The 144,179-nt window shown below is 39.2% G+C and overlaps 5 protein-coding genes across 6 annotated transcripts in view; 1 reads left to right on the top strand and 4 right to left on the bottom strand.

Annotated features, from left to right (window-relative positions):
* Positions 1-28,640: 28,640 nt before the first annotated feature.
* phf2 (PHD finger protein 2) lies at positions 28,641-76,760 on the bottom strand. Of its 2 annotated transcripts, none has more exons than XM_023298854.3 (22): positions 76,366-76,760; positions 59,802-59,887; positions 59,461-59,575; positions 58,136-58,296; positions 54,400-54,541; positions 54,092-54,278; positions 53,809-53,971; positions 52,530-52,617; positions 52,082-52,188; positions 48,486-48,577; positions 48,310-48,399; positions 46,974-47,327; positions 45,158-45,274; positions 42,763-42,878; positions 42,370-42,548; positions 40,490-40,557; positions 38,865-39,031; positions 37,701-37,990; positions 34,258-34,353; positions 32,851-32,960; positions 32,458-32,773; positions 28,641-30,896 (listed from the first exon to the last, which is right to left on the bottom strand). In XM_023298854.3, exons 1-22 carry the CDS (start codon positions 76,461-76,463, stop codon positions 30,808-30,810), a joined length of 3,231 nt encoding a protein of 1,076 aa, XP_023154622.1. In that variant the 5' UTR covers positions 76,464-76,760; the 3' UTR covers positions 28,641-30,807. The 2 variants fall into 2 exon arrangements, with proteins under 2 accessions (XP_023154622.1, XP_023154621.1); XM_023298853.3 differs by having other exon boundaries at positions 37,701-38,011; positions 76,366-76,759.
* Positions 76,761-78,994: 2,234 nt separating this feature from the next.
* Positions 78,995-105,896, bottom strand: LOC111588453 (constitutive coactivator of PPAR-gamma-like protein 1 homolog). The gene is made up of 17 exons (XM_023298856.3): positions 105,126-105,896; positions 102,478-102,724; positions 101,771-101,853; positions 97,642-97,770; positions 97,137-97,227; positions 95,746-95,834; positions 95,408-95,658; positions 93,176-93,260; positions 92,872-93,093; positions 92,553-92,724; positions 91,210-91,459; positions 90,935-91,049; positions 90,099-90,308; positions 87,163-87,364; positions 85,766-85,904; positions 84,587-84,683; positions 78,995-80,461 (listed from the first exon to the last, which is right to left on the bottom strand). The coding sequence occupies exons 1-17, from the start codon at positions 105,597-105,599 to the stop codon at positions 80,141-80,143; spliced, it is 3,177 nt and encodes a 1,058-aa protein (XP_023154624.1). The 5' UTR covers positions 105,600-105,896; the 3' UTR covers positions 78,995-80,140.
* A 4,371-nt stretch (positions 105,897-110,267) lies between these two features.
* cass4 (Cas scaffold protein family member 4) lies at positions 110,268-126,190 on the bottom strand. The gene is made up of 7 exons (XM_023298850.3): positions 126,049-126,190; positions 114,642-115,064; positions 113,909-113,992; positions 113,688-113,804; positions 111,889-113,214; positions 111,683-111,763; positions 110,268-111,257 (listed from the first exon to the last, which is right to left on the bottom strand). The coding sequence occupies exons 1-7, from the start codon at positions 126,049-126,051 to the stop codon at positions 110,844-110,846; spliced, it is 2,448 nt and encodes an 815-aa protein (XP_023154618.2). The 5' UTR covers positions 126,052-126,190; the 3' UTR covers positions 110,268-110,843.
* A 750-nt stretch (positions 126,191-126,940) lies between these two features.
* On the bottom strand, positions 126,941-136,331 carry cstf1 (cleavage stimulation factor, 3' pre-RNA, subunit 1). Its single transcript, XM_023298852.3, has 6 exons — positions 136,220-136,331; positions 135,664-135,877; positions 135,301-135,578; positions 135,012-135,209; positions 134,491-134,881; positions 126,941-127,612 (listed from the first exon to the last, which is right to left on the bottom strand). The coding sequence occupies exons 2-6, from the start codon at positions 135,830-135,832 to the stop codon at positions 127,353-127,355; spliced, it is 1,296 nt and encodes a 431-aa protein (XP_023154620.1). The 5' UTR covers positions 135,833-135,877; positions 136,220-136,331; the 3' UTR covers positions 126,941-127,352.
* A 7,662-nt stretch (positions 136,332-143,993) lies between these two features.
* znf831 (zinc finger protein 831) overlaps positions 143,994-144,179 on the top strand; it is an 11,931-nt gene continuing 11,745 nt past the window's right edge. The window contains exon 1 of the mRNA XM_023298851.3: positions 143,994-144,179. This exon is cut by the window's right edge and continues 4,027 nt beyond it. Coding sequence (XP_023154619.3) covers positions 143,994-144,179 — 186 coding nt within the window.

Genomic DNA, 144,179 nt, shown 5'->3' with positions numbered 1-144,179 from the left:
GACTGTGAAAAGAATCTGGATTCAGGTGTGGTTGCTTCGACTTCTCCCACTAACTGTTATCTTAATCTTTTCAAAACATGCCATCAAAGACGTATGAATTCATACCCGGTGATGATTTTGTCACACTAAACTCCTGCTCAGATGTTTCAGCAAATAGCCACAGCCCCTCCAGGAGCCGTGGAGCTCCAGCACTGTACGTACTTTGTTCTGGCACTCGCTCCCTGAGCTGAAACACATTATTTCTTCTCCCATGCCAAGTCGGCAGTAATGAATGTACATACATGCTGCTGTTTCCTCTGCCTCCCCCACCACTGCTGAAACATGAATGACTCAAACGCAGTTCAGGACATATTTCACAAAACTGTCTCCCTCCCTCAGAGCCACTCAATCAAATGCCATTTACGTAGAAGGGTAACACATGGCAAGGTAAACGCTTGTGTTATTGTGTAATTTTGTTCACTTTTATTTGGAAATTACCTTACCCGTTCTCCAGTAAAGGAACTGTCAGGGGAGGAGACAGATTTTATACTGTAGAACTGACACTAATTTGCACTTAATACCAAAATATCCACCATTTCTTTTGCTGTTTTTTTAGAAGTAAGAAAAGCTTTCTTGTTCACATAAATTCTTTGTGAAAGGAAAAACACACAAGGAGAAGTTTGAAAGGACCATTAATGGAAGTCTACTTATTCACTTCTGCCACGACTCCTCTAAATACGAGGCCATTTGCAGCCCATTGCCAGCGACAGGCGGTGTTGTTGGGTTAAATATGCCTTCCTCTGCACTCATTACATACATGTCAACCTCACAGGACCTGCCTCCAATTTAAAACATTAGAAAATTTAAATTATTGCTTCCTTCGTTCGTGATGGGAACACGATCTAGCGGGGAAAATGCAATTATCATGCTCAGAGTGAGTCCTAGTGGAGGGAAAATGTCTTTTCATGGGTTGCTGACAGGAGTTTTTACAGAATTGCAAGTTTTCTGAGCAGTTTTTTTGAAAATACGTGCTAGAATACAACTTGTGCGACCGGATTGGAGGTCGGTGGAGGCAGGACTGGAAAGAGGTTGAGGTCGGTTGGTTGTTCAGGGGGTTGGGCACATCTGAGAGCAATCGCACCATGTGACAAAACGCAGACATAACAGTCTGCTCCGACACTTGTTACCAGCACATAAACACTTGCCTCGGCGAGATAGAGGCGGAGGGCTGCACGGCGGTGGAGGGCTTGTGTCGATCTGTCATTTATCAACAGCTAATTAACTGTTAATTTGCCAACCTTTGGGTTCAAGCATGCAGTCAATTCATCACGGCCAACAAACAGCATGTCCTGCCGCTCCCGAGGGGTGGTCCGGCTGCCGGCTCACACCATCCATCTGACGGCCTCACACAGCCCCGCATGAATCATCCGGTCCCTTTGTTCAGCTGCACTGTGATCTCTCCAAAGATGGAGGTTTCCCCTGCACCAGTCAGCTGTATTCTGGATAGTCTTTGTTTGTTGATTGCTGCTACTTAGCCTATTTAGAGTACAAAAAAAGCACCTACCATGTACCACAACACAGAGTTTATACATGAAGTTTGACTGATGTATCGCTCTGCTTATATACAGCCTCGAGCTTCTACAGGGTTAATTAGTCCTGCGATGTTTTAGTGCTGTCTTGTAATCCCATGTGGGCTTTGCACTTGTTGAATAAAAGATTTACATCTACAGTAAAACACATAGGTTCATCATACAATCAAGCCTTGAAATTTATGGATAAAAAAACAATTCGGTGGCATCACTGTTTAATTTTTCAAAAAAAAGTTTTGAGTTTTGAAAGCTTCATAGATCTTTTCTTCATCAAATTAATCTTTAAATGCCTCAGTAAATCAGTGCCACAGCCACTCTGTGGATTCAACCAAAGACAGGACGGCAGCAGGGTCACCAGAAGCTGCACCAACAACAACTACAAAAAATAGCTTACCACAGAACTACATGTGGACAGACAGCCTTTACAATCAAAGGTTGTCACATCTGGAACACATTACCTAACGAAATTAATAGGAGAGCAGATTTAAAAACTTTTACAGCAAAAGTATTGGCTGAAAGAAAAACAAGAATGTACCCACCTATGACATCTATAAGGTCTGACTGACTGTGGATTGTGTCATTGTGCGTGTTTGTTTGTGTGTGTGTGTGTGTGTGTGTGTGTGTGTGTGTGTGTGTGTGTGTGTGTGTGTGTGTGTGTGTGTGTGTGTGGGTTATAGGTTTATAATGTTGTCTGTGCTGTTTTTATTGGTGTTGTTTGTCCTCTGACTACTTTTACTGAAAAGCCCAACCAGGGACGGGAGTTGAAAATTAGCTAAATGCTATACACTCTATATGTAATACATCAGATGTGTTCTATGTTAATTGCATGGTCCCTGATCAAATAAATGAATAAATAAATTTTCGTGTAGCACCTTTAAAAAACAAAGTACCTCAAAGTGCTCATCATTCGTTGAGGTCAAAAAAGAAAATAATTCAGCCATGTTTGAAACTTAATAATTTACTCATGTGGTCAACCTGTTAACATGCTAGTATGTGTGCTACTATGCAAACATTCAACATGCAGAATTTAGCATTGCAGCACTAAGCACACTGATTTTGGCATAGCCACAATGTGATTACAATGTCTATTCATTTGTTTATTATCTATGTTAGAATTAACATGCTAGTAAAGGATCATTTATGTTAATGTGCTGTCATTCAACAAGCAGAATCTAGCATTGTAGCATGTAATTGCACTGGTTTAACATGGCCCCAGCTAATTACAATGTGTGCTAATTGGTTTACTACATATGTTAGATTAGCATGCTAATGTTACATGCTAAATCGCGAAATGGACATTTACGTGCAAATGATGAGACAGTTGCTTTAAACACTTACTGACATTTAATCAAGTTTACACCTTGGTACTAAAAAAAATACAGTTTTTCAGTTGTTTAAAAGACAAACAACCTCTACACATAGCAAGTGGTACCATGTTAGCACAATGTTTTGATAGCATGGTATACTAAACACTTAGCAAGTATGATAACAATGTTTGCTAACTTATGTACTTATATATGTGCAAGTGGAATGCTGTTGTTAATATTAAATGCTAAATTGCTAATTTAACCTTTTAACCAAAACATTTACATTAGACTACTATGCTTAATTTGAAAGTATTCCTCTATGTAAGATTTATATTCTGCTCCTGAGGTATTATTATTGCATTATTTCTTATGTGGTATACACAGATATATGTGAGACTAACGTTTAGTATTATTCTCACATGCTAAAAGGTGATTTACATTATGTTTGTATCATGCATGTTCATTGTCAGCATATTTGATATTCCTTTACTAGCATGCTAAGAGGTTGACCACATGAATACCCACTCCTTGACCATTTTTGAGGCTGCAGAATTTAATTTCACTCTTAAGTTTCCTAAATAATTTTATTTGTGAAATTGAAATGATGAAATAAACTCTGAATTTGGCCTGTTGGATTGTGCTAGTTTGCTATATTTGTAAGGATTTCAAAGCTGAAGCTGGAATTCGGTTCATTCAATATTTTTAAAAGCATTTCTGAATTAAATTTCAAAGACTATTGACAAGCAAACTCTTAAAGATGGTAAACCAACTTCAGATAATGTAATTTGAGCTGCACTGCCACTATAGCTAAATCTTGTCTTTATGCTGCACTTCAGCTGCATTTTGGTGTTTTGCAGTACTTCAGTCTTTCCCACCTGATGTAGAATGATATGCTGAACACAAACCCAGACTACTTACATTTTCTAGATACAAATAAAGACACTAAAAAAATCAGTGCAAGATGTCAGCAACTGGCAACTTAACTGTATATAATAACATCCGTATTGGTTTTTGAAGTACTCATATCACTAAAAGCCTAATGCACTGTGCATGGCAGCAAAGACAACACACATTTAGCACTTAAAAGTGATATGTGATGAAAAATGTCCCAGACTTCAGAGCCAAGCAGTTAAGCTATTCTGGTGAAAAGCTGTCAGCGAGTGAAATATTTCTAATCCGGTCCATCCTGATCGTTTTCTTGGCAGACAACAAGGGGTGTGTGTGTGTGTTGGAGATATCTGATAGTGAGTGTTCTCCTGTGTGTGTGTGTGTGTGTGTGTGTGTGTGTGTGTGTGTGTGTGTGTGTGTGTGTGTGTGTGTGTGTGTGTGTGTGACCCTTTCCAACAGAGTAAAACAAACATGACTCGGCCTGTGTGTGTGTGTGCAGAGGCTGTTAGCAGGCAGATGGAAGCGTCTACCACACTGAGGTGACAGCACATGTCAGAGCGATGCAGGAAATGCCCCCATAAAGCATCGCTGCTGACAGCTACGAGTCGGGCTGCTCGACACGAAGCTCCGCAGCTAGCCGGGTCACGTCCGCTAACACACACCAACACACACCTCACAGATCAAACCATGCTAGCAGAGGACAGCTCAACCGGTTTCCAACACAAAAGCCTCCAACCTGCGTGTACATCACACACACAACAACAAGAACAAGATAACACTCTAGTTTGTTGTGCACATGGAAATAATTCCAACAATGAAACCAATTTTCAAAAGAAACCTGTACATGTTTATATGTAAATTCACCAAGTCATATGTGTACATATCATCTGTAAATTAACTGTTGCACGTGTACATATGTAAATTAACCATGTTGCCTGTGTATATATCATATATAAATTAACCGTTACATGTGTAGATATCCATATATAAATTAACCATGTCACATGTGTACATATCACATGCAAATTAATTATGCCACGTGTACATATCTATATGTGAATTCACCATGTCACGTGTACATATCATATGTAAATTAACTGTTACATGTGTACATATGTAAATTCAGCATGTCACATATGTACATATCTATATGTAACTTAACCATGTCACATGTGCACATAACATATATAAATTAACCATGTCACATGTGTAGATATCATATGTAAATTAACCATGTCACGTGCTCATATCACATGCAAATTAACTATGCCACGTGTACACATCTATGTAAATTCACCCTGTCATGTGTACATATCATATGTAAATTAACCATGTCACATGTGTATATATCGCATGCAAATTAGGTATGCCACATGTGTAAATATCTATGTGAATTCACCGTCATGTGTACATATCATATGTAAATTAACTGTTACATGTGTACGTATACATATGTAAATTCACCAAGTCACGTGTACATATCACATGTAAATTCACCATGTCACATTGGACATAACACATGAGTACAAATTATATGTAACTTCACAGTGTTACATGTGTAGATATCCATATGTAAATTAACCATGTCATAAGTTTACATATCCATATGTAAATTAACTGTTACATGTGTGCATATCTATATGTAAATCCACCATGTCACATGTGTACATATCTATATGTAAATTCACCATGTCACATTGGACATAACACATGTAAATGAACCGTATCATAAGTTTACATATCATATGTAAATTACCTATGTCATGAGTACAAATCATATGTAACTTCACCATGGTACATGTGTACATGTGAATAGTGTACATTGTCTTCATTATATCTGTATTTGTAGCCTTGTTGTGTAATTCATGTCCTGCTTCGTTCATGCCTCATCTGTATCCAGCTGCTGATGTAAATTTCCCCGTTGAGGGATCAATAAAGTTTATCTTATCTTAATCTGTTGCTGTGCACGCTCCACCTAAACACAATTACTCTGTAACACAACGCTCGTGGCTGATTTGTGTTAAATAAATCACAAATACTATAATAAATCACCAGTAAACAGAGCAGCCCGATGAGCGATATTCAAAATCCTGGAGCGGGGTTTGATTTCAGTCATTATTAGGGGGAAGGTATGCCCAGAGATAGCAAACCTAAAGCTGGGTCTGTCCCCCCACCACCACCACTGCTCCAGCAATTACACCCACTCAAGCGTACGAGTTGAAGCTCGGTGCCAAATGAGGTCGTTTTGCAGCAATTTCACTTCCTTAAGGAAATCTACGAGGCACTTTGAGAAAGGACAGACTGTTTACTAACAGGCTCTGATTGCATGTGTTAGTCTGAGAGGCAGAGGAGCAGCACACCTGTCGGACACGCCGACACGCTGCTTCATCAGTACTTAAACATCCAACGTAGCTGCAGAAAACTTCCAGGAAAGTGGAAAAGCGAGGTGGTGGTTGTTTCCCGCACGTCTGCGTCACGTTGCTGTTTGATGATTAACGTCTGCATAAGTAATTAATTCTGGAATATTTGCGAAATAAGTAAATGAGGCCTCTTTTTTTTCCAATTTGGCTAGCGTATTTAGAGGAGGATTAAAGCGTTTAGCAGCATACTGCCTCAGTGTGCTCTCTCTCCCTGCAGCTGCAGAGTCGGAGGCCTGCTCAGTCTAATGTGCTCTGATAGTCCCACCAGAGGATTTCCTTACACCAACTCCCGGCCACCGCTCGCTTGATCAGGCCCAGGCCTCAGTGCGCTCATTCATCCCTCGGCCCCCCGAGTATGAGTGTGTGTTGTGTGTGTGGGTCGGCGTGTGAGAGCTCACCTCGGCGGTAATGACAGCCCACTGAAAGGAGACCTGTGGTGAGCCCGAGCCAGCCAGATCTTTTCAAGATGCCTGCAATCAGGCGCTCAGGACCGTGTCATTGCTCTGCCCTTCGCGCTCTCTCTCACACACACACACACACACACACACACACACACACACACACACACACACACACACACACACACACACACACACACACACACACACACACACACACACACACACACACACACACACACACACACACACACACACACACACACACACACACACACACACACACACACACACACACACACACACACACACACACACACACACACACACACAGGTTCGCCGATGAGCGAGGTTTCCTCAGCTGGTGAGTGTGTGGCCCTCGTTGATGGGGATTCAAAGTGAAAATGTCCTTATTCTACTCCTGGATGCTTTTCTGGCCTCCTTGCAGAACTCCCACTTTGCATTCTGTTCGCGTCCAGTTTAATCATAACCGAGAGCTGCTCATATTGCTTTTTTTTGTAGCGTTCAAAGCTTCAAGCCGTTGTAAACATCGAAGCCATTAAATCTGCTTTGCAAAATCTTACTCAGGGCAACGGTGAGGCGTATCTCTCTGAAGTTTATTTCCTGTAACACATCATTTAGGGCCAAGCGTTCCCAACAGGTCATTAAAATCCCTATAAAAGGACAAAACTGCAAATGTTTGTGCCACAGACTGGGAAAACAGTGTTCAATCAAAGCACTTTAATTTTAATCATTCGTGTTTCCCTTGCAGTTTGGTGCCCACGCTTTGAAACCGAAGAAACAGAAAATAAACACGCCGCTCCTGGTAAAGAAAACACGGACAAATTTACCCCACTTTGTCTTTCTGTCTGGGATTGTCCCACGTCCTGCCGTCCCTCTCCCCAATGAAACATCACTCACCTACAAACACACACATACAGGTCAGGTAGGCTGTTGTTTACATGTTGTTCACACTTTAACACATGTTAAAACAAGATTAGGTAAAATGTAAAAGTCCTCCAACCTAAACAACCATATAGATGATCTGTCTTTATCCCCAGATGTGACCCATTTCAGCATATGCTACAGATAAGCTGGTAAAAATCGCTGATGAAAAGTACCATAAAAACACTTTTATGATGTGACAGTTGTTGTTCAGCTTAGGCACACAGAAATATTTGGTTAAGACTAGTGAAAGTCCACTGTTTGGCATTAAATCAAGTAATGTTAATGTAAAGGTTAGAGAACCTTTGTCGTCATAGTTATAGTGATAAAAGCGGCCATTGTTTAAAGAAAAAACACTGACTGTGGTTTTGAAGAAAGAAATAGGATCCTGTGTTACAATCTACCCATCCATCCACCCCAACCTCCTCCCACTGTCCACTTTTGTTATATCAGCATCACTTGACACCTGTAGTGAACACTACAGCCACTGGAGGGAGTCTTTTGAGTTTAAGATAAAACTTTAGTAATCCCGAAGGAAATTCTTACACTAGATCAGATTGCTCTGAAAAAAAAAACAGAATGACGCAAGGAATGCAATGTCTAAAAAGTAGGAAGGAAGTTAGATATAAGTATGATGCATTTGTGAAATAGACTAAGTAAGCTAAAATAAGGCTAGAACAGAGCAGTGAAAAGTAACACTGGCAATTAAACTGAGATAAATAATACCAGACGTGATTATGAAATATTCTACCTGAAAAACAAGATGAAAATAAAATATTGCACATTACATTGACAATATTGTACATTAAACAACATGTTGAGGCATGTGCTGAAATGAGTCTCACGTGACATTATAAGTGTTTGTTAATAGCTAAAAGTACATGGGTCTTTGTCATGGATGTGTACAGCACCACTCAACCTTGCAGCCGATTTTTTCGAAGTGGTCAAGCATGGTATTGCAACAAAAACATCCCAAGATGGGGCCCAAAATGCTTTTTTTTTCCATGGACGATGAACTGTTTACAAGCAACCTCCATCATAACAATATGAAGTCAAAAGGCTATGCAGACCATTCTGCAGAACTGTGTCGGTGCTGGAGAATGGTCTGATTGCACCTCAAAAAAAATGCCAATGCAAGTCATAATCGTAGAGCCCAGGGTGTAGCACTGGTGCCCCTGCAAAATAATCACACAACCATAGTTGTTTTGGTGAAACCTTTGCTCGCAGTTAGCCAAACACTGTCATTAAAATGGCTTTTTCACCAAACTAACCAAACAAGAAACCGTTTTAGCTCATGGACCAGGTGCCATCTTTGAGTCCAGTTCCTGTAATACACTCATGCTAATAAACTGCTGCACAAATGACCTATAGGGGAACTTCTTTAAAGGAACTGGGATCTGAAAACATTTTCTATATTTGTAGCTCTAGTAAAGCAGGTTAATAATATATGCAGTATTTTCCCTCTGTTGTCAGCTCTGCCTTGTGAGGTGTTGCTGCTGGAGCATGGATCATGTGTGGACACTGTGCAGGCCGGTCTGCAGCCCAGCCACTCTGCAGACCTCTCTGTATTATTACAGCTGTAAGTGTGCCAGCCAGGGGGAAATTTGTCTGCAATTCACCTGAATTAGAAGCGCTAACCCAGCTCTCCTGCGGCACGGCATAATGGTTTGTTTATTTTTGAGGTTTTGCTTTTAGCAAATCATTCCTTATCTGTCATTTGGCTTATTGTCCCTTTGAGTAGCTCCGAAATGGGGGTGGAAGTGGGGAACGGTGGGGGATGGTGGTGGCGGAGGGTACCACATGGCCCATGGAAAGTCCCACCTTTGCACTCCTTCCTTAAACACTTGGTAACTGTGACACATCCATCCAGCATGATGTGTTCTCTGCTCCACTCGCTCTGGCCTTTTGTTTATCTGGCTTGTTTAAGATTTCCAACAAAGGCAGACTTTGAATAAATGCCACAGTTACTCCAAATGAAAGATCTAAAATGGCTAAAAATAGCCCTTGATTATAAAGAGTTTATCCCCGCTCACGCTGACTGCAGCACGTATTGTTTTAGCGGCCCGGCTCGGCTCTGTAATCAGCGAGGCGGGCTCAGCAAATCCTCCTCAGTAAGCCACATGAATGAGGCCATCAAGATGTAAATTATCACGATTGTCTATAAATCATGTCATATGGTGCACAAATATGGCAATGTGGTGAACATCTCGAATAAATGGAACGATACATTTTCTTCAGACGTCTCCAATTCGCACGGGGTAATGTTATCAGTTTTCCATGACGTGTTCTACTTTGTCGTGTCAGTCAAAAAATTTGTTTGTTTTACGTAAACAACTTTAAAGCAAGTCGAAGGTCAGCAGAGGTGAAGACGTCGAAAATCACTCAGTGGGGAAAAGATAATCAACGAAATAGCCGTTTGGAGGGAGTTTAACAGGAGTGGCACAGCAGCGAAGTGCTCCTTGATGTGCGGCTAAGTGTGTGTAATGGCCCTGCAGATGTCTTTAGCCTTCCTCCCCATTGAGATGTGGTCAGTGTGGGATGTGGAACCGGCTTTTTTTGGTTGCTGGGGTTGAGGGTTTACACAGAGCTGGGCAGCCTCGCTGTTCTAAATCAGCCCGTCACACACCACTGCCTCCCTGTCAGAGCCCTATCTGCTACCACTTACTCAGAAATGCTACAAATTTACTTATAATTACTTAAAATTTTGTTGTGCTTGTAAATACTTGTACTCTGACAGTTCATTTATTTTGTCTGATTGCTGCTGGGCTATTTATAGTGGAGGGCTGCCTGCATGCAGATTCCATGTGTCATCTAAGCTCTGCAATGAGACAAAAGTGGCCGTGATGATTATCCACTGGTTTCGGGGTGTTTATTTACTCACCGAGGTCGAGGAGAATGTGGCTGTAATTGACATGCATTCAAGCTTAAGATGGCATTCCTCCGGCGCTGGATGGGAGTGTCTGCCAGCAGCAGCAGCAGCAAAAAAAATAAAAAAGAGCTGATTATCTGAGAAACCTGTCTTCTGCTTCCTATCATTTTCTGTTCCAGTTTGATGACTAATGAAGCAGGTGTCCGGGGGCTGGTGTGTGTTCAAACCAGTAGAGAGTTTCAGACACGGAGGAGGTGTTAAAGCTGGGATAGGCAGTGTTTTATTGGGCAAAAAAATACACACCGAGCTTTCAGCATATTGTAATTCAAGTAGTCTGAGAGGAAGCTGGACTTCTGCACCTCTTCTTGGCTGCATATTCAGGCGTTAGAAAACAATTGCAGACAATTACAGCCAGAATAAAGAGGAAGAGTTAACATAGCATGTGGAGGCCCAGTGGGTTAAATGGCCTGAAATAAGCCAAACATGAACTTTTATCCTATCTCTGCACATTTCATTAGAACAAAACATTTCCAAATTTTGCCATTTTCTTTTTTGCTTTCTTTTAGCCTTTTCCAGATTTCTGCCTACTGCAGCTTGAACTGCTTTAAAGTGACGAACTGCATCAAAAGGAGCTTAATGGAAAAAGTCTTGTGGAATCTCTGAGCAACTCCACATTAGAAAAATCTCAGGTCTTAACAGCTTACGTACGGAAATGTTTTTTACCCATTTGTTTTGTTTCATTATTCCTTAATTTGTTTGTCCCTGACCTGAGAATAGTCATCATCAAAGCTTTACTAACTAGTATATGTAGTGTGAAAGGTATCTATATATAAATTTTAGAAAATCTGAACCATATAATCACCTGATAGGTTTTTTTTTTTTTTTAGCTCGAATGAGCACATTTAAAATAAAATAAAACAATCTTATTTAGCAAGAGTGGCGAATCCACAGAGAATAATCATGCAACTCAATAGATCTGTTCAGCTTTATTGAACTTTTTTGAGTTTTTTAATTTTTTTTGATCAATTTTAAGTTTAAAACTTGATTCGTTGCATAAACAATTGATGAAATTACTGTGTAATGTAAAAGGTGCTGATATTGATATGAGTGTTAAAAAAAATTTAAATATACTTTAGATTCCTACATTAATAGTGTAAAAAATGACACTATGTTAAAAGGAATCAATAGTGACCAATCTGCTGAGAATAATGATGTGACTCTTGAGCTTTAGCCAGTTTTGGTTTTAAGTTTAAGCGTTAATTTAAAGTTGAACTCATTAATGTGTTACATTAAAAAAGACGAAATTACAAAATATAATACAGAAGGGTCACTTGCACTGATAAACTCACAGAAAAATACCACCAAATTTTGCAGATCTCTTCATCTGAGCATTTTTAAGTCATTTAATGTAAATTTTCTGGGTCTTAATATGACCTGTCATCAACCAGTCATGATAAATCCACTGCACACTTTTTACCCACCACCATATAGCCAGCAGACAAGAGGAGCTAGCTGGTGAACATAGTGAAGAATTTAGCAGCCAAAGAATTTGGTGGTGGAGACCAAAACCTGAGCTTAAAGAAGAGTGAAGTTTGGATGACCTCATAAAAAGCCAATTAATGCATCACTTGTGTTTACTTATTGCACAGGAAGAAAATCAGTCTTCCTGTACGTTCAGTAAAACATCACAAATCTAGTCAAACATTTGTCCAACATTTGCTAAACGAATGATTCATATAAAGCCAAAATTGGCAAGAAATTGTACTTTTCATGATAATTGGCACTAGAGATGATTAAAACAAGATGATTTTATGACTCAGTGACTTGGTGAGATGGTTTGATTTGGAGCATGTACACAAGATAAGAGTCTCTTCTTTCTTTTATCAACTCTCTGCTACTTCTCATCAAGCATTTAATCAGCAGTGACGACAACTGCAGCCCCACACATCTCTGGCTCTGCAGCAAACGCACAATTAAAACACAAAGGGGTGACAGTGTGGCTGCTGTCCATCTTCAGAGAGCCTCCAGCGGCTGTCACACTCCATTTCAGCTCCACAAACACGCCGCAATGTTTTCCTGATTAAAGGCCTGATAGCTTTCTGTGGATGAACAGCAGTCAAACAGGGTCACTGATACTGCTGGAGTCAAGAGGACAAGATGAAGCCAAGATTGCTTCAGTTAGACAACTTCTAATGTGATTGCCACAATCAAAAAATATTACGAGATGCTTCACTGATTGCACTTTATTGGGATTTCAAAGGAAAGTCAGGCATGTCAAAGAGATTCGACACCAGCAAGTTGTAAGTTGTCATGAGTGATTTTGGCGTGTTTCCCGGTTTGGATCATTTCTACTCAGGGGTTGCACATAAATATAGAAGCTCATTTCTGCCAGCAAAAGAAAGACTAAGTAGAAAAGTCAGCCATCCAAATTTTGAGACAAAAACATTTCATGAAAAGTCAAACCAATGACATAAAATATGACAGAAATAGTCTAAATTCTGAGAAAATAATCACACAAATGATCTGAACTATTTTGAGATTTTAAAAAATAGGGAATAAACAAAAAAAATAAGATAGAAAAATATGGGACAAATGTTCAAATTAGAGACAAAAACTGAGATATTATTAGAAAATATGAGAAAAAAACAAGACAAGTCAAAATTTAGATCTTCAAAAGTTGACAAACTCTAAATGAAATAAAATCTGACTAATTTAAAATTATTAGATGAAATCTATGAGAAAAATGTCAGAATTATTAAATAATGAATATGATTAAAAGTTATAAAAGTCAAACTTATGAGATAAAAATATGACATAAATAGTCAACATAATGAGAAAAAATACAAGAAAAATTGTCCAAAAAAATTATATAAATACAATTTCAAAATAAAGAGATAAAAACACAAGACACAAAGTCAGAATTGTGATAAATAAGTTAAAAAAGAATAAAAATAAAACAAAAAATATTGAAATAGAAATAAAAATTTAAAAAATAGACAAAAATTGTCAATGATGAGACAAAACATGACATGAACACTTAAAAATCTTTTAAAGAATATAAAACAAACTCAGAAATATTTTAGATAAAAAATAGGAGCTAAATTTTAAAGTTAAAAAATTAAAATATGAGGCAAAATGTCAGAAAAGGGACAAGAGATGTAAATTAAAGTCAAAATTATCAGGTAAGAACACAAGACAGAAAGTCAGAATTGTGAGAAAAAAAAAATTTTTTTAATTTTTGAAATAGAAATATGCTAAAAAAGTTGTCAGAGATTGATGTTTAAAAATAATTCTAAATGGTGAAATAAAAACGTGACAAATACAAAATTATAGGATGAAATATATGAGCAACAATGTCTGAATGATTAAACAACTAATAGATTTCTTTTTTTTTTTAAATTTAAGTTATGAAATAAAAATGAAAAGTTTGAAATAAAAAGGCTCAAAGATGCTGAATTGTGGGGAAAATAGCTTCAAAATTATGAGATAAAAAGACTGAGGTTTCTCTACAGGATAAATTCTGTGCCACTAAAAACAAAAACCTGACAAAATACTCAGATTTGTTGAGAGAAAAGGGCTTTGAGCCACAGTTTAATCATTTCCAGTTTCACGCCAGCGGGTTCACTCAAATTTTCTTTAAAATCATTTGAACATATACATTTTTTGATGATGATTTGGCTCGTGCAGAGGTTGCGTGGTAAATTCCTCTTACACCATGGTGGCCTGTAAACTCCCCTCTGTCTTGTATTAAAGCCCAGAGTCTGCGAGATAACTGCGCTGCATTCATCTTCATAATAGAGCCTGGCTGGATTTGTTCCCCCGTTTAGCCGGGTTAAAGGAAAGCATTACAGCCAGCAGGCATGTGACCGCATAATTTCAGCCAGAGAGGCCTACGCTTCCTTTGTTTGCTGTCATTATGCCCTCAGTAAGCCACATTAAGGCCCAGCCATCCTGTGGAGATCACTGCACTCCTCGCCGCTCTGCCTGATTGGCTATTATCTAAATGAACCAATGTTCTATATCAGGACTTTTGACTACATAACTACCCTGTTAATATTGGGAGGAAGTGCTGGAGGTCAGGGAGCTCTCAGCCGCTTGACCTCGGGGTCGCAGGAACCCGAGCTGCAGAGTGGCACATGGCAATGAATGAGGCCTAATGATTTAGATGGTATCTGTTACACAGCCCCGGAGAAACCAATCTCTCCGGGCAATCTGGCCGTCAGAGAAAAAGCAGAGGCTCGAAAATAAACCCCACTTGTTCCAGAGAAAAGGTACCAGCGCAGCACGTCATCGGAATCCAGAAAACGGTGAATAATTACACACAGATGACCACACAGCAGCTTTTGGACGCGCCGCCGGTTCACGCAGTTGTTTAGAGAAGCAAGACCGAGGAAATGCAGCGAGCGATTCGGGTTGTTTGTTTGTTTGCTCGGTGTTTAAAGCGACTTCGGCACCTTGTTAGGGAGGCCTCGTGCACGGCGGGGTCCGTCACGGGAGCCTCTCCAGAGGATTAGGGGAGCGTTCGCTTCACTTGGCCTAAAAACGAGGCCTTTGTGCAGCCGGTTAAGACACTTGTTGATGCGTGGCACGGCTCTGAGTTTCCTTAAAATACTTTGGTAAACATTGGGCTTATCCACAGCAACAAAACCATTACCTCAAAGAGACGCTCTCAAAAGAAGTTTCCCTCCCCTACTACTGCGTGTAAACAGAGTAATTGTACTTGGGAGAGTCCCAGTGCCAGCTGAGGGTAATTTATTTTCACATCATCCACAGAGAAAACAGAACCATGACGACGAACATTTCTCACATAATGCAGAAAAATTCTGTCATGATACCAACCAGCAGCACAGTTTATGTTTACCAACCAACATGTGCAATATTACTCCAGTACACTATATAATCTGTGCAGTACCGACTCTGGGTATTCTTTTATCTTACTATGTGTGTGTATTTTATTCTTACATTGTATATTTGTATATAGCTTCTATTGTGCTGCTGCTTTTACTTTTATTCTCTACCTTTTTTTCCTTTTTGTACCAACCTGACTTTGAGAAAAGCACAAAAAAATCCAATGTACCTGCACTGTAATGTACCCTATTCTATTCTATTCTATTCTATTCTATTCTATTCTATTCTATTCTATTCTATTCTATTCTATTCTATTCTATTCTTTTACACTGAACTGAGCAATATTTGAAAATTTGTAGAAATTTAATGTTTGTTTTCCTGTTATTTTAATACACTAAACAAATAATAAGCTTTTTTTTAAAAAATGTATAAAAATGCCTTTAATTTGATCATTAGGTTCCTGTATGGCATTTATCTAAACAGATAAGATTATTTTTTTCTTTTTTTTAAAATATAAAAATACCTGAAATGCTGTATTTTACAATAAAATCATTTTAAATAATAATAATATAGAGTTGATGATTCCAACCCTGGCTATTCTTTCACTTGAATTGTATAAATAATCAAATTATTTTGTGTCATGAAAATATGGTAAAAAAATAAAATAAAATAAATTAAAATTACAACATGAAACATATAATCAAAAATGTCAGAATTATTGGATAACAAATATGAGATAAAAAAGTGAACGTTATGAGATAGAGGCCATACTCTATTAGAAACGCATATAAACACGTGCTATTCTTCCTTTTATGTCTTTTTTTAAATATATAGGAATGCTTTAAATTGGATTATTAGAGTCCTATTTGACATTTTTCTAGCACAAAAAGTTACCATTTGGACATAAGCTTGTAAAAAATAGATTAAAAAGGTACAAAAATAAACACAAAAGATTAAATTTGACATAAATATACTAAAAAATGCAGCAAATAAAGTCTAAATAAATGAAATAGTGTGTATAATGTAAGCAAGTCTGCATAATGAGAATGAACATGACATCTGAAATAGCTGGTTAGTATAGTTCATTTTCATATGTATTCATATATTTACATATTCATCCTTTACTACCTGTTTCTTGCCTCCATTAGCGTAAACATATTGAAGTCCAGTCAAAAATAGTGTTAGCTGAAGCACATAGCTGCCATTTCTGTACTGCAATTTGTTCCGATATAGTCCCATGATGTGTCCGTAATACCATAAAATAGAGTGTAACTGATATATTGGATCATAACTACTACTTTCTAGTACTGCAACTACTTTGCCATGATTGTGTCAGTGAGCATCACCATCATTCTTCCTTCCTCCTGCAGCTTCAAGTCAATTACCACTAAGGATAAGAATAAAGTCGACAGATTTATTGCATCTACTGGAGCTGGTTCCTATGAAGCAGACAAAAAAAATCCTCCAAAAATAACTGCTCAGCTATGTGAACAGATGTTAGCATTTGTGCGTTGCAGAGCTAAATATGTTGCATCTGTTGTTTGGCTTCTCTGTTTACGGAGATCTATCACAAAGCACAGATCATAGATGTTTATGTCAGGAGGCCTTGGTGCAGTGACAGCTTAAGACTCACTCATTTTCTCTGTTTTGCTCACACAAACCGTGTTCAACTGTGAAGGGATCCCATTTATTGCAGCTCCATGTGTCCTGAGGCCCGAGCCAGCGGTCGCAGCTGGATACAAATAATGTGAAATGTAAAAGATGCAGGTCGGTTAATTAGGAAAGGAAATGAAATGAAAGTGCCATTTAGTTAGGAGTCCTGTGGAAAGATATGAATGTGCTGCAGCTATGAAAATATGGATTACAGAACACATGGTGAAAACTGGAGAAATGGTCTTCGTGTTTTTTTCTGCTTCAGTCCTGACAGAGTGTTTCTACTTATTACTGCTGTATGTGCCTGTTGGTTTGTCTGCCATTTGTTAGGAAAAGATATCATCTGTAGTACATCAATATGCACTATTTAAACTCAAACAAAGTCCAAGGGCTGCTGCCACTCTGCCATCACTACTTGGATTCAGCTAATGCCTTATTTAAGGGGGATTTAAACTGAATCATGAGTGTGTTAAAAAGGAAATGACCAAACCATACAGGATGTAGTTTCCACTTTAGTTAAGGTTAGTCCTTTAGACCAGGGGTGGGCAATTAATTTTCATACGGGGCCACATGAGAAACTTTGACGGTTGTTAAGGGCCGGACCAGTACACTTAAAAGCTCTGCTCAATATATATCTCAATAAAAACAATAAATGAAAAAATACAATGATATAATGAAAATGTGGAACACAGAACACAACTATTTAATGAAAGATTTTGTTTTTTCATTCAAACTATGATTGCCTATTGAGTTGTAGATATTTACTATCATAAAGACATACTTAACAGCAGTCACTGTTTTTACAAGCGAAGTAAGTAAGCATCACTCAGAATTTATTCTACAACAATATGACCATCAGCTGGCAGAAATTTGAAACTTGCCTTAGCATGTCAGTTTTTGTTCATCATGAACGCTATGAGGTAACTGCTACAGCTTATCTGGACTAACAGCTGCTGGATGTACAATAACACTGCAAACATCTTGTACCATTATAGTGTCAGTTTTTCTAAATCTACATTAAGATGACCGTGAAGCATAAAGAAAGACAACAGCTCCCCACTACACTTAGAGCAATGTTCAATATATCTCAATAAAAACAGTAAATTACACAACACAATGATGTACAATGCCCAACTCTTGAATCTCTGCTCTCAGATCCCAAACTCGTTTAAGCATCTTGTCCAGGCTGAGCCATCTGACAGCTGTCTGGTAACCAAGGTAACCATGTTCACTCTCATCTCCTCCAAAAAGACAACAAACTGTCTGTAATTCAGTGCTCTTGCCCTGATGAAGTTAACTACTTTAATTACAACATCAGTCACGTAGTTGATTTTTAGCACTGACTTACACAGCACCTCCTGATGTATAATACAACGCAAAAATATCAGTTTCTGTTCTGGGTTTATTTCAGTCACTTTATCTTGCATCCATTTCAAAAGTCCAACATTTTTCCCTGTCAAATTTGGACAGCCATCAGTTGTAACACCAATCAAATTCTCCCATTTTAGTCCCAGCTAGTTCATGCGTGTATTTACCTCAGTGAACAAATTACTCACCGTCGTGGTTCCCTTCATTGGCTGCACAGCTGCCAGCTCCTCCGTCATCTCAAAGGTTTTTGTTAGTCCACGTACAAAGATGAGTAACTGGGCTGTGTCACGGACATCACAGCTCTCGTCCAGAGCCAAGGACAAAACGTCAAAATCGTCCACTTTGTTGTGCAGCTGAAGCTCCAGATTTTTGGCGATGCTCTCCACCCGCCTCGTTACGGTTCGCCTCCAAAGGGCCACATTAACGAACGCTCCTTTCTTCTCCGGGCATATAAACGCTACAGAGTCCACCAGACATTCTTTTATAAACTCTCCATCAGAGAATGGCTTACTGCTTTTGGCGATTTTGTAGGATATTACAAAACGTCTTGACTGCTGCATCCCTTGATATGAGCTTTGGTAAAGCAAAGTCATTGCTGCTTTAGCAGTTTAGCTAGCAAACCTTCACATATCCTCCCCGCTCTGCATCAGTCAAATGTTTGTACTTCTCCGCCATGTTTGGTTTCGTAGTGTCGATTCAGATTATAATCCTTGAGCACCGCGATCTGTTCTCCACGAACCAGCCCACAACTTTACCTCTGACTTCAGTGAAGAAATACTTGGAAGTCCATGCCTTGTTAAAAACTCTGCATTCGGAATCACTCTTTCTTTTTTTGCCGTTAGCTGACATCTTCCCGGGCTGAAGCTGACCAATAAACCAATCAGCGCATAAACCTTATGCTAAGTACGGAAAGCACGCGCGAAAAAACGGTAACTTAGCAGATCTTTCAAAATAAAAGCAGTGCAGGCGTATTGCTTGCATGTATTGTGATGATATATATTTGCATTGACTTTTAGTATTTTCCAATGACCTCATACGGGCCAGTCAGGGTCATCCGGCGGGCCGGATGTGGCTCGCGGGCCGTAGGATGCCCAGGTCTGCTTTGGACGGATGGTAGATGCTGTTTAATGTTCACATTATATAATTCAGGCTGTACTATCAGTAGAATCGGTATTTGAAACTCTCTTTTCCCAATTGGCACCAAAAAAAAAAAGTGTCATCACTGGCAGTTCCTTCAAAATAAAATGCTACTTCATTCAGTTAAACTGCTGCAGCTAACCATAACTGGTAGCATCACAAGCTGTTCCAGATTAATGACACGAAAATATTACATTTGATTCTACAGTTCAAGTGAAAGAATAGCCAAGTTTGGAATCATCGACTCTGCATTATTATTCTTATTTGTAATTTTTTATAATAAAATACGAGCAGGATTTTGAAACTTTTTTCATATAAGCATGATTTGTACATTATTTTCCTTATATTTCTTACATGTAACATGTGTGAGCTACTGGATACCTTGAATTTCATCTATCTATCTATCTATCTATCTATCTATCTATCTATCTATCTATCTATCTATCTATCTATCTATCTATCTATCTATCTATCTATCTATCTATCTATCTATCTATCTATCTATCTATCTATCTATCTAGTACCGTGTTTTACTTTCTAGGAATTTTGAAATAAGAAGCAGAACGAGGTGTTGCCTTTAAAACTGTTAAAAGCCCCTTTTAATGCACTTCTTTACATAAATGTGAAGCTTTCCTTTAAAACTCGCAACGGCAATCTTACAAGGTCAGACAGAGTGACGTCTCTGTATCACTTTCAACAAATTCTATCTCTTAATATTGTCATTAAGAGATAGAACTTGGATTTGGAGAAGACAGTTCATACATGTCAGCACCAATATTGGTCCAAAAAAAGCAATGTCCATAAAAACCAAACTTTAGTCACAGTTTATCAGCTGTAGTTAAGTCATTTGTTGCACAGCAGCTGTCATCAGGTTGAATCCAGAGCTCCATCACAGCAGGATATTTTCATTTTACTGGCTGGTAATATTTCAGATTTAGTCTTGTGTTTATTAATGCATTGTTATGTGTTGTCCAATCCTGCATGTAGGACATATATTGCACTGTGGCTCTCTCCTTCACTGTAGGTTTTACTGTGAGCAGCTATGTTACTAATCCAATGTCTGAAAAGGGATTATATTAGCTAATTTATTGAATGTGACCATAATAAATTGTTGGAAAGAACTACTGACTTTGTATTTCTAGACAGAAGTTGAGGATTTTTCAGTGGAAGTCAGTTAGAAAGAGTGACTTCTTTTGCCAGCCTCTAGTGGCCAGCATTGTTATTGCATTTTAAAGTGCTTCCAGATTAGCTTCAGCCTCAAACTGTGATTGTTGCTGCAACTTTTAATGATGCATGATGGCAAAAAAAAAAGATTTTTCCATTCTGCCAACTTGACATGAAGCAGAATCACAAAACTAAAGCAGCTCTGCAGTTTCAGTTACCCTCATTTGTCATTTTACATACAATTCAAACACTTCTGGGACCCACATTTTATACGGTCACCAGGATTATGTATTTGAACATGGAAAATATACTTAGTGTTTAGTGTACAATAGTCCTTGGTGTGTTATTGATTTATATATGAAGCAAAGAAACTCTAATGAAACCAAAGCAAACAGTTGCATGTCTGCCAGCCTGCATCTGATCCTGCAGCAGAGCAGTGACTGAATAAAACAAGCTTCCTGCCGAGGCCCTGATCGTGCTCACATTAATAATACTCTCATTTGGGTGGGCTCACGCTTCACTCGTGACAGTTGTTTCCTTGATGGGCGTCAAAAATTAGCGATGAAGTGTTGTTTTCCAGTTCCAAAAATTTCAGGCCTGCCAAAGGTTAAGGAAACACGCCACCATAAAACAGAGCCTCTGTGTTTGTCTTGAAACTGGGCAGCGTTTGCTTCTTGCACTTCTCAAGCAGTCGGACGTTCAGTTCAGCGCTGAGGCAATGAAGTGTTTAGTTTGACATCGATTTTTTAAGTTTTAGCTTCGTCTGACTCCATTACCAAAGGACTGTAAGAATTCTATTTTTATTATATGAACCCTGCATACACTTGTTGGAGCAGCTGTGTGTCGACTAGTCTTATCTGCTGAATAAAAGATAGGCACCATTTACTCAAGCGCTACGCTTAAGTGCAATGTGGAGGCACTTTAGATGCTTGAACTCCAACACTTTTGCTTTTGAGAGGGAAATATTTTTACTGCACTAAATGTTTTTGATATTTTTTGTTACAGTTCAGATTAAGATTTGACCACTATATGTTGAACTGTGTAGGGAACTATACTACCATTCAAAAGTTTGGCGTCACTTAGAAATGAAGATAACATTAATTTAATCAGAAATCCAGTCTAGACATTGTTAATGTGGTAAATGACTGTTCTAGCTGGAATCGGCTGATTTTTAATGGAATATCTCCATAGAGGTACAGAGGAACATTTCCAGCAACCATCACTCCTGTGTTCTAATGCTACATTGTGTTAGCTAATGGTGTTGAAAGGCTAATTGATGATTAGAAAACCCTTGTGCAGTTATGTTAGCACATGAATAAAAGTGTCAGTTTTCATGGAAAACATGAAATTGTCTGGATGACCCCAAACGTTTGAACGGTAGTGTATGTGGAAAGAGTAAAACTTTCAGACATTACTATTAATTTCATCGCTGCCGTCGCTCAGTTAAAAAGTATCAGATGGTGGTGAACCAACTGGAATTTTTGAAATAAATTCATATTATACTAAGCATATTTTCCAAAATAAATAAAACTCACTTTTTTTCTTTGTGTTGTGATACACCACTCTGCATCCATTAAACGTATTAATATGAACTATTAGTTTTAATTTTATCATTTTTGCACCACAACTCATGCATTTTTCTACAAACTACACATTCAAAAAAGACATAATACCTAAAAAAATACATGCTAATGCTATAAAATATGTCTTAACGCTATAAAACAGCCATCAGAAACATGTGGAAATGCCACCAGTCCTCAGTTATCTCTCTCACCCATTTTCCACCCTAGTTCCAGACAATGCATGATGGTACGTATTGCTTTTTCATCTTTGAGTGCGCTATATTAGGTGTAAACATCCATATAGCACTACACTATACAATATGTAGCAACTGATTTCACACATAACCAGTGTCAAACACTGATGTCACTGTGAAAGTGTAACTTTACTTCTAAGCTTCAAACATGGCTTCACTTAAATAACGTTTGAAATTTCACAATTTCATAAAAGATGTAGCAAAGATAGTGATAGAAACCTTAAATGTTTGCACTATCTTTTCTGCTCCAAAACTACAAATTTCCCCACTGTGGTATTAATAAAGGCTTGTCTTATTTTATCTTAACATTGGGGAAATGTGCAAAAATTTGTTCAGCAAATACTGGTTTTAATCATCTCACCAGACCTCATTTTTCTCTTGTGACCCTGTGGAGGAACCAGTATTCACTAACTGTAGAAAAAGCATATATAAAACATGAGAAGCCGCATACAAAATACACATCTTCATACAGAAACTGCTATTTTTTGGTACTTCAAGTAGATTTTGCTTCTACTTCTGCTTTTGCTTGAGTGGAGTATTTCAGTATTTCTTCCACCACTGATGATAATCACCTGTCAGGGAAATATTAAAAAAACACTTTGAAGAGTAACTTGACAGATACAATTTGGGCCGTGCAGCAAAACACACAGGAAAAGGTGTGTTGCAAGTGTGTGTGTCGGCAGAAGCCAAACGTCTCTCTGCACGTCCTGAGCTCCCAGTGAAACTTGCAGCGGAGGAGTTCCTGCAGTTAATCCACGCTGCTCCAAACACACAACCACGAGCTGCGACTTCTTCGGCTTTTCATCGCCGCCACAGAAAAACAGGCAACCCGAGGCACGGTCGCAGCTTTACCAATCTGTTGGCAGAAGAATCACCGCGTGTTGTTGTTAATGACAGCCCTGAACTGGGAAGAATGGGGCGAATAAAAGGCAAGAAGAGTGGTGCTGGTGGTGGTGCTGGTGGTGGTGCTGGTGGTGGTGCTGGTGGTGGTGCTGGTGGTGGTGCTGGTGGTGGTGGGATCTCTGCACGGCCACACAAAGACAGAACTTAACCTGACATTCCTGCGTAATTAAGACATCTCTCACATGGCACGTTTCTCTTGACCGCTTGGGACTCCCATACAGGACCAGAGAGGCTTTTTCAAAGCAGCCGAGGGCGGCACGCTCACATCTGTGATCACTAAGCGGCGCAGCGTGGCCATGAATGCAGTTAGACTGTAACACTCTGCAGGCATTGTTTTTAATGCACTGACATTTAAATTGTGATCCCACTTGCCCTTTGGAGGGGACCGACTGCACCAACGAAACCAGAAAAAGGAGGAGAGGAAGAGTTCCGGCAGCAGAAATTAAGGATATTTTTTCTATTTTGTAGCAGCTACATGGAATTCTTAACAACAAGTGCATCAAAGTTTTAAGTTTTTTCCTGCTTTTATCAGCTTGTTTAAGGTTTTTTATTGCAAGAAGTTAACTTTTCCTTATTGCATTTCTAGAAAATGAATGATTTTGTATCGAGTAGTCCTCCTGCACAAGTTTTTTTTGCTACTTTGCTTTAAGAAAATAATATTTTTATGTCCAGGTAATAAGTTTTTCAGAGAACATAGAGCAGGGGTGTCAAACTCATTTTATTTCAGGGGCCACATTCAGTCCAATTTGATCTTAAGTGGGTCAGACCATTAAAATCACAGCATACTAACGTATAAATAACAACAGCTCCAAATGTTTCACTTTGATTTAGTGCAAAAAATTACATTCTGACAATGTTCACATTTAATGTGCTACCTTTTTACAAAACATTATGGACAATTTGAAATTTCTGAAGCAAAATAAGTGAAATTTCAACACTATTAAGCCTCAGTTTATCATTCGAATCACAACTTACAGATTACAGTGTCTACAAAGGCACAATATATTTAGTCGCATGAATCTGGAACTGAACAATATTTTACAACTTGTCAAGATCTAGAGATTATTTTAAATTCCCATTCATTTCCACATCCGTGTAGGAATCCTGACACAGCACACAAACTAAAGTGGGAACTATTAATTAAGAAGGTTGTTATCCCCATGCCTTCTAAATGTTTAAAATTTATCCATAAAAATACATTAAGTTGTGTTCAACCAAACCAAACTCATACTGAAGCTGCAGACTGACATTAGATTGCACAATATTCAATGTCTTTAAATATTTTCACAGCAAGGATTCATTTTCAACTCTGTAATTTTCACACTTTGCAAAGTCATCCCGTGGGCCAGACTGGACCCTGTGGCGGGCAGGTTTAGGCCCGCAGGCCTTATGTTTGACACCCCTGACATAGAGGATGACTATATGGACCAAACTCAAATCAAACGAGATGCATTCATGCTCGGAGACGTTTCTTCTCATAACTCAGAAAATGATTAAACAAAATGCAAATGAACAATTAAAAAAAATGCTGTCAAATGTAAAATGCACATTTAAACCCAGTCTTTAACTTTAAATTCCCACCAGTTAACTAAGTAGGTTAACCCTCCTGTTGTCCTCATTTATGGGCACCAAAAAATATTGTTTCCTTGTCTGAAAAAAATCCAAAAATTCTGCAAAGAAATTACCCAAATTTCTGAAAATTTGCAAAACCTTCAGGAAGAAAATTCCAATAATTCCTTAAAAGTTTTATTTAAAAAAAAATCCCCCAAATTTGGCAAGAAAATTCTTGTAAATATTTTCAAAAAATGAGTAAAAATCTTCCAAAAAAACCCTTAAAATATCTAAAGTGATTACATATATATCAGTAAAACTTCTAATATTTTCTTAAGAACATTCACAAAAAAAATCTACCAAAATCCAGCGAATTTCACTGGATTTTGGTAGATTTTTTTTGTGAATGTTCTTAAGAAACATTTTTAACATTTTTTTTCCACAAAGAAATGTTCAAAGATTTCCCAAAAATGCTGAAAATGTGGACATCAGAAGTTTCACTGTGAAAATGTATATTTTTTTTCCACATTTTCAAACTTTAAAACAGGTCAATTTTGACCCACAGGACAACACAAGGGTTAAATATGTTGCAAAGTTGAAACTAATTTTCATATTTTGCCCGTTTAATCATTGTAAATTAGTAATAATCTCAAATAAGTCATAAAAAGTAGAATTTTAAAGCACAACTTTCTATTTTAACTGGTATTTTTGGGCCCTTTCTGTCACTTTTTTGGCCTTTTCCTTCTGCTCAAACAGTGTTGGAGCTGCAGAGGCTTCACCTCGTCCCGGCCTCAACACACTCTCACGTCAGAGTGTGAAAAAGAGGACAAGCTGTGCGAGACGAGGCTTTCATTCGCCCGACGTCAGGCCACTTTCGCGTTCTTGTGTTAACAATTAGCCAACAATAACAACTCACTTTGATGCTAACCAGGGTGGAAACGGGGTCGTGACCTTTAACAGCCGCGCTGCTTCGCTGCACCCACGCATGTCACACAACACACACACACACACACACACACACACACACACACACACACACACAGACGGAAAATTAAATCAATTAAATAAAACACCAGCGTGGAGAAATGTAGATTCCCATGAAGATCAGTGCGTGTTTTATTTCTGTGAGATCAAGTGTGCACAGATGTGTTATTAGTCCACGATTAAAACAGGAGGGAAGAAGCAGCTTAATGCACGAAGGCACAGCTTCCCTATTTGTGTAATCAGCCTTTAATTAGACCAACGACCAGCTAATTGGCTTGTTTTCGTTGGAGATGCTCGTTTTAAATGTGCTGTGGCTAATTTTCTTATAATCTCCCCGTCCACGTTTTCCCTTCCACCGCGCTGATAAGATCTGGATGTAATAGACATTTAGAGACGCAATCAAAGCCGGTATTAAAGCGTCTTGGATGGTCGAACCGTCACATCACGTGAAAACACAGCTGAATCCTGCATGTGTGATTTAACACACGCATCCTAGTTTCTGTGTTACCTCCACTGTACTGTTGCTGTGCTGCATGCAGATCAAGATTTTACAGTAAATTATATCTATAATAAGCTAATGATACACAATACAACGATTAAATCAGGGATTTTCCACTAATTTGACAAAAACAGTGTCCAATTTTGACTTTTAATGTCTGCTACTGATCACAATCATCAATCAGAAGTATTGAAATCTTTTAAATTTGCTTATTGATGATTCTGAAGCACTTTTTCTTTCATTTTATTGACGGTGCTGATTGTGTTTCCCTTGAGTTTTTCTTCCCACGTTGCTGCAGAGCTGCTACAAAAAGAACAGTTTGATTTAATTGGGTTTCTCTGTATATTATACCATGAAGTCTACACCTTACTATGTGAGCTGCACTGATACGAGTTCTGTCTGATTGAATCTGTAATAAGCTGAATTTGAAAAAAAGCTGCACAAAAGATGATTTAAAGCCATTCGAATGGTCAAACCTCCAGATTACAAAAAACACTCTGTATAGCAGCTGAATCCTGTATTTGTTAATACTCATAATTCACAATACAATGATTAAATGGGGGATTTTCCAAGCAATTTGACAAAAAAGTGCCCCGTTTTGTCTTTAAATGTCTACAACTGATCAGACCCATCTATTAAAAAGTCATTTTAAAGTAGCTAATTTTCTGTTTTCTTATGGTTGATCCAGAAGCATTTTTTCTTTTATCTTAGTGACAGTGCTGATTGTGTTTCCTGCCTGAGCCTGCTTCTGCCGAGTTTTTCTCTGTATATTATATCATGAAGTCTACACTTTACTGAATGAGTTACCCTGCTATGAGCTCTGTATGATTAAATCTGAATTTAAAACAGCTTCACGAAAGATGATTTAAAGCCTTTTGAATGGTCAAACCTCCAGATTACAAAAACACTCTACAGCAGCTGAATCCTGTATTTGTCATTTAACACATGCATCCTTGCTGTTTAATCAGACTTTCTGTTTTAGCTCCACTATATTGTTGCTGTGCTGCATGCATTTGACACTTGCAGTGACTTTCCAGATCAAGATTTTACAGAACATTATATATATAACAAACTCATAATACGCAATACAACGATTAAATCAGAGATTTTCCAACCAATTTGACAAAAACAGTGCCCAGATGTGACTTTAAATGTCTACAACTGATCAGAACCATCTATTAAGAAGTAGTTTTAAAGTAGCTAATTTTCTTATTGTTGATCCAGAAACACTTTCTTTTATTTTAGTGATGGTGCTGGTTGTGTTTCCCTCCCTGAGCCTGCTTCTGCTGAGTTTTTTTCCTCACTTTGCTGCAGAGCTGATCCAAAAGGAATAGTTTGGTTTAATTGGGTTTCTCTGTATATTATTCTACAATTGTACTATTTCATTTAGCGCACGCTTTTATCCAAAGCAACGTACATCTTAGAGTAGATCCAACACAAGCAAGGATCCAGTCAGGAGAAAACAACCTGGATAAGTGCCATAAAACAAGTTAAAGTGTGATAATAGGACCGTGGTGTCTACGCAATAGGATGTTTTTTAACATTTTTTAAAAATCATATGATGAAGTCTACACTTTACTACATGAGCTGCTCTGATATGAGTTCTGTACGATTAAGTCTGAATTCAAAAAAGAAAAGCTTCACGAAAGATGATTTAAAGCCTTTTCAACGGTCAAACCTCCAGATTACAAAAACACCCTACAGCAGCTGAATCCTGCATTTGCGGTTTGCCTGAACATTATTGCATTATGCTGATTTAAGAGCATGCATCCCTGCAATATTCAGGCATTTATCGACTCCATCTAGTGGCGCTGACTCGCTGTTGCTTAAGATTTCCACTGTTAACACTGTGCGACTACATATTTAGGAACAAAATCAAGCTTTGTGAGGCGGTGAGAGTAAACACGGGGACGTATTTCTCTTCACCGAGCTGATCCTGTATGAATTTCTTGTGTGTGCAGCACATTTAACCACAGCAACACCTGCTGAGGACGGTGAAAGGGCGTCCTCATGCACACAGCGTCTGACTGCTTGGGAGCCACTTTTACGTTAATACAGTTTTAATGGTGTTGACTTTGGCTTGGTTTTAATTAACGACTTGGCTGAAGCTGCTGGAGGAGTCCATGGAGCCGAGAGCTCGACCTCATCGCTTTACAAACTTTACGATCGGTGGCGGTGCTGGATTTGACTTTAAAGCACGACAATGTGAAGCAGGAACAAAAAAAATTATTTAAAAAAAAAAAAAAAAAAAAAAAAAAAAAAGCACATTTTTAGTCGTCGCCACAGAAGCCGTCACAGGCGGGAGAGGAACACATTACAAAGTAGGTTTTCCACAGTAACTGTATTGCAAAAGTAAACAAGGCGGACAATCATATCATTCAACAACAATATGTTTGTTCCTCAGAGTTTGCCATTTCTCCATGTCTTTAAAAAAGTGAGCCATGACCTCAAACAGAATCATCTAAATACAGAAAAATATAGATTCAGGTCAAAAAGGATTGTAAATACTTACTAGTACTGTAAATAACAGTAAGGGAAGACAGCTACAACAGGTATCATTCACTGTCCTGGCACAGTGGATGCATTTAATAGGTCGGACATACAAAAATAAACCACAACAAAGCAATACACATATTGTACAAATAAAAACCTGAAAATATGTCCCACTGACAGAGTTTGATCGGAGTGCATGTCACCTTTTTTTTGTTGTTGACATGAACATGAAACACTGCTGCTGCACGTGCTCAAAAAATGTCCTGACCGAATTAAACAAAATGTAAAAAAAAAAAAAAAAAAAAAAAAAAAAAGTGTGATGGGGGCATGGACGCAGCTGCTTAGAACTATTATATTAACAGTAATTATGTCACACTGGAAATGGGACAGGATGGAGATATAATAAAAAGAAAAAAAAAGTTTGCTAAAGTAGACTCTAGTGTGTTGAATGGTTTTGATGTCCCACCCCTCCAAAAAAAAAAAAAAAAATACACACATCCAAAATAATAATAAAAAAAACGTAAAGGGTAATTTCACAACTTGATGAAATATTCAAAAACAAAACTCTTAAGAATTGTACAAGTATAAAAAAGCTACAAACATTAATAAATTACATCACTGACACATAAACACTTCACAAGGTGCTAGTAAAATAATTCCAAAACCCTTCAGGATACTAGAACTCGAACAAGAGGCTGGTCATAGAAACTTTAAGAGTTGTATTTTTTTTTTCCATTTTATTAGTTTTTTTGTGTTGTTTCTCCTCAAAGCTTCGTCTCTTGTTCAAACAGAATCACAATACAATTAGCTTTTGTGTATGTAAGGCCATATGACAATAAAATGTATTATTTCTTCAGTTGTTTTCCAGGCAACACCTTTCCATCTAATGCCAAAAAAAAAAAACACAAAAAAAATCTCTGCTATTAAAAAATAAAATAAAATAAAGGTTAAAAATTAGGACTATACTGTATATTCATATATATATATTTTTTTATTCATTTATTCATAATTAGCAAAAACCGGTAAAAATGTAGAATTAAGCCTTAAGGGGGGGAAAGGATACAAAAAGTAGTAATTTAAAAGGCTATGTACAAGCTACATTCTATATACTGTTACTGTGTGAAGCCGTAAAAACGCAGAGATGAGTCTAGGTTGTCGGTGCTGCCTGCGAAAGCAAAAGAAGAGAGAAAGTATCCCCATGTAACTGCAGACCTGCCATGGATGAGGCTTATCATTGGCTCCCACGTAGTGTCAGAAATCCTATGATTCTCCCGTCCAATCAGCCAGATCCTGGCGTTGCAGGCCCTCCGTTTCACCTCGTCCTATGCGTGACAAACATCCGGACGCCGATGCTTGGATTTTGTGCTTTACAGTTGCTCCTCGTTTTCCTAATCTACGACACAAATAAATAAATATCCACCCCGCTTGATAGTGCTCTGCAAAAAGTGTTAACGCAAAGAGATAAATGCTCGAGTTGATCGGAACCTTGTGATACGTCTCGGCTCGGAAAGAAAAGAAATCGAGGATTTTTTTCCTCCGTTTTCAGTCCGACGTGGCAATGATAAGCTGCATCCATCTAGTAGGAAATACCCCCCACCCTTAAAACCCCCGACCCAAGCGCACATGCAACTGAATACATGCAAGGGATACTTTCACAAATCTTGGAATGACTGCAATGTACTTCTACTTCATGTTTTTTAGCAACCCCTGATAAACTGACAGCTGTAGTAAAATGAGACATGTTCTCTTAAAAAATATTTATAGTAGGTTCTGTACACTTTAATATCTGAAAGTTATAAAGTATAAGTAGAGGCAAAAACCTATTTGAGTGACGTTCTTCTTAGAAATTGAAAAATGCATGATTTTCTCCCATCTTGTTTCAGTTTTTTTTTTCTTTTTTCTTTTCCCCGTCGTTGGCTTTAATCAGTGAACAGAGGGTGAGGTTGGGATGGGACCCAGCTCATCAATTTCCAGTCCGACAACAGTCTGCTGCATGCTACAGGAGGAGCTTTCCATTTCGATGGATCTTTAAAATCTTTCCGAGTCTCTGTTTGGCTGTTGCCATGCCTTTCTTTAGCCGCTTAGCTGTGGAGGAAACACAAGAGAGTAAGACAGGACATTTAGAAGCTTAGAACACAGATATAAAACTAGACAATACAGACTGAAACCTGCCCTGTTTACGCCCACATTTACTAGCTAGTAGTCTTCCTTTTTTTTTGGCCCATTGATGCCACCAACTGTCAATCAGTGGAATTTAACTTCTGACTGCAAAAACTAAAAACACATGTAAATCTTTTCTATTGTCACATTTTTACTCACTTTTCATTAAAATTTAAAGTCCTGCACCACAATGGAAACAAAACAAGTGTGACAAGAAGCAGAGAGAACTCAGAAATGTCTTTAGTGCAGTATGAGAACGTTATAATGCCACAGAAAGTTATGAAAATTAAAATTCAACATGTATAACTTTTCTCCTAAAGCCCACAAGTGTTACCAAAACTGGGGAAAAATGATGACTTTACCTATTGTAGATATTTTACTTACATTTTTCATTTCTTCCCCTACTTGTTTCACACTTGCAGCCTGCAGTTCAGCCGAAAAACACTCTGACTCTTGGACACAAATGACTGAATCACAAATGGCTTCACGGCTTTGCCAAGGAACGCAGAATTTGTGATAATTTACTAAATCTGGTGTAAACTGTTCATTTTTGACATGTTTTTTAAATGAGACGTGCAGAATGAAGCGATTTTGATGAAATATCTCAATTTTCAGCTGAGATTTGGTTCCATTTTCCAACAGAACACCGTATCACAGACAATTAGTTCACTGGAAGTCAGAAATTCAGATTCTGACATAAATGGTGTCTTTCTGGAGATTTTTTTTAAAGCTAACACACTAGTCCAGCCTGACTTGTAGTTTGGGATCCGGAGGGTTAACTAGTATAAACTGACCTGGTCCCTTGAGAACCTTCAGGTGAGCGAGTTAACACTGGTACGTTTATCTGAAGGGGGAGTCGTGTGCATTAATTATCCTTCATTTCTATTTCACAACAGTTCACACAACTCTCCTTCGTTACTGCCATGAATACACTTTGCATGTTTAAAGAGCAGCAGCTGCCAAACCAAACTTTTATTTGCTAATTATTATTGATTACTAGTTCAGATGAAGCTTTGTGTTGCAGAATTTCTAAAAAAAAAAAAAGACTTCCTTGGAAGTTTCCTGTAAAGAAATGTTGGTCGTAACAACATGGAAAATATTCATTTCATTGGAGAGCTGCTAATTTTAAACCCAGTCATTCATTACTATTCCATTATTCAACACTGAGTGCAAGAATCTCCACGGTAAGAAGGCAAATGATTAAAATGAATTATGCTGGAGTTGCCAAATGAACACTGTCTGTTTTTCCTGCACTTAGCACCAAATTGTTCGCTCCTTACGAGGCAGTTACTAAGAATCATGCACCTGTGAACCTTTACCCTAATCTCAGTGAATTTCCTAGAATAAAACCAAAGTCTGAACTCCTTGACTGATGTTTCATCTGTTAAACCCGACTGCTAACACGGCTAAGAGAAGTTTAGCACAAGTGCTGCTCTGTATTTTCTTCTGCACAGAGATTCTTCAGTCTAAGCAGCTGAATGCTCACCTTTGGCATCTGCTGAGCCCACGCGGTCCAACTTCGCCATGCTGCTGCTGTTGGTGCTCGTGGAGTTGGTGCTGTTGTTGGGAGAGGACATGGACGGCCGCCTCTGGCTGAGGAAAACGCCCGGAGCCATCGGCTGCGGGCCTCCCGGCGACTTGACCGTTCCAGTGTTGAACTCGTGGTCCGTCAGGCTGCCGTCCTGGGAGTCCAGATTGTGCTCCGGCGAGCTACTGTCCTGAGAGATTTTTGGGGGCTCCTCAATTACTATTGTCTTCTTTTTGGTGCTTTTCTTCTTCTTCTTGGTTTTCTGTTGCTCCTCCTGTTGACATACGAGGTTTTGCTTGAGGAACGCTTAGTTCTACTGTGTTCAAAAAAAGAAGGATTTAACTGACGTACCTGATGCGAAAGCTTTGCTGCGGCGGCTGCCAGGCCTGTTTCTATGGAGGCCACGCGAGCTCCTTCTCTCGCCGGCCGCTCCTGTCGAGGAACTGAAGGTCCTACGCGAGCTGCCATGACATTCATATCAGGGATTAGATCAAGATTCAAGATGTTTACTTGCTATTTGTGTGCAAACAGACAGTCTGGGCGCACAGGAATTCTTGTGCAGGGCTCTCTTGGAGTCGAGTAAGAAAAAAAAAAACACCATCAAAATAGGAAGTACAAAAATTTCCAAAGCAAAACACTCTATAAGAGCAATGAAAGATAAAATACCAAGATGTGGCAAATAAATCTGAATGCTACAAGAAATTAGTGTTGCACTTACAACTGTCCAGGAATGTACTACCGTTCAAAAGTTTGGGGTCATCCAGACAATTTCATGTTTTCCATGAAAACTCACACTTTCATTCATGTGCTAACATAACTGCACAAGGGTTTTCTAATCATCAGTTAGTCTTTCAACACCATTAACTAACACAATGTAGCATTAGAACACAGGAGTGATGGTTGCTGGAAATGTTCCTCTGTACCCCTATGGAGATATTCCAGTAAAAATCAGCTATTTCCAGATAGAATAGTCATTTACCACATTAACAATGTTTAGACTGTATTTCTGATTAATCTGTTATCTTCATTGCAACAAAATGTTTTTCTTTCATAAATAAGGACATTTCTAAGTGACCTCAAACTTTTGAGCAGTAGTGTATGTTCACATGTATCACGTCATGTTGCACGAGAGGAGGAGTGAGGTAGTGAAGGGGTTATTGCACATACTGTTTACATTTTTTACTCCACCAAAGAACATGACAGAGTTACGTGACGCTCGGCGTATATTTTTCTGTGCGTAACATTACTCAAACACGGACTAATTGGATGAAATTGTCAGGGAAGGTCAGAAATGACACAAGGACCACCTGATTAGATTTTGGCAGTGATGCGGCTTATTGTCTGGATCCATTTATTCGATTAAGATTTCTGTATCATTGCAAGATAGCGGCACAGCGTCACTGTAACTATGACAACAAGTGAATGCTACGTCAGCTGCCTGCTGACGATCACGATTGTGATCTTACTACAAATCCACCGCTGTGGTCTTATCGGGACTTATCCATCGGAAAAGATACAACTGAGCAGCCTTGGCGGAGCGCTGCACTCTTTGAGTGCTTTTCTTGTTGCTTTTGCCATCAATCTCTACTGTAGAACTGTATTTTGTATGTAAAGATACTGTTCGCTCTGCTGTGTCTGAGATTGTGGATGCAGTGTTTGTGTCTGAGCAGAGGGTGAGTTGGGCGAGAGAGAGAGAGATCACTTTTGAATCATAAACCTGTCAAGTGTAGATCTGTCTTTAGCAACGCCAATACTCACCGGTGGGGCTGTATGGAGTGTCGTCGCTGCTTTTCCGTTTTTTCGATCTGGATTTGAAAACAGGATTATCCTCTTCGGACTCCAATGAGGGGTAAACTGAAATCACAACAGATGAATCACGTCATGCAAGTCAGTTTATCAATGTGAGGATATAAAGCACAGAATGAGACCAAAGTTAGTTTATTCCTGTTTTCTGTGCATCTGTGATGGAAGTAGTTGCACAGCTTGCAGGACAGCTGTTAGACAGCTGTGGACTGCCTCCTTCTCCCTGCCTGCACACGGCACCACCACTCCGATCTAGACCTTTTAATATCTGATAACTGATCAAGATAAATAATGGCCTGTTTACATGAGTGCCAATTCCTGAGAGAAGCTTCACCCTCATTCAACTCCAGGATTTCAGAGCGAGAATTTGCAAACAGCTAATTAGACAGTGATTAAAAGTTCAAACAGCGTGTAAAGTAACTGTTCGGAATTCGTGTTAATGGCTTACTAACAAGCTGGGAGGGTCCAAACAGCTGTATTTGGACAATGTTCACAAAGACAAAAGAATCCCATACCAGAGCAACACAAAAGGGTGGATTTGGGAAAAACTCAAGAAAAATTAACATGAGCTCCAATCATCGACTCCTAACGAAAAGTTCCAGAACAAATTTACAATTAATGACCCACATGCTGTTCCATCAGTCTGATTTTAACAGCACCTGTTAGCAGCAGTGAGAATCTGACATGGCGGACAAGTTTGTTTTCAATACTGTGCTCAAAGTTTAACCCTGTGACTCTGGACTGACCTCGCTGAGCTGCCATCATCTGCTGTGTTTTTAGCTCAAATAAGAAACTGTATTATCTTTTCCACAGCAGATCAGCTGTACATTAGGGCTGGGTGACATGTTTATATAACTTATGTACCTTATATGACTTTTTTCAAACTAAAGAAAAGGCTGGATTTTTAAATGCACAGTTTTAATGCTCTATGTCAATATAGTTTCTCTGGATCGTTGTACAAAGATACAGCTACAAATGGCTTTGCAGGTAAATTCTGCTAAGATAGTTATAATTAAACCATAACAATAACCTCTAAATCAATAAATAGTAATACATGTTTAAGATCAAAATGGGAGAAACAATTAATGATGAAATATAAAGACCAAATCAGAACAGATCTGAGTGAAAGACTTTAAAAAAAAGTAGACTGGCTGCAGTTTTAAGCTGGCCTGAATAAAGAATTAAAAAAACAAAACAATGTAAGAGTGCAATATCGCTTCAGTGTCAAATGGCTCAACATAGTATCACCTTACAGTAATTTCTACCCTTAAGTCAGAGAGTAGCTCATATGTATCACAGCATGAACTCAAACGCAACAAAAGTCAGTAAAATTTACATTTTTGACATGTCAAATCTTTTATTTTTTCAATACTTTGTATGTCCAGCTTTATTTTTGATAACAGAACTTTTCTGCCTCTGACTGCAGGATAAATGTTGCATAAATATCTGCGGAGATTTTCTGTCATTCCTCAGAGACAAACTTTTTTCAGCTGCTCTTTGCTGGAGGGGTTGTGTTGCTCCACTTTTCTCCTTTTACCTCAGAGGTGCTCTACTGGATTTAGGTCAGGTGACTCACTTGGCCATGTTATAGTTCTCACTTTGTCCTTGTTTAGGAACTCCTCTGTGATTTTGGCAGTGTGCTTTGGGTTGTTATGGTGAATTTATTCCTCTTTTGCCAAGTTTCTGCAGACTTTGAATCATCTTGTCAGGGAGTATTTTGGTATATCCACATCCTCATCTCCCCAACACCTTTTGCAATCATGCAGGCCCATGTCATCACACTCCCACCTCTGTGCTTCACTGTCAGGACAATACGTTCACTGTGGTAGTCCTGGCCAGGTTACATGGAAAACACAAATTCCCTGGGGCTTCTTGTCATGTTCTTTGGCAAAATTTCATCTTGCAGTTGTTTGTCAAAGAGTAAGCAAAGACTTTTTTCTTGGATGCCGTCTGAACATTTTGATGCTGTGTTATACCCTTCACACTGTCTGAGTTGTCACAGAAACTCAGATTTTTGACCACCTTAAAAAATAAACTCTGATTTCTCCTAACAAAATCTGTACCAAGTCTGAAGCAGCTGTCCATATGTTTTTCAGAGCTGAACTGTCCAAGCAATGCACTGTCCAGCATCATTTAAGGTGGTCCTTATTAGTGGTATGGCTTGGTCTATACCTCCTGATTACTGCTGCAGTTGTGCTTGCACAGATTTTGTAGTTGGTAACTATCTTCCTGTATCCTTTTCCATCTTTGTCAAGACTCACAATCAGATATTTCAATACCTCTGGCAGTTCTTTACAGGTGTAGTCATGAACACAGCCACAGAATTTCCTCCAAAACTGAGGAATTTTAATTAGAAATCATAAATGTAGTTGATTCTGTCTCAATGATGACAGGTTTTCTAACTTGTAATTCATGGATTGCAGGTAGAGTTTCTACTGTGGAGCCTGAATTTTCAGAAAGTTTGATAGTTCAGAGGAAATAATGTAATTATTAAGAAGCAAAACAGTTTGAAATGATTTGACATTTCAGCGATATTGCACAGGGGTCCTGTTGTGTATTGTAACACCAAGCAAAGTAAAGACGTGCTTTAAATGCGATCAGTATAATCTTAACCTCAGTGGTAAAACAAATGGAACCAGGGAAGGGAAGCTAAAACAGGGCTAATTATTTTGAAATTAGTTGGTACAGGAGCATTGTACATTCACAAATTAAAAAAGAAAAGAACAGACCTTCTGTAATTATGACTTACTATCTTATAATTGGGAGAGAAGAAATCTTTTCTCATCGTTGTGAGATCTCATAATTATAAGATGTGGATTCAGTAATAATAAGAAAAGGTTGGAGTGGGTATCAATCATCACTATACAGAGGACAACAGAGTCTAAATTTATAGGTTTTTTGTTTGTCTGTTTTTTTTGTAACAAAACATTTTGGAAAATGTCATGTTAAAAGCTGTCAGTGGAGTGAACAAAAATAAAGTTTTACAGGGATATAAGTATTGATATGTATTTAACTTTGGGCAGTGAAGATTGCTGAATTAACTATTAGCAGCTCTTTATTGCTGTGTATGAGTGGATGTACTGACAACAATCACTAAATTCAGAATCAGAATCAGAAATACTTGACTGATCCCTGAGGGAAATTTGCTTATTTAGTTTGAACTACTTTGATATTGAGGAAGAGACTAAGGCAGGTTCCAAAGTTTCTCTATTCGTTATAACGTTATACTGTTTCTTGTAAAAGTCTAGATCTGAGATTTGTACTTGTATTGACATTAAAGCTCATATTCCTGACATTAAAAAGGTAGTACCATCCTCCTCATCATCACCTGAACCATTTCTCATAATTCTAACATCTTTTCTCTGGATCTCAGGAACAAGTCAGCTTTTGTTGCTTACCATAATCCGAGTCCTTGAAACATGCGTCCATGTGATCTTGGTCGTCATCGTAATCCAGACTCTCAATACTGCTGCTTTTTCTGGGCTTCTTCGGGAGACGTTTGGTCGGTCGCTTGCTGTTGTTGCCGCCGCCGGCCCCTCCGCCGGCCTTCTTGCTGGCCTGCGAGCTGTGCGAGTTGCTCTTCGACTGGCTATTGCTTTTGGACTGGCTGTTGCTCCACGGCTGCTGCAAGCTCTCTGAAGACGACAGGTTGGCCATGGACAGCATGCCCTGAATGGCCTCCTGTGTGCTGGGAGATGCAGGTGGCTGACTGTAAGTACGTCAATAAGAAATACACAACAACACAGCCATTACACGGCAGTCAACACACTGGCAGGGGTGAAGAGAAAGAGAGAAATAACTGAACAAGGCTTTTAGGTCGATGTGAATGTGAGGACTTGTTCACACCTGTAAAATATTAAAAAGTGAGCGGAATCTGGAAGAGCAAAGTGAACCTGTCAAAGCTAAATATTCTCCAAAGACCTGTGATTACTTTAAGAAGCCTCTTGGAAATTGGATTCACACACCAATTAAGCTATTAGCTGCCGAGCTGCAACAATGAGCAATCAAACACTGCTACAGCTTCATTCTTCCGTCAAAGCACCGAAACTATTTGAGAAATTAACATTTCTCAGCGATGTTTTCTTTCTTTCTTTCATTGCTCATTTGTAGCTTTCAGTGTGGTGGAAATAGACCATCAAGAGCCAAACGAAACGGCAAACAGCAAAAGGCAAAGGGAAGAGCCCGGAGCCATGCAGCTTGTTTGATAGATTAACGCTGGATGAAACAAACACAGACTTAACACAAACTGCTGACAGGATCTGCATAAACTGTTGCTCCAGTCGCTAGTTGATTTTTCAGCTCTGAGCAAAGTTATAAAATTCAGCTTCTTCATCCAATTACGTCGTCGTCGAGCGGACCGTTTGTTTGTCAGTGACTCGCCCCATTAAAGAGACCTAAAATTCATTTACTGGGAGGAAAGGAGGTCCAGCGGGAGCCATTTAGAGATTAATGCTGTGCATGTTCTGTAACCCAAATGAGTTTAGAAGTGAAAGCTCCGCTGTTGTTGAAAGAAATGGAGTGAAGAAGCAGAAAATCATGACGTCAGCGTCGGGTCGGTCTACCTGTTGGCGCTGTAGTCAATTCCACCGACTTGCTTGCTGGCCTGCAGCAGGTCAAGAATCCCTGCAGCGCTGCCGCCCTTTTTCTTCACTTTAGAGTTGCGACTTTTCACCTCAGGTTTGGCCTCTGTGTCTATGTGCAGAGTCTCTTCATCTGACGAGTCCATGGTCTGGTTTAAGACGGAGAAACAAACATGAAAGAGGAATATGGAATCAAAAGGCCAGACATTTGCCTCCCATGTCCTTGTTGTGAGAGTGGTTTCTTGGGATTTGAGTAATTCATTCTCTGCGTATTCACTTTTCTGTATCTAATTACTGCTTTAATGCAGTTTTGTATTAAATCATATGACTTGGCCCAGAAATAGGTCCCAGGAAAAAGACAACCTTCTCTTTGTGGTTGTTCAGTAGAAATAGGACATTTAGACACATAAAAATGAAACAGATAATAATACAGGATCTGCCCTTGATAATATTCTTCAACTATTCTGAATTTAATAACACTATTACAGACAAAGAGATTCAATAAATCCAGGGCATCTGCGCCCCTCAGGATCTGATCCTCGGGGTAGTTGCCTGTTTTGTCCATCTGTTAATCTGGCCTGGATCTAGTTGCAGATACGTGTAAGACTCCGGCTACGGCTCAGTGAGAATAGCCAGTGAAACAGCAGATCAAGGTTGTGATATGGTTTCCAGTGACCTCTCATTAGTAAACATTAGAGCATCTGGTCTAAGTCTGTTTCTTCCTCTTCCTTCCTTCATACCACAACTATTTCCCTCATCAGTGTGCGGTGTTCCACAGCTTAGAGAGCCTCTTCCTCCCATTTACACACAATGTGTTTTTTTTTTTTTTTTTTACCTGTTTCTTTTTTTTTCTTAAATCTGAGCAATAAAGGAGCATTGCATGATTTTGCACTCATGATGAGATTACAACTTCTGAACCCCAAAACTCATTGGTGAGTTTGAAATCGCCATCACACAGTATCTCAAAAGTAAAAGCTGTAAAAACAGAGACAGTTTTAACTAAAATAACCAAATCTGAGCACAAACTCATATTTATTTAACATGTCAAATTTTAAAATCTGCCCAAAATAAACCATGTCTATAGCAAGCGGAGCGACCATTTTTCCCCACAAGATTCCATTTTTTCCTAATTTTTGTTAGACTAATACCAAAGAAATTCAACTTTAGTTTAGTTTTTTATGGTTTATGCTAATATATCTTAGTTGTACTGCACCGATAAGGCTTTTGACTTCTCTCTACTTCTAACCATAGTTGTGCTGTTTCCATGGAGGTGCAGGACTTAATATTGCAGTGAAAAATGAAGAAAAAACTGTGAAAAAAATCTGACAGGAGCAAAACCGGCCAGAAACTACTTGGGGTTCAGGAATTAGGTATTCAGTTACTTAAATAAAACTCATAACATCTGATTATTGTCTAAAGCATTGTTTTACTTCACATTCACTTGGTAGACGCTTTTCTTTTTTAAGCACATTCAAACTACACACCACCATTGGAGCAACAGCCAGAAATCACTATAAATTAAGAGTGTATCCCTTTCAGTGCTTATAAATGTGGTATTTATTTGTTTTAAGCACTCTTACTTTTAGGTGATGCAAAGTGATACGTACCTTGGTCACAAAGGGCTGGAACTTTGGCTTTTTGGCTGGTTGAATGGGTTCTCTGATGTCTGACAAAACTGAGGAAAAAATAAATTCATTATGCTTCATCAGTGTAATACAATACCTGACCTTTGGTACTCATTGCAAAACAATTCATTGTTTTTAAACAACACATTCTGGTAATTTCACACAGTTCAAACTGGCCTGACAGTCAGAATGAATTGTCATTTCCTTACACTACTTCCCTTCATGGGCTCGATTTGCAATCACTCTCTACATTTTCAGACAACAAATAAGCTGTGGTAGCTAATATTCTGAGCATTTTAAAAAAAAAAAAAAATTACTTCATAGTTATGTCTAATTAAAAATCTTTTTTTTAAAAGCACCCTGAACAGCTATATCAATTAGAGGTCAACGCTAGAGTGAATTTGTAACTGTTTCATCCCCGACCAACTAAAATACTCAGTCAAAAGAGGTTCTTGTCCAGTGCCGGTCACTTGATGCTTAGTTTTTGGGATGTTTGTGCTGTATTTAATACCTACTTACTAGTCTTACAAACAGCCACAGACCATTAACACCATCATTCTTGACTCTTAGGAACTTAAAACTTCAGATTTGCCAGAAATCAGATCATTGTTCATTATTCTGCATTGTAACGTTGTCTTTCTCAGATCTGTTTTTATGATTGCTGTCCCAACCAACCTTATTAACATTTTTCCTGTCATGTAGTGAATAATAAAATTGACTCCCATCGACCAGGAGTCCCACATGAATCCTGTCACCCCACAGGATTCCCCCAAAAAACCGTCTATCTTCTCTTCTCCAGTCTCATTGTCTGTTACCATTTTTAATTTTTTGCATAATTAGTTACAGCTACTAGCTAGCTATACAAACTGAGCTAGCACTAGCTATACACACACACACAGATTTGTTTCTGTTTTGCTAGTTAGCTAGGTATGAAGGAAGATGACGTCGCCATTCTGTGATCCAACAGCAAATCTACAGTATGAACTGATAAACAAATCACAGATGTGATTCAGAATAAGGGACTGTATTGGGATTAAGGGTCCTGCATTTTCAAAGGATCCTATCACAGTTCTCAAAATACAAACTGTGTGTCCAGGGATTTAATACAGTTATTATTACATTGAAGTCAACAAATGAAGCTGATAAAAAGCCTGAAGCGGGGTTTTTACTATACAAAGCAAAGCAAGACAAGTTTGACAGCTGGATTAATTTCTCAGTAGTTACTGTTAAAAGGTGGAAAAGAACTGGTCACCTCTGAGGTTGAGGCGATAACTGGTCTGTTATTTTCTATGTATTCATGGTCTACTTTAGGAATACTACGCAGTAAAATAATCTGTTTTCCCTGTGGGAAGGGAGAAGACATAAAGTCAGTATAACTACGTATTGTGAAGGAATGAATGCTGGTGGGTGCCGGCATGAGTGGACACGCAAATTGCCAGAGTGGGTGGGAAAGGAACACACACATTGCAGGCGGTAATGGTTAGAAATTTGGCAGAAGCAGGAAGGAGTGGCATTAAGAAAACATTCAAACGTAGGGCTCTAATTTAGGTCTGGAGCAAGGCTAGTTTCATAACGTTTAAATGTACCGAAATATGTCAAACTGTGTAATGCATCAGTGTTACGAATGAAATTTTCGTGGCTGAAAAATGTCCTCAAACACGTGAATATGTTCTTGATTTGAACCAGGAAATATCAGATCACAGCTTACAGCTAAGTAAACTTAAAGTCAGACACCGAGTAAATTTTTGGCACTTTTCGATACAATTCAAGTGGATACTCAGAAAGTGTTAAGATTCCTACCCAGCCCTCGATGATGGTTTAGATAAAGTGAAACACTACACGAGCAGCTCCACAATACTCACAGGAAAGATCTCTCTTAACCGTGTTCTTTTTCCGCCTGATGGGGAATTCGTCAATCTTCAGCTCCCCTTCATCTGAGACGTACTCATACTCGTCTCTCACTGGCTTGGTTTTGTCCTCTTTTAGGTTTTGTAATGATCCAAAAACACTTGAGTTGGTCTGAGGTTTCAGCGTCTTGGAGCTGAAAGGCAAACCGCAAGACAATAAGCGAGTGACGAGGCTCAGCCAGGCACTCACAGTGAGAAGTCCTTGAATTAGCTCTAATGGATGCGGCGCTGATAGCCACATAGCTCGGTAATCACCATAACTCACCACATGAGAAGGCTGACAGGCCCTTCTCTTCAAAGACCTACCGTGAAACATTTATACAGCAATCACAGCCATTCCATACATACCTGGGCATTTTCCTGTGAGACATAGTAAAGCTGAATCTGTCTTTATTGCCTGACAGCGGGGTTCTGTCAAATTTGCACTCCTCCTCCATTTTCAGCAGGGAATCTGGTTTACTGTTCTGTAACGTCCAAAAGAAAAGAGTGTCAAATAAGTACATTAAATCAGCATCAAGTCAAATTAAGCTTAGTTGAGGTAACTTTTAAAGTTGCCCTTAGAAGTATTTGAGCTGCTATAAAAGGTTCAAAGGACTAAATGTAAAGTAAAAGAGTAATTTAGTGTCTTTAGCTCATTGTTCTAGTTCTCAGTCCCCAACTCCACTATCGCCAACCTTTTTATTTAACTGAAAAAACTCCAAAAAACCCAACATATAGTGCCTGCATAGTGACAAAGTTAGAAACTCACTAGCTGGTAAAGAACTAAAGAGAAAGAGGCCTTTTAAGGGGTTGGTAGAGACCAAAACAGAGCTATTTATAAAATGGAATAAAATATGAGTTTAAATATACTCTGTTAGCAAACATGGCAAAAGCCAATGTTGTGTTTACAGCGAGTTTTGCTGCTCCTCAAGTGAAAAAATGCCGCTTTTATGGTCAGAATACAGACTTGAGGATTTATAGGCTAATGTTTAACATATGACATAATGTACCTATTAGTTGTCACTGATACTAATCTAATTTAACTTGAAATTATTCCTTTAAAATGTATCATTAGCACTATTTTGGTAAGTTTAATATCTGAAAAAACATCTTGCTCAGTATAAAAAAAGATTTTGACAATGTAACTAACATTTTTCATTTAACAAACTTTTATCAAATTTCTTCAAACAAAAATATCGGATTACATATTCTCCTCCTGGATTGTATTTAATTTTTGAAATCAGTATTGGTACTGGCTTCAAAAATCCTACATCTTTTGGGTACCAGTAAGGTTTCACAATGTGGAATCAGCACTTTTCATTTGTGTAGATCTGTTTGTGTCTGTTCAAGTCATTTTGGCTAAAAATAATAAAACGTCTGTCTTTCTTTTTCTCTAAATATTAGTCTTTTGCCGACAGTGTAAATTAAACCAATAACGGCTAATAATAATGAATCATCACTGTGATAAAATTTAATTTTTTGTATCTTGATTAATGTACCTTAAATAATGCATTTAAAGTAAACACCAATCATCTCTTCTTGCCTGTATATTTCCCTTCTACTTATTCTGTTATATCAGCCTCAATTAAACAATACTGGAACCTCAAAGTCTAAAATCCAAGCTCACATATTTTAGGATTTATCATGTCAAGTTGACACATTAGGGTGAACGTGTTAGGAATTTGAAACCTGTAATTTGCTAAAAAATGAAATGACCGAACTAAAAACAAAGTTTTGGAATTAATTGTCTAATCAACTCTCCAAATAAATACACAGCTGTTAAATGAGTAAGTGTATCATGATGGCAATCCCTACGGGTCATATTCACTTTTGCCATTTTTCTGACCCAATTTACACCAAACCAAATCTGAGAGGAATGTAAAAGGGCTGCCATCAAAGTGACCACTGAGCAGACTGTGTAAATAACTGAAATCTAAGAACACACAGTTTTAAATATTCTCTCCTCAACAATTTTGCCTCCAAACATTAAAAGCATGCGACAACGCAGTGTAAACTGAAACCCATCGTCATATGCATTTTTAAAATCAATGCTAACATGTTTTACAGGATTAATTTAAGTGCACACAGAGCACAGAGGAGCTGTGAGCCTTTACATGAATTAACAGCGATCACAAGTGAAGACGTGGTCTCCGGTGACCTTGGTAAACATCTCACAGGGTTTCTTCTCCATCTGTAAATGTTTGGCCCGATGTGAAGGAGCAGTTGGATGGAGATCCTTGGAGGCTGCAAACATTCCACAGCAGTTTGGCATTGAATTTTCCATGAAAGTAAAGCCCTCTAATGTCTTCCGTTCAACAAAATTACTCTTTTGTTCCAAAAAAGCTTCCCCTGTTGTTCAGCAGTGATCATACAACAAACTTTTCTAAGATGTGAGCATGTGTAAATACTTAAATGGAACGCGCTGGATATGGACGTGGTGTAATTCCATTAGGTAAACTCAGGGAGGGTGGATGTTTCTGGAGCAGCTCTGATGAGCTGCAGGCCTCAAATGTGCGACTTGGGCCACATCATTATTTTTCCTGATTGCTTTGAAGTGAAGTGTGCAAATCACTTTTGGATGATCCTGTGGTTTTTTTTCTGTTCAGCTGCTCAGCTTGTAACCTTCACAATGTCTTTTCTAAAGAACACCAAGCCTTCAGTTTGTTTTAACTTTTAACAGATTGTGATACTATTTACTTTGGCCCGTAACAACCAGCCATTAGTTTGAAATCATGACAAAACTTGTCAGCTGAAATGATCTTACCTTATACTTCCATTTTGCTTCAGTCTTATTTTTATTCTGCTCTCTGATTTCAAACTTCTCCACGTTGTTCTGCTTTGATATTTCCTTCTCTGACATGCTTAGAACATTCTTAACAGCCTGAAAAATGGAGTGTAAAGAAAGACAGAATTATTAACCAAAAATCCATTAAAGTGCTAGCCTACAAAGGCAGTGAGCTGTGACTACAGAAACAGTGAAGTACAGAAAATTAGTTTGGCTGAACAGTGTAGCAGATTCATAGCCTGTAACACCTTCATTTGGTGCTGAATATTAATCACTGTTACAGACCTTAGATGGAAAAGGAAAAGGGAAAGGAAAAACATAGCATCTACAAGCAAAACATGGTGTTGTTTCTTCTTCAGTTCTTTTGTACATCAAAATTAATGACTTAGGTTAATGAATTAATATTAAAATATATTTAAATATGTGATGTAAAGACATTTAAATGCATCAAATAATGTGACTTATGAAGTCAGAGAATGCAGAGAAGACAGCTAGCTACTCAGCTAACCAGGCTGGTTAGTTTTTAGCAGGACTGGGGTTCCTTTTTCTCTCCATGTTAATTTAAGATTTGTATTGTGTCATTTATGTGGCATAAAGACACAACCCAATATCAAGATTTTAAAACATCAACATATATATATACATATCTACATGTATATATATATATATATATATATAAAAATATATATATACATATCTACATGTATATATATATATATATATATAAAAAAATCAAGGAAATCCTGAAAATTACCTGAAGCTAAGGATATTATGTGAATACTAAAGTGAGAAGCTGGAGAGAAGACAGCTAGCTACTCTGCTAACTAAGCTGGTTAGCTTTTAGCAGGACTGGGGTTCCTTTATTTCACCAAAGTAATTTAAGATTTTTTTGTATTATTTAAGTGGCAAAAAGACAAAAGTCGAAATCAAGATTGTAAAATATCAACATATATATTTTTAGAATTCTAAAAATCAAGTAAAAATTGAAAATTACCTGAAGCTAAGGATAGTAGGTGAATAATAAAGTCAGAGGCTTTGGAGAAGGCAGCTAGCTACTCTGCTAACTAGGCTGGTTAGCTTTTAGCATTACTGGGGTTTCTTTTTATTTCAAACATAATTTACGATTTTTATTGTTTTGTATTTATGTGGCATGAAGACAAAAGTTAAAGTCAACTACTAAGAGTTTGCAAACATCAATTTCAATAGCAAAAAAATAGGAAAAACTAATAAATTCTCTTTATCTAAGAATATTATGTTAATATTAGAGTCAGAGGCTGCACAGAAAGCAGCTAGCCACCCTGCTAACTAGGCCAGTTAACTTTAAGCAGGACTGAAGTTCCCTGTTCTATTTTTTTATTGTATTACTTATGTATCATAAAGACAAAATTCTAAATCTAAATTTTAAAATGTATATATATATATTTTATTTATTTATTTTCAAATTAAACAATAACAGCACAGAAAACAAGAAAATATCTTTAGCTTCAGATATTTCACTAACCAGCTACTGTTAGTCAGAGCACATTCACTGCAGTTTGGTTTACAGCTCTGTTTGTTCTCATGAAATTTCTGTGCGCTTTTTTGCTAGAAATTGCCCATTTGATTGTATAACAATTCCTAGTCTCAACTTTGACGAGATATGTTGTTACAGCGTTCTGTCTTTGTAGGGCAATATGTGTGCGTGGCTAAAATTTGACAGACTTTCTGCTGGAAAAGGCTCAGAGAGATAGAAAATTATGGTTGCAAGCAATAATTCCACAAAATAACATTCACGTTAACATCACCATCTCCTTACCTTCGCCTTCTTCGGCTGGTCCATTTTACTCAAGATGTCCTTCGCGTGGGACTCCAGTGCTGCGAAGCTGGAGGGTTTAGGAGGCGGAGACAGTTCTTTCGTCTTCTTCGCCTTCTTCTTTCCTCCCTCCTTTACCTTCGGCATCTTCGGAGGCTTCGGGGCTTTGGGCATCTTCGGGGGTTTGGGCGGCTTTGGAGGCTTGGGGGGTTTGGAAGCTTTCTTTCTGGATTTCTCTCTGCTGGGCGAGGGGACGTGTGCCGGGGAAATGTCCTCCTCGGGCTCGGAGTGGGTGGATGGCGGTTCCTCCACTGGTACCTTAATGCTGGGCTCGCTCTTAATGGCTTTTGTTGCATTCTGCAAGTAAAAGCAGAGAAACGTGACTTTTTATTTTGTAACCCTCTAAAACATGACATGTAGTATACCGACAATAACCAGCAATATTAGCTTCTCATTACTCTGTAAAATCCGAAACAGAATACAGGTATATGTGTATATGTTAGCCTGTTGGAGAAGTTAAGATTAATCTAGGTCTTAGAAAACATCACACAAATGACACTACGATACGTCCTCTGGAGTAATACTAGCAAAATTCATTGTCAAAGAATTTTCTTCATGTGTGTCTAAACTCATACTACATACAGTAAGTGTTTTTAAAAAGGTTTCTTGAACAACGCGTATGAATTGCTGTTTGGAAAAAACTATTTAGCTGGCCTGAATCTGCGTTAACATATGACGGGCAGGAATTGGAAGCAATTGTACACAAAAGTAGTGCCTAAAATACTACTCTGGTGGTAAAAGTCCAACAAGTGCCACTTTTTGGTTGCAATTTTTGTGCCGAACATTTAATATTAGCAGTATGTTGTAGAACTGCACTTTTTTCAGTTTCATTAGCAAAAAAAAAAAGTAAAGGACAGAAAACCTTTTGGCGTGAATACATTTGTTAGTTTTTATACTGTTATGACTGTGCGTGTGAACATAATGTGAAATTTTCTACAGCTACAAATACAGAGGCTAAAACTCTATTTTGTACTTTTGGTGTGTTCTGTGGCTGACACCAGAGGGAGAGCAAATGATTGATGATGTTTTTTTTATTCTTTTGTGTTTTGTATTATGCAATTTGTGAGTAAATTTAATTATTGAGAGTTCATTGAGCGTTCAAAATGGAAAAGGTTCATCCTTTGAAAACCTTGAATATTCAAAGGTTGAAAGAGATGACAGAACATTAGGGATCATCCTCTGGACTAAATAGAAGTCTGACCATTAGTAATCAAAATATCGGACTCTTACATTGCAAACCCAACAAAAGATCAAACCTTTAATGCCAAATAAAAAATACCTCTGACAGTCTGATCTCTTTGGCAAGATCCTTAATGAGCTGTGATGGTTTCATGTTCTCTGGAAGCTCATCTTCATGTTCCAGGAGGGCCTGTTAGAAGGGAAGCAAACAAAACATTTACACTGCTATCAACACACAACTGACAGTGGCTATCTGTATTGATGATGTGTCCACACCTGTTTTTTAGTCCAAGCTCTGAACGCTCCATTGATGATTTTGGCACCATGTATCAGGTATGGGGCTGGTTGCTTATTTGCTTTATGTAAACCTACGGAGGAAGAAATGCAAATGTTATTATTGAATGAATCGTGACTTTTAAACGCCGAGAAGTCGGAGCCATTAGCCTAAGAAAAACACAAACCACGACGTGAAGCAGAGATTTACAGGATGTGACTGAATAAGCCTTTCACAAACAGCAGAATAGATGAGCTGACACTTCAATCTGTGTTGTTATAAAGAGACACCGAGTGAAGATAATGCACTCCTCGGTGTACAGGAGAGAGACTCTGTGTATTTAGACAAACTGTCCTGATACCTAAATAAGTGGCTTGTTAAAGTTCTTGAGGAATAAAGTAAACTTCATCCCGCTCACTCACTGTGCATCAGCTAAAACACTAAAAGGTCAAATATAACAGTAGGTTTGGTATGTATCATGGTGATGTTGGATTTTGTTCACCTATTAGCAGTAAAATGAACTAATGACTATACAGTATACTGTGTATTAGTACAAGCTACTGTATACAGGACTGTGCAAACAGTGCTTAAAAAATTGCTGTTGCTGCCCTAAATTAACAGTATTGCTGATAACCAAAATACTTTTTATGTTTCTGTAATGGTTAATCCATCAGTATGTGCAAGCTCTATAATCAAAATGATATCTTTAATGTTAAAATATAAATATTGTTGTTAGCCGTGAATTTTAAAATTTACTGTTTTACAAAAAAGCTGAAAAAAATAGTAAAGCACATTATATTGTTTTTGATTGAACGGATTTATTTAATTCAAAAATAACAGCTAGAAACTATTTGGAACTCAAAAACAAAAGAAATTATCAAGAAGTACATAAAAACAATGGCAGCACGAATGAAAGGTGTTATCAGGGTCAAAGGAGGTCATAGAAAATATTAAGATCTTTGGTTAATACATGTGAATAAGGACTATTTAGTTTGTTAATTTCCTAATAAGTAACAATACAACTCTTAGCTTGATGCAAGCTTTTCACAGATTTCTAAAATATTTGTGTTTTCCTGTTTTTATGACAGCTGGTTTAAATTTATTCACTTTGCAAAAAAACTACAAGCTAACTTTGTATATATGATTTGTGCAGCACCTGTAATTTCAAAATCTTTTCCAATTGTCAAATTATTATGATGCAGGTATGTGTGACTGCACATCATGCTCCCTAAAAATAAAGCCAAAGTATCTGTATCACCCCCTTGTGGCTGCTTACAGTAGAGGTCATAAACCCCACCCCCTTTATGTTTGTGAATTAAGACTACAAAATTCGTTTAAATTAGACTAAAAAAAGAACAAAGCCCTTCTTCGCATTAGTTATAATGTTCATTGTTCTGCTTATTGTGGCTAGTTTTGATTTGAGCGTATGTGTATGTCATCATTAACTGACTAATGTCACAGAATTACCTGCAGACTTCTGTTCAGAAATTGTACATAAAAATAATTATGGACTGCTCCTTTAATTAACAGTGTGATTTATTGTGAACTACTACATTAAGTGCTAAGCGCAATAAACTGGAATTGACATTGGGAGTGATCTGGTTCTCAGTTTGTGGTTTGAAGCTTAGCATCAAACTTCGAAGTAAATCCTTACTTGCTAGCTAGCAAGCTAAGAGCACAACTAACCTAAGTGGGAAGCAAGTGATAACATAGCTAGCTAGAAATTTATTTTAGATAGATATAGATCAAGAAGTGTAGGAAGTAGGACCTCCATACTGTCTCCACACCTCAGTCACTGCTGGACACACTTTGGTTGTAACTTATGTCAGCAGTCAAAGATGGAAGCACACAGTTCTGAAATACTAATTTTTCTACAGTGGAGGAAGTAGTGATTCTACAACGAACCCTCTAAAAACAACCACACCCCAAATATGCGGCCAGGGGCTGAATTAATAAGGGCTAATCGCCAAATTTAAACTAATACTTCTAACATTTATTTATGTCTTAAAAGCTAACATGCTAATTCATTCAACAGCAAATAACAGCCCCTGTATCCTTTGGAGATAAAGTTAGAATTTAGAAAAAAAGCCCAATCTGGAGGTTTGGATGACTGATGAAGGAATCCATATGTATGTGTGTGAAGTAAGAAGGGCTTTGGAGAAGTGTGAATGTTTTCTTCTGCTGTCCAGTTGGGCAGAGCTGTAGGTTGCTCAAATTATAATCTAATGAATGGATGAAGGCTGCTTCTTTCTGCACAAGACACTTTCAATATCCTGCAATCACTCGTGCCTCCAGGTTGTACATGTTTGAACCTTGGGTACTCCAACTGCATCTCACATACATTTCCATGCCAAAGCTGCAGTGTGTCTTGTTTAACATCATGCAAGGCATTAACTCTGACAAAGGTTTAGTGGCGGAAAAATCAGCTTTCTTTCATTAAATCTGAAGTTCTTGCAGTCATGATTGTAGTGACCTCAGCAAAATAAACAGAACGTTGACTAGATTAAAAGGCATAATGTGTATTTGATAAGGCACCATTAAAGAGTTCAAACTACTCTGACTGATACCGGTTATCAATATCTGAGGGTTTAAAAAAGAACTAATTATTGTAACTGACAGTATATCTACGAATAACAAACGCAGTTGATGGACTTTTTAACCTTTTGTGACTTGGAGTAAGACAGTTAAAACTGAACCTTCAGCGCTCTCTGCTGGACAAACTGTACCAGCTGCCATATTAACTGGTATATCGGCATTTAAATATCACCCAATTTTAACTGCAAACACACAAAATCACCCATCGATACTACTCCAGAAGGCTTGATGACTTCTCAAAGTTTTGGCAAAGTCTTAGTGGTCTAGACTGAGCTGCAGCAACTAGAATCCTGATTTATGTCAAATTATGCAAATTCAGACTGAATCTGGACTTTTTAATTTCACTATAAAGGCAGAAAACTGTCTTAAGAGCTAACTACCGCTGTCAACTGCAGCGGATAGATGACCACAACAGGAAATCGTTAATAAGATCAAGGCAAAAAAGCAGCAGCAGGGAACTCGGCCTCGTTCGTGCAGCGAAAAAGATGACCTCGAAGTTAAAAGAAGAATACTGTAATGATAATAATGGTATATTAATGGTGAGCCCTTATGGGTTGGGAGTGGCGTGCACCACACACAACAGCAATCTGACTTCAACACACACACACACACACACACAGAAAATACTGGAAACATAAACAGTTGGCCCAATCCAGCTGAGGGGAGTTTAAACACAGGCTTGTAATGGAGCAAGTGATTCTAGCTGGGCCAAACCTTTTGAAGCTAATCATCTGTGAACTCTGCGATTCACCGATTTAATGACTGAAATAATATTAGAGCATCCAGCTCCTCATCTGTGCAGCAGACATGCAGCCCAATGCCGAATGTGGTGCCTGGAAAAAAAAAGGCCTTTCTGACAGTGTTTGTGTTTTCTCTGGGTTCGTGCATTCCTCTGGAGAAATGGTGAGTTAAATGAGGATGTAAGTTTACATTAAAATACCACATATTAGAGCGAAAAAAAAATAAAAAATTATAAATACATCAGGCTGATTTAAAAGGTCACCTTTGAATCGCTCGAGGAGGTGTCGTCCCACATACCAGCACGCCGTCTCGAAGTTGGGGAAAGGGGTGAGAGTTTTGACCTTTAGCCGCTTCTCGATTTCATACGCTCTGAGGAGGATAAACCAAGATGTTGCAGCTAAACAGTGTCATGCGTTACCAACAGGTTTATGGCAACAAACGATGTAATTCACAAGGTATTTCTAAATGAGGGGAATTCATAAACAGATTTGGTGGAATATGGAGCTAAATACAACTCCTAGATGAAGATCCAGTGGAAACTACTGAGTACTATCCGCTGAAGCCTTCAAGTCTCACTAAATCCCCCCCAAATTAGGACATGGCTGTCTGCAGGAGGCACAGAGGATCGGAGCAATCAAAACACTGAATAAAAGGCCAAATACCAAACAGAACAAAGAGAAGGCAGCATAAAGGGGTGAATGTGTCCGAACCTCATCTGCATCTCCACACTCAGGTTGTGAACAAAGTGTCCAGAGAACGCCAGGCAGTCGACCGGAGTAAGTATTGCATTGATCCAACCTGAGGAGACAGCAAAAAATCTGATTAATAAAAAAGTGCTAACTAGAAAGGAAAAGTACTTGTTGCACTTTACTGTTGAGCCACATCAACTATATTTTATAGAATTCATCATACAGCTTTTGAAAACATTTAAAAGTATTATGAATATTTATAGTTTCTGAAACCTGTTCTATTTAGTTTGATAAGATGATCAGATCGTGAATATATGCAGGATATTTACCAGAACACAATACAGTTTTTTTTTTAAAACTACTTTAAGCTCTCAGATTCCCTTTTGCCACACATCTATCCTGAGAAAAGTCCAGTGAAGTAAACTATGGCTTTATTATTAAATGCTTGCATTGGACCAAAGGCTGCAGGCAAGTTGAAATCATGCTTAAAAGTGTATGAGGAAACAGCTCTGAACGGCAGTTTAACCCTCTAAACTCTGAGCATTTTGTGGGAGTTCTCGCATTTTTAGGATTATTTTTTCACTGCAATATAAAGCCCTGCACGTCAATGGAAGCAGCACAATTGTGGCTAAAAGTAGAGAGAACTCATAACAAAGGTATGATGCCAAAAATACATTTTAAAAAAACTATGAAAAATGGTTGACTTAATGGCTCTACATGATATATATATTTAACTATTTATCTGCTCAGTGTAAACAAAGCCTGCAGTTGAGCCCAGTTCAGCTGAAAAGTCCCTGAATATTTGTCACATGACTAGTAAGTGTAGCATTTTTAGCTTTTTTTTTTTTTTTTAACAGAATCTGGTTAGACAAAACACTAATGAACTACAAAAAAAAAAAAAAATGAAACTAAATGATGAATCATCCTGAAATGCTGCCATATCTGACTTTGGGCACTTGAAGCCATTTGAACTGTATTTCTCTGAAAGTTAGTTAATCTAAACTTTAAATTGATTGTTTTGCCAAACCATCTGTACGTGATTATGTTAAATTTACAGTTAAATAAAATACTGAAAAGAAGAAAGTAGCGGCATTCTGACTGATTAAGTCTCTTTCAGGCATCTAATCAACATGTTTGGGATCTCCTGTAGAATTTCCAATACATTTTTGCAGGTTTAACCCATCAGGGCTGCAGAGGTTTAAATATATTTAGGTTTATATATATATTTTACATCATTTTCCCTTCAGATCTCACCCTCGGTTATTTCTATTACTGTTCATGAGCTGCGAGGAGCTCTGACCTGACGGGATGAACAGGGTCTGGCCTTGCTTCAGGGTGCATTTGTAACATTTGTCCACCTGGTCAGCGAAGAACATTTCGGTGTGATTGGACGACGATCTCCAGCGCTCGTACAACGACAGGTTGGCCGAGGTGGGCTTGATGAGGAAGAAGATCTTCTCTCCCTGCAAATGCAACAAGATTCATGTGAGAGAAGGAGTGAGAGTTGTGCAGCTATCAGTTCAGAAAAGACAGATTTGTCATCATGACTTAGCATATGGTCGAAAACAGAATGTGTGACGGACCTTTAGGACGTGGTACCAGACGGAGGCACCGCCGCACTCGATGTGGAAGTCTGTGTAGCTGTCTTTAACGCAGATCAGACAGTATTTGGTGACTTTTGGCTTCCCGAGCAGAGCGTCATCAGGCCAGTAGTTTTCTACCCAAGACAGCCGCCGCACGATCTGTGGACTCTCCACGATGCTGTTCATCCTGTCCCAGACAAACAGAAAAAGAAATCAGCACCACGAGTTTTCCATGAGGCTGGCATCTTCACAAACCACTCGAGAAACTGCGATTTTCAGAACTTCACCATCAAACAGACTGCTGGTACCTTGTGTCAGAGAACTCCAGGTTGATGACGTTTAACACTTTCTTTCTGTTTGTGCTGTAGTAGTAGTCGACAAACTCTTTCAGCTTCATCTTGCTGTCGGTCTGTTTGGTGACGTCGACAACGTCCACGCCGACGTCAGGACCTGAGAATCGACACGGAAGACGTGATAAAAACAAGCCGAAGGAAAACGAACAAGCCTACATCTAAACATTTTCCTGAGACAGCAAACTGTTTAGCAACATATGTCTGCAGCAGAGCACTGCTGATGTGTAACAAGTGATCTCATCATGGAGCAGCATCGAGGCAGGAAAGAACACAAGCGCCCCCTAATGAAAAACAGACAGTATAGCAACTAAAAATCAAGTATTGTACACAGCGTTTATTTACTGCACAGCCTTTACCTTTAACAAAAACAGTCAGGATGTGCATACATAATGTGCAGAATGCTTATACAAATTTATAATATCTTTATTTGTTGTTCCCTTCTCCTGTATTTTAAAGCACTGCTCAACATAGCTTCAATGTGCTTGGCAAACGAAGACATTTCTTACATTATTACAGGATATCTATGTACTTTTTACACCTTAAAAAGATGTCAGCTTGGCAAACTGAACAATCGTAATACTGATATGGAGTCAAATACTGATGCAATGTATTTAAAAAAAGCTAAAGTTTATTAAAATGTAATATTCCAAATGCTTAACGACTTATGCTGTCATGTAATTTCATGCAGTTTGCTTGAAATCTTTTCCAGAAATGTGTAAAATGATTATCCAGTTGTCTTTTTTCATGTTAGTTGAAATGATTTCTCATCTCATTTCAAAATTAAAGACTTTTTAGGACTAAAAATTAGACATTTGAAGACATTTCTGGACTTCTGAGCATTAGGATGAGTAGTTGTGCATAGAGAGCAGCAATAGTTGCATTAGAGCAGCAGTAAAAACAGTAAAAGGTCACAGTGTCAGTAATTTTAGAGTACTGTACATCGTGCAGTGACAGTAGTGGTAACAGTGATAGATTTAATTAAAGTAAGTCAATTTTACAAAATTGCAATGCAGCCAAAACATATTAGATCAAAAGCAAATTAAGACCTGAATCTGACTGTTTGACAATATACCTGATCTAGAAATGTGTCATTTCTGTGAAAAAAACAACAACAGGACAAAACAAAAATCCGAAAAAATACGAAACAAAATAAAGAAGCAGCTGAATTAGCATCAGATAAATGAGTAATTAACATCTGAGCAGGGCAGCAAGAACTGCTTTAAATGTATTTAATTAAAGATCATTACATTAAATGAGCTCATTAGTTCAAATGAGAAAGAAAATCGCATTAAGAAGAGAGTTTGTTGGAGTTTTAGGGTTATATATTCATATTTTGTAGGGTTAATAATTTTGAGATTGTGTGCAAAGTCAGTGAGTGATTAAGAATCAGTCTCAAAGAGCACAAAATTGATGATTTAAGAAACAAGTATCTGTCATACAGTTTGACGAGAGTCTTAAAACTTCATCTTACTTTAAGCAGAAGCAGTAAATAGAAGTTTAAAGTAAACTGTTGCCTTCTTTTCTTTGACTTTATTAAAAGTTTGCATCAAACAGCAGCAGGATCCACACTGAGTCCAAACTAAGGGAGGGGCTGGGGTAATTTATTCAGCAGCAGCAGCTTCATTAATTATTTACATTTTCTGACATTTCATCTCAATCTAACATCACCTTAATAACCTAAATGCTTTTCTAAGGTCAGGCTGAGCTGCTGTGCACAGATTCATAGCTTCTACAGTGAAATCACAGGGACCAAAAAGGTCATGCTGAGGATAAATTAAGCTTTTCTTCAGCAAAATTCAGAATGTAGTTTCCTCTATTCTTTTTGTCTTGTGTATCAGGTGGATCATTACAGAGAATTTTAATGGGAGTTCTCGTTTTTGCTGCTTAAATGCAATAACATTTGCAGAAGTGCAACTTATCTAATCACTTCAGTGAATACATATAGGGTAATAAACAGTCTAATGATGAAAAACACAGTTCAGTTGAAGACAGTGTACATACTGCAACATATTTAGGATGTTATATGTTTGACCTCTGGAGCTTTACAGAATAAACTTCTTCACATTCATTTAAAATTCACCAAAAGCTAAAAAAGCACATAAAATTGGCTATTTAGACAGATTTAATGTGACACTTCGGGCTCTGCAATTTCACCAAAACAGAGCAGATGGAAGGAATTGAATTTTTCAGCTTGAAAATTGTGTTTACTTCTATACTACTTTCCCAGAAAAGACCTGTTGTTCCTCCTGACAATCCACGTGCACCAAACGCAGCATTTTTCACTGGTACTGCTTTCTAGGGATAGATAGTGTTTCTACTGTACTGACCTCACTGGATAAATCTCCCTTCCTCACAAATCCCAACTTAATCCCCGGCTGTAAGATTAATTAAAGCTACACTAGTATCAGCTATTTTAGTAGCAGCAGCAGGACAAGAAACAGTCATTAACATGTCCTAGACAGATAGATAGATAGATAGATAGATAGATAGACAGATAGATAGATAGATAGATAGACAGACAGACAGACAGACAGACAGACAGACAGACAGACAGACAGACAGACAGACAGACAGACAGACAGACAGATAGATTGTGCTGCTATTTTATAATTTAAACATTTTAAATAATAATAATGTAGACTCTGTATTCCAAACTTGGCTATTCTTTCACTTTCACTGTAGAATCAAATCAAATATTTTCGTGCCATAAATCTCGAATTGGTTGTGATGCTACCAGTTATGGTTAGCTGTGGAATGAGCAAGAAATAGGATTTTCTTTTGTAGGAACTGCCAGCTATGATACTTTTTTTGGTGCAAATTGGGAAAAGAGAGTTTCAAACACCAATTGTAATGATAATACAGTCTGAATGATATAATATGATCATTAAACAACATCTACCAGCCATCTAAAGGACAAACCTTAACTAAAGTGAAAACTGTTTGGTTTGGTCATTTCCTGGACAGACAGATACTAAAAACTAAAGCAGTAACAATTTTAATTTGAACAGGCAGACGGCTGAAAGTGACCAGCTCATATGTGGTAATAGATACACATACAATTTATACATATACACACAAACATGAGCATTGTCTGCCTTGTTGAGACAAAATCGATTGTGTAGTTTGCAAGTAAAATGGATTTGTGTGTCTTTGTACGTAGTGCCATTATCTTTCTCTAATGTTTTTGTCCTTTTTTTGCATAAAAAGATACAGTTAATAGTGATAGCAGCAATACAAGTACTGTTAGTAGAGGTATTAGCAGTAAAAGTAGGAGTGAATGTTTTGGTTACAAATCCTACTGTTGATCAGTATCAGCAGTAATAAGGCAGTACTTGTAGATAAAACACAGATCTGTGGTAGTATGAGAAGAAATAATAGTACTGATTATTGCAGTAATAGAAGCAGAAGCAATTGCTGAACCTGAGCACCAGCAGTAGTAATAGCAATTAATAGTAATAGCGGTAGTAATAGGTACAAGAGATTTATGCAGCAGTGGCAGCAGAAGTAGTACTGTTAGAAACATCTGTGGCAGCAGCTGTACACTGAGTAGAAGTAGTCATATTGATACCACAGCCACAGTGCTAATAGTAGCTGTAACAGTAGTAGTAACTGCAGGAGTAGTAAAGAAGTTGTTGCAGTAACAGTAGTAATAGAAGTAACAGCAGTGATGTAGAGTCACCGAGGTCCTTACCAACATAGTTCTCCACATCGCTGATGTAGAAGGTGGGGGCAGGCATGGACACCCCCAAACCGTCTTTCTTCTGAACCAGGATGGGTTCATTGAAGCCGTTCTCCTCCAGGTAGTCCAGCGTCAGCTGACTGCCGCCGAGCTTCACCACCACGTCGTCGGCACTGACAGGAGCCAAGAGCGGCGTGATTAATGTGTCAGGAGGTGCAGATATGAAATAAGATTTGATTGTGAAACCATCTAAAGGCAGATCTTGAACTGTTACCCCACAGTACCCCCTAGTGGAACAGTCAAAATGTAGAATAATACTAATGGAATCTTTAATGAGGTTATAGTGGATCAATGTGAGGGATAATTTCTTTAATCATAAATTAATTCATTAACTGTGATCCCATTTCAAGTTTGATCATTTTAGCTTCATAGAAGGCTTCTCTTTCACCTCTTTATCTCATTATATTACCTCATTTATGGTGCTGACTTAACACAGGCAATAATGGCAGCTGAAATTGAGATTTGCATGGGAGAAGTCGAGTTGCTCAGGTTTGGACATTCACCATTCACACTGTGCAACAGTAGCATCTAAAATATGAAACTGATTCAGCTTGGTTTACACTCCTTTGTGAACTACATAGATCCGTATGTGTTGGTCTATGGTTTTGATGTCTTCAATAGCTAAACAAGCTCAGGTGTAATTCTGATTTATCATTTTGTCCTTTTGACAAACAATGAGGATGCAATGGACCCAAATTACATACAAAAAAAGTAAAAATATAGATAAAGTTTCAATATAGAACAATTATAGGTTGTAACAAAAATTGCTCCCGTATTTATAAACACAAATACAGGAAGAAAATGTCAGAAATCAAATTCTAACAATATAACTATAACTATTTGGCTATTTACATTTTAAAGTATTTTGATTGAGCTATTTTTGTGTTTTTTGCTTCCAGTATTTTTTATGTATTTAATTTAATTTAATATATCAAATAATTATTTAACTTATTTAGAATATATAATTATTTTTCAATTTTAAAAATATTATTCATTAATTATTTTAAAATTTAAAAATATTGTTTATTTTATTTTATCATTTCAACTTGATAAAATCCAATATATCTAGGTCTGTAGATCACTGAAAATATGAATTGTTCAATGAAATACAAATTTTCAAAAAGTATTTTATGGTCTGTATAAATAGAGACCCCCTGTGAAAGCTTGACATCAGCACTTTCAGCTGGTTTCCTCATTTTGTCTCTACATGACGTGTTGATATTGAGTATGTTACTGTAAATAAAACATGTGGATGAGTGAAACTTTGTTGTCTTTACCTGGGAAAGGTTCTGCTGCGAAGCTCCTTGATGAACACCTGACTGCCGTTCTGCACAGCTTTGATATCCGTGCTTTGCCCCGTGTCATGTTTGCTCCAGTTCTTTTTCTTTTTCACTGAAGAGGACACACAAATAACAAAACACATGTATTGACAGTGACAACAACAGTAAATAAGTGACAAACTCTGTCAGCTTGAGATGTTGTTTTGATGTTTTTTCACAAGTTTGACATCCAGTAACAGGCAGTGGAAGCTGATAAAAGGTGGAATTATCACATTACAGCAGCAGTTCTTTCACTTGCTACTTGTTCAGAACATTACAGAGCGAGTGCAGCTACTCACATGTGGATTTGCCGTGGGTCTTCTCGCAGTTTGGACAGTGATAAATGTCAATATCTGGAGCATCATCTTCATCCACCCCAACACAGCTGAAAGGAGAGGAGAAACACACATTAATGCTGAACAAGGAGACCCTAAATGACTCATTTGTTCTGTTTTTTTGAGTGTGATTTCCTTCCACCCAGGCAGAGTTTAGTTGATTCACTACAGTGTAACAGTCAATGTGAGACGTCAGATTTGATCGAGTTTCACAATTAGTCGCTTTGACATCAATGTCTGCTTTCATTTTGCACTGACAGCGGACCTACAACGAGTGACTGGTTTAATGATAAGTAAATCAGATGAATCATTTTCTTTATTCACCAGTTGACCTCTGACACAATCCACCAGTGAAAATACAACCGCTGTGTTTTCACTAAAACTGCACAAAGCCTCGTGAAATTTAAATGATGTGATGCTTTTTTATATACTGCAGCAAAAAACATCCTTTGTTATGTGTGAAAAGTGCACACGTATACACTACTGTTCAAAAGTTTGGGGTCACACAGACAATTTCATGTTTTCCATGAAAACTCACACTTTTATTCATGTGCTAACATAATTGCACAAGGGTTTTCTAATCATCAATTAGTCTTTCAACACCATTAGCTAACACAATGTAGCATTAGAACACAGGAGTGATGGTTGCTGGAAATGTTCCTCTGTACCTCTATGGAGATATTCCATTAAACATCAGTCATTTACCACATTAACAATGTCTATTTCTGATTAATTTAATGTTATTTTCATTGAAAAAAAAATTTTTCCTTCAAAAATAAGGAGATTTCTAAGTGATCCCAAACTTTAAATGGTAGTGTATATATGTATATATATATATATATATGTAAATTTCCCCGGCGTGGGAGCAATAAAGGATTATCTTATATATCTGTCTATGAAGATGCATATTTGTTGTTTCACTATGTGCACAAGTAAATCCAATAAATGCATCTAATATTTGAGTCTGTGTTTTTTCCAAAGGGGTGAAGGTTAAGGACACAGAACGAACATAAAGATGGATAAGAAGGTCTCGAGCGACGGCAATGCAGAAGTGCCTTAAACCTGCTTTCTTTCTAACAACCAGCAGGGGGTTATAAATCCAAGCCACTAGCTCAACACCAACCAGACATGGATCTGCTGGATGTCTGTAACAACAAATCAGGCCAACTAGCTGATCATGCTGAAGCTGGCCGGTATGAGATACAGCGGTGCAGGTCAGAGGAGGACACGCAGACGGTTAATGAAGCGACAAAGGATAAAAGATGGGTCCAAACAACAGAGACTGATGGAAGAAACATGGACTGACTTCTATCATCATTAGATCACTGGACTAGAAGATAGACGAGCTCAGCACTGTAGTGAGCAGTTGAGGGACATCATTCACCAAACACAGGACTTTCACCCTTCAAGCCCCACGAGAGACAATTCTTATTTCCTGTATTTTTTTTTACTATTTGCAGGATTTTTAGTCAAAGCTTTTAGCATTCTGTGATGCAAAAGACAGAAAAACAGCAAGTCCTCATCATAGAGACGCTGACAAATGAATGCCCAAATCATTGATGAATATATTTTCTTTGGGTTCCTTCTAAAAATCAGCCCCTAGAAATATTTATTTTTTTTTGTACTGTGGTGACTTGGTTCCAACTGAAACGACAGAGTGGTATTTTAAAGTGTTAAAAGTATTCAGAAGAGCTTCAGGATGTCACATTATTGGATTGATTAATCAGTTAATCGGTTTGGTCAGTAAAAATCTCATCATATTCTCCCAGAGCCTATTTCTTTACTGTCTGATCAACAGTCAACCATATTTGTTCACAATTTTCTGTCATGTAAAACAGTAAAAAAAAAAAAAAAACTCACATTTGAGAAGTTACTGGAAAACAAAAAACAATTCACAGAAAAAAAATTATCAGAAAATTGTAAATTTTCTGAAATGAAAGTAAAAAATTTTTTTTCGATGAAATAATTCTTTAATTTGATTTTTGCACTGTAGTGACATAAAGACAAGTCAGTGGCTGTAGGGAGGAAATAAATTCAAAAATCTCTCCTTCAGCTGTAAGTTAAGCTACAATAAATCAACTAAAACATGCGAAAAAGACCAAAAAAAAAAGGGTATTGTCCTTTGAAGTGATTTGTAGTTTGCGCTGAAAGACAGCAGAAGGACATCAGGATGTTGTTTTCAGTGCAGTTCAGTGCAGGACGAAGGGACAGAACAGTGCAGGGCTGCAGAATACTGCTATCAGTCAGGAGACTATAAATATCCATCTACACACTGTATAGGTAAAAGCAGTCTGTATTCAGCCCTGTGGTTTGCACCATGGTTGCTGTGAAAGGAAATGTTGGTTGGAGTAATGTGAGGTCCGTTTGCCTCCGTTTAAAAATCCGCAAAACATCCATCCATCCATTTATTATCTATACACCACTGAATCCTCATTAGGGTCGGAGTCTATCCCAGCTGACTTAGGGTGAAGACAGGGGACACACTGGACAGGTAGCCAGTCTATCACAGGGCTACATATAGAGACACACAATCACACTCGCATTTACACCTACAGACAATTTACAGTTACCAGTTAACCTCAGCATGTTTTTGGACTGTAGGAGGAAACCGGAGTACCAGGAGAAAATCCACACATGTACAGGGAGAACATGCAAACTCCATGTAGAAAGATCCCGGGAAGGCTGGGATGTGAACCAGGAATCTTCTGGATTCAAGGCGGCAAGACACTCCGTAGCCTTCCACAAAACAAAAAGCTCATTTTTTATGTGACATAAACAGAATCGTTCCAAAGTCAAAGAGATTTAACCCTTTAAAGGGCACTCATTGAATTAGCGAAATTCCAAATTTCAACTCTAGAGTGTTATTGGAGGACATCAGATTGTTTTTACTTTTGTAGCATTTTTCAAAATTTTTACTTTTCATGTTGAAATTTAAGGTCAATGAAGTTACCATATATGATTCCTTGCCCGTTAGTGGCAAAAAAAAAAAACATCCCAAGCAATGTATATATCATCACTTAGCACGACTACTCAACCATAAAATGTGTGAGTTTCATCAACAAACCATGGTTAGTTGTGACGTTTTGACCGCAAATATGGAAGAGGACCGAGCCGTAAGTCCATCTTTTACAATTTTGTAGAAAAGAGAGAGTCTGATATATTCCAGGCCTCTGCTGATTGGTCAAATGCTATGATGTAGTGTGCTGAAATGTAGAGCGATCTTCACTGATTGGCTGGGTGAAAACCACATGTTTCTCGACTTCACTGAGAGGCGGGAACAAAGCCATATTTAATGTGTGTGCAAGTTACCAAATATGATCACCTGCAGGATGAAAGGTTAAACTAGATGACTCAACGTCACACAAATGTAGTTCAGCGGTTCTTCAGGTGGTGAAGTTGTAGTAAGATGCAAATGATTCAACTGAGATGGAAAAAAATGAACAAACATGAGAAAAAGCGATTAACGGATTGGCATGACATCAGTCAGTTTAAATGATGACAGTGATGCCCGGCTCTTCCCTCCTCTTTCAAACTGCAGCTGTCATGGTGTCTTGCACAAGCGAATTCCTCCCATTTGGAGCCGCTGCCCTCAAACTCAACGAACTGGGAGTTCCCCCACAATGTTTTCTTTTTTCCCCCCCTGGGAACTCCAAAGCTTCACTATACTGGCTGCCTGCTTTCACTGAAGGCAAATATAGGAGTGGGTGTGTGTGTGTGTGTGTGTGTGTGTGTGTGTGTGTGTGTGTGTGGACATAGTGGAAATGCCTGTTTATGACGTCCTCAGCTCTGCGGCTGGAAGGAGAACGCCTCAAATTCTTACAAAACATGAAAAGTGAAGACAGAGCAGATTTTTGTTGCAGAAAAGACTTCATTAAATGTTTCTGGGCCATAAGCAAAATTTTTCAGATCAAATGAGATGACTGCACGTGTTCTATCAGTAAATCTTGAGACATGTTTTTACCAAATTAGGATTGTTTTTGCAGAAGGTTTCATCTTTCAGTGACACAAAAACATCCTTCCTTGACTACAGATGTGGCTCGAAGTCAGACTAGATGCACATAATGGGTTCAGATTACTTCTACGTGACTTTTCAGAACTGATTTTAAGAGTAAAGAATGTATTTTTAAACCTGGTCTGAACCACATCTTTACGAGCTGCAGTGCAACATCGCCCTTCTGAAACTGACTTCGACCTTTTACCGTCCTGTGTGAGAGACAAGACTGATGACTACTGTACCAGTGACACTGATAGCACATCATGAAACAGTTTTCTGCACTTGTACATTTTAGTAGAGGTACACCAAAGTCATGCTTGGGTACCTTGCTGTCCAATTGTCCATAAGTTTTAGTCTGGCAGCAATAAAATAAGACTCAGAGCTGTTTACTTGCAAGTATGAAATAATTCAAAACTAAATTATCCGTTAAGACAAGTGCAACAAAATCCATCCATTATCTATGCACCACTTAATCCTCATTAGGGTTGCAGGGGGCTGGAGTCTATCTCATCTGATTTAAGGCGAAGGCAGGGTCACCCTAGACAGGTCACCAGTCTATCACAGGGCTACATATAGAGACAAACAATCACACTCGCATTCACACCTACAGACAATTTAGAGTTACCAATTACCCTCGGCATGTTTTTGGATTGTTGGTGGAAGCTGGAGAACCTGGAGAAAACCCACACATGCACAGGGAGAACATGTTAACTCCACACAGTCTAATCCCGGGAAGACAGGGACATGAACCAGGAATCTTCTAGCTACAAGGCAAAAGTGCGAACCACCAAGCCAATGTTCAGCTCTGCAACAAAGTCATTAGCTTAGATTAACCATGAAAGTTACCAGAACAGTTTACAACTAAAAACAGCAACGTCTCCTTTCTCTTTTTCTGCCAGCACTGAGGACAAAACCATCTTATTTGACTTAATTTGAAAGTGATTCAAATAATTCATGTAATTAAAGTGACAAAGTGAGTGTTTGGGGTGAATCGGTCAACCGACCCGATCAAAGAGGCTGCAAGTTCTGACTGCAGATTAAAACATGTAACGTAAGTACAAACATCGCACACGAGTCATAGAAGCACATCAGAACTTTACAGGTGGAATCTGAACAACATAAATCGACATAAGTAGACTTCTGCCTCTAATAGTTTTGCTCACAGATGAAGGAAATCTAATCCCAATTCAAAGGTTGCATACTGGAGAATCTGGGGCAAATAAAGGTGCTGTTACACTGCTATATTTAAAAAAAAACATCAAAATACACAACATGTATGTCCATTATTGTTGTCTCTAAAGCTACATTTCTAAGTTTTCTGACAAAGCTTCACTACGCGTCTGCCCATTATTTTAATCAAAAAAAGCAAATGTTGACAAATGTGAATCAACATGAAATCTGTTTAGTTTGATTGTGCTCAGAAAACCAATATCTGCAGATCCATCCACCTGTTCATACGAGTATTTTCAATTTGCACATAAAACACACTGAGTGGAACGGCAGAGAATTAGAGAACATGTTGCCAAAAGATAAATAAAACAGTTCTGGCTGTCTGCTGAGGTGGAAACATTGGTGTATTGATAAAAAAAATGTGGCAGATAGGCAACAGAATCAGTTAACGTGTTCAGATAACCAATTTCTGCGTTATCCACCTGCTTTTATGTGACTGGTCAGTGAGCCCAGCATGCAGCAGGGTCTCATAAGCCAGTAAAGAGAAGGACGGGCCTGGAAAACCTTTATGGATATTTTGATGATCTCACGGACAGGACAACACTCAAAATATTTTATGACGGGAAGCTGCTGCAGACTGATGGCAGAATTAATGCGAGGCTGGGCTGATGTTACTACTTGTTCATCTTAGGTCTGATATTTTATTTTTCTGCAATATGTAAGAATTTTCATAAATAACTCTTACTGGCAAAGAGTTAACCATTCTGAAATGATCTAGATTACTTTGTAGTAAAGTGCATCTGCATCGATAATAAACAAAAATTGCAAAAATACTACCAAAAAAGAGCTTTGTGACGTCAATTCAAGTGGTAAAAGAAGCGAGTTTCATTGCCTCATGTAGTGGCAAGACAGTGGTGAAAGACTTCCTGTTTATGGTCATTATATGGTTATCATCCTTTCTAGAGCAGCAATATTTACATACAAGTCAAGTTTGCTGTTTTATTGCACCCAGATCTTCCTCTTCAGCGTTTCTTTCCTGTTCCTCCCTCATTTTGCTGTGCACACGTGGAGCCTGCATGTCAACAAACTGAATGTCTTTTAAATAAATAACTAAAAAAAACTACTCAGTGTATCCGAAGAGCCCTTAAATATGAGTAAATGTTCTATCAGATAGACTTCTGAGCATATCTGAACACAACAGGTTGGAATTAAGTCACAGCATCTTTGGGGTATGAATGCAAATGTTTCATAAATCTCTTTGGGGACCGCGACACCGTGCGAGGTGAGATGCAGAAGCAGATAATGGAATCAGTTCAGCTGTGTTTTGGAAGCCTTGGTAGCTTCTTGCACTACAAAACCAGTAGAAAAATTGTGCAAAACACCAAAACACAGCAGTCCTGGTTATTTATAATTTAGCAAGTGTGAGTAAACTAACTTCGTCTACTTCTGTTTAGGTTTCACAAACGGCCAGATGTGAGAATGTGAGCATTTTGGATTTGACACCGAAGAGTAGTAACGTAGTTAGCGTCTCCAGCTGTTGTTCTCCTAAAGTCTACACAACAAACCTTCAGCATAGATAACTTTCATTTAATTTAGTCATCGCGGTTAAATAATTACAGCTTCTTCTTTTTTGAGTCACTATTGTTTTGTGCATAAGCTGAGCGTACGTAAAGTCACCAGATGATCCAACCTAAATTATCACCCAACAAGCCATCTTGGTGCTCAGCAAAACAGTGAGAGAGCCGTTGCTTAGAATCAGCAAAACATCTGTCCAACCTTCAGAGGAAAACGCAGTACGGCTCCACCAAGAACCACAAAGGAAAAGGCAGAATCGCGGTGGTGAATAATTATTTCCAAAGCTGTAGATACAGTTGGATGGAACACACAGACTGACAGACAGCGTGAATGTGATCCAATCTAGCATATAAAAAGGCTACAACAGAAAACAAAGTGCAGGTCATTAAGATTAGCAGATACTAATCCTTTTAGCACAGTTTTTCATTCTCATTTTTATAGTTCTACTACTACAGAGCAGCCAAATGTTAGCAATTAGTGTTGTTATTCTTGTAATCTCCGGCTGGCACATGCAGCACTCTCGAAATGTATGTTAATAGTACAGTAAAATGTAAATATACTGTTAAAATACACATGGAGGCCACTGTAGCTGGTTTCAAATTTGTACAAAGAATGTGCTGCTTCAAAGTAAGTCTAGTAGATCAAGTCTTCTATAGACTGCCTGTCCAAAAAAAAAGTCGCATACTCTAATATTTCATCGGACCACCTTTAGCTCTGAGAATGACACACATTCACTGTGGCATCGTTTCAATAAGCTTCTGCAAAGTCACAGCATATACTTCTATCCAGAGTTGCATTAACTTTCTACTGTGGAGGCCAATCCATGTGTGAAAATGATGTCTCATGCTCCCTGAACCACTCATGCCCATGCCATCAGTCATGCGTTGGACGGTTCTTAACCTGATGTTAGTAGTTTCAGAAATCTCCTTAGTTGTTTTCTTTGCTTGATGGAGGCCAATAATTTGACCCTTCTGAAACAGATTAACATCCTTTCAATGACCACAGGATATGTCTTCCAACATGTTTGCTTAAAAAATGAGAAGCTTAAACAAGTTGTTGCAGCTGAAACATTTTCATCACTGCAGTAATTATCCAATGGAAGGCTCTTACCTATTTGCTTAGGTAAATCCAATGGCGACTTTTTTTTGGACAGGCAGCATATATTCGCTACAGGTAGTGCTGTTTTTTGTGCATTCTATACGCACAAATACCACATCTAACAAGGAAAATGCTATGCTGTCTGAACATAAAATCAATCAGACGTATCGGGTAAATGATTTGTCACTAATCACAACAGCACATGCATTAGACATGTCTGTGGCCAACGCGAGGACACGATCAATAACATCAAGATAGCTGACGTGTGCAATAATCAGCTGTTGTAAGACGCCATGTTGCATCACATAAAACATTTGTAAGAAAGCTTGTAAGGCTGGGGAGCAGTGCTGTAGGTATGGAGAGTAAATCCAAAGGAAACATGCTAACTGTCTCCTGCTTTCAGTTCTACTTTCCATGCTGTGAGCACAACCAATGAAATTCCATTTATCTCTATTGTTTTGGCAAAATAAAGCGATAGCTCAAAATCCCTGGCAAGTAAAACTACATTGCTGAACGCCAGCAGGCTGTGACCATTAACACTTGATTTAAATACAGTAGCTCAATGACAGCCAGAACCAGAAGACTGTGCTGTCAGTGTAGTGAAAGCTTAGAGCTAATCCACTGGCAGTCAGGCTTTGTGGACTTCAAGTCGAGACAGTTCCACAAATGCTTTGGTCTACAGGAATTACAGATAGTGAAGCTACATACTGTAGTCGAGTTATTACGCCAGCATGTCATTATGTGTAACAAAGGTATGAATTAGATTACATGTAGTTGTACAATTGTGTTCTGTGATTTTGGCTCAGTTTCTGCATCAAATATTGCTTCATTCTGCATGCATTGTCTATATGTCTGTGAATATGAATCAAAAGTATCTGCCAGGATTATACATGTTGGTGAGTCAGACTGAAGGGAGACACAAAAATGAGAAAGAATGACTGTACTGTATATAGTGTAGATATATGGTAACATGGAACTAAGAAAGAGGGGTTTGAGGGTCAAAGATGCACAGCAACAATTTTTTGTATGATCTACTCAGTGGTAACTGAGATAATTAACATTTATCTCCATTTATGCTGCATATTTTTATGTTTAGAAACTGAACTGACAGTAAGTCCAGCGATCATTCAAAGCTAATAAAAACTGTCCAGTCCTCCATTGTGTGTCTCCACACAATCCGCAGGAGCTAAAAAAGTCAAGCTCCTGCTGCTGTAGATGAATGCTTTCTATTAGAAATATGGCTTTTCTTTTCAAAGTTACAAAGAAATAAGACTGCATTATTAAGTGCTAGACTTTGGACTATATTTCTGTCCATTTTTAAATCTTTGAAGCTTATACTATTGATCAGTTATCCCCCATTTATCAGAGCCATACATAGACAATATTTTCAGTTTCAGTTCTGGGAATTTATTACTCTGCCAAGGTACGCATCAGAGTTATGTGACGATCGGCGTACATTTGTCTTTGTCCGTCTGTTTGTCTGCAACATTACTCAAAACAGACCAACGGATTTGGATGAAATTTTCAGAGAAGGTCAGAAATAACACAAGGACCAACTGATTCGATTTTTGGCAGAGATGTGGTTTATAGTCTGGATCCACGGATTTGTCAAAGATTTCTGTATCATTGCAAGACGTCACAGTAACTATGACAACAAGTGAACACTACGTCAGCTGCCAGCTGACGATCACATGATTGCGATCCTACTGAAAATAAACTGTTGCTGAATTATCGGGGCTTGTCAGTTGAAAATGATACAAGGAACAACTGATTAAATTGTGGGGTGTTTCTGTGTCCCATGAATTCCCGCCGTCCGCTACATATTATAGCTATATTTAGGTCTCGCGATTTGGTATCCATACAGAACATACAGATGTATAACACATGCCTGTGCTCAGTGCAAGGTCATTTTGTTTGTGGGTACATCTATATTAAATGGCCACATTCAATGGTGCTGCAATTTCTGCCACAAATTTTTAAAAGATTGCAGCTGTCAGAAATGATATAACGACTGAGCAGCCTTGGTGAAGTACTGCGCTCTCTGAGTGCTTTTCTTGTTAATGCTGGGTTTTTTAATACATTTGTTTATAATGGAAAGTGGAAATAATCAAAGCCTGCATTTTTGATATGTCGGGACATCAAATTTGGGTGAAAATGGCAGGAACCAATCTGCTCCTTTTAAAATGTCAGCGCATTATCTTGAACATAATGCAGGGAGCGGAAAATATCACTGGTCCTGAGTGTTAGTTTGAATGTGTTAAATGGAAATTGCAAAGTCATGTTTAGTTTGGAGGACAGGATTAAAGTTTCTCAAAAAGCTACTGGTTTGTTGCACTAAAATGACTGCGGTTTGGATAATGTGTTGATATTAGAGGTACGTGATGCCAAATATCAATCTGTAAGAAAGTGATGCTTTCAGTATTTTCATTACACGGCGATGTTGCCTGACCAAAACAGCATGGTGCACTGACTGTATTGTCCTGCAAGTAACCAAGGAGAATGTGCAAACTATGCTGTGTTCTGCTTTCAGCAGCTCCTGTGTTACTTAGAGGTTGATGTTGGTTTGAGGTTTCACTCCTACTGTCCTGCTCTTACATTTGCTTCCACACCTACTCTTCTGCACCATCAGAGCAGCAGTGAAGTCTTAATCCTCCACCACTGCACACTCAGCAGGTTTCTTTCTCCAATGAAATTATTATTATTGTGAAGCAGCTGCAGGAAGCGTTGACTTAGGCTTATGCTATGGCTGGTAGCTGAACACTCACTGACAACTGTGTCTCAACAGAAGATAGGACAGTATGTCTATCTGCAATCCACATCACCATGAATTCAGTAGTATTCTGTGTTAGCATTGTGACCAGGATTCATAGTGATCCAACTCTGCAGCTTTATAAAGCTTTTGAGCCTCTTGTAGCTCAATGTTTTGGTTTTTATAGCACATTTACCGCTTTTGCAAGTGTCACTGCTTGAATCAGCTCAGATAAACTCACTCTACACCCACTACAACTGCAGTTATGAGCAAATACCACAGTCCCCCTGGTGGGTTAAAGTCTCTCTCAGCTTGCAGATGTGACCCCTTTGATGCACAAGCTCATCTTTGTCCATCAAAGTTGGATATTTAAACCCCTCTTGGGTTAAAATGTCTTCTACATAACTCTGCACTGTTGCCTGGATGATCAAATCTACATAGCCTCTGCTTCTTTCTCCACCCACTCATCAGCAGCTCAAGCACACCAGCTCACCGACAATTCTTTATTGCTGAATTGTAAACTTTTTCAAACAATAGATCTCACTTTAAGGCTTTAAGAATAAGGACTTGTTGATTGATTTTGCCAATATCTATCACGTATCTTCCCCATGGTTAATCAAGAGCAGCTTTACCAAATGGGGAAACAAACTGTGTTTGTCTGCTGGCCTGAAACACGAGTGTGAACACAACGCGTAGACTTTCAGTAACCGCTTTCAGGCTGCGGTTGTGTTAAACTCTCTGGTTAGAAACAGCACAACAACTATATTAATCATATGAATTTAAAGTGTTGACAGAGATGAGCAGTAGTGAAGTAAGTATTCAAATCCTCTGCTAAAGTAAAAGTGCTAATACCACTTTCTAAAGGTTCTATACTGAAGTAAAGGTTTGTAAGTATAATACGGAACATACTCAATATTAAAAGTGTTTAACACAGAGAAATGTCTATTGTAACTGTTCTACTACAATACAATACTTTATAGGGCTGCAAATGGAGATTATATGCATTCTTGATTATTCTTTCAGTTATTTTCTTAATTAACTGATCTGTTGTTTGGTCTATAAAATGTCAGAAAATGGTAAAAACAAATGTTGATGTGTTTCCCAATGCACAATGTGACATCTTGAGATGTCGTGTTTTGTCCACAATCCACTGATGTTCGGTCTACTGTGATAGTGGAGGAAAGAAACTAAAAAATATTCATATTGAAGAAGCTGAAATCAGAGAATTTAGACTCAAATCAATTATCTAAATATTTGGTGATTAATTTAATAGGTGACGACTAATTGACTAATCAAACATTTGTTGTAGCTCTAGAATATTATATAATTTGAATATCATTATTTATTAATGAAAGAACTGGGTTTTACTGCTTTAGTAACACTAACTGTTTGTCCTTCAAACTGTTGGAAATCAACAATTGTCAATGACTACAATCAACAAGTAGCATCAGAAATGAAATTATTGAAACACAGACTGTATTCACATATACCCTGGTCCCTACTGCACAGACTCTGGCTTCAAAATGACATCACCAATGCCAGATTTGACTCATTCCCGAGATATTTTGTCTTCTCTTTTAGGGAGCTCACATGTTCCTCTTTACATACAGACTAGGACAAAGACTGATAAATAAATACGGGTCCATGAGCAATGAGGATACTGTAACCTTCCTCTGTAACCATTAAATCAATAATTAGTGCAACCAGCTGCTTCTTGATGAACCAACATACGGTTGATCATGGAAAATCTAGCGAGCAGGAGGACAGTCTTTCTTTGTGTCTGCCTTTATAAGGTGATAATATACAAAGCCAAAATGTCACAAAATTCTGCCATTCAATGCTATTGTTCTTTAAGCATCTGCCTTTATTGCCCAACTTACCATTTGAATTTTAAAGATTTGAAACCCATGAAATTTTCCTCTGCAGTAGCACACATCATGTGTCATCATAACTTATTACACTTTTTGTTTTCAGACTGTACAATTAAACTAACTGTATAACCTGTTGTTTCAGGTCTTAGTGAAGGACCTACATAAGAAGGACACTCCTGGGTTCACTGATTATATTGTCATACTGCAGGCATCAAAAGTAGAACAGGCCAAAACACTGGTGTTTATACACCATTTTTTTATGTAGAGAGCGACAGTGCAGCACATTTAAATACATAAAAGCATCTACTAAGTAAACTTTAAGACACTTGGCCATGAAACATGACTAAACAGAGGAAACTCTTCTAACGTGTCTGTCATAGTAAGTCACGGCGAAAGCAGTCTCACAAAGAGTATATTGCTGTAGGGTAACTTTGATATTTAGACAGTTAGATTAACCTGAAAGTTGTGGTAAGACCTGCTTTCTCTAATGGGACTGCTTTTCAAGATGGCTTTCAAGAGGAGGAGTGGTAAAATTATCAGCTACAGTAAGTACACACTATGTTGGCTATATTCATGTTGGGTTGTTGTCAAAAAACTGCTTGCAATTTATTTGTCAGTTTCTAAAAATGCACCAGACGGATCAAGCTGCTATATACTTGCATCAACAAATGTTTCTGAAAATTATGTAGTAGTGTTTGCAGGTTATTCATGGCAACACAAACGAAAGCGATTGCACGAAACATCGCACAGACAGATCATGCAGCAACTAACTTTGCTACAGCAGACCACAGACAAAAACCACCATTCAAAACAATCCTATATTTTTTGCATGAAAATATATAAATGATATTAAGAAAGAGTGCAGTAATATCAAGCAATGACACATTACAGTTTCATAGTAACAACAAAATATTGCAGCAATTTTTGTTATGTTAAATGTAGAAAGCTAATGTTATGTGTGGGTGTGTTACCTGTAAAACTGTAATGTATTGCATTTTATAGTTATTACTGGGGCTGAAAAATTTGGGGGGATTATCTAATTGCAATTTTACAGACAGCTACTGCGATTTGGTTTGTGATATATATATATAAACAGAAGTTTGGGCAAAAGCAGACTAACATGGTTATGATATATATATATATATATATATATATATATATATATATATATATATATATATATATTTATCGTTATCATAGCAAATTGGCTGACGCTAATGTTTCTTGCATTCGACAATGTTAGCATGTTATCACTGTCACATTTTGGGCCAACACAAAAAGGTACACTAAGTGGGCCTCAACAGATTTGTGTAATTATGCTACACTGATTTATTTATTTATTTAATGACTGCAAATGCATTCTTGGTATTTCTATTGTTGTTTCTCATCAGTTGACACAGTGTTTGTGAATGTATTGGCGTTATTAGCTAATATTAGCTAAAAATATCACTCAATTTGTCCAATATAAATATATCCTCGCTGTTCAGCTGGTTTCAACCAACTCCTGTGGGAAATATTTGGAATTCAGCTGCTAAAGTTTTGACTATTATCACAGCTAGCTTGGTTGCTAAAGAAAAAAAAATCAAAGCTGCAAGCTAACAAGGGTTCGTAAGAGCACCAAGATAGAACCCTGTAGTAAATTGGGAGCCTATAAATAAAAATAATGAGCTAAAAGTGGCTAAAAATGTGACATAAGAGATCTTTTTTTACAGTTCATACATAAATAGTGTTGATATAAATTTATTGCCTTTGTAGGAACGCAGCAACTTCAAAGTCCACTTCTGTGTATGTGAACGAGCCTCCGTCATTTAACGTGGGGGGTACAACAGAAATGTACAGTGAAAACAAGGCATTGTGGTTTTAGGGAGCAGTTAGTGTTTCAACAATTTCCTGATCAACAACAGCTGGGCGCCATGACTGCAAGCAGCATCTCTAAAACCTGTCCTGAACACTGTGGAGACTCAAACATGGCCGAAACCACGCTGATGTAAACAAGACGGCTTAGAAGTTGTATGAAAAGTGCAGTTATATTTCAGGTTTGATGGAGCTAATCCTGCATTTTTCCTCTGCCGAGGCTGCCTGTGAAACTGATGAGTCTTCTTGTCTGGATCTATGAAAGGAAATATGCATGTTTTCCTAAAATATCAGATATTTACCTAAACCTGGCGTTGGATTAACACAGCTACTAAGCTCCCACCATCACACACCTGCGCTGTTACTGGTGTTATTACATCTAATTACAACTGTTATTGTATTTTTTTATAGCCCGACAATATAATTAACTGTAATTACTTCCTCTTGCCACATGAATGTGTACTACATCTGAGATAACTGTGGACAATAAAGTGCTGCCATCTCCCACCTCCGAGGTAAATACAAGGGATCTCCTGCTCATCACATTTATATTTAGATATCAAGAGGACAGCCGAGTTGAAGTGGATCACACTGTAAATGAGTCCCCATCCCCAGGGTTTAATTATTAGTTGGCTGCTTTTCATTTTGTTCAAGCCCGGTGACTACATGTATCATAATTTTGCTGATGATATGTAGTACAAATAGCACCGTAACATGCCCTTCAGTGTCAGAAATGAGCACCTGCTCTAATATAATGCTGGTACATTTAGAAATTCCACTTCATGACTTGGAGCTGCAATTATTTTTTTTCTAAAATTAGCGTTTTGAGGAAGGTAATTTGATTCAAATAACCCTCCTTTTCATGGAGGTCTAGCTCAAGAGACTGAATAATTGGATTCTGCTTTCAGCTGGGATGTACAGTAGAGGGAAATCCAGTTTAACATAGCTTTTTGTTTGCAAAAGACGGATCCTGTCTTATTTAAAGAGGGAATATAAGGGTTTAAAGTTAGAATTAGTGCATGACACAGCGATCAGCATCATGGATAGTGTGGATTAAGCAGATATGAGAGCATGCATGTGTATTTACAGGTGAGAAAATATATAAATATGTGCGTATAATGGTGGTTGTATGGCTCATGTTGATGCTTATCCCCAGCATTTCATTCAGCAGCCAGCAGCTCCATAATGTGATAAAGCCTCAGACAGCCAGGGGGAGCATTAAAGGGTTAACGTTCAGGCGCGTAAATGCTCCGAAGGGCTTGTTCACCGAAAAGAAATTAACAAAACGACGTGTTAACAGCTAGAGCAAAAATATGCATACAGTAAAAAAAACAACAACAGACAACCCAAGCCGAACAGCGGCGCAAAAGCCGAGCGCGGAGTCCGACCTGCGCGACAACAAACTCGGACAGCAGGAGGGAATAAACCCCGGTGATAACACGGATCATGTACGGAGGGAAAGTGATGAGCGGCAACGGGCTCCGTCTAATCACTGGCCAACACAGCGGCTATCACCCCGCAGCAGCCCCAAAGTGCACACAAAAGCGGCCACGTTAATGTTAATATTAGTCACATTTGCCCCCGTTTCGTTGGAGCTTTTAAAGGACATCCAACACGGGGCTATTGTCAGCCATAGCTGCTGGCTGGAGGAGGACGGCTGTTGCGGGGCTGAGCTTAAGCTTCGACTCGGGTCGTGATTTCAAGCAAGCAGCCGGTGAGACCGGCGTATTTGCTGGCACATTCCGGGGCAAAATGTATCTAAAATTGCAAAATAAAGAGGAGAAAATGGGAGACGAAGCCTAGCGAGGGTTCCCCCCGCCGCCTGTCCGCTCCTGACAACGGGGAAGGCAGGCTACCTTGTTCGCGGCTAATGCGGGGAGGTGGGGGGGGGTGGATGTGAAATAGCCGTTAAGTGCGCTAGAAACGCCGATTTAGCTCCATATTTTCTTGAAACCCCCCCGACGAATCTGTTTTGTGTTATTCGCGATATAATGTCACAACCCCGGTCGGGTATATTTCTAACTCCGCCTTCTTCTTCTTCTTCTCCAGAGCGGCCTCTCTTCAGATGTTAGACGGGCGACTGAGAGCCACAAAGCTGTCAAACGCAGCCGAGACCTCGCCATTTTTGTTTGTTTCCCCGTCCGCGAACGCAAAACCGCCGCGCAAAGGGGAAAAAAACCGACAGCACACAAAAACACACAGCCGGGCGGCTCTTACCTGCCGTGGAACCAGTCCTTGCAAGCATCGCACTCGATCATAAACTGGGTCACGTCGTAAGGTAATCTGCAGATGCAATATACTGGTACAGTCGCCATGTTCAATTCACAACTACGTCGGGATAGACTGGGGGGGCTGCAGGAGGAACAACGTCCTGCAAACAATATGATCCAATATGATCTTCCCCAGAAAAAAAAAAGCCAGGGGCAGTCCCGCCGGACACATGAAGCTCTTAAGCGCACAGCTCCATCACACCGCGGCCGTGTTTGCGCGGAGCGGCAGCAGCGATGGAGGCTCGTCGTAGCAGCGAGGCTTTCCTCAAATGCATTTTTGTGATTATTATTATTATCGCCACTATGTGCATGCCCCCTGGTGACCGACGGGCTCACATTTAAGGAAAAGACGTGGAGGAAGAGAGAGGCAAAGGAGGAGGAGGAGGAGAGGAGGTGAAGAAAATGTAAGAAGAAGAAGAAGAAAAATCCCTTGGTTGGGATAAAATAAATAAATAATCAAATAAGTTACGTCGGGGGGGGCAGCTTTATTTAAAAAAACAAATGTAATTAGAAAATTGGATGAATGAGCGGATTCTGGGTCGATCAACAATGCAAGATATAAATAATTATTTTGAGCGATTACATAATTACAGTGACAGGGCAGAAGAATTAATAATAAAAATAAATGTATTATCAAGCATGATGCAATTTTACTACTAAGTTCATTATTTAATAACGGAAATATTTGTTTTTATTAGTTTTTGTGCAAACTAGTCAGCAAATGGTAATATATGTGGGGTTATTGTACATTATAGAAAAGAGATTATGAAGTAGGGAGATGAGACAAAGTGCGACTAATAAAACTGAATGTATATTTAATAAATGTGTTTTTGTGTTAAATACTCTGAAAGTAGTACAAAGTTTAGTTCATGCCAAATTATGTATGTTATTTGTATATATATATATATATATATATATATATATATATATATATATATATAAAATGTTCAGAGAATTACGGACAAAAACAAAAAACACGTAAAAATTCCTTACAAAAAAGACAGTAAATGCATGTTTTTATTCATAATATTTAGCATTTTACCTATGTAACAATGTTTTTTTATATATATATATATATATATATATATATATATATATATATGATAAATTTCATATATATATGAAATGTATCATTTTACTTAGTTTTATTTAAAATTTTCGATATAAAAAATAAAAATAAGCATTCTAAATAATTAGTTATATATGTGGAGTAATTATATATGTAGGAAGATACAACATGTAACTAATTGAATATACAGTTAATAAATGAGATGTGTGTCTGGTATGTGTTTAACACTCTGAAAGTAGTGTAAAGTAGTGTGTGTGTGTGTGTGTGTGTGTGTGTGTGTGTAAAATGGATATATAAATAAAATGATGAATAAAAACATGCAGTTTATTATCTTTTGTGTTTTGTTTGTTTTATTTTGTTTTTGTTCCTAATTCTCTGAAATTCTCTGAATAGCCTGAGATGCCTCATGTTGCTAAATAAAGTTGTAACCATCATGAATAAAAACATTTATTATCTTTTGTGTAAACTACTCAGGACTTGGTCATATATGTGAGATTATTCTACATTATAAATAAATAAATGAATAATATGATGAATAAAAACATGCATTTTGTTATCTTTTGTTGCAGGAATTGATTTGTTTTTGTTTTGTTTGTTTTTCTTTGTTCTTAACTCTCCAAAAGTTGCATAGAGTTTGGTTGTTTGGTTGTTATTAGACCGTGAGATGCCTTATGATGTAAACTGCTATATAAACAAAATGATAGATATGAACAGAAAATAAAAACATGCATTTTTTCTCTTGTGTCAGGAATTGATTATTATTATGAAGAAAATACCATGATGGAGGGAAATAAAATATGTAGCTAATATAACTGAAAATTCAGCTAATAAATAAAATGTGTTTTTTTGTGATTTTCCTGCACTGAAAATTTTACAGAGTTTGGTTATGGACTTTTTTCATGTAAGTTTTTCTACTGTGTGATAACTTTTTTTGGAGCTTTCAACTGTATCCTGATCTTCAGAGGATGGTGTTTGTTCCATCGTTTCATTCGCAATTTGCTCGTCTATTTGGATGCAGGACCACATCTAAACTACTTCTTTTATTTGTCTGAATCCTGGTTTTTGTGACTTTTTTGCACTCTTTGTGACTTCTTGTTTTTAAAATGCTTTTAAAGTAATTGTAGTTGCATAGCAAGTTATTGATTCATTCAGATTCATGTTGACAAGCAAATCCAGTAGCACTTTTAACAACAGATCCATGATCAAACTTGAAGAAAACGTGATTTAGATGAATATCCATACATACATCTTTGCAAGTTTTATAATATAATTTGTATACCAATTTTCTTAGTGTTTGCTTCATGATGAGCTTAAATTCTACTTTCCAAGAGGCAAAACCTTTAACAGCGGTAAATTCATCATTTTGCTCACTTTACGGCCTTTTAAAAAATACATTCAGGGATTTAAATATGCAGAAAGTCTTTAGGTGAGCAGGGAAAAGATGAAATATTAATGACTGCATGCTGCTGCAGTGTTCCGAAGGATCGATAAACAAACCACCAACAGCTTGTACTAAAAGAATATAGTTTTATTAAGCATTGTAGCTAAGTTGCCTTCAAACACACCACGCCACAATCCATCAACATTCAAACCCAGCTGCTGTTCGTTCCTTTACAATCCATGAGTTAGGAAGAAACTCTGATCAACATACATAGAAGGTAATCTATATAGCTTGTTGCGAGGTCGACTGTGAGTGGGAGGGGTGTGGGGGAGTACATCGTTTCTCTGATCACTAATGAAAGGATGAAAAGCTTCAGGAGAATTCAGTGGAAATGTTACATGTGAGAGTAAAAACAACACTAAAAGAAACCTCAAAACTGATCACTGTGGCGTCTCAACTGGAAGGTGGAGCACGTTGCTTTGGAAGCTACAAAAGGGGGGCGATTCTTCATCAAACCCTATTCTATTGATTTTTTTTTCAGATATTTAATGCAGAAAACAGCAACAGAGAACAATATAGTATGAATACACTATTGCAACGTGGCTAGATAACTCATTGTATTTTTTTTAAATAATGCAACAGAGGTCAATATCACAAAGAAATTCAAGGTCAGAACAAATCTGTTACTAACAGTTAACACCTTTTATGGGCTGTCGAAGATATTAGCCGTGTCTTTAATTTTGCGAATGGGCACTGTACTCGGAGGGATGGACGAAAAAGGACAACATGCATAATAACTACACACCTCTCGAACGGCGAAACCATGCACAAAGTTTTTGTCGAAGTGGTAATACTACAGCTCTACGCTTGATCCAAGAAACCAAGCTGACTATCAGTGTTTGATTTTTGTCTGATTTTAGAGCCGTTTCTTGAAATGTTACTTACAGCTAAAAGTGTACTGAAGTGGAGCTCGTCTGAACTAATGGACAAAGTTGCTTAAAGTCAACTTAAAGTGGTGACCGAAGCGGAAGATTTTTGCTTTAGCGTATCAGCCTAGAAGAACTAAAGTATTTCCCAAATTAAAGCTTCTTGAAGCTTTAATATGCTAATTCAGAAAGAAAAAAAAGCGCCATTCTTATAAACATGTACAAGTCTTGGTGACAAGGGAGTGAACGACTCCTTTAAACTACCAGTGTGTCCTATCTTGTGTGTTTACTGATATTCCTAAACCGGTTCCATCTTTCAACCTTCCCCCTCTCTAGAAAAATAGGCTTACTCTTCTTTTTGTGAGACGGCGGCCTCCAGACCTTCATCTCTGTGGTAGCCGCTGTCTACATTTAGTGCATTTAAGTGAGGATTAGTATTGCACGTCTTGGAGTCACTGCTAAAGGCACTTTCAGGTTGGATGAGAGCCCTACGTTCGTCTTTATCTCCGTTCAGCTGCTCCGGTTCTTTGTCCTCCACACCATTCTCTGTGGCTGAGCCGTCGCTCGGTGCAGGAGAGGATTTCTTCTCCTCCGATTTGGGTTTCTTTCTTTCTTTCACCGCATCGTGTCCAGATGCATGAGCAGGCTTGTGAGCAGGTCTGCTTGGCTACAAAAGGACAGACAAAAACGATCTTTCAAAAAGCTTCAGCCGAAAAACATCACACTGCAAGAATGACGGTGGGTGTTGTTTTTTTTAAATCATGCGACAAGGAGAAAATACAGATGTTGGATGGAAGTTCTGCTAACAAACCAAAAGGCTGGAGAGTCATTTAGAAGTTAATTAGCAGTAAAATAAAGGGGTTTTAAACAGAACAGACACCTGCTGAAAGGCTGTTTGGTTCCCACTCATCTCATGCTGAAAGCTCACACAATGGTTGCGTGTTCTGTTGTTGCACCGTAATTAAACAGTGAAAAGAGCAACAGCTGTATTTTGATCTTTGTGAAGCACGTAGATACTATCCAGTGACTGAGGAAATCATCCCACATGTCTAAAAGGTGTTATTGGAGGTTGTTTTTGCAGTTTTTCAACAATTTAAACTTCTACAGTACCATAATCTATAGGTCTTCTAAGCTGCTAAATTTGGCCAGTTGTTTCAGGAAAAATTCAGATGACTTCATGTTTTTGCACATTTTATATTGTAGTTTTGATTTTACATGGATAAATTTGGCATTTTTAAAAAAAAAAATTAGCGAAAACAAACTTTAGCAACAGATAAAAAATCAGAAATTGAAATCTCTCACTTGCCATTCAAATCCCTGCTCCAAACTGTGGTCAGATGCATCCTGTTTGCTTTGATAATCCTTGAAATGTGTCCAGAACCATCTGTGGCAATTCACACTGCATGCCGGGACAAAAACCAACTCACGAAGTTGGAAAATGGAAGAAGTTTGGAACCATCAGGCTTCAGTGGTGGAGCGAGAAGGGCCTTTGCCAGAGAGGAGACCAAGAACCCACCACGGTCGCTCAAAAGCCGGCCTCAAAATACAGGCGTTTTGGAATCCTAACAGATTTTGAAACCAGGTGCATAAAGAGAGGCTTCACAGATCTTCTTCTTTCTAATCTCAGTCATACACACTCTACAAGATTGGAAAATAACTGCACATCACACACTACAAGATATTAATAACATAATGGTGCCAGTGGGAGCAATCAGGATGCCGTGCAACGCCTCACATGATCTCATGGGGAAGCAGATTTAAACTGAATGGAGACTGGTGCAACGACTTGCGGTAATGTTAATAATGCTTTGCAGGGAGGAAAAACAAAAGCAGAAGGCTAAATGAGTCTGGAAAATGCAGTCAGCACGAGTTGTTTATTCTTCAGGGATAATCCGGGTGAGATTTTAACTATTAGTTTTAATATCTCTAGATAACATTAGCCTCAAGGGATAGAATGTTTAGCATTGCTTGGCAAAAGCATCTGATTCATGATATCAATTCATAAATAATAGGCATGTTTGACATTGCTTGCGGTGGTTCTGATGAGTCTGCAAACAGTTCAGGATTAAGACTGGATCTGTAAATGTCACACATTACCAAACAATTTAGGCTAACCATCGGTTCAGACCAAGATTCCAGACCAGATTCTCTTCCAATTGAGGATTTAAATGGGAAATCAGCCCAAAACTCCTGTAATATGAGCCTAGCCTTAGAGAGAAACGGGTGAACCTGTCAGAGGTTCTCAGCAACATCAGTCAGGCATTTATGGTAGGGCAGCTGGACAGAAAAGATTACTTAAAAGGGACGCGAAAGCCTGGTTGGAGTTTACCAACGAGGAAAAAGATCGCCTGGTGTGACGTTACAAAGCTTGAACTTTTTGGAAAGAGTCCAAACACTGAGTCTATACCTACTACTGACAGCAGGTATTACTCATAACCTGCTTATACCATCTCTACAGTGATGCATGGTGGTGGCATCATCAAGCTGTGAGGAGGTTTCCCAGCAGCAGGGACAAGGAGAACTGAGGGAAAGATGAATGCAGGAAAATACATAGAGGTCCACATGGACCTTGGACTGGGGCAACAGTTGACCATTTAGCAGGACACTGACCCAAAACAAACAGCCCAGACACCACTGGAGTGGCTTCGGGACAAGGCTCTGACTGTCCCTGAGTGGTCCAACCAAAACCCAGACTTAAAACCCACAGAGCATTCGTGGAAAGACCTGAAGATAGCAGAAGATGACACTTTCAATCTGACAGAGTCAGACAGGATCTGCAGGAAATAATAGGAAACTGTGAAAATGTTGGTGTACAAAGCTTGTAGATTTACTCAAGAAGACTGGAAGCACCAACAGCTGCCAAAGAAGCTTCCCTGTGATGCTGAATTAAAGCTCCCAACAGTTAAAAAATGAGAGATTTCAATTTAATAAAATCCTAAGAACCAGATTGATTTTTGAGTGTGATTGATAGATGAGAGCAGCAATTTTATACATTTACAGTCTACAATTCAGTTTGATAAAATTGAAGGATCTGAATACATTCTGAATTTGCTGTATTTGTTGTGAATTTCTTAAGCACACCATGCATCCCCTCCAGGATCCAGATTTCATCCAGAGGATCCACTACTTGATTTTCAGAGTATAATTCCTAGTGACTCCCTGACATTTCTTCTACAAATAGAGAGCTCAGAGTCCCATTAAATTTGCAGTGGACATTCTGGGTACATGGTGTGTGACCCCTAATGTTTTTAGAGACCTTCTAACCTTTCCTCTAGCACCACCCTGAGGACATTTACACCTCTACAAAAGAACTTTCAGTACAGTTACTGACTATAGCCATGGTTCCCAGAGGATATTTTTGAGCTTTTTTTTGATACAAACACTGCAGTATCTGTGGATCACTGGTATGTCGTATTGATTTAGACAAGTGAAGTGCCTTGTTCAGGAATCGTTGCTGATTAACTGTCTGTTAAACCAGTGGCTTTTATGTTACAGGTGTACTTATACATGAATGTTTATATAACAGGTATAGAATAACATGGTTTTAAGTTGGGATTCCCTCGCTGAATATAAAACTTTTTTTCTAGACATTTGTATTTCATCCTTGCATTTGTTTAAAATAGATTTTTTAAGGCATCTTTTTGAAGCAATTTCTTAAACAGACTGTTGCTACACAAGGAAACTCTACTCAACAACTTTGAATGAGCTCAGTCCATATCGTGTGCTTGGTTAAACACTTTTTTCTTTGTGTGTAACAGATCGTGATTATGGGCTCATTTTTCACTGCAATATAAAGTCCTGCAAATTTATGGAAACAGCACAACCATGACTAGAAGGACCGAGAATTCAGAAATGTTTTTTGTGCAATATGACACAGATATAATGGCACATGTAAAAAGAAAAAAAAAAAGATTTCAAGCTGAAGTTTGGTTAATTTTCCTGGCGTAACAGTACTTTACACATGATTAGTTAAAAGACTGTCTGAAAGATGAAACTCCAATGATTCTTTTTTTTTTGTTTTCCAGTTTCTGTCTCTGATAAATTGTGTCCTTTCGACAACTTAGATATCATGCCTTTTAAATCTGCCAGCAGGTTTTGGGGTTCAGAGGGTTAATGTGTGTGGCATTCATTCATCAAATGAGCTTTTGACAGCTTAATTTAAGATGAATGGGAAAAACCTACAGTAAATGCTGCTAAGCCTGTCTGGCTAAAAAGGACTCATGAAGATGACAAGCAAGGACCCATCTATCTGCCCCGTGATTTTTATTTTGTAATAAATGAAAAGAAAATACAGGCTGTTACAAACCATTTTTAATGACAAAAACAAACGTGGCCTCAGTTTAGCTGTAAAATATTTGTTTTTAGTCTGTGCTGTTTGACAATTGCAGTGACTAAATGATGTTCAAAAAGACAGGTGCATAGACAGCTGTCTGCTTGAGTTAAGAGATGGGTTCGCACATTTCAAGTCTGTCTGGAATATAAAATTCCCCACATAAAACAGGGTCCTATTGGAGGACAGACCTCTTGATTTGTGTAACTGCTGAAGCATGATAGCAGCTTTTCCTAAACTGAAAAACTAAACCTGAGATGAACAAATGTGAGGCAAACAAGGAAGTTTTTCCTTCATTTCTGCCTCTGCTATGTTTTTTAATAAAGCAAATACACACAGGTGGATTAATGAACAGGGGAAAACTTGAAAAATTCAGATTGCCAATGTGTGTAATTAACCGTAACGGCATTTATTGATTGTTTAAACTGTTTCCATGTTAATAAGGATTTATCACCGACTTACCAGGTATGCTCCCTGACTCTTGAAGACTCGAGTGTGGTACCTTCCCCCTCGACCAAACGTCCTTATGACAGGTGTGGAGATCACACCTCTGGGACGACTACAGAAAACAGAAACAATTCCCTTTGAGGTGCATTTCCATCCTTCTGTTTTCACACACATTTTTAATTTGCACATAGAAATCCCTCAGTGGACATTTCCAAAGATCCAAAAGTAGCTGCTAATTGCACTTCCAGAAGAAGTAGAAGTTATTTACTACAGATATATTAGGAACAGTCATAAAGTGTATTGCAATAAGGAGAATTAAACATGACCCCTGCAAGCTCATGTTCATCACTCTATTCACATTTTGTATTTTTAAATGTGACACATGCTCAGAATAACACATCTGTGGCCAATGGGGTGAAAAGTGCATTAATTTGCATTTTCTTTTACATATTTTCTTGGAATTCTGTTTAAGTTTGCAGCACATTTGGATGAAACTAGAGATAGACCGATCGCTCTGGCCGATTATTGTGGCCCATATTTGACACTATTTTTCGATTAGCTGTATCGGTAGATTATTGATTAATTAAATGTACTACTTCAGGTCTGATGCAGCCTCCTCTCTCCATCTGTCGTCACTCTGTGGTCTCAGAAATTCTTCTCCTCTCAAGAACAGACTGCAAAAACCGATCAAGAAACACAAGCACTAGGAAATTAGCTACTCTCACAGTAGCTAAGGCTATGCTAACAGCTAGCGGCTAAGAAGACAGCTACAGATTAACCTGAAACACAGTCTGAATTATAATAATTGATAATGTTTTAAGATATGGATCTCAGATTACAATAAAAGTGACAGAACAGTGAAAGATGGAGACATACTGATGAATCTCAGTTGATCCCACATAAACAGAGGAGTGCATTTAATCACTCTTGTTTCTATTTTACATATTCCGTTACAGTCACCTTATTAATGAAGAATCCTAGTTATGAATGAGAGGTTCTCTGCTCTCACATGATGTTAAAACATTACATTTAATCTTTATCGGTCCCAAATCTCAGCCTTTTTTGATTTCGAATCATTGGCATCAGCCATGAAAACCTCGTATCGGTCGTCACTAGATAAAACCCGGCCACTGTTTACAACTAAATAACAGATATAACTGCAGTCCATGAGGCATATAATCTTTCTGTTCTTACCCTCTGTTAGGTCCACCAACAGACACCACCTGGACAGGGAAGCCTCCTCTTCCTCGGCTGTGTCTCATACCGGCCCACTGACCCACCACGGTGCCGGCGATCTCCAGCTTCCCACCCTGTGCCGAGATTCCTTGAAGTCCTTACAGAGAGAGCAAGCATATGATCAAGGATGTTAGACTTATGCTGTGTCCAAAAATCATCCACTCATTCCGTACTTGCTACTTCCTATCTAGAGACCACTTTATAGTGAACTATGTAGGGCAAACTCCTCGGCAAATGTCACCCTTTTGAACACTACTCCAGTCTTGGCGCTATTAATTATGTTACTGCTGTCACTCTGTTAAAACGTATCAGACCGATGCCAGCTATGGTGGTGAACTGACCGAAATTTTTGTGAAAGTAATGTACAAAGCAAATTTCCAAAATGAATAAATTAATCTAACTTTTTTTCTTTATGTTGTGATACACCACTCTTCTTCCATTAAATGCAGCTTCACCCCAGTTCATACAGGCACAAAGTTAGGCCAGGCACAAGGTTCGATGCTGTCCAATCGTGCTCGTAGTCACTCCACTCCTCCCAATTAGCGCCTTATGACTGTGTGCATTCATTCTGCCTGTTCTGTGCTTGCCACATTGCTGCTGCTTCAGCCTTCACCGATCGTCAGCCTTCTCCTCCTCCTCCCCAGCCTCCTCCTTGTTGTAAGAAAGATATGTGCATTTATAGAATTGCAGCATTTGCTTCCTATTCAGACCGTTCCATTCTGTATTCTTTTAAAACACTGTCGATATGCGGCTTTGCAGAGGAGTTTGTTTGGAGAGGGACTGTCTGTGTCAAGCTTGCGCAGATCGTTTCAGAGCATCACTTGAGCAGAGTCACTGCCAAACACAAATGCATGTCAGTCTGAAATAAATGGTTAAAATCTGACAGTGTCTTGTCTGAAATATATTAATATGAATTATTAGTTTAGATTTTACAACCCACAACTCAGGATTTGTCTCAGGCCTGTTGTGATTTTGACAAGCAGCACATACAGAAAAGATACATTCCGTACAAAATATGTCTTCACACTGTAAAATAGCCGTCTAATCTGTGGAACTGCCACCAATCCTCAATGGCTCTCTCGACCATCTGCAATTTTCCTTCAACGCAATGCATGATGGTACATATCGTTGGTTAGTGACCATCGGCTGTACATTTCTTTTCATGTTGCATTATGGAATACTTTGAGTGCACAATATAGGGTGTAACAATCATAACTTAACATTCAAACAGCACTCAAAAATGGCAAAAAAAAACCCACAACATAGTAAGAAGGGTTGTCACAACGCTACCAACAGGTTAAACTATTAACACATGAAAGCCCAAACATAAAACTAGGTGGCCTGTTTTCACTCACCGGGCATCCCCCTGCCTCTTCCTGGGGGTGGTGGCATCATTGGTGGCGGGGCGTAGAAGGAACCAGGTGGGGGGTAGAAAGGCATCGCGTGAGGAGGTGGAGGCGGCAGTGGTGGGAATGGAGGAGGATGAGGCAGGCGGGTGAAGTTGAGACCTTCCAGGATACTCTGACGCATCTTTTCCACTTTGGCGGCCAACTCAGCCTGAAGAGAAAGAAGTCACACAAGTGTTTCGTGACTGGCTGTAACATCTGAATACCTTTTATTGTCTCAGTGTGAAACTGAGGATGGCTGTATTGGATATTTTTAATACTGGATAAAAATAAAAGGCAGTTATCAACCTCTCAAATCAGCAGCTGCAAAATCAATATCAGACGACTGCCTGTGTTTAAGTGTCTCTCTGTAACAGACTGCTTCATTAGCCCTACTGGCCCTAATGGACAAGAAAACCTTCCAGCACGATTCAATCATTGTAAGAATTAAACCATTATGTAGCTTGTCAACTTATGCTCGTAAATGTTTGAAAGCCAACTAGTGCTGTAAATGTAATCCATGAGTTCGGACAAAGGTTTCAAACAGCCCAGCAGGACCTACAGTGGTATGTTCCACTACCGCAATGTTTGATAAATACCCCAACCCCATCTTCTATTGGCATGTATCTGAATATTAATGTGGACTGGAAGGAAATATAGGAGGAAGTATGCTAACGGGATATACAGACAACACTGAGGTTGGGTTGGCATCACCAGATCTTGGATCTCAGCTGGGGATAAATGTAGTTTCATGGGAAGTGATACGTCTCAATATCAGCATGTAGTATCAAGATCTTACGAAAAGCACTATAAAAGGAAGATATGGTTGCAAAAAAGTATGCAAAGGAAGATCAACATCAGCTGTATGAAAATATTTTGGCTACAGAAAGGATGATGCTGGTTAAAAACAGGTACTCCATCAGCGGCGTCTTGCAATCATCTTGCGTCTGCCACTACATGAAACAACTATTTGTTTGATGAAAACCTATTTTTGATGCCTTTGTCAGTGTTATACCATATGAGAAAGGTTCCACTACAAAATCCCTTTTCACCTCGTAAAAGACTTGTATTCCAACCAGACAGCGGAGCCCTACATATGTCTGACCAACCTTTTCATTAATGAAGACTTCCAAATAAAAAAGTCTCTGTTTGCTAAAAGCACTTTTTCTTGTGGATCATACAAGTGAGAAAATCACAGCAGGGATGAGAAAGTGTTGGTTCTTCTTGCTGAGGACCAGACAGTTACAAATTCCCAACATCACATATTGTTTTTTCATAGTCAGTAAGCTTTAAAACACGTTTTAGCCCAGTTTAACCTGCAGGAGTTTCTGGAGGCTTCACTATGGTGTTCTGCTGAAATAAACTCATGACAACTGAAAACATCTTCCTAAAGACTGACATCTTCACAGCAGAAATGAGGCAAGGAGAAAATCTGTCCAACAGCCAACAATTACAGCTAAACTACAGAATAACAGCCGTCATGGATGATGGAAAATGATTTGTAGCCTCAAGAGTCTGCGATGGAGAGACAAGATAAATGTTTCACTTCTGTAAAAGAGAAGTCTGTTGGTTTGGTGGTAACCAGGAAGGGTCCTGAAGGGTTGGTGCTGTGACAGACTGGTAGGAATCAAAGAAGACTTAAGTCTAGCATTGGTGAGAAATCCATGTTGCAAATCTTCAGCACCTTTTGCTGGCATGCCATCAGGCTCATTGGGGTCCAGTGGAGGAAGGGTTCTCGGTTATTCGAGCAATCATTGGCGAAGTCCTGAGTGTAGCAGCTACTGAAACACGAGTTCAGTTTAGTGTTAAAAGCTGTCACTGGATTGCGTTTTGGTTTACAGAGTTTGTGCCATCTGGATGGCATGCTTAGTTTCTGTGTTGCCAAATTCGTGCTCTAGTTTCTCCTTGAATGTCATTTATGCTTTAAAAGCTTCATTTTTCATGTTGCAGCCTGTGTTCTGAGACCAGCCTAGTCTTAAGCTTCCCCTTCAGGCTTGGATTTATTTGAAGGAGACATGCAGGGTTTGGAGTCTTGATATTTCATTATTGTTTTGATTGGTATATTGGTAATTAATGCGGACACTGATATAGCACATAACAACAGTGACCCCGCTATTCACTCTCTGTTGAAGGTGTCCCAGTTAGGGCATGCCAAGGAGCCTTGGAGTTGTGTGATAGCATCTTCCATCCATAGTGGGGTGCTGTAGGACTGTGGCTTGTCATGTTTAAGTATCTCTTTGTACAGCAGAAGTACTATGTGTGGTTGTATGTTGTCTGAACAAAAAGGTTTGTTTTTGGTTTTTTTGTTGCAATATAGCATGTGGGACTGAGAAGACATCCTTCCTTTGCAGTCTAACAAACATAGGCGGCTATTTAAGACTTATTTGGTTAGTTGCACTACTGTGGGCCAGTCTTTCAATCACATGGACTCATTTACAGAATTCTTTCATGAATAAATGTATTCTATCTACTGCATAGTTGGCTGAAATGTATTTTAATTCATGCAGATATATCAGCTTTAAGACTAACCACTTAAAAATAATATTGCTGCAAAGGTTTCAAGTACTAATGAATGGAGATCCCTGGTGCAGTTAGCAAAATGTCTGTTACAGGTAGCAAGTTTACTTTTGGTCTGTCGGAAAACAAACAACTTAGAAGATCCACGTAAAAATAAGTTATTTGGACCTCACAGTAGTGGCCCTGATATACACCGTTTTGTCAGACATATCTCTGAATCCCTACATAGAAGGTGAAGAATACTGAAAAAGTACGACCCACAGAGCCACACAAGACAGCAGGCTGAAATAAACCACAACCGTCCCTTAAAAACTACTTTTAAGAAGCCCCAACCTGGCCTTCATTTGCAGCATGTTCTACTGACATGCAATTGGTGTGGATGAATCTACCTGACCATCACAGAGGTCGATGAGCTGGGCCTTCTCCCTGTTGGCCCTGATGAGTTTACTCTGAAGCAGCTTGCCGTCAAAGTACATCCAGGGACAGCAGTGCTCCCAGGGAATCGGCTGTCCACAGGCGTCGTTGGCAAACAGAGCCATGTCCACACCGCTCATGAACAGAGCAGCCAGCTGGACTCCCCGGGGGTCCAGGTTGTCGATCTGTGCAAGACATATACAGAGACTTGTAAAATTTAGAAATTAACTGAAAAATAAACGTCCAACATAACACCCACTCAGCATTCAGATTAACAAAGTGCAAAGCAAAGCACAGAGCAAACGGAAGCAGCCTCATTCACTCCTGCCTGCTAAGACACAGCGGTGGACGATCTAATCCAGCCAAGACAGAAAGCCAGCAGACACAACCTACATGTTCTGACATCGGCTGACAGAGATACACACAGAGACCACAGGGAGCAAAGCACACAGCTTGTGTGGATGGTTTATATTAAAAAAGGCCGAATGAGAACAGAGGTCCAGCTTCTATACGGCTAAGGACGAGGGGTGGAGTCGATAAACCATCCACACATGACACGAGAACCCCTCAAAGCTCTACAAATACATCCCTTAGTGCAAAGCTACAGCTTCTGTAACAACGTGCTGGTAGAAAACAGCGTTTTGTACCAGCACAAAACGCAGAGCAGGTTGTCTAGTTTGCGGAATATGAGGAGTGTCCAGAGAATACAGGAGAGGAATCAAATAGATAAAAGCTGAATTGTAGCCAAGATCTTCCTGAACTTGTTTGTGTTTCTCAGACATGCCTCATATAATAAACACTACAAAATCACCTTCAGTTCCTGCAGCTGGTCAGGCTCATAAAGTTTAGGAGAAAGTGCTTGGGCTAGGAAAGCGTCAAGTTCGTTACGACGCAAAATTCTTACTCCTGGCCAATGTAACATAAACCTGAAGCAAAACACAGAAAGTTAACAGTGTTATCAAAAGAGCAGGAACTGGTCAACACTGTCTTCATAAAGCCTCGCTCCCTTTCACTTTACATCACATTGGTCTCACCTAGACTGTAATCTGTGCATTAAGGCCACAGGTTTTCCTGGACTGTACTCACCGGAGCACACAGCACAGCACCAGGAGAGGCGTGGGGACGCTGGCTGGGTTCAACATGGCCGGAGTGTCGGAGCGCATGCAGGCCAGGAACGCCCTCATCCTGCGGTTCTTGTCCTCCACAGCCTTCCCCAGCCACAGCTTCTTCAGGTTGGGACAGGTCCACTCCCTGAAGGGCAGAGCCTCCACCAGCTCCGGAGTGTGAGGAGACTTGCCTTTGTAGGCAGCCCACTCTTTGACCATGATATGTGTGTCTGGGAGGGAAAAATCAATCATCACACATCATCAGAGCAAGACACTTAAAAAAACAGAATCGTCTGAATATTAACTTTCCGACTGTCCTTGAACTAATCAGAATACTTCAAATTTTATTGGGAAAAACAGAAATTTAAGCTAAAAATCAGGATATTCCATCAAAATCAACGTATACTGCATGTCTGATTTTAAAAAAATTGAACTACATTCTATAAAAAACTTTTTGGCTCAAAAAAAAAAAGAAGCCAGTAATGACTCAGCTGCCACCAACAGTTGTGAGACAAAAATTCAGGGACTTTTCAGCTGAACTGGAGGGTGTGTTTGCACAGAGAAGATATGAGTCATATATAGGAACAAAGTAAGATATAAATAGTAAAATATCGACAGTATGCAGAACCACCATTTTTCCCAGATTTAGTAACATTAGCAGACTCTTAGAAACATGTTGTGCATGTTGATTCCTGTCTGTTTAGATTTTTGTGAACTGACTAATCAAAGAAATTAAACTAATTTTTTTTCTTTTTTTCTGATTTATGACATTTGACTTTGTTATACTGCAGACAAGATGACATGCAGGCCCCTGCATTTCATTCATACCATCTGTTTAATTTTTAAAGCGTCCAAAAAATATATTCTACTGTTGAGCCCTGAGGTGAGTACAAAGTTTGCATCACCCATAGAGTCACATTTACGTCAGATTAGGGGGGAAAAAAATCATTACTGATTTGTGCACAATATCTGGGGCGGTATATGAGTGAAGCTGGGTTTACACAATGTTCTGTGACGACGTCATACATTTCTAACAGAAGACACCATCTCTAGAGATCCTTGATATCAGTATGAATGGGAGTCCTTTTTCTTGGTCGATAAATATTTCTACCCACTGCTGTATAAGGACTGACTTCCTGCACCTGAAGGTCGTTAACATGACTGGAACAGGAACAAGAACACAAAGTTCTGTTGCATTTACTGCTTGACCTAAAGCAGATCAGGTTCATCAGGACGGGTACTGAAGCCTGGTATTACATGAGCCCCAAACAAAGAAACAGTTAACACAGACCCAGAAAGAAGCTCTTTAATCATTGTACTCACATTCAGGGAGGCAGTTTTTCCTCATGGCGAGTCTCTCAGCCTTCTTCCTGGCCTCCGCTTGGCTGAAGAGCACTCCGTAAACATACTGACGGATAGGTCGAAACAGCTGCACTGCTGAAGGCAGGTCTTTGTTAGCTTCATCTTCAATGGTGACAGATAGTTTAATCTCTCCCTGCAAAGACATACCGTTACCTCGAAGTCGCACAATGACTCAGACATGGATATTTCACATTCCACCTACAAGTCTGGTGTCTGTGTACAAGCTACGAAAGCTACAAGCAGCATCAGTCCAAACATTAGCAGAATCAGTCTAGAAGACCTTGGTGAGGACATGGTAGATGTAGGGGTACATAAGACCCTTCCTGTGTCTGTGCTCAGCCACCCGCAGGACCTCAGGAGCCACGGCAGGGAGAGGTGGGATGGTGATGTCCATGTGGTTCCTGGTTGGCATGGAGAGCAAGGACGGGATCTGTGCATTCAGGCTGTGGAGACCACCGGCCTGAGATCCTGGACTCGCAGCAGAGGTTCCACAGAGGTCGGACTGACGACAGAAGGGAGACAGTTTTACTTTAGCCACAGTTTAATGCTGCAATTCCCTGTTAGCCAATTAAGGCTGAACTCACGTTTGATTGGTCCCCCAGGTTTCCCTCTGGTGTGTTGTAGGAGTGTCCATTTTTCTGCCACCCTTCCTGAAGGTCGTTAACATGACTAGAACAGGAAGAAGGAAACAAAGTTGTGTTACATTTAGTGCTTGACCCAAAACAGATCAGGTTCATCAAGGATGAGTTCTGAAGCCTGGTATTAAATGAGCCCTGGGGCTTAATTATTAAATAGCAGAGGATCAATTAGCTCTGACATTAATTTATCTGCTATCAGTACTGGAGAATTAATTTTATTATTGCTACACAAAAGTTATCTTGTACATTTTATCTCACCAACTCGCAGAATTTAAAGATGCAGTTTAGCCCTTCCCAATCCAGAATGGCAGATAAAAATAAACATTTATAAGTGTGGTTATGCTTCACTGCAGTCGATGAGACCTGATTGACCAGTGGTGCCAGAGAGGCCAGTTCATGAGGAACTGCTGAGTTTCAGGTTGGAGCAGCAATGAAATAAAACATTGTGTTTTATTTAACTGCTGACAACCAAACTCATATTAATTAACATGTGCTGCCTTGTGGCTTTAACCATGATGAAGCGAGCCAAGCAGTGGTGTTTCAGCACATCCTGCTGGTTGCATCACCTGTCAAATGACATTTTATTGGCACATTCAGTCTGGTGTTCCTGCAGAGTTCATGCTGCAAATTTTTTACCATAAGGTGCAAAACTGCATTCCGCAGCCTAAAATGTTTTTACACCAGTCCCTACTGTTCTTGAGCATCTGAGAATATGTCAGCGTAGATTCTCATGCATCCATGGGACAGAAGAAGAAGAAGATAACTGGATTTCCAAAAAGAAGTCCTGTTGTGATTGTTATTTGAATTTGTATTGCTCAACTTTTATAACTGGAGAAAAAAAAGAATAATAGAATGATATAATTGGCATTTGTGTGTAATAAATTGAAACTGCATTCCAATTATCCTGAAAACGAATGGAATAGTTTCAAATTGATTTCTGTTCAGTGCTGGAGGTAGGATTTAATAAATAATAATAAATAAATACAATTTTAAAGTGACACAATTCATGCTCAAACTATTACACTCTCTTTCAGGTTTATTTCAATACAGTTTCAATGTAATAAATGCAAATTCTAATCATGAGATTCAGATTAAGATTTTTTATTTCAATCATTAAAGCTGAGCAACACAAACTCAAATGTAACTCATTCAGACTCAGTATCTGGTGGCACAAATGTCTCCATGTGCCTCAGGGTTTTGCTTTCTTTCTTTCTTTATTTGCATAAAGGTGAGATCACTCCTTTTTTATCGTTTCATGTGCACATTGTCTTTAGTTTTGTGTGCGCTATCGTTTGTTGTGTTAAATTATCGCCAGTGCACATTAACATAGAGGCTAAAAGTGGTTAAATCCAAAACAAGGTCGTTAAATTCACAACAAACTTGTAGCCTCTTGGTCTTTAGTAAATAGGTCAATCAATAAATATCGACTAAAATAAAACATTTCATCGGGATAGATTTTTCAGCTATCTCACCCAGACAGAACAAACTGCTAACTAAAAGAGGCAAAACTTTCTTTTCCAAAACCCCTTAATGCACAGTTATCACCTAATAAACTGTAAACCAACAAATGCACCTGATAATTACAAATGAGGAAAAGCTTCTGGAATGAAAACAGGCTGAAAGCATGTTTCAGTCACTGAATGTCATTAAATGTGCCTTTTGGTATTTTTATGTTCTTGCATTGTGCATACTATGTTCATCGATAGGCTTTAAACAGTGTAGGTTAAGAACAAAGGTTAGGTGCTGTATATGGCCCAGATTTGGAATGAAGACGGGGTTGTAAATGGTCTAAGAATCAGGCTACTTCCTGGGTATATTTTCTGTGGTGCAGATGAGGAAGAATCTGAGGTGTCAATGAAAGACAGTGACAGTTTGATCAATATTTGTGCAATACTTCTGTCACTGAAACAGGAAATGCTCTTTTAAGTTGCATTTTTACATTGAATTGTTTTGCACAAAGTTACTTTTGTCATGTTGAATACAATCTTTTTAATTTTTTACCCCTATGGTTATGCGCTGCTTCATTTAATCACCTTAATTTTTCCATGTTTCAATCAAAGGGTTGTGGGACCCTGTACAGGACAAACTGATTACATCTGAAACCATGAGAGCAGTGACGGGGCCTCTTCATGAATGAATGGCTCCAGTAACAGAGAGAAAGTGTTGTGCTGAACTCACTTGGCAGTTGTGCCTGAGCTCTCATCGTTCTCCGAGGAGGAGGATGTGGAGGAGGCGTTGAAGAAAGCGGCCTCTGTGTGGTTGGGGCTGCCGGCCTGGCCCGGATTGATGGGAGAGGACCTCTCGTACAACGGTGTGTGCTTCCCTTCATCGGGAATGTTGCTGAAGCTGTTTTGCTCCGGGAGGCCTTTCTCCACCGAGTCCACAGACTGACTGCGCTCCACCAGAGGCTCTGGGTACGAGTGCTGGACCTGAACACAACGATTAGAAAAGCAACATGAAACCTGAAGCACCTGCAGCAGTACATCGCTGGTGGATTCGCTGTACTTCGGTCTTACCCCGGGTTTTACAGGCAGCGGCACCTGTGGAATGTTGAGCATTTTTGGTGATGGCACTGCAGCACACACTTCCATGTGTTTTGGTCTGACTGTGGAACAAACACAAAAACATAATTCAGAGAATGCAGTCCAGATTTAAAGCATTTCGACAGTTTTCAAGCTCTGTCTTTGATCACATTCACTTTGAAGTAAAACACTGGATACTACAGTACATTTATTTTATGTACTTACTATTGCTACTATTATTTTTAGTTGTGTTTTGGAGCTTGCTCTTTCCCTTACTTGGATTTGGCATTTTACTATTTTATCTAGTGTTGTTGTATTGATACATTTTGAAAACGTTTTACCATGTTTTACTCTGTTTCTCCACTTTTTTCACTCTGGTCTGGCCTTCTGTTTGACCAGCACTCTGTTTTTCAATGGTTTTCCTGAGAATACGCCTTTTATTTTTTTTCCATCTTTACAGCCCTTTGTAAACTGTGTTATTAAATGTGCTTTATGAATAGAGTTATTATAAGGTTATTATTGCTAATAATAATACTAAAACTAATTATTATACTTCTACTACTACTACTACTACTAATAATAATAATAATAATAATAATAATAACAATAAAAATAATCATAATGTTAGTGATAATAATGTACCAGTCTCAGTTGGAATTTGTTTCACACCAAATTAGAAAATATAGAAACAGTTGTGTGGGAGGTGCCACCCATAAAACCCACAACCCACAGAGCTGGAGGTTAAAAAGTAACTCGACAAATGCTCAAGAAGTCAGACGAAATCATCTTGACCCGACAGACATCAGCAGAGCTTTCCTATCTTCCTTTACTGCACAAACTTTCAGCTCTTCTTGTTGTTGGTCTCCCTGCCTTCAATCTGGTCCTCAGCAGGACTGCAGCTCAGCTAGATTGAGATCATTTGTTGGAAATAATTCTGGCCTCACAGAGCGCTCCTGTGTATTCACCCTGCTGCTTCTGACAGCAATGAAATCATCAATAAATGTCAGTGTGCCAGTTCCAGCTGCTTTTGTGTTGAAAGGGCTTCATTTCCTAGATACAACTTTCTATATTAATGTAAACCTACTCAAATTAAAGTTGAGCCTTGGCACTTTAAGGCAGCATCCATTATTTTATTGAAACTGAGCCACTTCAAGTGCAGAACCCAAAGGAATTTAAATACATAAACGTCCAAATACAAATACTACTGTAGTCTAAATACAGGAAGAAAAGATGTCCCTGTTTTTACAGTTTCCACAAAAACACAGATATCAGCGTTGATGGTTATTTAGACTGCTTTGTGTAGACGTAGCGTGAGACTTTCTAATCAGTCTCCAAGGGGCATGGTGTAGCAGTACTCATTAGAAAAAGATCAGATAGAACCCCACCTAACTGTGGAAGGAAGTGAGGGGCTTTGCTGGCTGCTGAGTAGTACTCCACTGCCTTCTTGAAGCGGATGATTTTGCCATCGGTGCAAGACTGAAAAGAAAATGTCAAATTAGTACACAGTTCAGAGGCAAAGAGCAGATCAACGACTGGTCTTTGTAGGGTTGCATACGGGCTGCTGTTTGCTTTGTTAAAAGGTTTGTTCAGAATCTGAATTTTAAGAGCTTAGCAGTTGGGCGGGTATTACTAGTCCAAAAATTATCTGCTTCCCAGTCACAAATCTGTCAGTTGATTGTACTGTTTATTGCTCAGGGTACTTTGTGTTTTCAATTCGTATAGCGCAATAATTCTAATTAGCAAAACAGCTTCTCTACAAGTGCACTGTTCAGATGTTTTACTACTGTACCTTTGTACATGCTGTACATTTCCTGACAGAAATGTGGTGCAATGAAACTTTAAAATAAGTACTGGCTGCCTTGTATGAGCCTTAATGTTAACTTTTCATACCTGCGAATGCTTGAAGATGTCCTTAGCGATGGCCTCCAGGTTGGTGATGTCTGGGATGCTGCGGACATAGTCGGCCACAGCCTTGATTACGACGTCACAGGGAGGGAGAACGAGCTGGTGGGCACGAACCTGAGAAAGATCAGATGAGAAGATCAGAAGAGGGGAAGGCTGGGAGTCAAGTCGGAAGTCTTGGGGTAATCACATTAAATCAGTTCCAAATTACATACTGTCATCTCAAAAACAGGTGGGTTTATGGGTTGACATGCTTTTGTTTCCAGCAGGTTAGACTAATGGAACTGCCTCTTCTCAGGTGTCAGCTTAAGCTCATTGGGGAAGCTGCTGCTAGTCCCCCAACAACAACAATGAAAAGTGAAGCAGGACTTTTCTCAGGAATCTGCACTGGATTCCAGTGTGTTAGAAAGTTTGAAGATCTGGTGTTTGTCATCTGACACACATCTGACTTTCACAATCTAAACCCTTCTGTAGCTGTTGAATGTTCTAAGAGTAGAAACTAAACAAGAGAAGCAACATTTAGGTATGGTGGGAACAACACTCCCAATCTGACCAACTTTAAATCCTTAACTTCTCTGGTAGGTTTTGATTTCTTTGATGTGAATAGTGATGATTAGATGTAATTAACAAGAAGAACCTAACATCCCCTTGTTACAACGAACAGGTGTGTGTAAATTAAGTGGGGTTTTTTTCACTGTCAGAACAGCAACTGGCAAGGCAAATGTGAGTCTTGTTTGTGTAACAACGCCGTGACAACAAATCACCACTCCACCAGTGTTGTGTAATAGACTAGCATTGCCCTTTGTTGTGCTGACTTCCGATTCCTGTCCGACACAACAAGCATCTCCCCCATTTTCTTGGTAACCAGGGTGATGAATTATACCCATACGATCAGATGTTTTTGAAAAAGAACAACAGTAGTGACACCAGCACCCTAGTGAAAAGTCTAGAGATTCAGAGATTAAGCTACGATAAGCTGTACCTTCATTGGAAGCAAAAATACAACACGCTATATGGACCCTCACCCAAACTACTTCTGTTATTGCTGTGCTGTGTGCACTTCCAACTATGCAAAAAAAGGATTGATATTTGGTGAGAAGATTCAAAACTGGAGATTTCAGGGCAGATTCTACACAATTCTATCAAATCTAAAGGTTCTGTTGATTGTTAAAATGCTGCATTTTACCTGGAGTTGACACGTACGTAAATAAGCACAGGACAAAAACAGTAAAGCCACAGTTTAGGTCAGCTGAAAACCACTTGAAGGAATAATTTCAGTTGATTTCTATCTGGCATATTTCTCAATGTGGCTATTGTTGCTCGAGGGGTCATGCTAACTCTGCACTCTTCACCTCTATTGTAGAGACTCAAGGAGATGACGAGGCTCAGAAAAGTCAAGGCAAAAAGCACGAGCTCCTGGAATTATGCTGCAGCCATAAACACAAAAGGAGGACAAACAAATACTGAGACATCCAGACATTTTTCACTCATCATTCAAAATGTTAAACTGATTCTATCCTTTGTAATGAAACACGATCAATTAAATTCAAAATAAATGAGACATGATACAGAAGAATCTTCCGAAATTTTAACTGAAATGCTCTGTATGTTACACAAATATGCAAGATGCTTTTATTTTTTAAATTCAATTTAAGTTAGAGTGTTTGTATATATTGATTCTGATGTGACTGGGGCCCACTGATGGGAGGAAGAGAAAAACTCAAAGTAAAGAAACATGCGCAGTGAGCATGTTTGTCCTGTGAAGTGCCACTCGTATCGGTGGTGGAATGTAATATGTCAGTATGCGTGTAGCTGAGCCTCAGTGGCACATGTGAACCAGATGGCTTTCTGTTTAATCGCAGATACTCATTTAAAAACTGGCAGCTGAGCCATTTGCACACTGTGCCCTGAAACTGTCTGCCGCTGCTGCCATGCAACTGTCACACTCCACCATTCGCCGATCCGTGGAGGTACTATTTCTGTGTGCTGTGTTCTATCGGCCATTAAACTCCGGCAGCTGGTGGATAAGCTCCCAGCAATCTCCTTGTTTACAGCTGCTAAAATTTAGTCCAACTAGCAGTTCAGTCCTTAAGCACTGATGTGGTTCAAGCCTACATGCAAGCTACCAATATGTCCAGGGCAACAGGAACACGTCTTTAATGCTTTATAGGTTATATTTTACAGACAACAGGGAAGAAATGAGGCCACTAAGACTGGAGTTCCCTCTGTTTGGACTCTACTAACCAATATATCATATCTGCAGTCATCAGGGAAAGTCAAAAAAATTAGGCTGCATCTAAAAATTCTTAACTTCCACGCACCAGATCCACTGAAGCAGAACTGATTGGTCGTGCTCATCTGTTACGTCAACTATAACCTGCTCTGGATTAATTGTGCAGCATGAGTTACCATGGTGATGTAGCCCAGTAAGAACTAAACAACCATTGTAGTCACAAAAACCCAGTGTTAAACCTGAAGTTATCTCGCTAACCTAAAATCCCACTTCTTAGTACAGACCTCAGGATTAAGGTTTTAAAGTAGGGATAGCCTGATTATTAGCCTGGCCGATTATCTTGGCTGATATTTGGCATTTTTCAGATTATCGATGCCAGTATTTTTATTGGCTGATTATCAATTAATTAAATGTGCTACTGTAGATCTGATGCAGCCTCCTCTCTGAAGCAAAAATTGAACATGAAACACAAGCTGTTGCCACAAACCATGAAATCAGCTTCTCTCACAGTGGCTAAGGCTGTGCTAAAAGCTAGTGGCTAAGTTAGCAGGCAGCCACAGATTAAACTAAGTCTGGAAAATAATAATTAATAAAGCTTTAAGATGTGGACCTTAGCGGGAAATAAACGTGATAGAACAGTAAAAGGTTAAGAAAGGAGAAAAGAACTGCAGGAGACAAACTGACAAACAGAAGAGAGCGTCCTAATTTAATCACTTCTGTTTCTATTTTACATATTCAGTTATAGTCACCCTTATTAATGAAGAAGCCTAGTTAAGAATGACAGGTTCTCCGCTGTTACATTCTGTTAAAACATTACATGCAATGTATATTGGCGCCAAATATCGGGCATCAGCCTTTCTTTCTACAACAACAACAAAAATGAAACCAATACCTGTCAAACTCTAATTACAAGCACAAACATGAAAATGGGACACTTCCAAAACTCGATCATAACTGGGACACTCCTGTCCATGTAAACAATCTAACTAGTTTAGGGTTGACAGGGATCAAGTGATATAGAGCGATGGAACAAAGGTCAATGCACCAATCACAGTTAAAACCAAAATGGGAAGTTATGAAAGTCCTGCTTCATAGTCCTGATGAAGCAGCTTAGCTCCAAATGTGAGTCTAAAAGTCGTAGTTAGCAGAGTTACCAATAATATGCTTTTCCTGAAAATCAACTTGTAAAATTTTGTTGTAGTGAATTTATCGTTACTACCACTACCTTGTTCTTACTACTGCCATAGCCTGGTTTTGACTGCACTCTGTATTATTTACATTCATGGGCTGAGGAGTTTCTGTTATCTTCATGAGAAGCAGAGACTGAGGAAAAAGGCTACAATAACTTATACTGTCATGTTGGATTTGTAGTCAGACCTCTGAACACGATCCTGGTGTATAAACTCTGAACTTTCACTTGAAATATTCCCTCTGCATTTTTATCCTTTACTAATCTCTTTTATACTTTAATACAATTCAAAAGACAAATACTGCTACACCTTGACTGTTTCAATTACGGCTCATCCAGATTTCCAGAACAGTTGCTAATTTAATCAAATTAGACTTACAAATTAAACTTGAATTTCCTTTGTGATCAATAAAGTATCTATCTAAGTTTTCATTGCTGATAAAGTTGTATATGTCACTATAGATTTGCTGCTCCAGTCTGGCCTATGAATCCATTGCTATGCTGGAGGTGTTATTTTCTGCTCCATAGCCACGGGAGACATTTTACTGTTTTGACAGGCTGAGGAGTGGTAACTGACTTTTGTGCATATAAACTGTGGAGTTAACCTTTAAAAACATTTTTCACACTGCAGGAGCCAAGTACTGACTTGTGATAAAAATGTGTGTTGCAGTGACTTTAAAGAAATCATCCTTTACCTTCAGTGATGCTAATGGATGCTCTGGACCAAGTAAGTTCCAGTGAAAGGCAGCCAAGTCTTCATCAGGCAGTATGTGATTCCCTGTACAGCACATACATGTTAGTAGACTTCCTCTATTGTCACTGCACAATGAAATTAAGCAGCAATCAGTCAATATTATTAAAGTACAGTGGGAGATGTGCAATTTTAACATTTAAAATCTAGAAACATCCAATGTACAAATGTATTTATGAAAACTTTTAAAGATAGTTGATTTGGTGCATTAAGACCCATAAAAACAGCAGTGTAACTTCTGGATATTGCACTTTGTTGATCATATATGAAATGGCTTAAAGTAGTACAAAAATTACACACAAGGTGCAGTTGTACATAAGAGTGTAGTTTCAGTAAATACATGCAAGGTACATAAGGTAGTAGTTGCACCTTATGCACATTTACAAAATGTTTCAATATTCTATAAATGTAATAGTGAGAAGATAAAATATAACTGAGTTGAGCTGCTAGTCGGCACTCAGGTCCAGACAGCTTGAGACGACCAGCAGCTAGTGACAGTTTAATCTCTTTCTTCCCCCAAAAGCTGCCCAAAAATGATCATCTACCCTTCTTGTTAAAGCCATATTTCTATCCATCTACAGCTGCTTTCACCTGGATCAGGTCCAGACAGTCAGTCTGAGCCTCATCCGCCCGGTTACTTGCGCCACCTACCTAAAAGTGATGCAAAAATGATAAAACGATTTGGGCTGAGATCAAGCTGCCGGGCCACTTCGTGCATTAGGTACTGGCTGGTGGTGAGGCTTTTGCCGTTGCGGCTCAGTTTGAGGGCGTGGGCGCTGAAGTAATACGGGATGTTGCTCAGAGCGTAGTCCGAGTCGTAGGCCACCAGGCCGTGGAAGCCGCCCTCCCTGCATAAGGCTATCACTTCCAGGTGGTGGTCTTCCATGCTCTGGATGACCTGAAGAGAAGAGAATTAGGCTTTAGGATGGCAAAACTTCAAAATAAACCTCTTACACAGACACCAGTGTATGAAGGCACTCGAGTAAAGAAAGCAGGATTACAAACAAGGAGCAGTTTGCTTTGACACTACTCAGATAATTGAACACTCAAAATAAGACACTAAAAATAGGTAGTGCACTTAAAATGCAGTCCAGAATGCCAGAATAAAAATGCATTACTATCTCAATTCTCATCACTGCATTCTGAATTTGTAAATTTTAAATCTATATACACATTTCAAGGAACTCAATGGAAACACCTTACAATGAGGAAACATAGTTGGTCAGCTCAGACTTAATAAAAACACTAGGTTGTGGAATATGGAACAGCCAATAGCTGTTTGTTTCATCAGTATCTGCCCAATACTGAGGCCCATCGGCAACACAACACACTGCTGCAAGTGGTCATCTGTTTACTTTTAGGGATCGAGGTTAATGGTCATCTAGCCCTCCAAATGGCCTTCTTTGGAAGGACAGATGACCACTGATCCTCACTGCAAAACAAAAGGGGTAGGACCTTTTGGGGAATTGGGATTGTGCCTGATGTGGCAGACTGGAGCATCCCTAACATAATAGATACCAACAACAACATGTAAAGCTGTGTTCTCTCTTTACACTTCTTCCAGATCAACAACAAAACACAACACTGTGCTCTTCATGTGCAATAACATCATATTAACACTGGTCTTTTACTTCTAATAACGTTTTTGGGAACATTACCAATCATGCCACACCTGTACATTAGGGATAGCCTGATTAACCTCCTGGTCAATTAATGTGACCAAGATTTGGTATTTTTCCATTTGTCAGTATTGGTATTTTTACTGACCAATTATTGATCAAATAAATTACAGGTCTGATGCAGCGTCCTCTGTCTGATGGTTGTCACTCTGTGGTCTCAAATGTCTCTCAAGCAGAGTTTGTAAAAACTGAGCAAGAAACACAATTAAACACAAATAGTGTCTACGGCTATGCTAACGGCTAGCGGCTAAGTTAGAAGGCAGCTACAGATTAACTGGAAACAGAATCTGGAAAACGATAATTTATAAAGCTTTAAGATCTGGACCTTGGTGGGCAATGAAAGTAATAGAACGGTGAAATATTAAGAAAATAGAGAAGAACAGCAGGAGACAAACTGATTAATCACTCCAATTTCTACTTTACAGATATAGTTCGGTTATGGTGACCCTTATTAATGAAGAAGCCTAGTTATGAATGAAAGATTCTCTGCTATCACACTCCGTTCAGACATTACATTTAATGTATATCGCTTCCAAATATCAGTTATCGGTCTTTCTTGACTACCAATAGTTGGCATTGGTATCAGTCCTAAAAAACCCTAATATATATCTATATGTAAATTCATCATGCCTTGTACATTGCCATTATTATACCTTTATGTATCAGCTTTACTGTACTTTTGTAATTCTCATCCTGCTTCTACCATATCTCATCTGTATCCAGCTGGTGTAAATTTCCCCGGTGGGGGATCAATAAAGTTTATCTTATCTTATAATGGACCTGGCATCCTTAAACCATGCAGATGCTCAGCTAAAGTGAACAGTTTTTTTGTACTCTGCATTGTTCCATGACAAGATAAGCCTTAATCAGACCCACAGCGGGGAAATTTGCATATATTTTTTGTATATAATACTCCAATTGTACATAAGCAGAGAACTAGTGAGAGAGCATGTATTGTCATGTATGCAATAAAATATTTTTGAAAGAGCAGAATACTTCTAATTTATGGAATGTATTGATATTGTACCAATGTATGACAGTTTGTATGTTTTTAGGGAGTGTTTAGGGCTGCAATGTCAACTATCAATTGCAAAAAAGAACGCAAAAACATTTTTTTAAAGGTGTCTTTAAATGCATGCATGTTCCAAAACGCAAAAGATATTCAGTTTACTCTTACAGATGAAAAAAACAACTGGAATATGTTGACATTTAACAGGCTGGAATGAAGTTTGGGGTCTTTTTCTTCTTAATGCAATCTTCTTACAGCTTCTTTTTCTGGCTTTTTAGACCTCGGTGAGTCAGGTGTTTTCAGGACCTGGCAACCCCTGGCCTCTTCTTAATGACCAAACTGCATTACAGTGCATGAAAACACGGATTCACACCCTGATCTCATGTCACCAAATCACAGCGAGTCAAACCATTAAGGATGAGGCCACGGCTCCCACCCCGAGGCACAGATTGACTCGGCGTGGGAGCAGATTTCTCCGTGGATCGGGCTGAAAGTGGTGAACATGGTGGGCAGCAGCTAGCAGGCTAACGGCGGAGCTAATGTCTGCCGGCGGCGCTCACACACACCGGGCTGCGCTCAACAGGCACCGGCAGGCCGATGTTTCCACTCACCCCGACCCGGAACCTGAGGAGAGCCAGTCGGATGCAATGGGCCATGCACACCGGAGGGAGGAACCAGACTTTGGGCGGCGGGGTGCCCTTGTTCTGGACGTGGCTGATGATCTGCTGGGCGGTCTGCCTCTCGTTCACCTGCCGCTTGACCCACTCGTGAAGGCGGCCTTTCTCCAGGGCGCCATTGAAGCACACCAGGAGCTCAATGTTGCCGCTGAAGCAGGCCTTGGAGAGGGCGGCCAGGTAGCCCAGCATGTGGTTCCACTGGCCGCCGCTCACCCAGTCGGTGTAGAAGCCGCCGTAGAGCCGGTGGAGGCAGTTCTCGGCGTCCACCAGCAGCCTCAGCGGACCCTGGGGGGGTCTCTGCCGGCCACCTCCGACCATACTCCCCCGGGCCAACCTCTGGAGCTCCACCGGCACCACAGCGGCGGGACAGTGCTTTTCTATGTACTCTTGGAAACCTTGGACCCCCATGTTGAGTTTTAGTCGGAACAGACGGAAAACTTAAAAGTAAAGAAAGCGAAGTATCAGCGGGTCGCGGTGCTCCTCTCTCCCCGCTGACAGGGACTGACAGCCGGCTGCTGGCTGCGGACAGGGCTGCAGGAGGTGGAACAGTCTCCAAAGAAACTAAATGAGACTGCTATTTAGACATGGTCGGGGTTTTTTTTGTGAGTTGTTTCTTTTGGTTCATGGCTTCTGGCTGCCATGTGTCGGTTCAGGGAGCCATGTCTGCAGCTGTGAATCTGTCCGGAGCGACGCAGCGACAGGGCGGCTTGTGACGTCATGACGCACAGGCAAGGTACGTACAAACACGGAAGGAAGAACAGGAAGCAAGAGGCTAAACTGTCACTAGCTTCCGGTGTCATCCAAAAAAACTGCCAAAAAGAGATCATCTTCTGTTATTATCCCATTTATATAAGTCTACAAAAGAGAGAGAAACGTTAAAAAAAGCAATAATAACACAATAGTAATAACATAATAATAGTTTGCTATATTTTTAAGTATTTTGGATGCAACAAACTTATTTTCATGTGCAATATCATAAGACTTTCCTTTAATAGTCTCATCATCTGTATTGTCATTGTCACGTGCAATACTTCTGTACGAATACGTTTGTTTGTTTTCAGTTCACTTTCTGTTTATCTGTTTCTTGTCATTTTGTTTCCAGTTTACATTTTTTACTTGTATTATTTTATTTATATATTCTTTTTTTAGACACTATTCCTTAGCACTTAGACACTGCACACAAACAGTAACTTGCGTCTTGTTCTTTGTATTCTTTTTGTATTTCTATTAAACTATCAACCTCTGTGTAATTGTATATATTTCACTAATCTTTGTTTATTGTACTGTGACAAAACAATTTCCTCCGGGATGAATGAAGTTGATCTTATTTTATTTTTACGGGACTGGTGTAGCTTAGACATACTGTACATAAACAAAATTAAGATAAGATAAGATGAACTGTATTGGTCCCTCCCCAGGAAAATATACATGTTCCAGCAGCTAGATTCATATGAGGCATGAAAGAAGCAATTGCAAAAGTACAATAAGGCTAAAAATAAAGCTACAATAAAAGTTCAATAAAGACAGTGTACATGGAATGATGAATTTATATACTGTAATATACATATATGACTTGATGAACTTACATATGGGTATGTACAGGTGTGGCACGATGGATAGTGTATCCAAGTCAAAATGGTATTGAAACGTTTTAACTGAATAACTATGACCAAAGAAACACTGTGGTTTGTATAATGTAATCAGGCCGACATTTAGTATAATTAGCGATCATTTATTAATATTGTTTTGAATGTTTAGAGTATATCTTTGGTATGCCTAATATCTGTGTTTAGACTTATAAGTCTTATATAAAAAATATCAAAATCCTCTTTTGCAATTATTCTATGAGCTATAATTATTAAAAACCACCATCATGGATGAAATAAAGTCCTTTTGATGCAATAATGACATTTTAGTCACAGTGTCTTGCTTCTAGTTAGGGTTCTGAGGTCAACCAACCAAATTATCTTGAATGTTCTTAGATTGAGGCCCAAAAACAGAGGTGATGGAGCCTTTACAGTGGCTGCTAAGATATCCGTCAATCATAGCATCTGCTATAGTGGATGCTGATCTTAGAATGAGTAAAGTAAACCCCTGTACATGCTACATTTTCCAGAAAGACCAATGGAAGAAATGCTGAATTAGAGACTGCATAAAGTTTCAGAAGAAAATGGATCAGAGACTGGAAAGTAATTAGCAAAGACTGGATGTAAACACTCTTGACAACTTTGACTCTTTGGGCTTTGAGGGTTTTGCTTCCTGATTTATGGTGGGTCAAAGTGGATTCAGGTTTTATCTCCAGACTTCTGGTGCATAACAACCAATTAAATGACTTTCGGCTACCCAAACATCCCGGTTCTCAGCTTTTTGATCTGTTGCCCTCTGGAAGGCGCTACAGATGCATTAAAACGAGGACAAACAGACTTAAAAACAGTTTCTTTCCGAGAGCCATCACCACCCTGAACTCTCACAGGTCTCACACAAAGCCAACAACATAGTGCATCTGTGCAATATACACCACTGTCTCATTCACTGCTATTTATATTCACTCCGTTATTTATCTCTGTTATTTATACTGTATATATGTAAATAGACTGTTTTTGCACTACCTTTAAGATTTCCTTGCACTGTAAAGGAGAAGCTCTGCAATCTCGTTATACATTGTATAATGACAATAAAGAATATTCTATTCTATTCTAAACCTCAGCAAAACCTGTAAGTAAGCTATGCAACCATTTCAACAAACTGCGCTACAATGCTGTAGCTCAACTGTTTTTCAGAGAAGTTCCATCAGTGTCTTTTTATTCGCTTTTTATATCAGTATGGAGTAATATTTCTACTGACACCGCAGAAGGGTGAAGAATGTATAACTATACAGCAGGTTTCGGTGTCATTGTTATACAAAGTCTAATGGTTCTACCAGAGCAGTCTCCTGGATCTTCAGTTTGCAGTCCATCATATAAATGTTAAACTTAGTTAAGAGAAGCCGACTGTTGAAAATTTCAGTTTGAATACCTCAGTGGATGAGATGATCATTAGAATTTACTTCAGCTTGAATAAGCTGCAAAACTATGTGATTGAAGTCATTCTCATTCAGCACTGATAGAGGGCAGCATCAAATCAGTTACTACATTTTCTCCACATTTTAACCAACAAGACTGAAGGAGTAACACTGAGCTGCTTTCCTTCAAACAAGGAAACACACTCAAGCATTAAAAACCAACATCCACTTTCTGTACGATGCACACCTTTGCTGTTTGGTAGGTGGAAAGCTTTTTCCTTCACATTTTGATACTTTCCCACCCTCACTTAAACAAGTGTTCCAGATTTATTTATTTATTTATTTATTTATTAATCAATTAAAGGTTACATAGAAAGCATATTGTACTTGATATGAGTTTTTTTGTGCTTCTACATGGCAGTCTGGTCTGCAAAAAGGAAATTGTAAGAGTGATTTAAATGAAAATTACTGAAATATAGTGAGTGAACTGCTGAGAAAAAAAAGAATGTGCCACCCTAATGTGAGTAATGCTTTTAGCCTGGTCCCCACTATACAAACTGTTCTTGTTATATCTGTGCACCTAGGATTGTATTGTAATTAGGCCATCTAGCCTGTCTGAAGAGGCCTGCTTGATTGAGGAAAATCTTTAATTGAAGCTGAACCTGCAGGACCTGTATGTTTATAGTATAGTTCATTAGATATATTTTTTTCTTTTTCTCAGGCAACTTAAACTAAACCCTAATCTGAGGTTCAAAATACAGACTTTGAGTGACAAAACTTTTTCACTTTTTAAGAAAAGATAGTGTGAGATCATTTGTCTCGCTCACCATGTTTAAAGTGGTTTTCTGTCAAACCTGCAATACATTTATGCATAAAACTTAATTTTACGGTAGGTCTGCCAAACTGCCTTTTCAAATATTTTAGTTGTGAACTGTGACTGCTGTACTAGGATTGTTTCTGTGACAGGATTTTGCTCTTACAAAGACACACAACACATACAGTGGATGCCACTAGCAGTCTGAAAGGCAAAGTTCTACGTAGTACTTGGTTCACATTCCTGGTTCATGTTCTAATGACACTGACCTCTGACATCCCTGACAAGGCAGCACAGTGGAAAAGTAATTAAAACTATAGCATGTTGTTTTTAAACCATTCCTCCCTGGAAAATGTCTACATCTTTCTAATCCCACACCAACAGTTTGTGATGCATTTCTGTTAGCAGGCTTTCGAATACCACAGATATGTGTACATTCAGGATTCATTGTATGTTACAGAGTGGAGGGTTGTGTAAGACCTCTGGAGAGCTGTGTGCAGATACTGAGGCTAAGCTAGCTGCTACTCGAGGGTCAGTAAACTACCTCTAGATTGTTTTGCCATCTGCTTTTGCCTCCACAAAAGATGCAACATGTGAATGTGGAGGATTTTAAGTTGCTTAAAGGCACCCGGTGGAGTTGGGGTGAGAAACAAAAGTATAGCACTGAGTAATGTAGCATAATACTTTTTGGGAGGTTTGTAGATGGCACTATTATTGGTTGTAATGAGTAATCAATTGCCATTTTTGAGTAATTTGTCCAACACACCCTGACATCGGGAGCACATTCTTTTATTCAAATGATGGTCAAAAATAAATTTGTTTGGCTCAGATGGGGTCCAGCGTGTTTGCTGTGAACCTAGCAGAGACTACCACAATGAATGCGTAGTCCTGACAGTGAAGAATAGAGGTGGAATTGTGACATATGGGGCTGCATGAGTGCAAAAAATATTGTGGAGGTTAAATTCATAGATGGCACTATTAGTGCCTATGAATATATCAGAATAGTGGCTGAGAGGATGATTAATTTTTTAAAATATTAATGTAGGGTTTTTAATTTTGTGAAACTAAACATATAGTGACATCAATCTACCACCCTACTGTTTGACTTAGAAGTAATGTAATTACTGTAATGTGATACAATACAAAAATCAGTTGACTTTTAAGTGATACTGCAAAGTAATGTAATAACAAATGTATATCATGAATATCACAAGTCGCCCCTGTTTTCCTTATGCATGCTATAGGTAGATGGGAAACAATGCAAAGTTTTCAGTTTTTAATGTTAATATCAATAAAAATCCAACATGTGCTGTACTCAGCCTTTTTCTCAAGTAAAATTTGGGAATGCATGGCACATTTATAAGAATATTTACATAGATATTCACAGAAAGTAGACAGTATCAAACTACCCTGGAGAATTCTTACCAAATAAAGTAAAATACACAAAAAAAAATCCATATGACAAACAATACTCAAAGAATATAAAATTGCTGTAAATTATATCAAATTATATTTTATACTTTATACTTAAATTGCATTTTAATATTGGCTTGAATACAGTATCCTAAATGTGCAATTTATTTCAGAACTCGGCTGCTTTAGTACAAATGCAACTACTTTTTGAATCATTATGCCCGTCCCAGCGGCTTTTTCTATCATCCTTAATATTTTAAACAGCATCTGCATACATTGTGATACCACCATTTAGCAAAAAGCCACAGCTTAACAAAGCTCAGAAAACTAAAATGATAGGATTATTTGAAAAAACAAAAAAGCTAAATGACTGAATAAAACAGTTTGTTTTGCTGTATCGTCCATATGCTTGATCTGTGCGCTCTCAGAGGTCAAGCGATATCCGAAAGTGCTGTGCTCTTTGGGCCAGTTCCTTTGCAAACTCCTGAGCCTCGTGCAGAGCTTGCTGATCCGGAAAGTGCAGCGCTGCCTTCTTGGTGGCCACGGCCAGCTGCTTCAGGAGAGCACACAGGTGGTTGCTCTTACACAGGAGGCTTTTGCTGGACCCTCCACGATGAGCCTCCCTGCACAAAGTGTCCACCAGTCTCTGGCCCACCATGATCACCAGCTTGCTTTGCGAGATGAACTGCTCTGGTGGCTGGCCATCCTGAAGGCTGCCCACAAATCCGCCAATGGCTTTCTGGAGAGCACCAAAATAAAGTCGGCAGTGCTCCGATAGGGACGGTGGTCGATGTTCTGTGCCTCTGCCAGAGTCAGAGGAGTTACGCTTGTCATCAGCCTGAACAAATGAGAAGCAGAATGTAAGAAGGTTAACATGTCATGTCTTCTGGACTACTGTGTTTCCTTCCCTAAATCCTGGCTTGTCATATTGCAGATGGATATAGATAAATAATCTAAATTTCCAAGACAAAATTTGGTTGCTTTTTTGCGATATGAGCATTAAGGGTCCAGGTTGTGATTCTGGAGAAAGACTGTTGATATTTAGCTAGTTTTCCTCTGTCCTGTGCACCAGCTTGAAGGTACACAGGAAACACTGGAATATGATGGAAGATAACGTTGTGTTGATTGGTCCAAGATTTTCACAGAAACTTCACACAGATTTCACAGATTTTCACAGAGTCTGACAAGAAGTGTTTTGAATTAGTATTGCTGACTTTATCTTGAATCACAAACAAATGCTTTTTTTAAATAGGACATACTCACCTGTGCTGTGTTAGTGGTTGGTGTGATATTTTCTTTTGGTTCTTTCTGCGCGTCCTTTTGCTCTCTTTCTTCATCCTTTGTCTGAAGAAAGGTCAAAAGCAAAAGAATTATATTAATAGGTATGCCGTAGGTTTTCTTTGGCTAAATCTCACCAGTCTGTTACTATATTAGCTCTCTTTAGGATGACAAAGAACAGAAGCTTTTACCTGCAGCTCTACATAGTCATTGTCATCCTCCTCCAAGTCTCCTCCTTGTTCAGTTCCATCAGGACTCTTCTTTGTCTCTGAAGGATCTGTGGTGTTCATCGACTCTGGATCTTTCTGAGGGGCTCTGAAGAGAAGCTTGCCATTGGCATTGATGATGGACACCAGTCGCTTGACGTCCTCTGGAACAGTGCGTGCCACCATAACAAAGCGCTCTAGTTGGTCAGGTGTCTGGATCTGCCCCGGGTCCTGACAGAGCATGTTGAGTGGCCATCCAGCCATGTTCAGAGCACTCACTGTTTGTTGTAGGATCACACCAGAGTCCTCTATGATGGACAACTGCTTATAGAGTCTGGTCTGCAGGTTGGTGTCAGTCAAACGACGGGCGTTGCCCTTAACATCCAGAGCAAAGTTTAGGAAGCATGTCAGAGAACATGCAATCGCTTCTGCTGCTTCTCTGACCTCTTTGAGGTGTTTCTCCAAATGTTCTTTGCACCTCCAGTTACTGCTGACAAAGTCCATGAGTTGAGGCACAGCCTTGCAAACAGACTCCTGCAGTTCCAGAAGTCTGCGGCAGGCCTCATCCTGACTGAGTGTCAGTTCTCGTAGAGGCTCAGGAGAAGACGAGCTTAGGGCCAAAGAATCACAGGAACTGGTGGAGGAGCTGGAGGCTGTGCTGATTCTTTGACTGTCTGCTGAAGTGAGAAGTAAGGTTCTGCCTCGCTCATCCTCCTGCACCGAAGATTCCCCACTTCCTGGAAGTTCACGGAAAGATGTACAGGCCAGAAAATTCCTCATCCGCTTCAGACGCATCTTTTTGAGTTCATAAATATTTTTTGAGTCACCCCTGCACTCTAGGGGTTTATGATCACTGGGGGCATCACTGGGGGCATTGTTGACAACTCGCGTAAGGGGTTCCTCTTTGGGTGGAACAGCATATACCAACTCCTCTGTAAAACTCTGTGGTGAGTGTTTGTTGGGAAGTGGGGCCCTTGGTAACACTCTGGGTGGGCTTGGGATGTCAAGAGCATTGGATTTTGGTATGTCATAAAGTGAGGAAGGTGGACTGTCTCGTTGAAGGGGCATAGAATGTGCTGGGAGAGTGTCATAGAGCTGCTTGCAATCTGCTTTGGATGGCATAGTATCATAGGAGCCTTGGGTTGGACTTAGTTTCTCAGGACCCACTGGCACATCATAGATCCACTCGGGCTTGCGAGGGTTGGGAAGGGTGCTGTACCCACCAATCATCTTCTGTTGGGATTCTGTGGTTGAGGGAACAGGGATGTCATAGTTTGGGTCCTGCGACAGAGGTGGTGGAATTGCATACACCTGTGAGCAAAGAGAACATTATCAATATCACAGTTATGGAGAAAGAAAGGTCTTCAGTAATGAGGCAAACATTCTTTGTCGCTTAGAGGAAAGTAAAAGTCTCAGTTTGTTTCAAGTCAAGTGCTTGTTGGATCATCTAAGAGTCTTTACTATCACATCCATATTTATTTCTGTCAACAGCTGAATGAAACACCACAAATGGCTCCAAGAAGAGGCGTTAGCCTCATTTATATGACTCATAGTGTCAATTATTAAATAAATACAAGTTCTTAGACAGAAAATAGGGAGGGAGGTGTAAAAATATTTGCTCAAATGAGTAATCTAATGTTGCATTTGCTGTACATGTTTATTTCAAGCATACTGAACCCTTTACAGGAAAATATGCAAAAATACTGGGAGAGACTTCATTTCAAAGTGAATGCATCATAAATACCTAAGATATTCATTAATCTCTCAAAACATCTGAAACTCACATAAGTGTCTCCTGGACTGCTGCACCTTAAACTCTCTGGAGAGCCAAATCTCTTTTGCAGCTCCGAAATTGGAATCAGCGAGTGTTTTCGCGGCATTTGTCTGGAAGTTGGTGTTTCCTGCAAAAACAACATGAAAAAACAGTGAATACATCAGATCAATACCTCCTCAGGTGGCCATATATCTGCAAATGGTCTCAGCTTTGACTAATGTTTGCACTCACGGTGAAAAGAGAAACTCGTCTTGCTTGGCTCGGAACATCGTAGACCTCCCCTTTTGGACTGGATGCCATGCTGAAGAATGAAGGCTGCAGACAAGAGAGACAGGCTGTAATATTAGGGTTGACTGGCAGTGTTGCTTAGATCAAAGCTACATCTACCTCACTGACCTGTGCATTAACGCATTTATGGAGACAGTGTTTGCTCTGAAGCCTGTTGAGAGGGCCGGAGAAGCCCATTATGCGTACACTTTGCCAATTAACGCAGCTCTGTAATAGAAACCATGCTGCTCAATGAATATTAGGTGGCTACTGCAGAAGGGAACAGGACTCCCCTGGAGCAGGAGAGGAAATGGTGAACATATGGGTATATTTCTCCCCACGTTTTGCTGCACAGGCACCCATACAGACGCTTCTATCTTTCTGGGGTCCCTGGCGGCAGGGGCTGCTGTTTGCAGTTAAAAGTGTCTGAAGTCTGTGTCTGTTTGTCTTTTACAGGCCCATAAAGAGCCCGGTGCTGCATGCCTGTCCCCATGGAGAGGCCCCTGGTCCCCATCTGCAAGCTCTTTTGCCAGCAGGAGTTTCACAGCATTGCATTTCTGCAGCAGTCTACCTCTCTAATCATGAGCGTTAACACTTCCCAAGAAGGAAGGCCAACTTTGACCTCAAAGCAACAGGCCAACTAACATCTACGTTTAGCTCTTCTTTTTACAATTAATCAGAGTCATTATATTTGTACCTTGTTGCCTTCAGGTCCTTCTGCGGTGTGCTTAATTGCTGATGGGTTTGGACTTTTTGAAGCTGATGAAGGAGTGGACGGGACTTTGTAGATCAGGTCCATGCGTTCATAAGCGGGGCTGTTGGTGGGTCGGGGTACACTTGGGATCTGGTAGATATTTTGCACACAGTCACCAGCTTTAGCATGAGTTAATTTGGGTTTTTCTGCAACATGGCACACGGAGCCTGCAGTGGTTCCACTCTGCGGTAAGAGCTTCAGTCTGTTTGCAGGGGCCAGGCCATGGCGTCCATACAGGGAGCACATCCACCAGCCGCTGGTACCGGCCACATTTTGATCCATCACCGTGACGATGTCACCCTTTCTGAAGGCGAGCTCATCTGCACACTCTGCCGTGTTGTCATACAGAGCTTTCGCTAGTTTGTTCTGAAATAGAGAAGAGATAAAGTTGAAATAAGGATCATGTCGTAATACCCACCCACATACCTGTGGCCAGACAGTATGTGACACTATTACATGAGAAAACATAATACCTCATGGCACTTTTGCAAGACATGACTAGATGTTGCACATCTGATACTGCACCAGCATTTCACAGCTCTTAATGAATAGAACTACGCTGTAAAACGGCATTTTTGTCTAACTACAGAACCTTTTCGTGCTACCTAAATCTAAATACAGAAGTTATGTGAACCTGAGTTATTTCAGTCTGAAACATCTTGTTTTTAATTTGAGATAAAGATAGATGAGGTCTTTTGACTTAGAGTTACAAGTTGAAATAATCTACAGCTGGTATCAATTCATTAAATCAACTTTTAAAAGCAACAAAACTATAGAGCCAGCAGATTTCCCACCACGCAGACACTTTGTAGCTTTTTCACAGTGAAAGATGTGTTAAATCCTGTTTCTTTCTTTGCTGTATAATGTCAGCAGTAAAAAACATGAGGCCAAATTCACTAGATACTCACTGTACACCCCTTTTTAAAACAAAGAAACAGAAAGCAGCCATACGTTATCTTAAATCTAAAAGGATTTCAACATTGCAGTTGATAGTTCTTCATGTCAGATAAAGAACTGACTCCTTAAATGAGAAAATGTAGAAGGAAAGCGAGAGACTATGCAGTTGATTCAATGTAACGTCTTAAACTGACTGAACTTGCTCAGCTAATTTTACATGTCAGGTTCACTTAACTCACATTTTTAAGGCAGTGGGGAAATTTTAAGTGTTTTAAAACTGCTGTAGTTGTCACAAAACTTTTCCCCTTTTTTGTTACAATAAATGTCTTTTGAATGATATATTTCTTTGCTCTGTATTTTCACTTCTTGTTTGTGCTTCCTACACAGAGATAAATGAAAAACAAGTTTCTTCACAGCTTCCTCTTGCAGGCTTGCAAGCGTCCTATCTCGTCACTCGAAAACACATTGCAATGAGTAATGCAAGCTGGACTCTGCAACAGTAGGATGACCATCAAGTTCAATGCACATATCCCATTTAAACCTCCTGCCATGTGCTGAAGCATCTTAACCATTATTAGTTGTACAGTCAATAAAGTGTCCAGCTCTGAATGTGACAAATCTAAGTGTGACTGGGCTCCATGCAAACTGGGTGAGTTTCCTGTGTTCAGTGTTGTGGTGGCTGTTCATTATGAGTACAGCGCTGTAAATGCATGACATAGACCTCTAAACCTAAACCGCCGGGCAGAGCAGCTTGTGGTGTGATGTGCTATGGCAGCCACTCATGGGAACGCGTGTTCATTTTAACACATTTTGACGTAACTCTGACCACAACACAGTGACTAATAAATGTGTGAAATTAGTCAGCAGGCTGCTAAATCTTATAAAAGTTTCACCCTTTAACACACTGAAGATACTTGGAGTAAAATTTGAATCTAAATAAAATATGACTGGAAAACATTCTATGTGCTTTTACTTATAAACTGTGGTACTTGTATTTGTTTTTTTTGCTTGTACTGATCCCTCACAGGGGAAATTTACATGTTACAGCAGCTGGATACAGAAAAGGGCATACAAGAAACAGAACAATAATTACAAAAGCACAATAAAGCTATAAGATATAATAGAGATAAGACATAAATGATAAGGTTGAAAAATGTATAAAAAGGTATCTTCTGATCCGTTTGAATGAAGGGAGATCCTAAATTCTAAAATGATATAATATAATATAATATAATATAATTAACATAATATAAGATATAATACAACACTATTAAATACTATTCCATTCTATTATTTTTTTATTCTATTCTATTCTATTCTATTCTATTCTATTCTATTCTATTCTATTCTATTATATATGTACAGTACCAGTCAAAAGTTTGGACACACCTTCTCATTCAGTGGTTTTTATTTGATTATTTTATACATTGCAGATTAGTACTGAAGACATCAAAACTATAAAAGAATACATGTGTAAGTAAATGTTAATCTTCAGTATTAATCTACAATGTAGAAAATAAAAAAAATAAAAAGTATTGAATGAGAAGGAATGTCCAAACTTTTGACTGGTAGTGTGTATGTCTGTGTATATTATATGATAGTAGTCAGTAGTAGTAGCCAACAGCTGGCTTTTTGCTCTGAACTGTTTCAAAATGACCACAGATTTCTCAATGTGGTGCAGGAGAACTTGACCAACCTGCACAGAGCTCTTACCCAATCCTCATCCAACCTATATGTGACTGCTGAGTCAGACCTTCTCACCCTACATCAGTGCTGAGGCTCTCTAATGTTCTTGTGACTGAAAATCTCATGGAAATCTTCCAGAAAACTGAGGCTGTTGAAACATCACTGCCATAATCACACATGTGTGGAACGTTCAGATGTCCGCAGACTTTTGGCCCGAGTCCTGCCCTTGAAACATTCATACACCGCCATAGCTGAACTTAAAGCACACGAAGGAGAGAAACTGTTGGAAATAATAACGGCACACACAGTCATGCAGACCCTGGAGTAAACAAACACACCTCCCTCACACACCCACACACTCTGCCCTCATCTCTCGGGGTGAATCCTTCGCAACAAAGAGCCCATTGACCATCAGAGACTGGCACGCTCAGCACCTGTTGGGATGCAGGCCTGTGCAGCACACTGACCGCAGCAGACCCCCTCCAACACACACACCAAACTCCCTGCCTAATCCTCGGGGTCATGCTACAGACATGCGAGTGAAATACGTAGGGTCAGATGACAGTCAGCGACCATCCACTGAGGTTTACTTTGTACTTTCTCCTCGGACTCATCTACTATCCTGAGATCACACTGACAGCTGATCGCTTTCGCGATCATCACCACAAACTCTCTATGGTGCTTCACCCATGTGTTGTATTTTATTAATAAGGTATCCATTACACGTGCGAGTTTCACAAGCGTCACTGAAACCACAACCTTTTGTCTGACCCCATTACAAGTGGACAAAACTATATATTTATACATCACCAAACCGCAACCCAACATGTGAAACTATCAGAATTCAGGTCCTGAACGCAAGCCTCCTCCTCATCTTGTGCTGTGGGGGTTTTTTTTGTTTTTGTTTTTTTTGTACTCCTGATTCTGTGTTGATCAGTGAGTTTACAGTAACAAAGTCAGATTCAGCTGTGACTCTTTTGGATTCCTGCACACGCCTGCTTGTGCAGATCAGCTCCTCAGACAGCTGGCCTTTAGCACTTCGGCCGGACAGCTGCCTCCGTCTCTCCCTTGACTCTCCCCACCTCTGCGCTCCGTCCTGTTCACAAATTAACATCGGACCATCGGACGCAACGCAAGAAGTGCTTCGAAGAGTCAATGAGGGCAGCTTCTGTTCAGACAATAAGCCATGTCGCAAGATTTTGCTCAAACTTCCCTTAAAAAAATGTAAAGAATGTTGTTTTTATGACACACTGCTAGTTATAAAAACAAAGATAATGTGTATTTCTGTTCTTAACCTCAACTCAAGCAGCATCCTTGATTAAAAACATAAAACTAAAATAAAGAAATAACATCTTAAATTCTGAAATCGCAATAAAATGACGTACTAGAGTACTAACATTTGATAAAATGCTCATAAAAACACTGTCTTGGGTTTCGAATCCAGGAAAGACAGTGTGTCTTTGAATATTTCTATTAGTGTCATCATCACCTAGATAAAGATATTCAACTTGGGATAGAAAACACAGGAAAAACAAGGTATCTGCACATAGGAGGAGCTGGTATCTGATAATGCTGGGGACATTTTAGCTCAATTAATGACTTGAAAGAGCCACTGTGGGAATGAAGAGATCATGTTTAAACTAAAACTTACTGTTGTTGAGAGAAAAAGAGCCATCAAGTCAGTAGTTTGACTCAGCGGATGTTTGTAGGTTGTGGGTATAAAACTGCCATTAGCTGCGCATTTGCATTCTTGTTACTATTTGTAAAATCCCTTCACTACAGGAAGCAACTAGATCTGAGAAGCAAACGACCACACTTGAAATGTCAGCTTTTGTTGAAAGTTTCGATATTAGATGCAATAAAGCAATAAAAAGCCTACTGCTTTTATTTAGTAAATTTGACATTTTACTGGCAATTCTTGTCTCCCTGCATGTAGGAAATGGTTGGTGGAATGTTTTACCACTATTTTGAGTCAACACCATTGGTAAATCCTGTTATTGGCTCCATTCAAGACAACTGTGATTGGTTTAAAAAATACAAACATACCAGAACTTTGTTTGTTTCTCCTGTGCCAGAAAGATCACGAGGTGCAACAGACCATTCTACACATCCCAACGTCAGCTTTACAAAATGGTCTAGCTTTGCAAGACTATCAAGACAATAAAGTCACTTAATAGCAGCATTTGCCTAAAGCTGGCTAACATTAGCCAATGTATGCTACCAGTCATACTAGACCACGTTAGACTGTAACTGCAAAACTCATTACAGTATAAAAAAAAAAGAATATGTACTGAGACGAAGAAAGGGGCCTTTAACTGCTTTTTAATTCAATTTTTCATTTGTTAAACTAGAAATGTAGACTGATTATATGTACACTGCCGTTCAAAAGTTTGTTGTCGCTTAGAAATGTCCTTATTTTAGAAAGAAAAGCACTTTTTCAATGAAGATAACATTAAATGAATCAGAAATACAGTCTAGACATTGTTAATGTGGTAAATGACTATTCTAGCTGGAAACAGCTGATTTTTAATGGAATATCTACATAGAGGTACAGAGGAACATTTCCAGCAACCATCACTCCTGTGTTCTAATGCTACATTGTGTTAGCTAATGGTGTTGAAAGGATCATTGATGATTAGAAAACCCTAGAGCAGTGGTTCTTAACCTGGGTTCGATCGAACCCTAGGGGTTTGGTGAGTCAGTCTCAGGGGTTCAACGGAGGTCAAGAGACACACTTGACTCATATGATTGGTGATGACACGCCCTGCTTGGCCATCACTGGCAGCAGGTGATCACGCTACATTGCTTGGCCAATCTGTGCTGCAGGGAATTTGGTGCACTCAGTAATCGATTTGTGACTGTTGTGATGGTATGTTGTGTCATTTCTTTCTTAATATTTTAATCCATGCTAACTATGTTGAGCAAAAAAAGAAAGTGGTCGGACGAATATGTACAACATGGATTCACATGTATAACGGAACGTGATGGGAGTCAGCGTCCTAGCTGCATGATTTACAATGCCAAGTTAAGCAGTTCTAGTCTAGCACCGGCAAAACTAAAGGAACACTTCCTTAAGCTGCATGGAGATGGGGAATACAAGAACACAAGTGATGTTAATACACGGTTCATTTTGTGCACCAGTAAAACATATAACTATGTCTTGAATTTGAAAAAAAATTATATTTTATTTTTCAATAAAGAAGGGTTCGGTGAATGCGCATAAGAAACTGGTGGGGTTCAGTACCTCCAACAAGGTTAAGAACCACTGCCCTAGAGCAATTATGTTAGCACATGAATAAAAGTGTGAGATTTCATGGGGAACGTGAAATTGTCTGGGTGACCCCAAACTTTTGAACGGTAATGTATAGGTATGAAATGTATTTTTTTGTTTGTTTAATATGTTCTGTTTTGAGGATCTGTAGCAATTGCATTATTTTGATACTATATAACTACTACTACTGTTCACCTCTTCTCTCTGACTGGGTTGTCATCCAGTAGAATTCAGTAATTTTGAGGGTATTTCTTCAAAGAGCGTGTTGTTAACAGAACAATAATAATAATAATAGTAACTTTATTTATACAGCACTTTCAAATCAAAGTGCTTTACAGAGCAAGCAACAGATAGAATACAATAAAATGATAACGGATAAAAACAATGGCTAAGAAGACACAATAACAACAATAAAACTGATAAGAAAAGTATCTAAGAAGACACATTACCTCACAGTTAGCATTCATGTACAGCAGAGAACAAGTGGAAATACTTGCAAGTCTGGGCCCCATTGTGAATGCAGCAGATTTGAAGTATTTCTTTCCTAGGAGTTCACCAACACAATGTAAATACATTGTGGAAATATCAGTTTTGTTTTTGTACGATTGTTGAACCTCATGTTCTACATAGTATGAAAACTAATCTTATTTCTTTTTTTTACCTCTCTAGGGTACATGGAGTTTGTTCATTGGTGGTGGAGTCAAAGCAACGCCCTAATTAAGATGTCTTCTGGCTTTGCACAAAACTATTTGCCTGATGAAGGTCTAGCATTGAAACAATGCACCAATAAATGCATTTTTGCAAGTTAGGGAGTATAGGGGAGTCTGTTTGAACTTTTTATTTGTTAAAAAATGGGGGGAATGTGTTACTTCTATGTGAAATGGTCGATCAGTCAAAATTGTTTATAGTTTATACTGGTCTTAAAGTGACTCATGTACAGGCTGATGATTTATCCTGAGTACAATCATGGTGAAACTAATCATTTTTAGTGTTTCTTCACACACTGCGGAATTAAGGTAGCTATTTATCTGTCACTGACGTGCATTCACCAAGTATTTCATAAGAATGGAAGTCCCTGTTGATAAAGGGAGATGCTATGAGGTAATTGCAATCTTTTTTTCCCGTACAATCACCGTGGGAGCACCTGTAGAGACACACTACTGCATCATCTGTCCAATCCCAGAGAGCCGGTGGACCAGCAAGCAGTCCAGGAAGGGGTTCCCAGTGTGGGAACGACACCCTCTCGGTTCACTCTGACCTTTTGCTCCTTGTCAGCCAGGTCAGGACCTCCGGGGGTAGGTCAGCGCCTCATCCATTATAACCCCAGACACATGCCAGGACCGGAATGACACCCATGGTGGTGGTGAACAAATCTGTCACACACGACCACAACTTCACTAAAATTTAGAAAAACGTTCATTTTCCCAGGCAGAGCGGTGGGAGAAGACTGTCCAGGATGAGTCACTGCATATAGCTGAGATCAACTCCTCTCTTGGATCTGGACAGGAAGCTAGCCTGTAAATATGACATATTAGACTTTCCCACAGATTTGCAGAAGGAGGGGGGGAGTAATGATGAGGAGAAATGGGGACAGACAGATAAACGGGAGACAGATTCTGGTATCATCGTAAATTATCTTTTGAAATGTTAGGAATTTGTTCCTTCTCCATCAGTTTTTTCACCTTAAATGATTCTCAGATGTGGTGCATGATGGAAAATCACCTGCGTCAACCAAGTCTCCAACCCAAACAACTTTCAAGAGGAGGCTTTGGAGACAGATTCAGACTATGTGGCAGTGACATTGACTCGCTGGAGCTGCCCTGGTATTTCCTGTATGGGAACTGGTGAGAACTATGTCAAAATCTCATACACAAACGCGCACAAACCGATGAAAACTTCCAAGAGGCTTTTACTGGACAATTAACATTCCACATGGAGAACTAATCATCTTACAACAACATAAGCCTAAACAAGCAGTATAGATTTAGTATGTTTCCCAACTAAACACAAAACAGCCCATTTCAGATAACTGAACTGCTGTAATCTCCAATCCAATTTTGTTCATTTCGGATGCAGATTTCAACCAGTTTGCAGGCTGTTATGTTAAAATTGTCAGTTCCTGCGAGTCAGTTGACTTAAGCAGAACTGAACATAGTAAAGAACTTTTTATAGCACAAAGGACAGAATGAGTTCTAAGGATACATGAGTGCAGGAAATCTGCTTTTTAATCATTTAATTTACTCTTTTAAAGGATGTGAGTCGAACTTGTGATGCATTTAAAGAACTATGAAAAGTCCTTTCAGGCAGTTCTACACATTCAGGGGTTTTTCTTCAGCAGCTGAATTTGGTGTGGTTTGACATTTAGTTGGTAGTGGGGCGATGCTAGTGAAAGAGAGATGAGTATTTGAATGATTTATGATGAAAGTAAGACAAGAACTAAAAAAACTCTCAGCTGTCTTGCCTCTGATCCAGTTTTTACCAAATATAATGAGACAATATGGGTAAATATGGCCATATTACAGTCACTACTGAGTCATTTTACTGACGTGATAGTCTTGCCAAGTCAGACCATTTTTTAATGCTGACGCTGTGATGTGTAGAATGGTCTGCTGCACCTCATTATCATTCTGCTACAGGGGGTAAAGTTCTGCAGCGATTGCATTTCTTTAAATGGGGATGCTTTAATTCAGATACTGCAATGATGTCAGAAGTCTGTGTTAAACAAGATTAAAGATGCAAACCTTTGGTAAACATAAGTAAAGAAAAAAGCTAAAAGTTTAGCATATTTCAGCTTCAAGATCAAACACGAGAAAAGATGTGAAATCTGTTGCTTGTTTTCATAACCCCTGGGGTCAACAGTGGGTGGGCTCATTGTTGAGGGGGTTTAAAGAGACAACAGCTAAAGCAGTCTGCATAAAAAAGCCTGTATATGATCAGTAGGGTATTTTTGGAAATGTAAATCATTTACAGAGATGACAGTAGAGCTGTACAATAAAAATGTAGACAGAAAAGTCTGTGATTTATCCCCTTTACAGTAACTAACTACAGAATATCTTGGGCTATGAAGAGTATATAATGTATAGCAACCAGAATATGAACATCATTAAGTGTTCTTTAGTGAATAATACAATACATGCTGGCAAGCAGATGGAAGTAAATGGGGACATAAACAAAATATGTCACCATTTATGCAATTTAAGCTGCAGATTTCACTCACAATGACACTTTAGAATCAACAAATGTCAGCTGATTCTGGCTTCATTTTAGTGTATTATGTGTCATGGCTTCCTATTACCAGGTGCGACGGCAACCACGAGTACAAACTGGGTGAAATGCACTACAGTGAGCATCAGTCATCTCCTAGACAGAATGGCAGAAGAGTCACAGCAACAGTGGAAGACAAAGTGAGGAGCAGCACTGTAGATAATAGGCCGGCCGCAGACTCGCTGCTGCCTGACATGAACTTATCTCACTGCTTGCACTCTGGTTTTATTTATACTCACACTTCCTCACACTCATCTTCTGCCTTTAGTCACAGTGGACATATTCACTAAGTGCCCATTTTGCTACAGTGGACACATTTACATGCTGAGTGGTTGAGTCTATGTATCAGTGTATAATTACTTATCATGATAAATTATATGGTATCAGTATGGACCTAAAGACTGCAAACTGATGAGTGAAATTACATCTATCTTGGTGAAATTTGTAGCCTGCAAAGTTCATGATGACAACTTATCTATTGACATGGCAACTGGCAAAATGAAGACACCAAGATGCAGTAGAAAGCATGGACCACAATCACATGCTACAAATGTTGGAAATTTTTAAGGAGAAATTCACTTGTACGACTGAGAAACCTCTAGTGTGTTGCTACTGCAGTTTTCCCTGAAAAGATCTCATAATCAGCATATTGTAACATCCTCAGGTGTCGCCATCGTTTCTGTTTATGTTGTGAAAAGGTTCACGAGTAAGATTGCATCATCAGGAAGGGTCCAGTTGCTATCTGTCTGCTTCGAAGAAAATGGCTTTACTACGATTTTCATTCACTGAAAGAAACTTACTGGTGGAAACAGTGCAGATGAGAGCTGTGGGACTGAACCGAAACAGTAAAGTTGAATGTACTACCAAAATAGTGAGCTGGAGGACGCTAAAAACACCCTCTGTGAGGTTGCAACAATAAGCAACACCTTTAATTTTGCACATATTAAATAATAGTTACAGCAGCTTCAATCTCAGCCCAACAACTCCAACTAAAACCAATCATTTACTGTTAAGTGTATCAGTATCCAGTAGGTATAATGACGATTTTCTGTGTTAGATGAACAATCCTCAGCAGTTAAACACACAGACCTTCCTTCAGAAGAGGATGCTGCCACTTCTCCTGCTGTGTAAACCCTCATGACTGTCTACTGACTCCTGCTCTCAGATGATAAAAACAGACACAGCAGCAGCGCATTAGACAGGCCAAAAATAGCTTTCTAAAAACTTAAAAAAAAAAAAAAAAAAAAAAACTAATTCCAACACAAGATGCATTTATAGACCGGAAAGGAGATTGCTTAAGCTGAGTTAGTCATCGACCAAACCGGTCTGTCATTTTTAAAGAAGGCTTGAATAAGATGAGCTCAGTTGTATAGTTGCTTCGTATAGGGGAAATTTCAGAGTGATGCATATCCTTTCTTGAGCACTGCTTGCTCCAGATAGGACATGAGAAGGCTGTATGTTGCTCATACATTAATTACGTCAGTGTTTTTGAGATGTTTTCTGCGCTAAACCAAACACTAGCTGGTCTGGCAGGCCCCTATCTGGAATGTAAGAGACTTAACACAGGAACTAAAGCAGAATTCTGCAGTTGTTTAATGTTTTCTCCATCTGCTGTTGGCTACGCTGCTGCCCCATTTTGTTGCTCCAGGGGATCCTTCAGCAAACACTGATCTGTTCTGTGCAAATATAGCCCCCAAAAAATTAATTCTTGACTTAAAATCCAGTCCTGTCAGTGCTGATTTTTGCAACATCTGAGGTTGAAGCCGCAAAAGATGCACCCAACACAGCTGCAGATGTGCAAAAAATGTTTAAAAGACCAGAGATGTGTTTGGATAAAGAAGAGCTTGTTAGAATTGGGGGTATTTGTTGGTTTAATCGGTAGTAAATCAGCAGAATAATGGCACACAGGTTCACAAGTGTAAGCTAAACTGCCACCCAACATCCCCAATTATTTGTTCTGTGAGCAGCCCGAGTTGATAATCTCACTTTTGTGTTAATGGGACTCAAAGTTTCACCCTCAGCTCGGGATCAGCCCTCTCAGGTTGCAGCCTACAGTGAAGCAGGTCAGAGTGTGTGAATAGAAATAGGTGGTATCTGACACTACAAGCTCAGACCAAGCAGGTGGTCTATGGGGACATTCCTCTGGGTGGACAACAACTTTACACATTCAAAACTTCAAAATGACAGTTTCAATTTTCTGTTTCTTAGAATAAGAGCGGCTTCAGGACTCACCATGGTTGCTAAGTAGTTTTGTCCACACTGGGGGGAGTTAAGTCCGTCCACAGAGGGTCACTCTTCCATCTCAACCAGGAGTGTGTGTGAAAACTCTCGGGGCTTCACTCCTCCTCCTCCTCGTAGTCTCTCAAGCATATTGTCTGAGCTGTCACCGAGAGCCAGACTGTTTTACACCCTGGGCGGGGAAAACTGGGCTGAATGTCAGTGACAGAGCTTCTCCTCTGCAGCCTCATTGGTCGCCGGGACTCCTGCAGCTGCCCCACTTCACTGCTTTTCTATTTTTTTTCCTCGACCTCTCTTCATAGAACTCGACATTCTCTTCCATCTTTCCGGTAAAGCAGAAGTAGATTAGTTGTTGCTGGTTTATTGTTCCAAATAACTGAAGGGGGTTTTCGTCGCCGTCTTTGATTTTTGCTTCCTCTTTTCGTATAAACTTGGCACATTCCTCCATAAGCGTGACTGATTGATAAGGTTGACGTGGGAGGGTGGAAGGGGGGGTCAGGGTTGTTTTAGGCAGAAATTCTTGTGGGTTTCTTCGTTGTTGTCTGGACAACACAAACGGCAGCGCCTGGGAGAGCTGGATGGGGGGTTGGGGAATGCAGAGCGGTGATGGGGCAGCGTGACCTTCCAGTCGGAGGGTTCAGGACTCAGTCTAGAGGGAAAATCAGGAGCTTTGATAAGTCCTGAGCTCCCTTCTTTCTTTCATCTTTTTTCTTTGCTTTACGATAGAAAAAACTGCACTGACTACAGTTGCGTGTCTGTGTTGTCGTAATGACTGCCCACTTGTGCTTTTTGCAACCGTGGTCTTAAAATATTTCCAGGATATGACCAGAACTGTGGTAAAGCTCTCAGGGGGGATTTTCACGGTCAAATTCACAGAAGAGGCATCTTCCTTTTAATTGTTTAATAAAAATCTGAATTACAACAACGGGTATAGACAAAATATAAAAGTGGAAAAGACAACAAACCAACTTTGCAGTCAATTACAATTGAGAAATGTGAGATCAGAGCGTTACAACTCAAGTTTACAAACAGTGAAAGGAGCTGTATAGGTCCGACTGCTGCTTCAGTAAGACAAAACATCAGAGTATCATTCACAAAGAGGAACAGAGCCCTCATCACTTTTTACTCTGTTGATTTTGCAATGACAGCTCTTTGTGTTTATCAGTACTGTCCCAAAAATTCCACTGCCCAGTTTCAAACTAAATACAAATGAAAAACACCACAGATCAGACGGTGACAAGCAGCTGAGGTCATGGCAGGCTTCAGGAGAGTCAGACAGCATCCTGTTTGGTGGAAATTCAGTCTGTGGTGGTGCGACGGTACCAGAATCGGGCCCTGAAGTCGTCGCTGCAGGTCATGAAGCCGGGGTTGGTGGGCGAGTGGACGATGCAGCGGACGATGTTGTTGTGGCCGAGAGACAGCAGGTTTTTCCTCTCGGCCGTGCGGGAGTCCCAGCAGCAGAGGCTGATGGTTCGCTCGTCGGGCAGCAGCACGTAGTCCTCGGTGTGGTTGAAGACGCCCTGCGTACGATGCATCTGACGGCCGCTCAGCCCGGCACCTGGAACAGACGGGAAGAGCAGGACACGTGATGATCACACAACTTAAATCTAATCACAGCTGGACATCAAAATGTTCAGTTAACAGAAACTAACCATTCACTAAACTCACAAACCTTTACTTACTGCTCCTACGCCTTTCAAGCTTCACATTAGGGATGGACCAATTATCGGCCTGGCCAATTGACATGGCCGATATTTGGGAATTTTCCAATTATCAGTGTTGTTACTTTTATTGGCTGATTACTGATAAAGTAAATGCGCTACTTTAGGTCTGATGCAGCCTCCTCTCTCTGTCTGTCGTCACTCTGTGGTCTCAGAAATGTCTCTCTCTCAAGCAGAGACTGTAAAAACTGATCAACAAACAAGCTAGGACATTAGCTTCTCTCACAGTGGCTAAGGCTATGCTAACAGCTAGCAGTTCAGTAAAAGGCAGCCACAGATTAACTGGAAACAGTCTGGAAAACAATAATTAATAAAGCTATAAGATATGGACCTTAGTGGTCAATAAAATTGGCAGAACAGTGAAAGACGAAGAAAATAAAGAAGAACAGCAGACAAATTGATAAATCTCAGTCGACCCAACACAAACAAAGGGGAGCGTCCCAATTTAATCACTCTTGTTTCTGACTGATCTATAGCTACCCTTGTTACTGAACAATCCTAGTTATGAATGACAAGTTCTCTGCTGCCACATGCTGTTAAAACATTACATGTTGTGTATATTGATTACAAATATCAGTTAGTGTCAATAATCAACAGCTCTGGAAAACCCATATCGGTCGATCCGTACTTCACATTCTTGCTAAACTGTACTTTGTTACAGGCTTTACTTGCATTTACAATGATAATGGTGGGAGTTTTACCATCAAACATAACTTTTTGGTTCACTGTGTGTTCCAAGCAAGTGCTGTCAGAGATTGATGTCTTTGTACTTACACTCCCGGAACAAAAATTCTGCGGTAAACTCCCCACCTGGAACATTTGACAGTTGTTTTTATTATCCATAGCATGCTAGCAGGGTTAGCCTGGAATGCTCTCAGATACTGTATGATTTTAAATTAAACATATATGACCAGAACCTGCAACTTTCTATACAGGTCAACTGAAAACACAGTCATGTCGATGGTAAACGCCAGTAGAGCCACTGTTTGCTTTTGCCCAGTGTCATTTCCAATAAAGGTTTTTCAGACAAAATTGCTTTGTCTTTAATGTTAACACAAAGAGAGAAATGCAGCATTACTTTAAGTGATTTTTAAAGCTGACAAGCACTGCTGGCTTTAATGTGTGCAGCATTTGAAAGCCAAAACTGTTACAGTGACAATTATGGACAATATTGTTTGAAAATAAGTTAAACTGGAGACCATTTTGTGATGTGATAACACTACTGCAATGCCAGAGCCTGATCCACGAGTTGTCATCTTCAAACCAAGCCGCAACGACGCAAAGTTTTGTGACTGTATTAAATATACCAAAATTGTGACTCCTAAGACATACTGAACCGTGAACTTTATGTAAGGATGCACCACCTATTATGGACAACATGTTGTATTTGTGTGCTTTCACTGTTACTGTAAGAATAATGAGACACTGTTCAAAACAAATGCAAAATTGTATGTATTTCCTTCATTTCCTCTGCTGTACCAAAAACATTCCAAAATGTGACCCAAGGCACGACATTACAAGAGAAAAAGCTAACTAATGTGTGGCTAACTCAACTAACAGAGAACTGGAGTTTTGTTAGTGTAAACTGTCCTAAATGAAAAACAGAAACCACCAAACAACTATTTTATTGGAAGCATGTCTTTTTTTCTACAACCGCATTACATATGTACAAACCTCTGCCGGTTCTGTATGTCTGCCAAACCATCACTGGACAATTCCTGTTCAAGGGACTTATTTAGTGAGTCAGACAGTGAAACTAGTCTCTGTCAGTCAAACCTGCTGTTTGCCAACTGTCAAAACACCTCGCAGAAGAAAAAGAAACAAAAACGTGCCCATCTAAGAGCTAAAAATGTAGACAAATCTTCAGCAACTGTTTTAAAGCAGGCAACTTTTAATTACTCTTTAATGTCAGCTGGTACCGGCCGTGTTTCATCCTGTCCGGTGGTATCAGTCATGCAAATTAAACGGCAGAATTTATTCGATAAGAGTGGTTAAAGTCTCAATAACATAAAAATATGGTCCAACTAAGAAAGATAAAATGGCCCAAGTGTTGGAAAGATGCCAGCCAGGGGCGTGAGTTCGGATGAGGAAGCGCTCACAGAGAAACTAGATGCCGTGTCGGTTGTGTGGGTTTGTTTTGGCTTCAATAAATATAGCACAGAGCAAAATGAAAGTACAAGTTAATACTGTCAGGAAATTCAACAGGATTTTGTCACACACACTAAAACATCTCACAGACAGAACAACAAGAGAAACCTTAAAGATGATATTCATGTACACTACTGTTCAAAAGTTTGAGCTCACTTAGAAATGTCCTTATTTTTGAAAGAACAGCAGTTACTTTAAAGAAGATAACATTAGATGAATCATAAATCCAGTCTAGACATTGTTAATGTGGTAAATGACTATTCTAGCTGGAAACGGCTGATTTTTAATGGAATATCTCCATAGGGGTACAGAGGAACATTTCCAGCAACCATCATTCCTGTGTTCTAATGCTACATTGTGTTAGCTAATGGTGTTGGAAGGCTAATTGATGATTAGAAATCCCTTGTGCAGTTATGTTAGCACATGAATAAAAGTGTGAGTTTTCATGGAAAACATGAAATTGTCTGGGTGACCCCAAACTTTTGAACGGTAGTGTACATCTAGACAATTCATATTACTACTTATGGTCATTTCTTTCTCCTTTTAAAAGTATCCTCCAGTGTGTGTTGCTTCGATGCAGCCTTTATCTCAGTTGCTGAGTGAATTCACTGTGTGCCAAACTGGTAGTATTCTGTCAGTACCCCTGATTCAATTTAAAATAGTTCCACCCTGCAGACATTTTTGCAGCATCCTTCCATAAATTGCGCTCTCATTTCACATTTCTGTATGTTAGATGGTGGTAATGCACCTGTAAGCAATTACTGTGCTCCTGCTTATGACAGCTGTGTATCAGTGGATGTAACCAAAGAACCATACTTAATAAAGCTGATATCAATGGTTGAAAATGCCTTGATCGGCCCTGATTGCAATTACTTGGATCAGATCAAGACATCCGTATCCAGGGTGTAAGATTGCCAGATTGCCAACCCCTATTACCTGATTCCTAAAAATGTGTGTATTAAAAGAAATGCAGTTTAAACATGAAAAGCAAAGAGAGTGCAGTATTCCGCCAAGGCTGTTCACTCTCCCATATGGCATTGTCAGAAATTAAAAAATCTTTTTTTTAAAAAATAAATGTAGCATTTGTTTATTAGTTATTGATGATCAGAAATCATGGCAACATAGAATGTGGCCATTTAATATAGATGTACCCTCAAACTGAATAAATAAATAAAAAATTACCTTGCGGTGAGCACAGGCGTGTCATGCATGCGTATGTTATGTGCAGATACCGACTTGCGTGACCAAAATATTTAACGGAACGCGTCAATTGATGCAGGCAGCTGACGTAGTGTTCACTTGTTGTCATAGTTACAGTGACACTGTTTCCCTATCTTGCAATGATATAGAAATTTTTACAAATCTGAGGATCCAGACTATGAGCCGCATCACTGCCAAAATCTAACGAGGTGGTCCTTGTGTCATTTCTGACCTTCACTGAAAATTTCATCCAAATCTGTTATTCCGTATTTGAGTGATGTTGCACACAGACAGATTCACAGAATAACAGAAGGACAAATGTATGCTGATTGTCACATAACTAATAATCTGATGTTGATGTGAAAACACACTAAAATAAATGCTAAGAGTCTGTGCTTTAATGCCAGAGTCCCTCTTTCATTATGAACTCATCACGCCGGAGTACAGATCCAACTCAACAGACTGTTTTATTAACCTAATACGATGCTAGCTATTGTAAATTATTGTTAACTATTAAATATCACTGAGAGCAGTTCCACAAAAGTTCCACAGTAAGGGTTGTAAGTCACATCAATATTTCTAAAGAAGTTCCAACTCCTGAAAAATTCCTATTACAAATAAATGACTGCTGCTTTTCTTATAATTCACTCATTAAATCTAAGAATGACTTCCGATTTCAAAACATAAAAACATCCGTATTTTCATCCCCAAAGAGCATTTACAGGGGAAAAAAAAAGCGTTCACACAAACAAGGAAGGAAGTGTGACTGCAAGATGTGACTGCAGACCCCGAGGAAGCTGGCGTCATCGCCCAGTCGGATTGGCAGGTTTGTTTTTGCAACAAGATTCATCAGAGTAACAGCTGAAGATGCAACAGTTGGTGTGATGCAGATCTAACTTTGTGAACAAAAGGAGTGAGATTGAGGACGTAAGAAGATATATCTCTGTATTTCTGCAAGCTGCTGTTTATTTGAAACCTCTGGTGCTGTTTTTGCTCAGAAAATTTCACTCACTTTCATTCAGGTTGGCATTACACTGGCAGGTTTCACCATATATGTGACTCTACAATTATTAAAATGTGGTCTAATACTTATAATTTTACAACCAACTCTGCAGTGCCTCACAGCAAAGCTAAAACAAAAGAAGCTCCTTGCTTTCTTGGCTAGAGGGCGCTGTTTTCAAAGCCAAGGAACATTCTGAACATCAACATCAGTTTGGTGAGAGATGGTCCATAAATTAAAAAAACGGCAAAAACAAATATTAGGTTGAGCAAAAACAGTTGAGGTCAACATATCAAACTATGGTTAGCAATTTGTTAAGTGACTGCTTATTGGTAAGTCACAAACAGACTCCCAGACCTCTATATGTGCAGTGTTTGACACATGAGCCTTTATCTTCCATATAACTGAATATACTCCCTCAATTACAGGTGCATTTTAACATTTAAACATTTTAACTACTGCATCTCGTCGCTGTATGTAGGATTATTCTTGTCTCTCTACTGTCTGGTCAATATACTACTTAGAGACATGCTGATGTCTGGTTAAAGGGCTCTCTGCAGCTGGTGTCTGTACTCAGCCAAAGATTACTCGTTAAGAGAGACACTCCACTCTGTATCATCACTTTACAATTGTGAGTGTATTTGTAAGTTCCATAACTTCAACAGTTACATGTCCTCTCTCTTGTGGGTTGTATCAATAATTTAATCTTATAAGCTCAAACACATTGCAGCAGGAGCTTCGGTATTTGAATGAAGAATCAGATATAGCATCTAAAGCTGTCAGATTCTTATTTAATCATTATTTTCACTGGATCAGAGCCAAAAACCCTGATCAAGACTATACTAGTATTTAGTACTTCATTTTGTTTTTCATACTCACACTTGTCTTCATTATGCTTCTGTTTTTGTCCTTCTATTTTAAAGCCACTGCAAAGAGTTTTTCTTTTTTTTTTTGCAAAAGACAGGAAGGTTTCACTCATTGTCTGGGAACTCTGACTATTTTTCTTTGAGTCTCGTTCCACGGTAGATTCACCAACTTTCCTCGTTTGCACAAACTTGTCACGTATTTCTCAATTTAGAACGATGAATATCTGGTTGTGACGAGGTGCACGGTTGTGAGGTTTAAATATTTCATCATCAAAATAAATGCCCCTAAAATATCCTTATTAGCTACCTTTTCTGGGAAAAGCAGTGACTAATAAGATAGGTGGTGAAGGTCAGTCTGTCTGTAACACCAGAAACATTAGACAAAGAGTATTGCAGTCTACAGTAGGCGATGGTTCACTGCTGCTGCAGCAGAGGATGATACTGGACCACACCCTTCAAAAAGACACTGAAGCAGCTGTCACACTGAATAAATGCAGTACTGACCTACTAAAGCTTAAAAATCGCTCAGTAAATTTTAAATTAAGATGTCACCACTATAATTCTTAAGACAACTGATAGTGTTTCTCCCCTGTCAAGAAAAGCAATCAGTCTGTTCCTGACTGACTGCTCCATCAGTTTTAAAAGTTAAACAAAAGTATCTTTCTTTTCGTTTTCGTGTTTATATTAACCATTATTCTTTGATTATTTTGTATAATTGTGACATGCAACTACATATGGTTCAGAAAATATGACTACTTGACTTCTGAATAATCATTTTACTTCATGCGTGCTCAAAGATGGGAGTTTTTGACTTCATTTTTTTCCATATTTCAACTCACTCATAATTAGAGTCTATCTGATCTGCTTGTCCTGATTCTGACTCAAAAATGTGATCTGAAATAGCAGCAGGAATTTTAGGCTTTCATCTTTCATAGTTGCTGGGATGGTGCTGTTGAAATACAGCCTTAGAAGTAGAAGGTGCGAAAAAAAAGTGCTGAAAGTGGGTTGGCAGGCTTTTTTCTTATATTTTATATATGTCGAAAAATAGCTGATGGATCAGTTTTACAAATAACTTTATCAATGTTTTACGCTTTAAAAATTTCAGGCAAATCAGAGATGGTCGAGCAGAAATTTTTCTAACAATTTGATGATTTGAGATGGAGTGACCCAATTTTCTGGATACTTTTCTTGTTTTTTCCCTCTTGAATGAACAACAAATCGCAGTAAATATGACGTTTTAAAGTATATCTGCATCAGTTTTGCATTGGAACGCAAACCATTCGCAAAGTTATTTCTTGGATCCAATTAAACAGATTCACAGCTCTTGTAAATTTTGTCCCTGCAGCTGCATCCTAAAACATGTTATGTCAACTTCTGCAAATTCCTCTTGCGTGTCCAGTACAAATCACAATGTATGAAGTCAGTTCTAACATATGAAACTACTTTTTCATCCCGCTCTATGAACCTGCACTGGGGTTGAAACAAAGCATGTTCTCCTTACCTGTGTACTTGACCAGCGTTCGGCCAGTAGAAATCTCCCACAGTTTGACCACGGAGTCTTTCCCGCTGGACAGGATGTATTTGGAGTTCTTGGAGAAGATGGCAGAACAGACCTCGGCTCCGTCATGGGCCTTGTCAAAGGTGGTCACGCAGCGGTTAGAGATGCCATCCCACAGTTTGATGCTGCCGTCCTTGCTGCAGGTGACGTAACTGTTGGCTGTGGGGTTATAGCTGACGCCGCTGATGGTGTCTGTATGCTGGTCCAGGGGGTTGCAGGACACGAAGCACTGGAAGGTGTTGACATCATAGAGGCGCAGTGTGGGGTGCTGCGTCCCCACCAGCAGGAAGTCACCAGAAGGGTGGAAGGAGATTGATCGCAGCATTTCGGCTTCCTACAAGGAAGTGGATGAAGAGAGGATTGGTTTACAAAAACAATTATAGTGGTCCGCAAAGATTCACAAAATTATAATGCTGTAATTTTAACCAGAGATAAATAATAATGCTGAGTCTGCAAAAGCTGACCTGTATATATTTAAATGCTCTTTTTGCAGAAGGCTTTGAGTAGTCAAATAGTTTGAGGGTGTAATCTCTTGAGCCGGATGCTAAAATCTGTTCAGTGGGATGGAAGGCGAGGCAGGTGACTTCATCAACGTGGTCGTACAGTGTCCGAATCACAGGGTGGTTCTCCATGTTTTGCTGCGCTGTCTCATTCATCATCACCTGATATCCAGAGAAACAGGAGCAAAATAAACAAAGTGAGCATGCTGGCTTAAAAACATCAAGTCAACCTTTACTCTCCAACCTGCCTCACCTCAATGGGCATCGCACTCTTGGCCAGCATCCGCTCAGTATCCAGGATCTTGATGGAGGCGTCAGCAGAGCCAGTGGCAATCAGCTGACCATCCCGACTGTATGTGGCAACGCGGCATGGACCCTTATGAGACGTAACGTAGCAGGTCTCGTACTCTGATGCTTCTGGAGACATGGTCTGGACATCTGCATCAAACTCCAGATCGATGCCAACACCAGGTGCCACTGTGTCAGAGCGTCCAATAGCATACTGAACGGCACTGTCATCGTTCTCCATCCCTGTGATGGGTTGCAGATTGTACAGTTAGGGCTGCTTTAAATATACATCACAAACACACAAAGACATGGTGAAGACAACTCTCACCTATCTTAGCCAGCTGCATCAGCTGCTCAGAGGGCGACACCACACTCTGTGGTTTCACCTCATTGATGAGACTGTTGGCGATGTTGGTGTATCCATCATAGAGCAGCTGGCTGATGATGAGCTTGTACAGGTGTTGTCGGTCCTTCAGAGTCGGTTTGGAGCGATACATGCTGGGTCACTTTGACTTGACTGCCAGTAGTGACAACTTTGCAGGCTGTAACCAAACACACAGAGTCAGCAACTTATCTTCAGACTGGGTTAGCGGCTGCTGAATAATCTTATCTCATTATATATGTCAGTTCCACACCGTTAGCTGTGTTATGCTAACGTTACGGTCAGCTACAGCCAATGAATGGGACTTGTGCTTAGCCGTGCTGCTAACAAGGTTAGCTTTGTTGCTACAGTTCAGACAAAACAACAGTATGCTAACTGCGGATACAACCCTGAACTGGCTGAGTGTATGTGCTCTGCAGCTACAATATCGTGTGCTCACTAACAGCGAAGGCTAAAGTAGTGTTTTTGTTGTTTATAATTTTAAAATATACAGATTTCTAACCCTTTTCGAAGTTCCAACGGCGCCTAGTGATGGTCCTCTGATACCCGAGGCTTCGACACATGCGCTGTAGCTCGTGAAGCAAACGTATCTAGCCACTGTGCCGAGGCGTGGTTTGGTCACGTGACTCGTGACGTTTGAATCACTTCAGTGACGTTTGAAGCGCTCAACTGCTTCGAATCACCTGATTGGTTCAGTTTGTTATGTGAATCACTCAGCGGGATCGAGTGTTCCGGGATAGGAGATCCCCAGTGTTGTTCATTTGAATTGTTTTTCGCAGAGTAGATTGGTTTTTTTGCTGTTGTTTTTGCTTTGACATGTATTGTACCTTGTTGAATTATCTCATTCAATATTTTGTCTGTTTAATAGAGTTAAACATTAAATTACATTAAATTATATTAAACAGACAAAATATTGAATGAGATAATTCAACAAGGTACAATACATGTCATTATGAAATTAAACAAAATTTTTAAAATACAAATATTAGAAATTACAGATAAAATATTTTCCATCATTAAACATTTAAAAAATACAATTAAACAAGAAGAATGTTAAACATTTTTAAAAATGCAAAACATTTAATCAGATTATTAAACCCTTAAAAAGACAAAACATGGGTACCCATATAGCTCAACGGGTTAAGCAGGTGACCCAGGTGACCAGAGGCTGGTCCCTGACGCAGCCTCCCGGGTTCGAGTCCCACTAGTGGCCCTTTGCTGCAAGTCTTCCCCCGACTCTTCTCCCCCGTTTCCCCTCTGTCTCTCACTACACCTATCCAAAAAAGACAAAACATTTAATTAAAAAATTAAATGTTTAATTAGAAAATTATATCTTAAAGACAATAAAAGTTCAAATAGGAATTACACTGAAAATACAATGAAGGATTTAAAAAGAAAATTAAACATTAAAAGGTGGTAAAACATTTAAAAAGAAAAACCTTAAAGATTTAATCGAAACATTAACAGACTGTCTGAAGGTTCAAACTAACAGAGAACTACTCAAGAACTTTTAAGATTTCAGTCCTCAGACTGTGTGAAGGTTCAAACTAACAGAGAACTACTCAAGAACTTTTAAGATTTCAGTCCTCAGACTGTGTGAAGGTTCAAACTAACAGAGAACTACTCAAGAACTTTTAAGATTTCAGTCCTCAGACTGTGTGAAGGTTCAAACTAACAGAGAAGTACTCAGGAACTTAGAAGATATCAGTCCTTGGACTGTCTGGAAGTTCAATCTAACAGAGAACTACTGTGGGACTTAGAAAATTTCAGCCCTCAGACTGTGTGAAAGCTCAGGTCCTGAGGACTCGGGAGGTCTGGAGGCTTTGAAAGTCTTGGAACTGAGGGTTCAACCCTCCAGCACAAAGGCTAAAGTCCAACCTCCTGAGAAAAACGATCGAGTCGAGACTCAAGTTAAAAAAAACTCGAAAATGGCAAAAAAATAGATGATAAATGCGCAAAAAAAAAAAAGTATCGCGCGCAGCTTAGAGGGAACAGTGGTCCCAAAACTGTTGATAAATTATTTCTCAATAAAACCTCATAACCAGTTACATAAGCACACCCTCTTTACTGACCTCTTTACCAATAAACCCCAAGACATACTTTGCCAAAATCCATAATAATCCATAAAATCTTTATTTGCACCAGCCCCATGTGAAAATGACATCAGTCTGTATTTGTAGAGCATCTCATGAATGTAGCAGCACCGTTTAAATGTTTCATAACACAGAATATAAGCAAAGAGTATATAGGGATACAGACAAACATGGGAAATAAGAAACGTGCTCTTCAATAGTTATTGTCATTATTATTGCTAGTAATATTATTTTTGTGTCCACTAGAACCCATACAATCATCTAGTGTAGTCAAACAGGAATGTGTGCATGGCGAATCAAATCCAAAACAATCCATGAACCGACCACGTCTTGATTGCACTTCATATTATTGACCACTAGATGTCCTACTCGAGCACTGTGTGTCATTGAGGCCTCGAGTAATGAACCATGTTTTGAATGAAGTGTCGAAGCTTCAACAAAGCCTCGATCAGCCATCACTAACGGCGCCTCCGGACCCAAACGTGTGTTACGTACGTTTTGCGTCCTGCGTCACTACGTACGTGTCGTCGACATAAACTGCGGCTGCGCTTCAACTGCAATAAAGAAACCAAAGAAAGGAAAAAAAAAGCTGCAGCAGCAGGAAAACATGTATACCGGTGTACGTAGTCTTTACTGTAACTAAAGATAATATTATCTCAATATTTAACTAGATTTAGCAGATCAGATCAGAATAACAAAACAAAAAGACAAAAACAACATCGTTCTCTTGTTTGTTGCCTAGTAACAGAACACCATTAGTGTTATTAACACTTGAAAATGCTGCAAATAACCCTTCATCAGTAACATCTGAAGAACATGAGCACTATTTACATAAAACACTTAAGTAAGGCCCTTGATTTGGGTGGTTTGCTTTGGGGCTAAGGTTAAGAATAGCTATGACAAAAATAATAATAATAATAATGATTGAAAAATGTAGACTCTGGTATACATATTTACTAGTGTATGCATTAGCTGTACAAGTCCTACAAGAAAACGAATGAAGTACTTATAATAAACCCTGGATGGTGGGCGGTGATAAACTTGGGTCACAGTAGGCTTTTTAAATAGGAGGTTTTTTATTAAATAGATGGGAAATACAAAATACATACATAATATTTAATGTACTTTACAATATGTGCACATTTTCAAGTTTAAGTGTATGTGCAATGTTCACCTGCTCTGTCACGGAGTCACAAACCTTTATTTTTATTCAGTCTGTAGATTACCAGCATCAGCTGTCCAGTTGCACCAAGATGCCAAACTTGTGCTTCAAACGCGACCAGCAGCTCTATTGTACTTAGATATTTTTAATTTAATTCTTAGTCTGTGAGTCTCAAAGCCAGTCTGAGGATTCTGTGGTTGAGGCCCTGATGCTGACAAAGTCCATCAAAGCAACTCCTGCTTGGGAAAGTGTGCATTAGAGATTACTCTGTTTATTCCTGTGTATTGCAGGTGTGCTATTTATATGTGCTATGTATAAAACAATCCTGAAACTGGACAAAATTATGCTTTAAAAGTTATGTTCTTAAGTCAGCAGCTTACACTATGCTACAGAGGAAACCAGAGAAAGAAAGCAACAAAGGAAATTATGCAGCGTGGTTAATCAGTTCTAATACTGGGAAAAGAGACAGAAATGCAATGTAATGCATGCAGACGGATGATCGTAACTCAATGTGTTAGAGAGATAGTCCGATCTGAATGATAAATCTGTCATTTGTCACTTCAAAGTATGTAGCAAGGGCCCCATTCAAGCACAAATGAAGTAGGCTGGATATTTCCCTCGGGTGCTTTCAGTGTAGGTTCATAACTTGAAAGAGATGATCTGATGCAGCACAGAGGGAGACAATAAAACAATTAAAGTAGGTGAAATCTGAGAGTGAAGATATTCTTTAGCTGCATGATGACATTAGCCTTTTCAGGCAGGTGTTAGGAAGTATTTGTTACTTCTGGAATCAGCATCAGTATCGGACAATAACACTTCATCCCTGAAAAACAAAACAAAAGCTGTATTCACGTGGATGAAAATCTAAATAACAGCAACAAAACAGGTCTCTGGAACTATGTAGGGCAGCTGTAAAGGCCAGGAAAGGGCGGCATGAACACATGTTCTTGTCACTGCTGACCATCAGCTGTGAAAAATGATGCAACCTTGTATCCTAGTAACCTCAGCAATACCACTATAATATTGTCTATCAGCAACAACAGACGCCTGCTGGCTGTTTTGGAGCAGAAATCTGCACAGATCCATAAAAGACGACCCACATACGGCGATTTAAAGTCATTTCATTTTAGTCGTGTCCTTCTAAACATGCCTGGAACCACGCTTCCACCCTGTGGGATTGTGAGCTGTGTGAAAACGGCAGAAAACATGCGTGGTAGGAGGTGTCTTGTTGCCATGTCAACACAAAGCATGCTCTCAGTGGACCAGCCTGCAGTTGCCTTGGAGACCGGCTAGAGTCTGTAGTAGGGAAATGATATAAAAACTATTTGTTTTCTTTCTGCAGATGTCATCTGATAATTGCACGGTCGATCCCACACGATGAGCGAGTGTTCACAGAAAGAGAGCACATCACTAACATCAGAGGATTTGAGAGTAGAAATATGTCACTTAAATGATTTTTTTTCATTATTTACATCAGAATCAAGGAAAAAAATAAGCCTAAAGGAGCTGTAGTAAATCATTTTGTATAACCAATGAATCAGACAAGTAAAGTGACACAGCAGGTTGCTCATAGTGGCAAAGAATTATCACCTGATTCTCAAGTTCTTCTCACCTTAGTGAAGTGTGGTAGCAGGTTTTTTACAACAAAGCAGATTTGCTCTTTCCTTCAGCGTCATCTTCAGCAAATTTACACTCAAAAAACATAAACATAACACAAACTGCATGAGAGCCATTTTATTTAGGACTTGGTGGCAAGATCAAAACCAGTTAGTGATATTGAACCTGAAGTGTGAATTCATCAGGTGGCACTTAACGCTATTTCAAATACATCTTACTTGGTATCCACTGAATTCATGAATACCTAACTGCATGCTAACACATTAGCCATATAGTCTTAGTAAGGTGATACAATGTTAGCTTATTGCACTGCCCTCAAATGGGCAAAGTCTGAATTAATTCAGGTTTTGAAATCTAATCCTGTGCAGTTTTGTCATCTTGTGGTGTAATTATGCTTTTCTTTATTATCATGTAGAGATTATATACTAAGAGGCCACCTGGAACGTGTAGTTGTTGGACAGAAAGTGGATGTATGTGTAAAAAAACTACATGGTGGATTTGTCTTTTTATGCTGCCATGAACTTGAAGAAAACAGCAGTGATGTAGTGGTTGCTGGTTGTGTATAAACATGCAACTATAGGGCCAAGTTTCACCTTTTATTATTGCTCTATGGCCACTGTGCAATGAAAGAAATTAGATTTTATTGTGAAATTTGAGAGAAACTCGTCATATTTTTTGTTTACCGGGTTACTCCCGGAGAGATGAGGGAAAACCGCTGCCAAAAATATCACATACTTTCTCTCTATTGTCTGCCTGAAACAGATCAATACTGCTTCCAAAATCCACAGTTTTTCTCACTAAACCAGCCACAGTTAATACTGCAAAAGAAGACCAGTATAATGGAATATTTGATTTTAAAAAACAAAACAAAAAAACATTGCTGTATAAGCATGTGCAGCCTGAACTGCTGTACCCCTGTGAAAGGATCCACACTGTATCATGGGGGCTGTGGTTGGAGGTGGGAAAATTCACTCCAGCCACTCGCAACTCATCCATTTGTTCTCTGCCTGAGAGAGTGAGAGCTTTGCACGTGCAGCTGAGCAGCCACATCAACATTAGCTTTGCTGCACCCTTGTCTACGTGGGTGTATGAAATACGGTGTGTGGGAGGAAGTAGGTAGGTGGGGGAGCGAGTATATAAGTGAGCCAGAAGTCAGGTACTGCCTCAAACTGTTGATGGTAAATCAGTCATTCAGCTGTTGAAGGTAAGCTCGCCACTTCCTCTCACCAGGCTCACTTTTTTTTTCCTGCACAACACTTTGTTTTATATCAGCCTTAAATTCTTCCATCTGTGCTCAGGGCCTTGTTGCTCTTTCACTCCCGCTGATCTCTTTCTCTCTCTCTGTGTAATCTATGTTTTCAACTTGTCCTCCGGAAGTCTTTGTTTGACAGCAGCACACCCACCCAGCCAGCCAGCCTTTCTCCTTCCCTCACTCTCCTCCTCTCTGCCTCACCACTTTCAGAGTGCATCTTCTCTCTCATTTGCATTTCTTCCGCTTCCTCGTGACAAGAAACACTTCATGTCAAAGGGCTGTGAGAGGAGATCAGATTGGAGAGAGGGAACACACACACACACACACACACACACACACACACACGCACACACACACACACAGCCTGGATGTCAGAACAGCCTAAGCTGAGCAGGTACCCAGAGGATGGGACTAGAGGGCTTTCTGAGCTGGATAATTGTCAGTGATCTGAGCGCAGAGCAACACGGTAAGTGACTTCTGCTTGGTTGTTTTCTGCAGTTTCTCTTCTTAGCTGTTGCGCTTGAGTTTTGGCCTAGTTAGGAACGACGTGTTCTGGTCTGTTGTGGAGTTATTCTTTCCTACACTGTTTTGTGATACGCTGCCAGATATTTCCTCTTTTCAAACTTTCCTTTCAGAAAGTCAGAACTTCAGTTGATAGAGCAGATAAGATGGAGCAAGAAATTTTAATTCCTCAAAACACACCACGTTGAAAGTCTTCCTTTTTTTATTACCATTTACTATTTAAGAAAGCAGAAGCCGTTATTTCCAGTAAAGTGTGACTTCTTTTTAAAGCCATTTCACCCAAGACACACATTTTAAAACAGATATGTGATCGCTTGTACAATAAAGAGTCCCTACAGTCATATTTCTGCACAGAGTTCCAGCATGTGTAACAATATGCCATATTTACATAGCTGTAAGGAAGTGAAAGCACATTACAGTAAAGAGGGCAGACCTCAGTGAAATCATGTTGTAAAAATAAAATACATTCACACGGTGCTCCTCGTGAACTCACCCGAATATGATCAGAAGCAAACTTTCCTCAGTTCACAGCACAAGAAGTCTCCAACGTGGGCGTGCTCATGCTGCACAACCAACAAAAGAGCGTGCTTCATGCCAACTGTACCTCTGTGGGAGAATTATGCAAAATCACCATACATGCAGAAGAAGCACCACAACAGGAAATGAAATTTGCTCGCCCTATTATGCAGCTATTTGTCTTTTCGTGAAGGTGGCTTTACGCTTTGATTAGATTACATGACAGTCTGTCAGGAGACAAAGCCTCCACATGCTACATGTAAATTCAATTTCAAATCTATTCACTTCAATTGTATTTATATAGCACACAATCACAACATATATTGTATAAGGGAACTTTGTATAGAAAGGTCAAGACCTTCCATTATTATAAAGAGAAACCCCCCTAGAGCAAACACTTGGTCCTCTGGCTTGTCTGGTTGATCAGTATAGCATGTAACTGGTGCAGACTGATGACAAATGCAACAGCTAATGTCAGCAGACACATTTTATTTAGGGAAATAAAAGCCCCTGATGTACTGTATGAGTGTCTGATCTCACTCCCTCATCCATCTCCTGATGTGACTCACTCTCCTACATCATCCCCTGCCCCTCTCTGCTGTATGTACACATTTCTCTCCATGCTTTTGTTTCATATTTCCACTGCCTGCATGCAGAAAATATCTTAAGAGTTGGATTCCTGCACAACCTGCCCTTGAAATGAAACAGCAGATGCCTCTGCTCTCTCTGTGCTCTGTATCCATGGCTATTATTGCTCATCACAACAATGAAATCACTCAGATGGAGATGTGATTTCTATTTTGGAGGCAGAGGATTGATGCAAAAACACATCTCCCTGGATTTTTATCACTATGCAAGATCCAGACTGGATTAATTGCTTTATTAGCCATCTGTCCTGAAGGGTGCTGCGTATTCGTCATTAATAACTACTGTTCATTTGGTGCAATAATAAAATATTTTCTTCTTTAAGAGAGACGTGAAAACACCCACAGTTAAATAGACAGATTTGCCCCTTTTAATGTGAGGCATGGCAGAGGTCTAATGCAAACTGTTCGTATCTTACAGGTAATTAGAGACCCGGCACTGGTACATCACGACAGCAGCAGCAGTTACCATGGAGACTGGCAAGCCAGGATTGGCGAGTGCTCCGGTGCACATCAGCTCTGTCGCAGCGCAGGCAGAGAAAAGGATGGACATCCAGGCCCCTCTAACGGCTGTTTATATCCACACAGTGCCTGCTTTACCAGCGCAGCCTTACCCTCAGCCTCCTGCAGCTGCCCGGGAGCCGGCCACACTCCAT

The sequence above is a fragment of the Amphiprion ocellaris genome, chromosome 5, assembly GCF_022539595.1.
Source record: "Amphiprion ocellaris isolate individual 3 ecotype Okinawa chromosome 5, ASM2253959v1, whole genome shotgun sequence".
Lineage (NCBI taxonomy): Eukaryota > Metazoa > Chordata > Actinopteri > Pomacentridae > Amphiprion > Amphiprion ocellaris.
Note: the sequence above shows the minus strand (reverse complement) of the source record. Positions and strands in the feature narration are given on the sequence as shown.

Coding starts and splice junctions, on each gene's coding strand:
- phf2 (XM_023298853.3), bottom strand. CDS start 76,463: ATGGCGACTGTACCAGTATATTGCATCTGCAGATTACCTTACGACGTG. Junction 59,888..76,365: donor AAGGACTGGTTCCACGGCAG/GTAAGAGCCGCC, acceptor CTCTCCTTTCAG/CTGTGTTGGGGTGGATGAAG. Junction 30,897..32,457: donor GGGCTCAGCAGATGCCAAAG/GTGAGCATTCAG, acceptor TTTCCTCCACAG/CTAAGCGGCTAAAGAAAGGC.
- LOC111588453 (XM_023298856.3), bottom strand. CDS start 105,599: ATGGGGGTCCAAGGTTTCCAAGAGTACATAGAAAAGCACTGTCCCGCC. Junction 95,835..97,136: donor TCACTTCCTTCCACAGTTAG/GTGGGGTTCTAT, acceptor TTTGTTCCACAG/TCAGACCAAAACACATGGAA. Junction 93,094..93,175: donor ACCTGGGGGACCAATCAAAC/GTGAGTTCAGCC, acceptor TTCTGTCGTCAG/TCCGACCTCTGTGGAACCTC.
- cass4 (XM_023298850.3), bottom strand. Junction 113,215..113,687: donor GCAGTCCAGGAGACACTTAT/GTGAGTTTCAGA, acceptor CTTTGCTCACAG/GTGTATGCAATTCCACCACC. Junction 111,764..111,888: donor ATGACTATGTAGAGCTGCAG/GTAAAAGCTTCT, acceptor ACCTTTCTTCAG/ACAAAGGATGAAGAAAGAGA.
- cstf1 (XM_023298852.3), bottom strand. CDS start 135,832: ATGTATCGCTCCAAACCGACTCTGAAGGACCGACAACACCTGTACAAG. Junction 134,882..135,011: donor GAGCATTTAAATATATACAG/GTCAGCTTTTGC, acceptor ACTTCCTTGTAG/GAAGCCGAAATGCTGCGATC. Junction 127,613..134,490: donor AACGCTGGTCAAGTACACAG/GTAAGGAGAACA, acceptor CGTCTGTTCCAG/GTGCCGGGCTGAGCGGCCGT.